The sequence below is a fragment of the Dendrobates tinctorius genome, unplaced genomic scaffold, assembly GCF_039654945.1.
Source record: "Dendrobates tinctorius isolate UK_male_01 unplaced genomic scaffold, ASM3965494v1 ptg000147l, whole genome shotgun sequence".
Classification (NCBI taxonomy): Eukaryota; Metazoa; Chordata; class Amphibia; order Anura; family Dendrobatidae; genus Dendrobates; species Dendrobates tinctorius.
The window spans coordinates 11,170,275-11,314,453 of record NW_027361814.1 but is presented as its reverse complement, the minus strand read 5'-3'; the positions used below and the strand labels follow the sequence as shown (position 1 = coordinate 11,314,453).

Below are 144,179 nucleotides of genomic sequence, written 5' to 3'. Positions count from 1 at the left end.
GTTGCAAGAAGAAGGCAAGGACACAGCAGGGTGCAGTTTCTTTACCTTTACTTTGCTTGGCAAATGCAGTCCAGGGTCCAGATTACAGATGGCACAGGAGCTGGCTAGCCTGGAAGCAGCTTAGGAATCTCTCTAGGCAGATGGGTTGTGTAGTCTCCTTCCTAGCGCTTAGTTTTAGGTACTTGCAGTACTGTGTTACACTGAAGTTCCACTTGCTTATTCTCTTTAGAACTCCCTCGTATGGCAGACAGCTGTAGCCTTCCTCTTCTGGCTCACACGTCGCTGTTGTGCCTCCGAGTCTTATGTGGGAATAGAGCATTTACAGCTTCCTATTCCTCCAGTTTCTGTTGAAGGACCATCAGTGTCCGTACAGCCTTGGAGACCGGGCTCCAGATCATGCGCTATAGCTGGGAATGAGCCTGAACTCTCTGCTCAATCCCCCAGCTCTTCTCCTCCACGTCCACACACGTTGCCCTCCTCATGCGAACTAACCAATTTTCCCTTCCTGGCCCCCAGAGAGAAGCTCTTCCCCCAGTTTTGGTTCAGAGCTCCCTCTGCTGGCCTGGAGTGGGAACTGTGTTGTGTGTTGTATTTACCTGACAGAGAGACCCTTTATTGCTTCCAAGCATGACATCACACTCCCTAGGAGAAAGGTAATGCCACTGTGGCAACCATACTCCTGGGGGCGCCACATATACCTGACCCTGTCTGTCCTGTCGGAATCTGTGGTCCTGTACCTGACTGCACCTACGGTTCTGTATCTGTCCGCATCTGCGGTTCCATGTATGCCCGCTCCTGCAGTTCCCAGTATGTCCACACCTGCAGACTGGAATCTTTTCTGTCAGTGACCCAGTTCTTCCTGAAGCTGTTCCTGCCATGTACTGTATGTTAGCCGTGCCTGCCCACACCTGCCAGCCAGCTTATCGATTGTGCCCACCAATACATGCCTGCACCTGTCTGTATATCAGCTGTGACCACCAGCACCTGCCTGCCTGCTGTTACAGTGTCCTGTCCCTTTGGCGGTCACCTGCCGTGCGTTTGAGGTCTGTCCTGGAGTAGCACCATGCATCCATCCGGAGCCAAGTCTAAACCCATCAGGGGCTCTAGTGAGGAGACGGGTGTTCACTTAGCTATGCCCCTCCAGACTCTCCACGGTCAACGTCACAGTTGGAAAAACTTCAAGAAGCAAAATAAACATAAACCCTGCTGTACCTAAATAAGTAAAAAGCAGGAGTGTATTCAAATAACACAGAGTTCTTAGTAATAATACTGTTTTGATCAAAAATAGCATAAAAGCCATGTCACCGTCGGCAAGGTGACTCTGATCGTGACGGTCGTACGCTGTTTAATATTAAAAACCTTACTATGTATCAGAGTTGACCTCAGTGTGTGAATAAGAGCAGACAAAGGTCCGGGTAGTGTAGGACTGTCCCGATCAGGGTCACCTTGCCGACGGTGGGATGGCTTTTATGCTATTTTTGATCAAAATAGTATTACTATTTAAATGCACTCTTGCTTTTTACTTATTTAGTAACAGCAGGGTTTGTGTTTATTTTGCTTCTTGTAGGTTTTGTATGCTTTATGGCTGTTTATGTGCTGCATGTATCCCAACTTAAACCAAGGCCACAGCTGTTTTACGAACCACATGCGCCACCTGTGTCCATAACACATTAGCTCATACGCTGTTTAATGGCCCCAACATTAGCTCCCACACTGTAAAAGGGCCCCAGCATTAGCGCCCACGCTGTATAAGGGTCCCAACATTAGCTCCCACACTGTATAAGGGTCCCAACATTAGCGCCCACGCTGTATAAGGGCCCCAAAATTAGCTCCCACACTGTATAAGGGCCCCAACATTAGCTCCCACGCTGTTAAATGGCCCCAACATTAGCTCTCACGCTGTATAAGGGCTCCAACATTAGCTCCCACGTTGTATAAGGGCCCCGGCATAAGCTCCCACGCTGTTTAATGACCCCAACATTAGCTCCCACGCTGTATAAGGGCTCCAACATTAGCTTCCACGCTGTATAAGGGCTCCAATATTAGCTCCTACACTGTATAAGGGCTCCAACATTAGCGCCCACGCTGTATAAGGGCCCCAACATTAGCGCCCACGCTGTATAAGGGTCCCAACATTATCTCCCACACTGTATAAGCGCTCCAACATTAGCGCCCACGCTGTATAAGGGCCCCAAAATTAGCTCCCACACTGTATAAGGGCCCCAACATTAGCTCCCACGCTGTTTAATGGCCCCAACATTAGCTCCCACGCTGTTTAATGACCCCAACATTAGCTCCCACGCTGTATAAGGGCTCCAACATTAGCTTCCACGCTGTATAAGGGCTCCAATATTAGCTCCTACACTGTATAAGGGCTCCAACATTAGCGCCCACGCTGTATAAGGACCCCAACATTAGCGCCCACGCTGTATAAGGGCCCCAACATTAGCGCCCACGCTGTATAAGGGCTCCAATATTAGCTCCTACACTGTATAAGGGCTCCAACATTAGCGCCCACGCTGTATAAGGGCCCCAACATTAGCTCCCACACTGTATAAGGGCTCCAACTTTAGCGCCCACGCTGTATAAGGGCCCCGGCATTAGCTCCCACGCTGTATAAGGGCCCCGGCATTAGCTCCCACGCTGTATAAGGGCCCCAACATTAGCTCCCACACTGTATAAGGGCTCCAACATTAGCTCCCACGCTGTATAAGGACCCCAACATTAGCTCCCACACTGTATAAGGACCCCAACATTAGCTCCCACACTGTATAAGGGCCCCAACATTAGCTCCCACACTGTATTAGGACCCCAACACTAGCTCCCACACTGTATAAGGGCTCCAACATTAGCGCCCACGCTGTATAAGGGCCCCGGCATTAGCTCCCACGCTGTATAAGGGCCCCAACATTAGCTCCCACACTGTATAAGGGCTCCAACATTAGCTCCCACGCTGTATAAGGACCCCAACATTAGCTCCCACACTGTATAAGGACCCCAACATTAGCTCCCACACTGTATAATGGCTCCAACATTAGCGCCCACGCTGTATAAGGGCCCCGGCATTAGCTCCCACACTGTATAAGGGCTCCAACATTAGCTCCCACACTGTATAAGGGCTCCAACATTAGCGCCCACGCTGTATAAGGGCCCCAACATTAGCTCCCACATTGTATAAGGGCTCCAACATTAGCTCCCACGCTGTATAAGGGCCTCAACATTAGCTCCCACACTGTATAAGGGCCCCAACATTAGCTCCCACACTGTATAAGGGCTCCAACATTAGCGCCCACGCTGTATAAGGGCCCCAACATTAGCTCCCACATTGTATAAGGGCTCCAACATTAGCTCCCACGCTGTATAAGGGCCCAAGCATTAGCTCCCACACTGTATAAGGGCCCCTGCATTAGCTCCCACGCTGTATAAGGGCCCCAACATTAGCTCCCACACTGTATAAGGGCCCCGGCATTAGCTCCCACACTGTATAAGGGCTCCAACATTAGCTCCCACACTGTATAAGGGCTCCAACATTAGCGCCCACGCTGTATAAGGGCCCCAACATTAGCTCCCACATTGTATAAGGGCTCCAACATTAGCTCCCACGCTGTATAAGGGCCTCAACATTAGCTCCCACACTGTATAAGGGCCCCAACATTAGCTCCCACACTGTATAAGGGCTCCAACATTAGCTCCCACGCTGTATAAGGGCCCAAGCATTAGCTCCCACACTGTATAAGGGCCCCTGCATTAGCTCCCACATTGTATAAGGGCTCCAACATTAGCTCCCACGCTGTATAAGGGCCCAAGCATTAGCTCCCACACTGTATAAGGGCCCCTGCATTAGCTCCCATGCTGTATAAGGGCCCCAACATTAGCTCCCACACTGTATAAGGGCTACAACATTAGCGCCACGCTGTATACGGGCCCCAACATTAGCTCCCACATTGTATAAGGGCTCCAACATTAGCTCCCACGCTGTATAAGGGCTCCAACATTAGCGCCCACGCTGTATAAGGGCCCCAACATTAGCTCCCACATTGTATAAGGGCTCCAACATTAGCTCCCATGCTGTATAAGGGCCTCAACATTAGCTCCCACGCTGTATAAGGACCCCAACATTAGCTCCCACACTGTATAAGGGCTCCAACATTAGCGCCCACGCTGTATAAGGGACCCAACATTAGCTCCCACATTGTATAAGGGCTCCAACATTAGCTCCCACGCTGTATAAGGGCCCAAGCATTAGCTCCCACACTGTATAAGGGCCCCTGCATTAGCTCCCACGCTGTATAAGGGCCCCAACATTAGCTCCCACACTGTATAAGGGCTCCAACATTAGCTCCCACGCTGTATACGGGCCCCAACATTAGCTCCCTCGCTGTATAAGGGCTCCAGCATTAGCTCCCACACTGTATAAGGGCCCCGGCATTAGCTCCCACGCTGTATAAGGGCTCCAACATTAGCTCCCACACTGTATAAGGACCCCGGCATTAGCTCCCACACTGTATAAGGACCCCGGCATTAGCTCCCACGCTGTATAAGGGCCTCGGCATTAGCTCCCACACTGTATAAGGGCTCCAACATTAGCGTCCACACTGTATAAGGGCCCCGGCATTAGCTCCCACGCTGTATAAGGGCCCCCTACATTAGCTCCCACACTGTATAAGGGCTCCAACATTAGCTCCCACACTGTATAAGGACCCTGGCATTAGCTCCCACACTGTATAAGGACCCCGGCATTAGCTCCCACATTGTATAAGGGCTCCAGCATTAGCTCCCAGGCTGTATAAGGGCCTCGGCATTAGCTCCCACACTGTATAAGGGCTCCAACATTAGCGTCCACACTGTATAAGGGCCCCGGCATTAGCTCCCACGCTGTATAAGGGCCCCAACATTAGCTCCCACACTGTATAAGGGCTCCAACATTAGCTCCCACACTGTATAAGGGCTCCAACATTAGCGCCACGCTGTATACGGGCCCCAACATTAGCTCCCTCGCTGTATAAGGGCTCCAACATTAGCTCCCATGCTGTATAAGGGCCCCGGCATTAGCTCCCATGCTGTATAAGGGCCCCAACATTAGCTCCCACGCTGTATAAGGGCTCCAACATTAGCTCCCACACTGTATAAGGACCCCGGCATTAGCTCCCACACTGTATAAGGACCCCGGCATTAGCTCCCACATTGTATAAGGGCTCCAGCATTAGCTCCCACACTGTATAAGGGCCTCGGCATTAGCTCCCACACTGTATAAGGGCTCCAACATTAGCGCCCACACTGTATAAGGGCCCCGGCATTAGCTCCCACACTGTATAAGGGCTCCAACATTAGCTCCCACACTGTATAAGGACCCCGGCATTAGCTCCCACATTGTATAAGGGCTCCAGCATTAGCTCCCACGCTGTATAAGGGCCTCGGCATTAGCTCCCACATTGTATAAGGGCTCCAACATTAGCTCCCACACTGTATAAGGGCTCCAACATTAGCGCCCACGCTGTATAAGGGCCCCAACATTAGCTCCCACACTGTATAAGGGCTCCAACATTAGCGCCCACGCTGTATAAGGACACCAACATTAGCTCCCACGCTGTATAAGGGCCCCAACATTAGCTCCCACACTGTATAAGGGCTCCAACATTAGCTCCCACACTGTATAAGGGCTCCAACATTAGCGCCCACGCTGTATAAGGGCCCCAACATTAGCTCCCACACTGTATAAGGGCTCCAACATTAGCTCCCACGCTGTATAAGGACTCCAACATTAGCTCCCACACTGTATAAGGGCTCCAACATTAGCGCCCACACTGTATAAGGGCCCCAACATTAGCTCCCACTCTGTATAAGGGCCCCAACATTAGCTCCCACACTGTATAAGGGCTCCAACATTAGCTCCAACGCTGTATAAGGGCCCCGGCATTAGCTCCCACGCTGTATAAGGGCCCCAGCATTAGCTCCCACGCTGTATAAGGGCCCCGGCATTAGCTCCCACGCTGTATAAGGGCCCCAACATTAGCTCCCACGCTGTATAAGGGCCCCAACATTAGCTCCAACACTGTATAAGGGCCCCGGCATTAGCTCCCACGCTGTATAAGGGCCCAAGCATTAGCTCCCACGCTGTATAAAGGCCCCGGCATTAGCTCCCACACTGTATAAGGGCCCCAACATTAGCTCCCACACTGTATAAGGGCTCCAACATTAGCTCCAACGCTGTATAAGGGCCCCGGCATTAGCTCCCACGCTGTATAAGGGCCCAAGCATTAGCTCCCACGCTGTATAAGGGCCCCGGCATTAGCTCCCACGCTGTATAATGGCCCCAACATTAGCTCCCACGCTGTATAAGGGCCCCAACATTAGCTCCCACACTGTATAAGGGCCCCGGCATTAGCTCCCACGCTGTATAAGGGCCCCAGCATTAGCTCCCACGCTGTATAATAAATCGGTCATTAGTTGTTCTTTACCGATCTGTGTTACATCAGCACTTTATTACTAGGTCATGTTGTATTACAGTATCACCCAGGGGCGGCATGAGCCCAGTAAATTACACAAGAGATAAGATAAGGTTATCAGCAGATGTGTCGCTGAAAATGCAGAAGAGCAACTCCAGGAAATAAAAGTTATTTTTTGTATAATTAATAGTTACACAATGGTTTTCAAGACCTCTGCTTTCTGACATTCACTGGGAACCTTCAGGGAATATAAAACTCTGTCTTGTTCATGCAGTAATCACACTGGTCTATGATTCATTACAAGTCAGTAACAAGCCACGCAGTCGTGTCTCCCAGCTCGTGGTATTGGTGCATTTTGGTAAGAGTCTGCTCCTATATGCAAAACTTTTTAACTAATGCTTATTAAAATATTTCTACCGTTATGTTCCTGCAATTTCTGTAAGTCCTTTAGCTTAGTGTCTACAAAAAAAAGATAAAAATCTTTAAGAGTACCTCTTCAGTTTTGAAGGCTTTCTCTACCAGGGTTATACACAGATCTCGATAATGTGAAGAGATGAGAAAGCATCTACAGTCTTATGGAAGGCAGAGAAAACAGGTTGAAGATAAGGGACAAATCTTATGAAGAGGAAGTATGTGCAGGATAGAAGCTGTGCTGATATGTGAGCTAATGAAGACAGTAGCATCCTGGGTACACACACACACACCTCATACCCAGCCTATATTACCAGGAGAAACATTACCACCTAAGAAAAAATTTCTGAAACTGGGATCAGACTGCAAAATAAAAAAAAAAGAATGAAAATTGCAGACTGGCTTTTAGTGCAATTTTATTAAACGGAATCTGACTATTGATTCATGCTGCCCAAACCACAGGCAGCAAGAATTAATCCCTTGCTCTGTCATTTCAGCCAGGTATGTTTTACTCTAAGTGCTGCAGCATTGAGGACCATGCAGCTCGACTGACTTGACCAAGAGGTTTGAAAACTTGATGATCGTTGAGGGTCTGACCGCTCAGACAACAAGAAACACAAGCACAGGGCTCAGCAGCTGCACCCTTAATGCAGCCGAGTTGCCCATGTGCAGCTTTCAATCCATCAATTCATTCTTTGTCTATGGGACTGACAGAAAGGCCGGAGTCACACTGGCGAGGAATACGGCCGAGTGAGAGGCGCTAAAAGCACGCATTACACACGGACCAATGATTCTCTATGGGGTACCTCGCACCAGCCGTATATTTCTCATCCGTATTGTACGGTCCGTGCCAATCGCAGCATGCTGCGATTGTCAGCATACTACGGCCGTAGTACGCCAATGCAAGTCTATGGGGGCGCAAAAAATACGGATTACACACGGACCAGATGTGTGACTTGCGTGAAATACGCACCCGGTGTCTTTTAGAAAAGCCGGCAATTCAGTGCGCTATACAGTAAACTCACACTGACAGGTTTAATAAAGAAACAAAAGAATAGATATATACACATATATACACTCACTGGCCACTTTATTAGGTACACCATGCTAGTAACGGGTTGGACCCCCTTTTGCCTTCAGAACTGCCTCAATTCTTCGTGGCAGAGATTCAACAAGGTGCTGGAAGCATTCCTCAGAGATTTTGGACCATATTGACATGATGGCATCACACAGTTGGCGCAGATTTGTCGGCTGCACATCCCTGATGCGAATCTCCCGTTCCACCACATCCCAAAGATGCTCTATTGGATTGAGATCTGGTGACTGAGGAGGCCATATGAGTACAGTGAACTCATTGTCATGTTCAAGAAACCAATCTGAGATGATTCGAGCTTTATGACATGGCGAATATCCTGCTGAAAGTAGCCATCAGATGTTGGGTACATTGTGGTCATAAAGGGATGGACATGGTCAGCAACAATACTCAGGTAGGCTGTGGCGTTGCAACGATGCTCAATTGGTACCAAGGGGCCCAAAGAGTGCCAAGAAAAAATTCCCCACACCATGACACCACCACCACCAGCCTGAACCGTTGATACAAGGCAGGATGGATCCATGCTTTCATGTTGTTTACGCCAAATTCTGACCCTACCATCCGAATGTCGCAGCAGAAATCGAGACTCATCAGACCAGGCAAAGTTTTTCCAATCTTCTACTGTCCAATTTCGATGAGCTTGTGCAAATTGTAGCCTCAGTTTCCTGTTCTTAGCTGAGAGGAGTGGTACCCAGTGTGGTCTTCTGCTGCTGTAGCCCATCTGCCTCAAAGTTCGACGCACTGTGCGTTCAGAGATGCTCTTCTGCCTACCTTGGTTGTAACGGGTGGCAATTTGAGTCACTGTTGCCTTTCTATCAGCTCGAACCAGTCTGCCCATTCTCCTCTGACCTCTGGCATCAACATGGCATTTCCGGCCACAGAACTGCCGCTCACTGGATTTTTTTTCTTTTTCGGACCATTCTCTGTAAACCCTAGAGATGGTTGTGCGTGAAAATCCCAGTAGATCAGCAGTTTCTGAAATTCTCAGACCAGCCCTTCTGGCACCAACAATCATGCCACGTTCAAAGGCACTCAAATCACCTTTCTTCCCCATACTGATGCTCGGTTTGAACTGCAGGAGATTGTCTTGACCATGTCTACATGCCTAAATGCACTGAGTTGCCGCCATGTGATTGGCTGATTAGAAATTAAGTCTTAACACACAGTTGGACAGGTGTACCTAATAAAGTGGCCAGTGAGTGTATATATATATATATATATATATATATATATATGTATTCTATGTGCGTTCTATGTGTCTATATCTATTCTTTGGTCTCTGTTAGAAACCCTGTCATAGGGCTCCATTATATGTCCATTTTGCAAGCCTGCGAGAAAATCTCGCCATACGGATGCCATACGGATTACATACGGATGCTGACATGCGCAAAATACGCGACCACACCTTGATTACGGATGACATACGGAGCACTGTTTAGGGGCCATTCATCCGTATTACGCATGTAAAATACTGACCATATTTTGCGTCGGTTAGTGTGACCCCGGCCAAATAGCTAAGCGTTGTGCTTTGCAATCCCATAGACAATGAATGGAGTGGAGGCTGAGCATGCACACTTCAGGACGGGACTGCAGAGCCTTAGGCCGGAGTCACACTGGCGAGGAATACGGCCGAGTGAGAGGCGCAAAAAGCACGCATTAGACACGGACCAATGATTCTCTATGGGGTCCCTCGCACCAGCCGTATATTTCTCATCCGTATCTTACGCTCCGTGCCACTTGCAGCATGCTGCGATTGTCAGCGTACTAAGCCCGTAGTACGCCAATGCAAGTCTATGGGTGCGCAAAAAATACGGATTACACACGGACCACACATGTGACCTGCGAGCAATACGCAGGTCTTTTGGCTGGTGACAGGAAATGGGCCAATCCATCATCCGGAAGCCTAGACATGCAAATGAGCTCAAAAAGCGCTCCAGACATCCAGGAAGTACGCCTCCACGGAGTACAGCAGCAGCATGGCGTCCACATATATTAATGTAGAGATGCTCATTGTGCTGGTGCAGGAGCGTCCCAAAATAAGGGACCCACGCGATGCAAATTATGCAAACCGGGCAAGAAAGGAGGCGTCATGGAGGCGCATCTGTCGCCAGATATACCATGACTTTGGTGACAGACCACGTGATGAGCAGCATAAAATTCGTAAGTGCAACCATAAAAACATCATTAACCTGAGCGCGCGCAAAAAAATGAATCTAGAATCAGCCCCCCCCTTCCTGTGCATGTACATTTATTAGCCTCATGAGGCCGTTACATTAGGATGTGACACGTGGCTTCACACAGCCATAATTAGGGGTTAGGCCACAAGCTCCTCATCCTCCTAGCCAAAAAAATTAGTTTAAGTGTAGCTAATGAGACCCTGTGTATCTGCCCAATTACATATGCCACCATGGGTAGAACGCACACCCCAGAAGGCCCCATGCCTAGACTACTGGTAGAAAATGTGACCTCTCAAATATGTGATTTTGACAATCTTTCCTGTCACATTGCAGTGGAAGATGTGATGAAACGGTGGCGAAGCATCCGGGACCAGTTCCGCCGGGAACGCCAGCAGCGGTCCAGGAGTGGGGATGCTGGATATGTCAAAAGAAAGTACATATACTATGACTGGCTGAACTTCCTCGCCCCAATTCTGGCTCTGAGACCGTAAGTACATACCTCACACCACATGACACCAATACATTACACAAATACTTTACAGGGACAAAAATATTGATGTATTTTTGCCTCTGTTCTATTTCATAACAGAACTCAATCCAACCTTATGGATCGAGGAACGGCCTCAGAGGCAGAGCCCATTATAGATCCTGTAAGGGATGAGGTGGCTGGCCCATGTTCTCCCCCTACAAGAAGGATGGCTGAAGAGGAGGCATCACAAGACAATACAATGGCTGGCCTACACACCACACCACCAGGACGGTCTGCTGCTGCCACATCACCCATCCAGGAAGAGCCGGGCAACTTGAGCAGCAGCCCAACTGCCCAGATCAGGTCCTCCCCACAGGCTGCTCTAACATCACGGCGAACAAGAAGAAGGCACCAGGTCACTATTCAAGAGAGCAGGACCAATGTGGACACAGGGGTCCTCAATTATTTGTCTAGAGTAACTACAGATGATGGGGAGGAGGCCTATGCACGTAGCTTCAGCCTTTATCTCCGTGCCCTTACCCGTGAGGTCCGGCTCCGTATTAGGGGATGTATTCAGATCCTCCTTGATGCAAGCACCCCCCCCAATACCCCATATGAGGTATTTGAATTTGTGGAGAGGTGGCAGCTCTCACCACGAAATTTAATGCGCATGAGACCATCCACACAGATGCTTGCTCAAGCAGGGTCCGAACAGCCCCTAATACGTGGGCCAACACCTCAACCCCTTCCTCCCCCTACCCAACCTTCTATTCCGCAGCCCCAAATGTCATCCTCAAGCCAACCCCACCAATATGGCCACTTGTACCCACCCAGTGTTGGAGGCTGGTCCCAACCTGGTTGGGGACGATCTGGCTATCTTGGTGGGTATGAGCCACGTGCCTACCAGAGCCAACAAGAAGTCCCTCACCATCATCATTACTCTGGCCAGTATCCCCAACAGTCCCAGGAGGCTGGACAATTCCAACATCATGGGCAACAGTATGGCCCCACAAAGGGCGATGTTGGCCACAGTGTCCAGCAGCACCCACAGGCTGTTCTTCCACGTTCCCCTTCCCCAACCTATGAGGATTTATGATTCTGATGGGTGGAGATGTCCAGTGAATTTTAACTGGTGCTCCTAATAGAAAGGAAAAAACAGGTGTTCTCCTTCACCAACATTTAGAACATAATTTAACATTCACATTTTTAAACAATGTTTTCCAATCATATTAAAGAATCCATCATGACAGGCAACGCTATCTCACGCCTTTCAGACAGATATTACATGTGTGTAGAAAAGAGAATATTTAAACGCGCTATACTGTAAAGTCAAAGGATGAAAATACACTACTCACTTGCTAACGCCTAGGAAAGGCATGCTGGCCTTAGTGAAGTAGTCACCTTTTTTGCTAGCAATCTCTAGTAAAACAATTCAAGGCGACCAGCATTCAGAATATCACGCTCTCTCTATGTCTTAACAAGTGAGTTTTGTATTTTCATCCTTTCCAGTATAGCATGCTTAAATATTCTCTGTTCTACAGACAGGTAATATCTGTGTGAAAGCTGTGAGGTAGCCTTGCCTGTCATGGTGGAATCTTTCTATGATTGGATAACGTTATGAGTAGAGTTGAGCGACTTTTGCTTTTTTAGGGTCGCGTTTCATTTCGTGAAACCCGACTTTTCCAAAAGTCGGGTCGAGCAAGATCGTCCGATTATAGGGAAAAGTCGGGGTCGTCCCGAAACACGAAACCCAATGTAAGTCAATGGGGAATAAAAGTCGGCAGTGAGAGGAGGACAGGAAACACACCTACAGTGCCCATTTGAATGCCAAAAGCATCAATTCTTCTTACTTAAGCTTGTCAACCTTAATTAACTTCATAATACAAGTTACGCACTGAAAAATGGGGGTTATTTGGCTAAATTTGTGGGGGGGAGGGCTGGCTGCAGGTTTTCATGTGCCCTGGGCGAAAGAGCGCCCCTTTAACACATACCACAACTCATCATGCTCCGATACGGCAGAGAAATAGCGGTATAGTACAATGAAAAATACCTCACTTTTTACATCTCATGACGAGGCCCATCTATTTCTCCATACAAAATCATTGGTCCCATATAATGTTTGAAACAGTATATGATGAGCTCCACATAATGCTACAGTATATGTTGGTCCCCATGGATGAAGCTCCACTGTCTTATGGGCCCAAATAATGCTCCAAACATAATGGGCCCCATTTCTAATGCTCTAGTGTATAATGGGCCCTGTAAATGCTGCTCCAGTGTCTGATGTCCACCTTTGGAATGTTCCAGTGTATGGTGGGCCCCATCTATCATTCTCCAGAGTATAGTGCTCCCCAAAAATTGCTGTCCCAACATAGAAAACAATCAAATAAGTCTCCTCGCTAGGGAATCCCTGTACTTGTCTGGACAGGTGCTGTAGCTTGCTTAACAGCTCGCCAGCCGTTCTCACGCCCAGTATGGATTGCACGTGATTGCACAAAGGTTAGAAAGGGTACCGTATCCCTGGATAACATGTATGGATAGCGTACACATTCAAAATATATGTCTATACAGCATGAGGCAGGCTCAGACGGTGTTAGGCCCAGTATGGATTGCACGTCATTGCACAAAGGTTAGAAGGGGTACCGTATCCACGGATAACATGTATGGATAGCGTACACATTCAAAATATATGTCTATACAGCATGAGGCAGGCTCAGACGGTGTTAGGCCCAGTATGGATTGCACGTCATTGCACAAAGGTTAGAAAGGGTACCGTATCCCTGGATAACATGTATGGATAGCGTACACATTCAAAATATATGTCTATACAGCATGAGGCAGGCTCAGACGGTGTTAGGCCCAGTATGGATTGCACGTCATTGCACAAAGGTTAGAAAGGGTACCGTATCCCTGGATAACATGTATGGATAGCGTACACATTCAAAATATATGTCTATACAGCATGAGGCAGGCTCAGACGGTGTTAGGCCCAGTATGGATTGCACGTCATTGCACAAAGGTTAGAAAGGGTACCGTATCCCTGGATAACATGTATGGATAGCGTACACATTCAAAATATATGTCTATACAGCATGAGGCAGGCTCAGATGGTGTTAGGCCCAGTATGGATTGCACGTCATTGCACAAAGGTTAGAAGGGGTACCGTATCCCCGGATAACATGTATGGATAGAGTACACATTCAAAATATATGTCTATACAGCATGAGGCAGGCTCAGACGGTGTTAGGCCCAGTATGGATTGCACGTCATTGCACAAAGGTTAGAAAGGGTACCGTATCCCTGGATAACATGTATGGATAGCGTACACATTCAAAATATATGTCTATACAGCATGAGGCAGGCTCAGACGGTGTTAGGCCCAGTATGGATTGCACGTCATTGCACAAAGGTTAGAAAGGGTACCGTATCCCTGGATAACATGTATGGATAGCGTACACATTCAAAATATATGTCTATACAGCATGAGGCAGGCTCAGACGGTGTTAGGCCCAGTATGGATTGCATGTCATTGCACAAAGGTTAGAAGGGGTACCGTATCCCCGGATAACATGTATGGATAGCGTACACATTCAAAATATATGTCTATACAGCATGAGGCAGGCTCAGACGGTGTTAGGCCCAGTATGGATTGCACGTCATTGCACAAAGGTTAGAAGGGGTACCGTATCCACGGATAACATGTATGGATAGCGTACACATTCAAAATATATGTCTATACAGCATGAGGCAGGCTCAGACGGTGTTAGGCCCAGTATGGATTGCACGTCATTGCACAAAGGTTAGAAGGGGTACCGTATCCCCGGATAACATGTATGGATAGCGTACACATTCAAAATATATGTCTATACAGCATGAGGCAGGCTCAGACGGTGTTAGGCCCAGTATGGATTGCACGTCATTGCACAAAGGTTAGAAAGGGTACCGTATCCCTGGATAACATGTATGGATAGCGTACACATTCAAAATATATGTCTATACAGCATGAGGCAGGCTCAGACGGTGTTAGGCCCAGTATGGATTGCACGTCATTGCACAAAGGTTAGAAAGGGTACCGTATCCCTGGATAACATGTATGGATAGCGTACACATTCAAAATATATGTCTATACAGCATGAGGCAGGCTCAGACGGTGTTAGGCCCAGTATGGATTGCACGTCATTGCACAAAGGTTAGAAGGGGTACCGTATCCCCGGATAACATGTATTGATAGCGTACACATTCAAAATATATGTCTATACAGCATGAGGCAGGCTCAGACGGTGTTAGGCCCAGTATGGATTGCACGTCATTGCACAAAGGTTAGAAGGGGTACCGTATCCCCGGATAACATGTATGGATAGCGTACACATTCAAAATATATGTCTATACAGCATGAGGCAGGCTCAGACGGTGTTAGGCCCAGTATGGATTGCACGTCATTGCACAAAGGTTAGAAGGGGTACCGTATCCCCGGATAACATGTATGGATAGCGTACACATTCAAAATATATGTCTGTACAGCATGAGGCAGGCTCAGACGGTGTTAGGCCCAGTATGGATTGCACGTCATTGCACAAAGGTTAGAAGGGGTACCGTATCCCCGGATAACATGTATGGATAGCGTACACATTCAAAATATATGTCTATACAGCATGAGGCAGGCTCAGACGGTGTTAGGCCCAGTATGGATTGCACGTCATTGCACAAAGGTTAGAAGGGGTAACGTATCCCCGGATAACATGTATGGATAGCGTACACATTCAAAATATATGTCTATACATCAGGAGGCAGGCTCAGACGGTGTCAGGCACAGTATGGATTTGACGGCCCAGATTACACAGCGGAGGAGCAGGGAGAGGTAAAGATTGCAAATGCTGGGGCCCTGGCCAAGCAAGGGGGGCCCACTCGTGGGCGTCGGTACTGGCACTGGGCCCCTCATAGTACAGCGGTGTGTCTGACGGCGGGTGTGCACCACCACCGTCAGAGACACTTGATTGCACTATGAGGGACCCTGTGCCAGTGCCCGCGCCCAAGAGTCGGCCTACCCACCTGTCCAGGGCAACGGCACTCGCATGGTGTCGTGCGCTAGGTGGTGACCCCGGCCATGGGGGGGAGGCAGCACAGTTAGGGAGTTTTAGAAAGTGGCATATGTTGATGTTGGACATTCAGCTGCTGCAAAAGGCGAAATAGGTCAAGTTCGCGGAATAGGAGGAGGACCAAAGCAAGCCATTTTTCTGGCAACCTATGTGTCATCAAGGGAAGGTGGGACAAAATCCTTGGAAACCCATGCATGGTTCATTTTAATGAAGGTTAGATCATCCACATTTTGGGTTGACAGACGGGTCCTTTTTTCTGTCAGGATTGATCCAGCTGCACTGAAGACTCTTTCCGATAGCACACTTGCAGCTGGGCAAGCGAGCTCCTGTAAGGCATATTGGGCCAATTCAGGCCAGGTGTCCAGTTTAGCGGCCCAATAGTCAAAGGGGAATGACCTGTGTGGGAGAACATCGATATGGGAGGAAAAGTAGTTTGTAACCATAGTTGACAACTGCTGTCTCCTGTCACTTTCCATCGATGCAGTATTACCAGTTGTGTGAGCGGTATTTGAAAAATCAGTCCACAACATTGTCATGAAACCCCTGTCTCCAACGCCACTTCTGCTGTGTGCACCACGAACACCTCTGCCAAGCTGCCCCCGGCCCGTACGGCTCGTGTGAGAACCATCACCGCTGCTGTGTGCTGGGAATGCCTCAAGCAACCGATTTACCAGAGTTGCTTGTTTATTAGCCAATATTAGGTCAAGGTTCTCCTGTGGCATGATGTTTTGTAATTTGCCTTTATAGCGTGGATCCAGGATGCTGGCCAACCAGTAGTCGTCATCGTTCATCATTTTGGCAATGCGGGGGTCCCTTTTTAGGATCTGCAAGGCATAATCTGACATGTGGGCCAATGTTCCCGGTGTCAATGATGCACTGCGAGTGCTGGGTGGAGGAGCACTTTCTGGCAAATCCACATCCCTCCAGTCACGCACAAACCCTGTACCAGACCTTGCTACGCCAACATTTTCACTTGCCCCACGAGATGCATCCTCCTCCCCTAAGTAATCATCCCCATCATCCTCCTCCTCCTCCTCCTCTTCTTCCTCCACCTCGTCCAGGAGAGGTCCCTGAGCAGACAATGGCTGAATGTCATCAAGGATTCCCTCCTCCTCTTCCTCCTCATCAACATTGGCTGCAGACGCCTGCTCCTTAAGGTGCGTCAAAGTTTGCATGAGCAGACGCATAAGTGGGATGCTCATGCTTAGGATGGCGTCGTCTGCGCTTACCAGCCGTGTGCATTCCTCAAAACACTGAAGGACTTTACAAAGGTCTTTCAGCTTCGACCACTGCACGCCTGTCAACTCCATGTCTGCTCTCAAAGTGCCTGGCCGTGTATCCTCCCACAAATGCATTATGGCCTGCCTCTGCTCGCACAGCCGCTCCACCATGTGCAGGGTGGAGTTCCACCTTGTTGCAATGTCGATAATGAGGCGGTGGTTGGGAAGGTGGAGCAATCGCTGCAGCTTCTGCATACGAACGGAGTGTACAGGCGACCGGCGGATGTGCGCGCACAGTCTTCGCACCTTCTGGAGCAGGGCTGTTAACTCCGGATAATTTTTGAGGAAGCACTGCACCACCAGGTTCAAGGTGTGAGCCAAGCAAGGTATGTGGCTGAGTTTTGAAAGGGCTATGGCTGCCACAAAATTACGGCCGTTATCACTAACTACCTTGCCTGCCTCAAGATGTACACTGCCCAGCCATGACTCAGTTTGTCGCTTCAAGTACTCGGCCAACACCTCGGCGGTGTGTCTGTCGCCCAAACACATCATCTGCAACACAGCCTGCTGACGCTTTCCACTAGCTGCTCGATAGGGGGACACATCGTGTGCAACAGTGGCAGCTGCAGATGGAGTGCTCGTACGACTGCGCTCTGTGGACGAGCTGTCGCTTCTGGAGGAGGAGGAGGGTCGAACGCCTACAGCCAACTGTTTCCTATACCGTGGGCTAGGCAGCACTGTCCCACCACCGCTGTCCCCTGTGGACCCTGCATCCACCACATTAACCCAGTGCGCAGTGATGGACACGTAACGGCCCTGGCCATGCCGACTGGACCATGCATCAGTTGTGAGGTGCACCTTTCCGCTCACTGACTGCTTGAGTGCATGGACAATGCGGTCTTTCACATGATGGTGGAGGGCTGGGATGGCTTTGCGAGAGAAGAAGTGGCGACTGGGTAGGTCATAGCGTGGTACTGCATAGGCCATGAGTTCGCGGAAAGCTGTGCTTTCCACCAAACGAAAGGGCATCATCTCAAACGAGATTAGTTTGGCAATGTGGGCGTTCAAACCCAGTGTACGCGGATGAGAGACTGAGTACTTTCTTGACCTACTCATAGTGTCTGGGAGGGTGAGCTGGACTTGAGAGCTGCATATGGTGGAAGCAGCGGTGGACAGGGCGGACTGAGAGAGGGTTGATGATGGTGATGGAGTTGGTGTTCTTTCTGATGGCCTAGAATCAGTCTTTCGTTGATACAACAGTGGGATTCCCTGACTGCTGTGGCCTTGCAACGACACCTCAACATTTGCTGCTGTGCTAACCGGTGTGCTTACAGTGGGGGAAACAATGTAGCGTTGCTGACTACCTTCGTTGTGATCAGTTGCACATGTGGCACTTGAGGTTTGGTGTTGTGTCCACGCTTGCAAGTGCATGCTGGTTAAATGTCTAAGCATGCAACTGGTATTCAAATTTTTCAGATTTTTCCCTCGGCTAAAGGTCTATGCGCACTTCTTACAGATAACCTTGGCCTGATCATGAGGATTTTGTTCAAAAAACTGCCACACTGCACTCTTCCTACTTTGGCAGACATTTTGCGGCCTAGCACGCTGTGATCTTTTGACCCTCTGGACAAGCTGTCCAGCAACTCTTTTGATGTTTGGAACCTGTCTTTGGAGTGCTCCGGGCCTGCCAGATAACAGCTGTTGCGATGTCGATGTCTGCTGTGGATGCTCCTCATCTGAGCTATTGGAAGCAGCACCCTCTTCCCCCAATGGATGCCAATCTGGGTCAACAACTGGGTCATCCATCACCTCCTCTTCTATGTCATGTGCACCTTTCTCTGTGTCACCGTGTATGGTGGTATAGTGTGCGGGAAGGGGCACCTGAGTCTCATCAGGGTCAAAATCTGGCTCTGTACACTGCGAGGACAATGTAGTGCTCTGAGTGAATGTACCAGCAGAATCATCCATCAGCGGCTGTGCATCAGTGCACTCCATGTCAGATTCATCTTGGCCTGGGTAATTCACCATTTGACTTGATAATCCAGGCATGGTATGTGAAAACAGCTCCATGGAGTAATCAGTAGTATGGCCTGCGTCATCCTTCAATCTTGGTTGGGGTGAAGGACACAAGGAAAGGTGTGGTTCATGAACATGAGCCTCCAATGACGACTCAGTGCTTTTACTTTTTACAACTGAAGAAGAGGAGGCGATAGAGCTGGAGGCTGAGTCAGCAATGTAAGACAAAACTTTTTCCTGATGCTCTGCCTTTAAAAGCGGTTTGCCAACTCCTAGAAAACTAAGCGTTCGAGGCCTTATGTAGACAGACGATGACGCAGGGTCAGCACCTCCTGCATTTGGTCCTATTTTGCTCTTGCCACTATCATCAGATCCACCACCAACACCATCATTACCAGCTGCCAACCCCCGCCCAATTCCACGGCCTCTTCCACCAGCCTTCCTCATTTTTGGTAGAAATGTAGACAAAATCCAACAAACTATATAGTAATGTAAAACAAGGTACAAGGTGTCTATAGGACAGGGGAGTTTTAGAATTTCTGCACACACTTGTGGACAGTGGACACTTGTGGATTGTGTGCGGCCCACTGATATCTGAGCGCTATGTGACACGCTCGATGGCACAGCTGCCTGTGACCAAAGTGACGAGAGGATAATGGAGATTTTGAATCTCTGCACACACTTGTGGACAGTGGACACTTGTGGATTGTGTGCGGCCCACTGATATCTGAGCGCTATGTGACACGCTCGATGGCACAGCTGCCTGTGACCAAAGTGACGAGAGGATAATGGAGATTTTGAATCTCTGCGTACACTTGTGGACAGTGGACACTTGTGGATTGTGTGCGGCCCACTGATATCTGAGCGCTATGTGACACGCTCGATGGCACAGCTGCCTGTGACCAAAGTGACGAGAGGATAATGGAGATTTTGAATCTCTGCGTACACTTGTGGACAGTGGACACTTGTGGATTGTGTGCGGCCCACTGATATCTGAGCGCTATGTGACACGCTCGATGGCACAGCTGCCTGTGACCAAAGTGACGAGAGGATAATGGAGATTTTGAATCTCTGCGTACACTTTTGGACACTGGACACTTGTGGATTGTGTGCGGCCCACTGATATCTGAGCGCTATGTGACACGCTCGATGGCACAGCTGCCTGTGACCAAAGTGATGAGAGGATAATTGAGATTTTGAATCTCTGCGTACACTTGTGGACAGTGGACACTTGTGGATTGTGTGCGGCCCACTGATATCTGAGCGCTATGTGACACGCTCGATGGCACAGCTGCCTGTGACCAAAGTGATGAGAGGATAATGGAGATTTTGAATCTCTGCGTACACTTGTGGACAGTGGACACTTGTGGATTGTGTGCGGCCCACTGATATCTGAGCGCTATGTGACACGCTCGATGGCACAGCTGCCTGTGACCAAAGTGACGAGAAGATAATGGAGATTTTGAATCTCTGCGTACACTTGTGGACAGTGGACACTTGTGGATTGTGTGCGGCCCACTGATATCTGAGCGCTATGTGACACGCTCGATGGCACAGCTGCCTGTGACCAAAGTGACGAGAGGATAATGGAGATTTTGAATCTCTGCGTACACTTTTGGACACTGGACACTTGTGGATTGTGTGCGGCCCACTGATATCTGAGCGCTATGTGACACGCTCGATGGCACAGCTGCCTGTGACCAAAGTGATGAGAGGATAATTGAGATTTTGAATCTCTGCGTACACTTGTGGACAGTGGACACTTGTGGATTGTGTGCGGCCCACTGATATCTGAGCGCTATGTGACACGCTCGATGGCACAGCTGCCTGTGACCAAAGTGATGAGAGGATAATGGAGATTTTGAATCTCTGCGTACACTTGTGGACAGTGGACACTTGTGGATTGTGTGCGGCCCACTGATATCTGAGCGCTATGTGACACGCTCGATGGCACAGCTGCCTGTGACCAAAGTGACGAGAGGATAATGGAGATTTTGAATCTCTGCGTACACTTGTGGACAGTGGACACTTGTGGATTGTGTGCGGCCCACTGATATCTGAGCGCTATGTGACACGCTCGATGGCACAGCTGCCTGTGACCAAAGTGACGAGAGGATAATGGAGATTTTGAATCTCTGCGTACACTTTTGGACACTGGACACTTGTGGATTGTGTGCGGCCCACTGATATCTGAGCGCTATGTGACACGCTCGATGGCACAGCTGCCTGTGACCAAAGTGACGAGAGGATAATGGAGATTTTGAATCTCTGCGTACACTTTTGGACACTGGACACTTGTGGATTGTGTGCGGCCCACTGATATCTGAGCGCTATGTGACACACTCGATGGCACAGCTGCCTGTGACCAAAGTGACGAGAGGATAATGGAGATTTTGAATCTCTGCGTACACTTGTGGACAGTGGACACTTGTGGATTGTGTGCGGCCCACTGATATCTGAGCGCTATGTGACACGCTCGATGGCACAGCTGCCTGTGACCAAAGTGACGAGAGGATAATGGAGATTTTGAATCTCTGCGTACACTTGTGGACAGTGGACACTTGTGGATTGTGTGCGGCCCACTGATATCTGAGCGCTATGTGACACGCTCGATGGCACAGCTGCCTGTGACCAAAGTGACGAGAGGATAATGGAGATTTTGAATCTCTGCGTACACTTTTGGACACTGGACACTTGTGGATTGTGTGCGGCCCACTGATATCTGAGCGCTATGTGACACGCTCGATGGCACAGCTGCCTGTGACCAAAGTGACGAGAGGATAATGGAGATTTTGAATCTCTGCGTACACTTTTGGACACTGGACACTTGTGGATTGTGTGCAGCCCACTGATATCTGAGCGCTATGTGACACGCTCGATGGCACAGCTGCCTGTGACCAAAGTGACAAGAGGATAAGGGAGATTGGATTGCTTTTAAAAAAGCAGTTTGAGGAGCAGTGGGTAAACAGCAATGCCAGCGTGTCAGGAAGCCTTAGAAGGCAGCCCAACAACCAACACCACTGATACACCACAATATAGCCTCCCCTTGCACTGCACACACAGTGACTTGTGTGTTGTGCAGGCCAAATCGCTAGCAGCAGAAGCAGTTTTTTTGTCTTCTTCCCTGCCTAACGCTCTCCCTACAGAATCAGCAGCAACCTCTCCCTATACTAAAATCGGCAGAAGTAAGATGGCGGTCGGCGTGCACGCCCTTTTATACCCCCTGTGACGCCCACCAAAGCAAGCCAATCACTTGCATGCCCTTCTGAAAGATGGTGGTGACCCGTGCCTATGTCATCACGTTGCCCACAGTGTCCGTGGATCCTGATTGGCTGAAAAAGAGCGCAAAACAAACTTTTGAAACGCGACTTTGGCGCGTAAGTCGCCGACCTCGTGGCCGACCTCATCCTAGGGTCGGGTTTCGTTTCATGAATCCCGACTTTGCCAAAAGTCGGCGACTTTTGAATTTTTTCGACCCGTTTCGCTCAACTCTAGTTATGAGGAAATGTGAGTGTTATCTTGTAGCCTTTATTTTGGTGATGGAGCTCACCTTTTGTTGGCAAATCTAGTTTTATCTAGTCATGCAGCAATGTTGTTATTGCCTAATCTTTGTTGGTGTTTTGTTATGTAATGTTAATTTTACAAAAAGTTAAATAAGGCACAAAGGGTCATTTTGCCCATTGCCAAAATTTTCTTATGGCAATATTATGTTTGCCTTTAAGCAAAACCAAAAAAGGCAAAACTAAAAATTTGTCTACTCTAGTTAACGTCTCTGTGTGATTTTTCACAATCCCTCACAACATACTAACAGACACAAACCAATGCAATGAAACATTCATAGAATCATAAAGGCTTGAGTAATATATATTTAGACACACTTAAAGAAACAAATTATAACATAGACACAGCATGCTCTTGCCAAGAAGTTTCCCCCTCAGGTGAGATAAAGTAATTAGTGAAAATATCACGCACTTTGAGGCCAGAGAGCGGTCTACGTTGAGGGTTCATAGGTGGTCTCACCCTACGCACATTGTCCGGCCTACGCACAACACCATCAGAGGAGGAACAATCATGTATCCTGGTGAAGTTATGCAGAACAACACAGGCTTTCACAACTTCATTCACATTTTGCTCACTCAACTGAATGGCAGACTGGAGTACCCGCCATTTGGCACAAAGAATCCCAAAGGAACACTCCACCAGTCGCCTAGCACGTGATAGGCGCAAGTTAAAAATTCTGCGCCTGTGGTCAAGGTTGCACCGGGGATATGGCCTCATGACATTGCGCGATAACTGAAAGGCCTCATCTGCCACAAGGACATAAGGGACTGATTGTTCGGGGGAGCCTGGTAGCTGGCGTGGTGGTGGTAGATCCAACTGGTTGGTGCGTAGCCGCCGACCCATTATGGAAGTATTGAAGACTCTAGAGTCTCCCGTCCTTCCATAGGCCCCAATGTCAACAATTATAAACTTGTATTGAGGGTCGACCAGAGCCAACAATACAACAGAAAAGTATTGTTTATAATTGAAGAATTGGGAGCCAGAGTTCGGCGGCTTACGCACCCGGATATGTTTGCCATCCAGGGCCCCAATACAATTTGGAAACTGGCAGTCCTCCTCAAAGTCCCTTGATATCCTTAACCAGTCTTCCATCCTGGGCTCGGGCATGACCACTTGATGGAGTCTTGTCCAGATTTCTGCACATGTAGACCTCACTATGCCTGAAATGGTTGACTTTCCAATGAGAAACTCATGGTGGAGGGCGGCATAAGACAGGCCAGTGGACAGGAAGCTGTAGAACAACAGAAATAGTAAAGTTTAGAATGGCTAAAGTAAAAAAAAAATCAGTTACATGCCGACCAAACTTGGTAGGAAATGAGAGAGAATAACACACACATATTTGGTGGCACAATGACTAAGGGATATGCAGGACATATTAGATCTAACATTCTGGTGTGTAAGTTGAAACATATTTGGAGTAAGATGAGGGCATTAAACTTTGTCCGAGAAGGCCAAAAAACATAATTTAGCACACACATTATGAACATAGAGAATGTGGTTGTGTAGTACATACCGTATTGTGAGTAGAAGTCGCTCCTCTGCAGACATCGCTTTGTGCATCCTTGTGTCCTGAAAGGTTATCCCAGGGCGCACTGTCTCCAAGAGTCGATCAAATGTGGAAATGCTCATGCGACAGTATTGGTAAAATTTCTCCGGATGCTCCCGCAGAGAAGAATAGAGGCGGTGAAAATGACCTCTTGTGAGTCGTTGCCTCAAAAGTGGATGGACCCACATTATTATTATTATTATTATTTATTGTTATAGCGCCATTTATTCCATGGCGCTTTACATGTGAGGGGGGTATACATAAAAACAAGTACAATAATCTTAAACAATACAAGTCATAACTGGTACAGGAGGAGAGAGGACCCTGCCCGCGAGGGCTCACAATCTTCAAGGGATGGTTGATAATACAGTAGGCGAGGGTAGAGCTGGTCGTGCAGCGGTTTGGTCGATCGGTGGTTACTGCAGGTTATAGGCTTGTCGGAAGAGGTGGGTCTTCAGGCTCTTTTTGAAGGTTTCGATGGTAGGTGAGAGTCTGATATGTTGTGGTAGAGAGTTCCAGAGTAGGGGTGATGCGCGAGAGAAATCTTGTATGCGATTGTGGGAAGAGGAGATAAGAGGGGAGTAGAGAAGGAGATCTTGTGAGGATCGGAGGTTGCGTGCAGGAAAGTACCGGGAGACGAGGTCACAGATGTATGGAGGAGACAAGTTGTGGATGGCTTTGTATGTCATGGTTAGGGTTTTGTAATGGAGTCTCTGGGCAATTGGGAGCCAGTGAAGGGATTGACAGAGGGGAGAAGCTGGGGAAGAGCGGGGGGACAGGTGGATTAGCCGGGCAGCAGAGTTTAGAATAGATTGGAGGGGTGCGAGAGTGTTTGAGGGGAGGCCGCAGAGCATGAGGTTGCAGTAGTCAAGGCGAGAGATGATGAGGGCATGGACTAGGGTTTTTGCAGATTCTTGGGTGAGGAATGAACGGATGCGTGAAATATTTTTGAGTTGAAGTCGGCAGGAAGTGGAAAGGGTTTGGATATGTGGTTTGAAGGAGAGATCAGCATCAAGGATTACTCCGAGGCAGCGAGCTTGTGGGACTGGGGAGAGTGGGCAGTCATTTACTGTAATTGATAGGTTCGTAGGGGGGGTCACGTGAGATGGGGGAAAGATGATGAATTCTGTTTTGTCCATGTTGAGTTTCAGATATCTAGTGGAGAAGAAGGATGAAATAGTGGACAGACATTGAGGGATTCTGGTTAGTAGGGAGGTGATATCTGGTCCAGAGATGTAGATCTGTGTGTCATCAGCATAAAGATGATACTGAAAGCCATGAGATTCTATGAGCTGTCCCAGGCCAAAGGTGTAAATAGAGAACAGCAGGGGCCCTAGGACTGAACCTTGTGGGACTCCGACAGATAGGGGGCGAGGTGAGGAGGTGGTGTGTGAGTGGGAGACGCTGAATGTCCGGTCTGTTAGGTATGATGAGATCCAGGAGAGGGCCAAGTCTGTGATGCCGAGGGATGAGAGGGTTTGTAATAATAGGGAATGGTCCACTGTGTCAAAGGCAGCCGAATGCACCTTGCTTACGGATGACCTACGGAGCACTATTTAGGGGTCATTCATCTGTGTTACGCAAGTAAACTACAGACCGTATTTTGCGCAGGTTAGTGTGACTCCAGCCTTACTCTCAAAGTTCCCAAGCCTCATGGTCCGCCTAATTTATCCCCTCTCTTAACTTTATTTTTTGGACCTAACCCTTGAACATTTTTTAGGTGAGAATGGAAAATAGATTTTTTTTGCTGTTAAAAGGCGTCAGATCAGAAGAAGTATAACCTGAGAGGACTGTCAATGCTTCTCCTCCTCCGCGGATCCACTATCACAGGATATGGTTGCCCAAAGCGCCATGACAAAAGCCAGGTAAAGAGAACCTGCTCAGTTGTATTGAATCTCAGACCCTCTGCCATGCTGCACAAAGAACACCAACACACCTCGTGAAAGCAAGGTGACAAATGGACAGAATGTAGGCAGCCACCTGTTTCTGAGTGTCTAAATAGGGTGCAGGCTAATGATTTACATTGTTTGCAGGCCTCAAAACCGTTAAATGTCCCTTTTGCAAGGCTGCGAGAAAATCTCGACATACGGATTGCATACGGATGCCACATGGATTACATACGGATGCAGACATGCGCAAAATACGCACCTTGCTTACGGATGACCTACGGAGCACTATTTAGGGGTCATTCATCCGTGTTACGCAAGTAAACTACAGACCGTATTTTGCGCAGGTTAGTGTGACTCCAGCCTTACTCTCAAAGTTCCCAAGCCTCATGGTCCGCCTAATTTATCCCCTCTCTTAACTTTATTTTTTGGACCTAACCCTTGAACATTTTTTAGGTGAGAATGGAAAATAGATTTTTTTTGCTGTTAAAAGGCGTCAGATCAGAAGAAGTATAACCTGAGAGGACTGTCAATGCTTCTCAGATGCCACCATACAAGGAGGGTGCAACCAGAGATATGTAAAAGGCACCACAATGTCCCCACCACATAACCTCCTTTTATATTACAGCAGTGTATTTCTTTTACTTATTTCAGAAAACAATATTTTTTTTCTGTAATTTCCTGATCCTTTTGCGTATGTGAGAGAGAGGGTCCCCGCCGAGTGTCCGGGTCGGAACCAAGGGGACCGTCACCTAGGTTCCCGGGGAAACTGTTTCCGGGGCATAGAGTTCAGGGACGGACTGGTAAGACTGACAGATGGGCTGGGGGAGGAGCTGGTATAAAAGGGGCGGGGAAAGAGAGTCACAATGAGTCAGCATAACGGGACAGAAGGAGCAGAAGACCGTGGGAGCAACTGAGAACCAGAGCGACTCACCGGAGCCAGGAAGGAGGCCAGAGACAGGAGAGACACTCCCCCTGGACATCAGTGGGACGGCGCCGAGACGACCGTCCGAGAACCGCTGCCCCACAACGACCAGCGGCCGCTGCCGCCTTACTCCAGCCCGTGGCTGCGGCCTGCCCGCGGACACTCGTGGCCATTGCCGCCTTGGTACTGCCCGTGGCTGCGGCCTGCTCGCGGACACTCGCGGCCATTGCCGCCTTGCTACTGCCCGTGGCTGCGGCCTGCCCGCGGACACCAGAGGCGGCTGCCGCCCCACCCCAGCCCGTTGCCGCCTCACGTTAGCCCACGGCTGGGGCCTGTCCCCCACCGCCCGCAGCCGCCCCACTTCTACCCGTGGCTAGTTCAGTGCCGTCAGCGGCCAACACTGTCCCGCTCCAGTCTGCTGCAAGGGTCGGGCCGTTGCTCGCCGCGGGTCATCCGTTGCAGTCGCTGGCTGCGCAGGTGGCCTGCCAGCCGCCACCCCTCATCGCCGCTGTTTGCCCCGATCCGGGGGCTGCGGCCCATCTGTCCAAGGACTCTTCTGGGGCCTGTCGTGCCCCTGCCTCTCCGGAGCGTTGGAACACTCGAAGTCTGCGACAGATCTTCAGCGGCTGGGCCCAGTGGCTGCTACGCCGAAGAACCAACGTCCGGGACGCCAAGGGACGTTGAGCCGGTTAAGTGACACTATATTGTTAAGGACCCGTAGTCGGCCATACCGCGGCCCTATAGTGACCGGCTTTGCCGGACGTAGCCGTGTTCTTATATTTCCGTGTTTGCTTGTATTGAGTCCCTGTGAGGACAATTCCTGTTATCTTGTTCGGTTGCTTAGACTATCCCGGTGGATAGTTACCTATAAACCTATAATATTTGTTACCAAAAACACAAGACCATCTCGTCACTGCATCCTGCGTACCTGCTAGTACCACATTTGGCGTAGTCGGCAGGATGCAGTCTCATAGCGCAGACAGTGGTACTCCCGACCAAAGTGGGGCCGCAGGCACCGCCGATTTCTTTGGGGGCTATACTAATCAACCTGCCACAGTTTTCCGGCTCCAATACCCTGTTGTGGAGCTGGACAGAGCGCATGCGGGGACTCTTCCGCATGCATCCAATGACCCCTGATTTAGAAGCGGAGGTAGCTCTCATGGTGTTAGATGGGGAAGCCCAGAATTCGGTAATGTTGAGACCCCCGGGACACCACAACACCTTTGCTAGGGTCTTGCGGATTCTGAAAGAAACTCATGGGGATCCAACAAATGTGGGAGAGTTGAGGACCCGGTTGTTCAGTCGAATGCAGGGAGAGGGGGAGACCATCACCCAGTATATGAATGTCCTCCAGGAATTATACACAGCCATCGAGCGGAAGGACGGAGTAGGGGTAGGACCTATCGACATTACCCTACGTGACCTGTTAGTGACTGGACTCCGGGACCCGTTAATAAAACAGGCATTGCGGGAGCAGATACGAGTGAACCCACGTATAGCTTTCTCTAAGGTGGGGAGTCAGGCCCGGGTATGAGAGCAGGAACAGGGGATGACGGTCCCCGTGGGGAAGGCCCGGGGCATGGAGGCATCCGTGAACGCTGCCGGAGAGCCCCAGTGGATTGAGGAAGTGAGACAGGAGCTGCAGAGTATCCGAGGCGAGCTGGCCGAAATAAAGAAGAGAACTGAGCCCACAGCTGGGCAGCCTGGCTTCAATGCCCGGGCCTCGCAATTCCGGTGTTATGAGTGCGGAGAACCAGGCCACTTCGCACGAGAGTGTCCGTGGTGTGGGAGATAGCCACCCGACGGACATTAAACTAGAGGGCTCCGGGCAAGGGGGACGCCTCTTGGAGCCGGAAGCCACAACAAGGGGTGGTGGAAGTCCCGACGATCTTGTCGCCAAGTGTCCTGTAGTATGGGCAGAAGTCGAGGGCCGCGCTGTACGGTGCCTAGTAGACACGGGGGTCACAAGTAACGACCGTGCTTGCAACCTACTTTCGGCAGCATTTCCTGGAGGAAGTGAGGCCCCAGTGGGGGCCCATGATAAAGCTGGTAGCCGCAAACCAACTGCCGGTTCCTTTCGCCGGAGTGGTATGGCTCGAAATGACGCTGTGTGGTAAACCCCTCGGCCGCCGGGGAGTGGTCCTGACCCAAGGAGTAACTAACGACCGCCATCCAGTTATCTTGGGTATGAACATATGACGGGAGTTCGGCAATATACTCCTCAACGACCCCACGCAGGAGACCCTGAGCCAGTGGGGTTCCCGCACGGCCCAAGGGCAGGTCTTCCAGCAGTTGGTGCGGGAGGCGCGAGTGCTCGAGGATTGCCAGGAAGGCGAGGCGCTGGGCAAAGTCATCGCGCTGGCGGCTCCCCTGCTCATGCTTCCCCCAGGGCAGATGGTGGTGGCCCTGCCGATCCGTGCCCCAATGCCATTGCAGAGCGTGGAGATGTAGTTGGAGCCATGCTACTCGGAGCGCCTGCACCCTGGCATACCGGTAGCTCGCTCCCTGGCCACGGAGTGGGAAGGGACCGTCCTGGTGCATTGTGTCAACCTGGAAGACCAAGATATCATCTTGAAGCCCCGAGCCGAAATGGCCAAACTAGTAAGGCCTTTGGAGGAGGTGCTGCCAGCCCCCACGGTCCAGTTGAAGGTGCAGCCCGAGGATCCTTGGGCAGTAACTATACGGACCCTGCAGACTGCCGAGTCCTCGACTCAGGAGAAAGGTCGAACCATCCTGGAGAGAATGCGGGCCGAGCTCTCCGGCCTAACGTCAGCCCAACTTCTCCAGGTAGAGACACTTCTCGGACAGTATTACAGTGTCTTCGCTAGCCACGAGGACAACTTTGGATACACCACGGCCATCACGCATGGAATCCCCATGGCAGGAGCAGCCCCCATCCGGGAACGATATCGGCAAATCCCTCCGCAGCTATACCAAGAGGTGAAAACCCTACTGGCCCAAAAGCTCTGGAAGGGGGTCATACGAGAAAGCCAGAGCCCCTGGGCGGCCCCCATTGTGTTGGTACGCAAAAAAGACGGCACCCTGCGTTTTTGTGTGGACTATCGGAAGTTGAACGCCTGCACCATGAAGGATTCGTATCCACTGCCCCACATAGAAGGGTCTCTGTCCGCCTTTGGAAATGCAACATACTTTTCAAGTCTAGACCTGGCCAGTGGGTACTGGCAGGTGCCGATGTCGGAAGAAGACAGAGCCAAGACGACATTTATTCTTCCCATGGGGCTGTTTGAGTTCAATCGTATGATTGCCACGCTGATATACCTGGATGATATCATCATCTATTCCGCCACGTTCAAGGACCACCTGCGGCGGTTGGGGCAGGTGCTCGGACGGCTGCAAAAGTACGGGTTGAAGGTAAAGCCCCAGAAATGCCACCTGTTCCGCACCCAGATCGAATATCTGGGGCATGTCGTCTCGGCAGAGGGTGTTAGACCATCCCTGGAAAAAGTTGCCGCCATCCAGGGGTGGCCTACCTCCGAGATAGTAAAGGACGCGCGAGCCTTCCTGGGGTTGGCCGGCTACTACAGTCGGTTCGTGAAGAATTTTGCATGCCGAGCCCAAGTCCTGCAGGACCTGCTAAAGGGGGCTCCCGCCGGGGTGAATGGGTGGAAGATCCAGTGGCAGCAACCGCAAGAGGATGCGTTCCAAGATCTTAAGGCTGCACTCTCGGAAACCCCGGTGTTGGCGTATGCGGATTTCTCGCAACCGTTCATACTGCATACCGACGGGAGTCTCCAGGGATTAGGGGCTGTGTTTTCACAGGTTCAGGACGGCCGAGAAAAAGTGATCGCCTATGGTAGCCGGTCGCTGCATGACTCCGAAAGCAACCCTGACAATTACAGCTCCTTTAAGCTCGAGCTTCTCGCGGTAGTGTGGGCAATGACAGAGCGATTCGCAGAGTATCTGGCGGGCTCCGAAGTAGTGGTGCGGACTGACAACAACCCGCTAGCCCATTTGGAGAATGCCAAACTGGGGGCTCTGGAGCAGCGGTGGGTGGCTCGGATGGCTAAGTTCAACTATAAGATCATCTATAAGAGAGGGGCTGAAAACGTCACGCTGTCGCCCTCTCCAGGATCCGACACACCACCCCAGGGAAAAATTGAGACGACGAATTGGAAGGAGAAGAGACGCCGTTCGCCCTCACCACTGCCGCGCTTACCGCTGCCGTGCAGGGAGCGCCCCATCTGGGACCCCCCCGGGGGATGCTGGAACAGCCACGCGACAGGTGGATCCAACAGCAGCAGCAGGAAGATGGAGAAATTGGACTCCTGCGCCGATGGGTGGCCACCGGCAAATTGCCCACTGGTTCGCAGAGACAGACTTTGACCCAGGATATGTTGCGCCAATGGGAAAAACTAGTCATCAGAAAGGGGCTGTTATATCGGAAGGCCGTGTCCCGGACGACGTCTGCTACAGCATGGCAGATGGTCGTGCCTGGAGCCCACCTAGGCAAACTGGAGCATGAAGCCCACGAAAAAAAAGGGGCTCACTTCGGTGCTCAAAAGACTTTGCAATGGCTACAACAGATAGTTTACCACCCGCGCTTACACGCCGCTGTGGAGAAAGTTTACCGAACCTGCCGCCCATGCGAGTTTGCTAAACCACCCGCACAACGAGACCCGGTGCAAACAATCGTAACATCAGCTCCCCTTGAGCTCCTCACGGTGGACTATCTGACCATGGGTCCCGCATACCAGGGATATGAACATTGTCTCGTTATGGTGGATCATTTCACCAAATTCGCCGTGGTCACTCCCACCCGAGACCAAACTGCAGAGTCGGCCACCTATGCGATTTGTAAAAACTTCATCCAAGTGTACGACTGCCTACAGGAAGAGTCATGGAAGAACTGCATCATCTCTATGGTATGGATAAGTCTCGGACTACACCATATCACCCGCAGGGGAACGGAGCATGCAAACGATTTAATCGGACACTAATTCAAGTGCTGCGTACCCTGGAAAGTGACTGAAAGGCCCGCTGGCCTGAGTGTGTCCCTGAACTGGTGTGGATTTACAACAACCGAGTGCACCGGGTGACCGGTTATCCCCCCCATTCGCTGCTGTTTGGACGAGAAGGCAAAGGGATCACAGAAGTGGAGTTAAACCCGGAGGAACCTCAACCCTGGACTGGAGTATCCTCTTGGGTCCAGAGCCACCGGCACCGACTATAAACCCTCCATCGAATCGTCCATACAAAGCTCCAGGACCTAGAACACCAGGGGGGGAGCGCTACCGCCACCTATTGACTTTCAAACTGGGGATCGGGTACTCGTGCTAGATCAGCACCCCCAAAACAACTTAGAGCCACGGTGGGAGGAAAACCCATACCGAGTGTTGCGCCAAATAAGCCCTGATGGGCCTGTGTATGAAATACAATCCGAAGAAAACGCCGCGCCTGTCACTCGTGTTGTACACTGTAACATGCTACGTGTCACGTCGCTGTCAGACTCGGGGCCTGCTGTCCCGACCTCGGCCATCAGGAGGTCCCGGACTGTCACGTCGCCGTCTGACTCGGGGCCTGCTGTTCCTGCCTCGGCCACGGGAAGGCGCTGTGGTTCGCCCCCGAGTGATGGCGGCGACAGAGAAGGGGCTCCTGCGCAGGCATCTGGTGGACGCAGGCTCCGCTCCTCTGTCAGTCATAAAGGGGTTGGTGCATCACCATCTGGACTGGTCCGGGGGGCGGTCCTGATGACATTATCAGTCCGGGAACCTGTGAGGGATGACCTGATCCCTCAAATACTTTGGGACTGGTCTTGCAAGCCGCCGGATATATTCTTGGTTCCCCTGTGTGCTACGGTGTGATTTGCTATTGTTTGACTCTGACCTCAGCCTGGATTTCTGACCCCTCTACTGCCTGACGATTTTGTACCTCTGCTACTCTCCTGGTTTGTGACCTTGGCCTGGATATTCGACTCTGCTACTGCCTGCCGTTTTTGTACCTTTGCCATTCTCCCGCTTTTGTGACCTTGGCCTGGACTGTTTACTCTGCCACTGTCTGCCGATTCGGTACCTCCGCTGCTCTCCCGATTTCTGTCTACGTTTTTGGTTCCCTGCCTTTTTCCCTTGGCGACCGTCCTGCTCTGGCCCACTGCTCCTCTAGACAGCCACCCCATGGGGCTTGCTACAATTCCAGATCCCTATATAGGGGTTAAGGGTCTCGGGGTTTCTCAGGGTGCTGTCCCTATTGCAGCCCAGATTCGCGGACGGACGTCACACTACGGCCCTGTGTGTCCACTGACTCCCTGTGATCAGAGCCGACCCCACAGGTCCCCGACCCCCTGTCAGCGGTCTGGGACCTGGATGATGAGGAGGACTCCCCAGCCGCCTCCGCGGGCCATCCAAGTAGTGATATCGCAGTGGACCCAGCCACCCCACTAGAATCAACCAACCTACCACCATCCACCACCCCAGAAGACTCCACCAAAACCGAACTTCGACGCTCCGAGCGGTCAGCAGCTGGCAAACCCCCTGAACGCTACGAACAGGACCAGTTCGTATGGCGACAAGAACTGTCATCTCAAAAGACTAACTTGAGTCTACTAAAGCCCTCGCTCGAGGACTGGCGAGCATACAAGGTGGGGGAGTGTGGAAGAGAGGGTCCCCGCCGAGTGTCCGGGTCGGAACCAAGGGGACCATCACCTAGGTTCCGGAGGAAACTGTTTCCGGGGGATAATGTTCAGGAGCCAGTATAAAAGGGGCGGGGAATGAGAGTCACAGTGAGTCAGCAGAACGGGACAGAAGGAGCAGGAGACCGTGGGAGCAACTGAGAGCCAGAGCGACTCACCGGAGCCAGGAAGGAGGCCAGAGACAGGAGAGACACTCCCCCTGGACTTCAGAGGGACGGCGCCGAGATGACCGTCCGAGAACCACTGCCCCGCATCGACCAGCGGCCGCTGCAGCCTTACTCCAACCCGCGGCTGCGGCCTGCCCGCGGTCACTCGCGGCCGTTGCTGCCTCACTCCTGCCTGCGGCTGCGGCCTGCCCGTGGACACCAGCGGCCGCTGCTGCCCCATCCCAGCCCGCCCACGGGTCCCAGCGGCCGTTGCCGCCTCACGTCAGCCCGCGGCTGGGGTCTGTCCCCCCGCCGCCCCGCTTCTACCCTTGGCCGCGGCTAGTTCAGTGCCGTCAGCGGCCACCACTGTCCCGCTCCAGTCCGCGGCAAGGGCCGGGTCGCTGCTCACCGCGGGTCCTCCGTTGCAGTCGCTGGCAGCCGCCACCCCTCATCGCCGCTGTTTGCCCCGATCCGGGGGGCTGCGGCCCATCTGTCCAAGGACTCTTCTGGGGCCTGTCGTGCCCCTGCCTCACCGGAGCGTCGGAATACTCGAAGTCTGCGACAGATCTTCAGCGGCTGGGCCCAGCGGCTGCTACGCCGAAGAACCAACGTCTGGGACGCCGAGCTGGTTAAGAGAGCTGTATAGTTAAGGACCCGTAGTCGGCCATACTGCGGCCCTATAGTGACCGGCTTTGCCGGACGTAGCCGTGTTCTTATATTTCCATGTTTGCTTGTATTGAGTCCCTGCGAGGACAATTCCTGTTATCTTGTTCGGTTGCTTAGACTATCCCTGCGGATAGTTACCTATAAATCTATAAAAGTTGTTACCAAAAACACAAGACCGTCTCGCGTCTAGTCTTTGCATCATGCGTACCTGCTAGTACCACATTCTGCTAGTACCACACGTATACTGTATTTTCTTCTGTGCCACTTTACAAAGCACAATATTGAGATAACACATTGTGATAAATAAATAAAAGTGTGGTACAGACAAGTCATACAGTGTTTACAAGGTACAGTGAGACTTAGTTTGTTACATCGGTACCTGTGATTCTCTTTAGTTATTTGATAATATCCAGGATACAGTCAGGACTTATGTTGGTTTGTATCTGCCATTTACTAAATATTGGATCTCCAGAGTTCTTCACTGAGGAGACTGGTGCCCTTCATTCTGCTTGCCTGGGTACGAGGGTCTCTGGACACATTTCTGCTTAAAGTTTATGGACTTGAAAGTTAATGCAGCACAATCTGCTCGCTGCGCCAGTGACATTGAGCTCCGTCTAAAGGAGAACTTGGCTTATTCATGGCTGAAAGGCTTCCAATGGTGTATATAAGCAAAAAGAGTTACACCTGACCAATATAATCTCACTGCGATGCTGCCACTTCCATGGCTCCCCACCGATCTCTGCTCACCTGACTCTCCACCGGTCTCTGCTCACCTGGCTCCCCACCGGTCTCTGCTCACCTCGCTCCCCACCGGTCTCTGCTCACCTCGCTCCCCACCGGTCTCTGCTCATCTGGCTCCCCACTGGTCTCTGCTCACCTGGCTCCCCACCAGTCTCTGCTCACTTGGCTCTTTGCCGGTCTCGGCTTAACTGCTTCTCCACCGGTCTCTTCACCAGTCTCTGCTCATTTGGCTCTCCACAGGTCTCTGCTCACATGGTTCTCCACCAGTCTCTGCTCACCCGGCTCTCCATCGGTCTCTGCTCAGTTGGCTCTCCACTGGTCTCTGCTCACCTGGCTCTTTACTTGTCTCCGCTCACCTGCCTCTCGCTGGTTTCTGCTCCCCTGGCTCATTGATCTCCGCTCACCTGGCTCTCCACCGGTCTCCGCTCACCTGGCTCTCCACCGGTCTCCGCTCCCCTGGCTCTCCACCGGTCTCCGCTCACCTGGCTCTCCACCGGTCTTTGCTCACCTGACTCTCCACCGGTCTCCGCTCACCTGGCTCTGACATATAAACACATTATGTGACGACTGAGGCCACTGCTGCAGCCAATGAATGGTAGCATGTGATGTAGGCACATCATTACTGGAGCAGGGTGAACAGAGACCGATGTTGGACCAGTAAGCAACATAAAGGGAGTGTCAGGAAACAAGTAAAGATAGCATTAGGCGTCATTTAGGTGTTTTTTTGTTTTTAGGTGAAATGAAAAAAGCAGATTGTTTTTCCTCCATGTGCTGGATCCCATGTTCATCCATTTTTGGTCTTTGAGGCATCCATTTCTTCTTGCATGCAAAAATAAATCACAAATTCCAAGCTTCTCCAACCCAGAAAACAAAAAAAAGGCAGCACTCTGAGGACACGCTATCCGTGTGCTATCCGTTTTCTTCATCGACCCATTGAATTGGATCTGTGGGTTTGATCTATGACTCGGATCAGAATCAGACATGTCTCCTTTTTTTTATGCTTTTGTATACACTTTATCATTTGCGTTTTTTTACGCACCTTTATTTTTTGTCTTGTGATAGTCACTGAAGATTTTTCCACCAAATTCTTCAAAATGACATACCCGATTCATGAATTTTCCACAAAATCAAAAACGAACTATACAGTCATATGTAAAAGTTTGGGCACCCCTATTAATGTTAACCTTTTTTCTTTATAACAATTTTGGTTTTTGCAACAGCTATTTCAGTTTCATATATCTAATAACTGATGGACTCAGTTATATTTCTGGATTCAAATGAGGTTTATTGTACTAACAGAAAATGTGCAATCTGCATTTAAACAAAATTTGACCGGTGCAAAAGTATGGGCACCCTTATCATTTTCTTGATTTGAACACTCCTAACTACTTTTTACTGACTTCCTGAAGCACTAAATTGGTTTTGTAACCTCATTGAGCTTTGAACTTCATAGCCAGGTGTATCAAATCATGAGAAAAGGTATTTAAGGTGGCCACTTGCAAGTAGTTCTCCTATTTGATTCTCCTATGAAGAGTGGCATCATGGGCTCCTCAAAACAACTCTCAAATGATCTGAAAACAAAGATTATTCAACATAGCTTTTCAGGGGAAGGATACAAAAAGTTGTCTCAGAGATTTAACCTGTCAGTTTCCACTGTGAGGAACATAGTAAGGAAATGGAAGAACACAGGTACAGTTCTTGTTAAGCCCAGAAGTGGCAGGCCAAGAAAAATATCAGAAAGGCAGAGAAGAAGAATGGTGAGAACAGTCAAGCACAATCCACAGACCACCTCCAAAGACCTGCAGCGTCATCTTGCTGCAAATGGTGTCACTGTGCATCGGTCAACAATACAGCGCATGCATAACGCCTTTTTGTATGACCAAACAACTCAATCTTTGTTTCATCAGTCCACAGGACCTTCTTCCAAAATGTAACTGGCTTGTCCTAATGTGCTTTTGCATACCTCAGGCGACTCTGTTTGTGGCGTGCTTGCAGAAACGGCTTCTTTCGCATCACTCTCCCATACAGCTTCTCCTTGTGCAAAGTGCGCTGTATTGTTGACCGATGCACAGTGACACCATCTGCAGCAAGATGATGCTGCAGGTCTTTGGAAGTGGTCTGTGGATTGTCCTTGACTGTTCTCACCATTCTTCTTCTCTGCCTTTCTGATATTTTTCTGGGCTTAACAAGAACTGTACCTGTGTTCTTCCATTTCCTTACTATGTTCCTCACAGTGGAAACTGACAGGTTAAATCTCTGAGACAACTTTTGTATCCTTCCCCTGAAAAGCTATGTTGAATAATCTTTGTTTTCAGATCATTTGAGAGTTGTTTTGAGGAGCCCATGATGCCACTCTTCATAGGAGAATCAAATAGGAGAACTACTTGCAAGTGGCCGCTTTAAATACCTTTTCTCATGATTTGATACACCTGGCTATGAAGTTCAAAGCTCAATGAGGTTACAAAACCAATTTAGTGCTTCAGGAAGTCAGTAAAAAGTAGTTAGGAGTGTTCAAATCAAGAAAATGATAAGGGTGCCCATACTTTTGCACCGTTCAAATTTTGTTTAAATGCAGATTGCACATTTTCTGTTAGTACAATAAACCTCATTTTAATCCAGAAATATAACCGAGTCCATCAGTTATTAGATATATGAAACTGAAATACATGTTGCAAAAACCAAAATTGTTAGAAAGAAAAAAGGTTAACATTAATAGGGGTGCCCAAACTTTTACATATGACTGTATGTTTGCCTTTAACCTTTGTTTGCATCTTTTTAGCACAAAATAATCACATGCTATGCAAAAATTTGCTAAAAAAAATGTAGGCGTTCATAAAATCACTCTGGGGAAGCTGGAATTGAGCGAAAATGGAGCGACTTTCTACAAACTTTCTAAAAAGTTGCAAACCTTGGCCATAATGGTGACCATAAAAGGAAAAAAAAAAACAGGTGAAGAGATATACAATAGAATTTAAAAATGAAAAACAGGCGAAGAATACCAAAAACTAAACAAAAAAAAGGTGCAAATGGAATAACGAATCAGGTCCTTGGTCTCCAAATTAAGGCCGGGATCACACATGCAAGGAACTCAGACAAGTCTCGCATCTTAATATCTGGCACTGCCGCCGGCACTCAGGAGCATGTGGCTCCATGTACTTCTATGCGGCTGCACGCTCCGATCCCGAGTGCCGGCGGCAGTGCCAGATATTAAGATGTGAGACTCGTCTGAGTTTCTCGCATGTGTGATCCCGGCCTTAACACATAAACTGTGCAATAATATATAATCCGTGTCAAATATACATCTGAATGAGGACTTTCCCATTTTAAAACTTTTTCCACCATTGCATTTTTTTTTTTTTTAACTCACGGGGTGACGTGTGGCATTTGGATTCCTGTGCGGACCCAAATATCTTAAACCTTTATGTCCATGTATAAATCTCTATATCTAGGACATCAATGGTTTAATGAATATCAATTCACAGCACATTGTAGGAGTCGGTGCAGACTCAGGCATTGGACTTGTAACTTCAAGCAATCATATCTCGGCAGACACGTAAGTCTGATAAGGGAATGTGTCATGGCTGCGACAGTGTACAATCCCTGTGGACCCCATTCTGGGCTGATAGAAGTCATTATTCCTTACTACATGTATACCCTCACAATATGTAGCACTGGCACAAGTTTTATGCTTTAATATTAATAAATGTAAATTTACAGATGTTAACAATTCCAGAAATAAGGCTTGAAATGAGACGAATCATTAAAACGTAACCGTCATTTTAAGTGTTATAAATCAATAGTCCCCATGAAAATAATAAACCCTGTAATGAATCTTATCAGAGAAATCTGCTTCTTTCTCCTCCTGGATTGATCTTTCATTCCCATTTCAGGGGTAAAATCTGACAGATTTTCATTTTTAAATGTAAAGTGCGGCAGAATATGTTAGTGCTATATAAATAAAAAAAATTAGTATTAAATTATTAATTAATAAATTATTATTATATTGCTGAGCTAGAAGATGATAGTTGGTGTTCATAAAATTTGATGGAGAATGTAGAGGGGAGGAGCTAGAGGCACAGACATTGTGCTGTAAGTTTTCCTGAAACGTCACAGTTCTCCGTAGAATTTTAAAAGCACCAACCGTCATCTCCTATCTCAGTAATGGGAAATTCTCTATTTAATAAAGACAGATTTTATCTATGAATTGAGAACTTTGAGAATGAATGATCGGTCCAGGAGGAGAAAGAAGCAGATTTTATCTGATAAGATTTATTACATAGTCTCTTATTTTCAACTGCATTACTGATGTATGAAAAAATTTTTAAATCGACGGTTTATCTTTAAAGCCGGTTTCACACATTCAATTTTCACAGTGTGTGTACAGACCACAGTGTCCTGACCGGCTAGGGGGTCTTCTGACCTGAACTCAATGGCCTTGTAAATGCCTATGAGGACAACATGGACCATGAAAGTCGGATGTAGGGAACAACCAATCGTTCCCTAACTCGATGGTGGTCTTCCTCCCGCTCGGTGAAATGGTGGTCCGTTTATGATGCCCAAATATCTCATGGTAATGCAGAATTGCACCTGTTTTGTAGGTGATAGTGGTAGCGGCCTCCTTATTTATTGGGCATCTGCCCAGGTTGCACCGATGATATGTCCGCCCTTGATAAAAGTGCTAAAAGCTTGGCCTTCTCACCTGACGAGGGAGGATATTGCATATCAAGCCTGAAGGAAGATATCGATCGGTTGCACATCCCGTCTGCCGCTCTGAAACGATGACTGTACAACTTCCAGCATGACCAACGGGATGGAGAAGTTGGCAAGTTGTAGCATCACAACAGCCAGAAGGACCTCTAAATCCATGAGTTGCTTTGGTCACTAGCGGCCATAGAAAGATACGAGGCCAACCGAATGTACAAGCTGGGGAAGTGGGCATGTTGGTGCAAGCGGCAGATTGTTGGAGGAAGGAGAGAAGAAAAGTCTTGGGAATGGAGGTAAATGGTGGTTTGTACTGGATGGAAGCTGCACAGGGCAGGAGAAGGCTGGGAGTGGTGGAAGAAACTGTTGACCAGGACTTGAACAATTGTGAGTGCCACATCCTCTGCCCTCCGAACTTCCCGGCGGTTGCTGCTTCTTCCACTTAGTTCTTCTATTCTGGAACCAGATCTTGACTTGGGTCTCTGTTAAGTGAAGGGTCAATGCCAGACTTAACCTCTCACACACCGACAGGTAGCGGCTGCTGCGGAAGCGGCTCTCTAGTGCCACCAGTTGTTCATAAGTAAAGGCAGTACGTGCCCGCCTGGGCTTAGAACTGGCCACCGGAGGTCTGCGGTCTTTCTGATCCTCCCTATCTACTGAATCTCCTTCATCCAGTTCCTTTATTCTATGGGAAGTAGATGATCCGACATCATTTCCAACTCCGGCAGCAATGTCCACAGAGGGGACGTTCTCATCTGTCGTTTGTAAGAACCAAAAAAAAAAGGACAACCATAAGTATGATTCATAAACTGGAAATGACAGAAGCACAACAGTTCCTCCAAGACAGCTCACAACAGTAAGAATGTGTATAAAGCATAGTAAAAGCATAAATGTGTGCCAGAAGGCTACTGCTGTAGGAATACCATATATATTCTATAGATCTTTCTGATCCTATAAAAATGCAAGGGGTGTAATTTCACAAAATGAAGGCTATTGTAAAAATTAAGACCACTGCCAAACTATATGCGGCTGAGGTTCGGTGCATTAAATGGTAATATTTGGATTTCAGTACTAACATTTCTCCCATGCAGCACACAATTACAACCACAAGGTGGCCCTCCTGGACGCAGCACTCCTATTGCTGCGCTGTATACTGTCAGCAGCAAATTAGTTATTTATTGCACGGTACATAATGCCAAAATGGATCTATGGACAAAGAAAACTGAACCCTATAAAGACATCTCAGGCTATGGTCTCATCACATTTTCTGCCTACATTTAGCTCTAAATGTACATGCTAAACTCACCCATAGAGATCTTTCGTGAGGTGATGGTTAAAAGAGTGTAAAAAATGTAAACAGGACCTTACAGCTCCCTTAATGGGGTTGTCCGGCCTTAGACTACTAGTCTGCAGTCGCTCAATGTATCTGTAGACTTGTGAACCCTCACATCGTGTTCACTGTGGTGTGTGTGGTCTTGAGACCGGTTTGCATACTTCCGGCCACATTCCGACTAGACTTATCCGGAGCGAGGCCGGGCACGTCTAGTCGGCATGTGATCGCACGCATGCAAATCACATACTCGCAGTCAGACTCGCAGTGCTGAAGAATTGCGTGCGCTGTGAAGCTTCACAAGTCTGCAGTCACATTGTACTTAAGGCCAGACAACTCCTTTATATAAATACTGACTGTAATGGGGTCTATGGGATACCATCAGGGGGTCCACCATTTTTCCAGAAGAAATACCACTACTTGGTGAGGGATTTTTTCTCAGCAAATATGATGAAATCTGCAAGGAACCGGGCCTGCGACGAGCAAGCGGCAAAAAGTTCTTACTTTTTGTGGCTTGTTCATTGATGTTACATTACTTTTGCGCTATGCTGGGATGGAGCACAGCCCTATAGTGATCATCCTATATTCATTTTTTATTCCCATTTCTCCTTATTCACCACCTGAGTTCTTAAGAATATCCATACATGATTCAAGAGCTAAAAAAAAAGACACAAAAATGGAGCTTGGTTTGAGTTGGTATACATGCAGCACATAAACGCATGTTCACATTGGCCATAAAGCGTACAGAACCAATGATTCAAGTGCTGTAGCCAAATGACTCTGAGAAGCTGTCGGGGCATCCTCTGACTTGTAGTTCCACACATCAGCATAAGCATCTCCCTATTATATACCTATGCTACAAGTGTCAAAACCGTGACCTGTGGCTTTCACATGTGGCAGACAAGCTGAGCACAGACTGGCGGGTTTTATTAGCCAGGGTTATTAAGAAGAAATTACCGGCTTCCGTGCCCAGATGAAGTGACCGGCCAGTGATTAGATCGATAGCTGTCATTTCTGTAATACAGGGGCTTCTCATCAGACAGGACGCCTGTGCTCAGAGATAGGCAGCCACCAGTAATGGGATATTGATCACTGCCAGGGACCAGCAGCCTTACTACTAAAGCGACTTGCCCCTGCTTCCCACAGGGGCCAGAGCAATTACTGGGGCCCCCCGGCTCTGGGTGATCGGCATGCCTTATTAATCTGCTTTTCGCCTTATACCCAGTGATGTCACCCAGGTCTGGGATAAAAATTACTAGAATATTTTATATCCCCGAAAATACTCCTCTGTATATCAGCACCTTACAGAAACATTAACCTAGGTGGCTACGAAACTCATTATAAGTTAGGAATCCCAAAAATCTGACTGTATGTCCCAGAGGAGAATTTGGGATGGGAATGACCTCATTAATATACCAAGTGCCTAGATGAAAAAAATGCATCCAGACCCTGCAGTAACGATATCCGGATATCCCAAGACCCCCCTAACATATCATAAAACCTTTCATTGAAAAGAATATATCACGGTCTGGATAATGGGGTGGTCTTCTCACAGCGGTGGTCTTTTGAAGAAGTTTCACTGTATAGGCAAAGAGGTTCTGCAGCTTTAGAATTGATATCCCCCATACAGACATAGCGGAATGATATCCCCCATACAGACATAGCGGAATGATATCCCCCATACAGACATAGCGGAATGATATCCCCCCATACAGACATAGCGGAATGATATCCCCCCATACAGACATAGCGGAATGATATCCCCCCCATACAGACATAGCGGAATGACATCCCCCATACAGACATAGCGGAATGACATCCCCCACACAGACATAGCGGAATGAAATCCCCCATACAGACATAGCGGAATGAAATCCCGCATACAGACATAGCGGAATGATATCCCCCATACAGACATAGCGGAATGATATCCCCCCCATACAGACATAGCGGAATGATATCCCCCCATACAGACATAGCGGAATGATATCCCCCATACAGACATAGCGGAATGATATCCCCCATACATAGCGGTATGATACCCCCCATACAGACATAGCAGTATGATATCCCCCATACAGACATAGCGGAATGATATCCCCCCATACAGACATAGCGGAATGATATCCCCCCATACAGACATAGCAGAATGATATCCCCAATACAGACATAGCGGAATGTTATCCCCCATACAGACACAGCGGAATGATATCCCCCATACAGACATAGCGGTATATCCCCCATACAGACATAGCAGAATGTTATCCCCCATACAGACATAGCGGAATGATATCCCCCCATACAGACATAGCTGAATGATATCCCCCATACAGACATAGCGGAATGATATCCCCCCATACAGACACAGCGGAATGATATCCCCCATACAGACATAGCGGTATGATATCCCCCATACAGACATAGCAGAATGTTATCCCCCATACAGACATATCGGAATGATATCCCCCCATACAGACATAGCGGAATGATATCCCCCATACAGACATAGCGGAATGATATCCCCCATACAGACATAGCAGAATGTTATCCCCCATACAGACATAGCGGAATGATATCCCCCCATACAGACATAGCGGTATGATATCCCCCCATACAGACATAGCGGTATGATATCCCCCCATACAGACATAGCGGAATGATATCCCCCATACAGACATAGCAGAATGACATCCCCCATACAGACACAGCGGAATGATATCCCCTATACAGACATAGCGGAATGATATCCCCCATAAAGACATAGCGGAATGTTATCCCCCATACAGACATAGCGGAATGATATCCCCCCATACAGACATAGCGGTATGATATCCCCCCATACAGACATAGCGGTATGATATCCCCCCATACAGACATAGCGGAATGATATCCCCCATACAGACATAGCAGAATGACATCCCCCATACAGACACAGCGGAATGATATCCCCTATACAGACATAGCGGTATGATATCCCCCATACAGACATAGCAGAATGTTATCCCCCATACAGACATAGCGGAATGATATCCCCCCATACAGACATAGCGGAATGATATCCCCCATACAGACATAGCGGAATGATATCCCCCCCCATACAGACACAGCGGAATGATATCCCCCATACATAGCGGTATGATACCCCCCATACAGACATAGCAGTATGATATCCCCCATACAGACATAGCGGAATGATATCCCCCCATACAGACATAGCGGAATGATATCCCCCCATACAGACATAGCGGAATGATATCCCCCATACAGACATAGCGGAATGATATCCCCCATACAGACATAGCAGAATGATATCCCCCATACAGACATAGCGGAATGATATCCCCCCATACAGACATAGCGGAATGATATCCCCCATACAGACATAGCGGAATGATATCCCCCCCCATACAGACACAGCGGAATGATATCCCCCATACATAGCGGTATGATACCCCCCATACAGACATAGCAGTATGATATCCCCCATACAGACATAGCGGTATGATATCCCCCATACAGACATAGCAGAATGTTATCCCCCATACAGACATAGCGGAATGATATCCCCCCATACAGACATAGCGGAATGATATCCCCCATACAGACATAGCGGAATGATATCCCCCCCATACAGACACAGCGGAATGATATCCCCCATACATAGCGGTATGATACCCCCCATACAGACATAGCAGTATGATATCCCCCATACAGACATAGCGGAATGATATCCCCCCATACAGACATAGCGGAATGATATCCCCCCATACAGACATAGCGGAATGATATCCCCCATACAGACATAGCGGAATGATATCCCCCATACAGACATAGCAGAATGATATCCCCCATACAGACATAGCGGAATGATATCCCCCATACAGACATAGCGGAATGATATCCCCCATACAGACATAGCGGAATGATATCCCCCCATACAGACATAGCGGAATGATATCCCCCATACAGACATAGCGGTATGATACCCCCCATACAGACATAGCAGTATGATATCCCCCATACAGACATAGCGGAATGATATCCCCCCATACAGACACAGCGGAATGATATCCCCCCATACAGACATAGCGGAATGATATCCCCCATACAGACATAGCAGAATGATATCCCCAATACAGACATAGCGGAATGTTATCCCCCATACAGACACAGCGGAATGATATCCCCCATACAGACATAGCGGTATATCCCCCATACAGACATAGCAGAATGTTATCCCCCATACAGACATAGCGGAATGATATCCCCCCATACAGACATAGCTGAATGATATCCCCCATACAGACATAGCGGAATGATATCCCCCCATACAGACACAGCGGAATGATATCCCCCATACAGACATAGCGGTATGATATCCCCCATACAGACATAGCAGAATGTTATCCCCCATACAGACATATCGGAATGATATCCCCCCATACAGACATAGCGGAATGATATCCCCCATACAGACATAGCGGAATGATATCCCCCATACAGACACAGCGGAATGATATCCCCCCATACAGACATAGCGGAATGATATCCCCCATACAGACATAGCGGAATGATATCCCCAATACAGACATAGCAGAATGATATCCCCCCCATACAGACATAGCGGAATGATATCCCCCATACAGACATAGCGATGATATCCCCCATACAGACATAGCAGAATGTTATCCCCCATACAGACATAGCGGAATGATATCCCCCCATACAGACATAGCGGTATGATATCCCCCCATACAGACATAGCGGAATGATATCCCCCATACAGACATAGCAGAATGACATCCCCCATACAGACACAGCGGAATGATATCCCCTATACAGACATAGCGGTATGATATCCCCCATACAGACATAGCAGAATGTTATCCCCCATACAGACATAGCGGAATGATATCCCCCCATACAGACATAGCGGAATGATATCCCCCATACAGACATAGCGGAATGATATCCCCCATACATAGCGGTATGATACCCCCCATACAGACATAGCAGTATGATATCCCCCATACAGACATAGCGGAATGATATCCCCCCATACAGACATAGCGGAATGATATCCCCCCATACAGACATAGCGGAATGATATCCCCCATACAGACATAGCGGAATGATATCCCCCATACAGACATAGCAGAATGATATCCCCAATACAGACATAGCGGAATGTTATCCCCCATACAGACACAGCGGAATGATATCCCCCATACAGACATAGCGGTATATCCCCCATACAGACATAGCAGAATGTTATCCCCCATACAGACATAGCGGAATGATATCCCCCCATACAGACATAGCGGAATGATATCCCCCCATACAGACACAGCGGAATGATATCCCCCATACAGACATAGCGGTATGATATCCCCCATACAGACATAGCAGAATGTTATCCCCCATACAGACATATCGGAATGATATCCCCCCATACAGACATAGCGGAATGATATCCCCCATACAGACATAGCGGAATGATATCCCCCATACAGACACAGCGGAATGATATCCCCCCATACAGACATAGCGGAATGATATCCCCCATACAGACATAGCGGAATGATATCCCCCATACAGACATAGCAGAATGATATCCCCAATACAGACATAGCGGAATGTTATCCCCCATACAGACACAGCGGAATGATATCCCCCATACAGACATAGCGGTATATCCCCCATACAGACATAGCAGAATGTTATCCCCCATACAGACATAGCGGAATGATATCCCCCCATACAGACATAGCTGAATGATATCCCCCATACAGACATAGCGGAATGATATCCCCCCATACAGACATAGCTGAATGATATCCCCCATACAGACATAGCGGAATGATATCCCCCATACAGACATAGCGGTATGATATCCCCCATACAGACATAGCAGAATGTTATCCCCCATACAGACATATCGGAATGATATCCCCCCATACAGACATAGCGGAATGATATCCCCCATACAGACATAGCGGAATGATATCCCCCATACAGACACAGCGGAATGATATCCCCCCATACAGACATAGCGGAATGATATCCCCCATACAGACATAGCGGAATGATATCCCCCATACATAGCGGAATGATATCCCCCCATACAGACATAGCGGAATGATATCCCCCATACAGACATAGCGGAATGATATCCCCCATACAGACATAGCGGAATGATATCCCCCATACAGACATAGCGGAATGATATCCCCCCATACAGACATAGCAGAATGATATCCCCCCCATACAGACACAGCGGAATGTTATCCCCCCATACAGACATAGCGGAATGATATCCCCCATACAGACATAGCGGAATGATACCCCCCATACAGACATAGCGGAATGATAATCTCCATACAGACATAGCGGAATGATATCCCCCATACAGACATAGCGGAATGATATCCCCCCATACAGACACAGCGGAATGATATCCCCCATACAGACATAGCGGTATGATATCCCCCATACAGACATAGCAGAATGTTATCCCCCATACAGACATATCGGAATGATATCCCCCCATACAGACATAGCGGAATGATATCCCCCATACAGACATAGCGGAATGATATCCCCCCATACAGACACAGCGGAATGATATCCCCCCATACAGACACAGCGGAATGATATCCCCCCATACAGACATCGTTTGCTTTGCTCGAAACTGAAAAATTCTAACTAGTGACCAATAATAAACTGGAATCAGATCTGAAACATTTGCAATTTTGTTGATTACTATCCCAATTTTTCTTCACCTATAGTAAAGTCAGAAGGATAAATGTAACCAGTTATCAGGAAACTCATTATGAAAGTCATATACGGTATATATATATATGTATTTTAAATGAAATGGTCAAATAGTTAACCTTTGTCTCTCTCTCACTATTGAGAATCTAAAAGTCCCAGCACCACCAGGTTTAAAACTGTCAAAAGTTTTACAAAAGTTTGTGATCAACAAGTTATTTAACCCTTTTAAAAAATACCGACTTTGACTGGTGATTTTTACTTTTATTTTTTGGTTACATTAGTTTTTTTTTTGTTGAATTTCTCATTTGTTGTGGAGTAGCCAGTTATGTGCACACGTGAGTTTTTTAGCAGAGTTTTTGGAGCAGAAACTGAGATGAAACCCCCAAGTTTATGAGGAGTTTTGAGATTTAAAGAGTTTCCGCTCAAAAAAAACGCCTACCGGATAATGTGATGTTTTGACACTCCAAAAAAATCACCGAAACCCCAGAAAAAAAACCCTCATTGTTTACGGTGCATTTGATATGGATCTATACACCTGAACATATCATATGGCCATATGAAAAAAGCTACAAAAACTTTTAAAAGTGAATAAAATTATACCAAAAATCTGAACCCCCCCCCCTGAAGATACAGGAGAAGATCATCATCTTCTCCACCTCCTCTCACCTGCATCCTCATCCCCTGTCTTACTCTCTTCAGAACTCTCCCTTGGTTTCTTGTCCTTGGCTTGACTCAAGATGTCCACAATGGAGAAAGGTGTATGAAGATGTTTCGGAGCGGAGTTCATCTTTTCGTCCCCACTGTCGCAGTTGAACATCCCCATTATGTTCTAGGTGATGTCCGATGTGTCCTACAGGGAGTTCCGGAAATTCCTCAGTGACTTGTGGAGGGATTAGAATTTTAATTTTTCCTTTCAGTAGGATGAGTCTGGAAACTATAGTTTGTAGTCAGTGTGATCTCAGAAGCCCTTCGGTGTCTCCTCTGTATGATGGCTACTCTTTCTGTGAGGTAGGAGCCTCTGGCTTAGTGGGCATCCCATAAAGGAGGAGACATAGCAGCCATGAGAAACAGGGGGGGAGGAGAAGACACTAAACTGGAATGACAACAAGACAAGGGGAGGAGAGGAGAAGTCTATTTATCCTGGTACCCAGTCCATTTATTTGTCCTTGGTGTCCTACTATTGTGCTCTTTCATAGCCACAATTACCGTGCACTTACACTACCCCATCCTGTCATTCCGCTCTTTCATCTCCCATCTGCCCATCATCCCAATCATCCATTTAATTCCTCATCCATTTGGCCTCACTCTTCAAATTAGCGTTGGTTGGTTAGTTATAATGTGAATTTCAAGGTAAAGATTAAAACAGACATTAAGGGGTCATTGTTCTCCGGTTACAGATTGATGCGGATTCTAAATAATTCACAAAGAAAACAAAACAGGTCGCTCCCATCGATCTTTACAGCGAGGGTAACGGATGGAGCCGTGTCACATGCGAAAGTGACAAATGGACACAATTATTACGGGGAAATGTTACTTTTCAGAACAATTCGAAACTTTGTATCAATATTTACAAATAATGAAATCATTTTGCTGCTCTCCTGCACCTTGTGAGCTGATGGGTAAAAGTTTTGCAAGGCAGTATCGGAATCCACAGTATTGTGGTTTTCCACTTTTGGAAAATCTCTATCCCAGATTCAGTTTATTTATTTTTTTAAACAAACTGTGTTTTATTCACCCTGCCCAGGTCCAGTGATGAGTCTCCGTTGCTAGTATAATACACTCCTCAGTCCTCCATATAGTACACTCCCCACAGTCCTCCATATATTAAAATACACTTCTCAGTCCTCCATATAGTATAATACACTCCCCATAGTCCTCCATATAGTATAATACACTACTCAGTCCTCCATATAGTATAATACACTCCTCATAGTGCTCCATATAGTATAATGCACCACCAGTCATCCATGTAGTACAATTCACTTCCCATAGTATAATGCACTCCATAGTTCTTCATATAGTATAATGTATTCCCCATAGTCCTTGATACAGTATAATACAGCCCACATATAGTATAATGCAGCCATCCAAGAGTATAATGCAGCCCCGCCATACAATATAAAGTAACCCCCCATAGAATATAATGCAGCCTCTCCATAGAATATAATGCAGCCCCTTATATAGTATAATGTAGCCCCTCCATAGTATACAATGTAGCCCTCCTCAAATAGTATAATGCAACCCCAATAGAATATAATGTAGCCCCCTCATAAAGTATAATGAATCCCCCATACAATATAATCTAGCCCTCCATAGAATATAATGCAGCCCCAATAGAATACAATGAGGCCTTCTCATATAGTACCGTGTTTCCCCGAATATAAGACAGTGTCTTACATTCTTTTGACCCCCAAAAGTCCCACTATGTCTTACTTTCGGGGTATGTCTTATATTAGAAAAAAAAAATGACAATTTTTGTTTTAACCAAAAAATAACATTTATTAACAAGCTGAACAGTGTGGTGTTCACCACAAAACAGTTTTATTAAACCAAGTGCCCAAGAAAGTGCCAAGAATGTCTTGTTACAACCGTATCATGACGGTATTTCCATGTATAACATGTAAAACATTTAAAACAATGAAAAACGGTAACAATGAACAGTCTGAATAAGTTATACTGGAAGATAAAACAAGATTTATTCGATGACAACCATGTCATCATCTTCAGGAACATCATCGTAAACATCCACACTCTGAGGTTCCTGTGGATTTTCTTGGGACTCTCGGGAATCCATTTCCGCCTGAATCATTGGCCCATATCTCTCATGGGTAGCAATGGCACTGTCCTGAAATGAGCAGGCCTTGTCCAGGTAGCCAGCTCGCAGTGCATTTTCAATGCAGGTGTCACTGATCTTATCCCATGAATTCTTCACCCAGTTCACAATCTCAGGCAGTTTTGGCTTAACAAAGTTCCCACGTACGTTCCTCTCCATACGGTTTTCAATGTAGTCATTGATTTCCGCACGCAGATTGTCCTTGAAGGGCTTGTTTATGGCGATATCCAGAGTCTGGAGATAAGCCGTCATCCCTGCCGGAATCATGATCTGGTCGATACGTCGCTCATGAAGGAAGTTTTTCATGTCTTTAGCCCGGTGTGTGCTGGCTGCATCCCAGATCAGCATCCCTCTTTTGCTCCATCGCATAACAAGCGGCAGCATTAAATCAAGCCACTTCCTTATAACCGCTTGTGTGGCCCAGGCTTTTTCCGTTTCCAGCACATAAATACCAGAAACCCGCTCTATCTTGTCCTTCTTGCCCTTTGAAATCAGCAAAGGTGTGACTTTAGTGCCATCCAGACGAATCGCCAAAATGCAGGTGACACGTGCACTTTCATAAGCGGTGGAGGGAACGTACACTGAGGAGGCACCTCGTTGATCAACGGTGGTTTGAGCTGCTTGGCCCATGAACACAGCAGTTTCATCCATGGCGATCATGTGGCAAAGATTGTATTTGGAGAAGTCAGTGTCATCCACAAACATCTTGTAGGCAAATGCACGTTTCACAATCTCTGCATCTTCCAGCCTAAAGAGGGTCGTGGATCTTCTCAGAGACAGGTCATTGCGTTCCATGAAGTTATCCACCCAGTGCTGTGACGCCTTGAATTGTTCAGGGGTAATGTCAAACTGTGGTGCCACAGCAAGGGCATACTCCTGAATCTGAGCCCTGGTCACCACCAATGTCTTCGCTCTCCTGTCAGCAACCCACTCACACACCAGGCTTTCCAGCTCGGGATACATTGGCTGCCGACCACATCCAACCTTACGCCTTTTAGCCATTCCACTCTCCGCTTTCTCACTCAGGTTAGTGTATTCTGCACGCCATTTTTGGAACAGTCGGTGATCCAACATCTTCTCCTTGCAGAACTCCACTACATTTTTGCCCCAAGATTCTTCAACCATGGCTTTTTTATACTCCACAGAGTAGCTCTTCCTTTTACTCGGACCGGAACCACTCATGTCTGGGGGCAAAAATATAGCGTATAAGCATTGCTTATGGTTCCGTATCACAGTCACCCATACAGTCCCATACAGTATCCCACAGCAGCCTGCCATACAGAAGGGTTGCTGCCATTACAGTACGGTATCTCACAGCCTGCCATTGTACAGTATCCCACAGCCTGCCATTATTGTACAGTATCCCACAGCCTGCCATTGTACAGTATCCCACAGCCTGCCATTATTGTACAGTATCCCACAGCCTGCCATTGTACAGTATCCCACAGCCTGCCATTGTACAGTATCCCACAGCCTGCCATTGTACAGTATCCCACAGCCTGCCATTATTGTACAGTATCCCACAGCCTGCCATCATTGTACAGTATCCCACAGCCTGCCATTGTACAGTATCCCACAGCCTGCCATTGTACAGTATCCCACAGCCTGCCATTATTGTACAGTATCCCACAGCCTGCCATTGTACAGTATCCCACAGCCTGCCATTGTACAGTATCCCACAGCCTGCCATTGTACAGTATCCCACAGCCTGCCATTGTACAGTATCCCACAGCCTGCCATTGTACAATATCCCACAGCCTGCCATTACGGTATGGTACAGTATCCCACAGCCATTGCTTACCGGATGGTGATTCCTCTGCGGTGCGGGAAAGGGCAGGGCAGGCTTCTTCTTCCTCGTGCAGGGGGACACTGGCCAATGAGCGGTGACGTCAGGGCGGCGGCCGGCGGGCGGGCTCACAGAAGCCGCTGGGCCAATCAGAGAGGCCCTGACTTCTGCCCGGGGGACACAGGGGGACACAGGCACCGGTACTGGTATGTTAAACCTAATGCATTATACCGGTACCGCACAACGTCTTACTTTCGGGGCACCGCTGATCCGCTATGTCTTATAAACGGGGGATGTCTTACATTAGTCATCCCCCATTATTCCCCTAGTACGTCTTACATTCGGGGGTGTCTTATATTCGGGGAAAGACGGTATTATGCAGCCCGCTCATATAGTATGATGCAATCACCCCCATAGAATATATTAAATATAATATAGCCCCCCCATAGAATATAATACAGCCCACCTCCCCATAGAATATAATGTAGCCCCCCATATCATATAACACAGCCTCCCCAATAGAATATAATGTATAAAGTACCCCCCCATGGTATATAACACAGCCACATAGTATATAGCCCAACACCACATGGTATATAGCACAGCACCACATAGTATATAGCACAGCACTACATAGTATATATCACAACACCACATGGTATGCAGCACAACACTTAGAATATAACCCCTCCCCCCCCAGAATGGCCCCAGAGTCCAGTACTCACTGTTACATTAAAAAATTAAAAAACCACACTCCTCACCTCTCCTCGTGCCCGCGCTGCTCCTGGCTCCTGTCTCAGCGGCTGCACTGCCTGGCACACAGTGAGTGTGTGATGACATCATCGCGCACCCGCAGTTTCACAGGCAGAGCGGGGAATGATGGGAGAGAGAGCGTCAGCTGATGCTCTCTCCTCCATCTTTGCTTTGAACTGTACCGGCGTATAGTTCAATGTGGTGGCGGGGGGAGTCGGTGCTGGCGGCAGGCAGGCTCCCCTGCCTCATGGGCCACATAGGGACTGTGTGACATGCCCCTAACTGGGGGCCTCTGGGGGAGTGGGGGCCCTAGGCAGCTGCCTAGTCTGCCTGCCCCTAACGTCGGCCCTGTTTGTAGCACCGACATCCCTTCCACAGCACTGCAGCCAATCAGTGAGCTCAGCAGCTCTGAGCGTCATATGCTATCCACGGTTACCAGAGCTGTTGAGCTCAATGATTGGCTGCAGTGTTGTCGACGTGACACCAGCGGTGTAGACAATACCAGACATCAGAGGCAGTGGTGGAGAGTCAGAGCTGGACCTGGGGAAGATGAGTAAAGAATAGTATATGGTTTGTTTTTTTTAAAACAAAGGTGGAAATCCCCTTAAAGGCTGTGTTCACACTGGGCATTGTTGCAGCTTTTTAATGCAAATTTTAAGCTGCGTTTTACAGTCCCAGCAAAAGCTATGACAATTCAGAAATCTCACGCACACATTGTTTTATTTTTCCTCACCAATTTGGAAAACTGTTGCGATTTTGCAAACTGCAGCATGTCAGTTCGTCCAGCGTTTTTTGTAGCATTATTTCACCCATAGAGAGTAATGGGTTAGTGCAAAAACGCAGCAAAAACACGCAGATATCAGGTTTTGCTGCGTTTTGGGTGCAAGAACCTTAAGGAAGTTGCATCATGATTTTTTGGGGAAAGTAAATCTAAACGGCATGAACAAGAGGAAAGAAAAACGCAGCAAAAAAAATACAGCATTTTTTTTCCAAAGGTAAAACCTGCTCTCTTGGCAGTAAAAAAGCTGCTTACAAAGAGCAGGTTTTACCTATGGGAAAAAAAAAATGCAACAAAAACGCAACGTGTGAACATAGCCTAAGGCTATGTGCACACAGTGCGGATTCTGCAGTGGATTTGGCCCTGCGGATCCGCAGCAGAACTGCATGTGATGTACAGTACCGGGTTGGATCGCTGGTGCATCGCTAAATGTAAAAGGGCCTTAAGTCTCAGACAAGCCAAGTGACCTAATAACGTGCACAATTTTCCTGTGATATACTGTACAGCGGCTCATCTACGGCTGTAACTTGGCAGTAAAATAAAAAATAAAATAAAAATACACTCACTAGTACTGCAGTCTGTTATGGCAACTTGTCACTTGCAGCCAACAATTGAAGAGTTGGATTTTTTTCTGACTGTCCGATTGAGATCGCATTAAGTTGTAAGATCATCCCCCTGGCAGACATTAGATGGGATGTCACAGTATTGCAATCCTTATGTCCCCCTACCGAAGTTATCTACCCCCAGCCTAATAGGTAGACTGTGCCTGGTGCTGAAATTCAGCTCATTTGCTTACGTGAAGTTAGGCTGCGATACCACACATGGCCTGAGGACAGATGTGGCGCTGTTTTTGGAAGATAGCAGACATGTTTTTCGAATCCCAGTCATATGGGCGTCATATTTTACATATTAAAAGAAGCAGTACTCCCCTTACAGATCCTCCGCTGCTCCTGTTCTGATGTCGCCCATTTCCTATAGGTCTCTACTTTCAGCTGGTATAAATCACCCCCGTGGCTAGCAATCAACTGCAGCAGTCATGGTGGTGACCCAGGTCCTTGAGATAGGACATCAGCAGGAAGTGGGGACCGGTGGAAATCTGTATCATCGCAGTAGGGGATCAGTAAGATGAGTATTTTGCTCTTTTTAAAGAATCTGGTACCAGATTTTATCTACCCTATCTGAGAACAGAATAATGTAAAGGCAGAGACCTTGATTCCAGCGATGTGTCACCAGCTGGGCTGCTTGCTGCAGTTTTGATAAAATCACAGTTTTCCCTGCTGCAGATCTAGTGGTGCTCAAATGCTGAGCCCTGTAAACCCTGCTCACACCACTGATTGGCAGCTGTGTACACTGTGCATAGGCAGAAAGCTGTTAATCAATGGTGGGGGCAAGATTTTACTCCCTGGCAGCAGGTTTACTAGGCCTCCAGTGATAATTTCCTGCTAATAAAACAGTGATTTTATCAAAACTACAGCAAGCAGCCCAGTAAGTGACACATCGCTGGATACCCATATGATCGTGCTCTATTCACACTGCCAGCGGTGGTGTATGGAGGAGTAATGGGGCACTCTGGACCCCTGTTCTTGTGATCGGTTAAGGGTCCCAATATTAGTGTCTCAGCGATCATATTTTTATCCCGTATCCTGCGGATGGATGATTGTTGCCCTTTGTGGGAGAACTCCTTTAAAACATCATCTGACATGTCATGTTCTAGCGATCGGTGAGGGTCAAAGAGCACAGATCTCTACCGAGGTCGCGTGAATCGATGGTATAGGGTGAATCCTCCCTTTAAAGCTCAAGTGTGTGTATGTATGTGTATGTATGTATGTGTGTGTGTATGTATGTATGTATGTGTGTATGTATGTATGTATGTATGTATGTGTGTATGTATGTGTGTATGTCCGGGATAGGCATCCGCACCGTCACAGCTACAGCCACAAAATTTGGCACAGTCACACGTCTGGACCCCGAGAGCGTCCTAGGCTATGTTGTGAGGCGAAATTTTAACCCTGCGCGTTCCAATTCATCAAACAATTTTGCCCCTATCTACATAATGGGGAAAAAGTGTGTGTGTATCAAGCCCCGCCCCTCATTATGATGTCATAATGGTTGCCATGGCGATGCTGATGTCATCATAGGTTGCAAGCCCCGCCGCTCATTATGATGTCATAATGGTTGACTATGGGATGGAGCATGTGTGATGGGTATATGGGCACTGGACTATGGGATGGAGGATGTGTGATGGGTATATGGGGACGGGACTATGAGATGGAGGATATGTATGATGGGTATATGGGCACTCGACTATGGGAAGGAGGATGTGTGATGGGTATATGGGCACAGGACTATGGGATGGAGGATATGTATGATGGGTATATGGGCATGGGACTATGGGATGGAGGATGTGTGATGGGCATATGGGCACTCGACTATGGGATGGCGAATATGTATGATGGGTATATATATGGGCATGGGACTATGGGATGGCGAATATGTATGATGGGAATATGGGCACGGGACTATGGGATGGCGGATATGTATGATGGGAATATGGGAACGGGACTATGGGATGGAGGATAATTATAATTTGCTATAACTAACCACAGTTAGTTACTATGCCCGGGCAGCGCCGGGCTCTTCAGCTAGTATCCTATAAAAGTGACAGCTAAACTAATCACAGCTGCAATATAAGACAGATATTGCTGCAATACACCCTGCTCCACCTGTACCTTACCCCAGATCTCCTGTGTATCCAAGTCTCTGCTACTTTATATGAGTACATTTCGGTGCTCCAATCTGGTACCGTCCCCAGGAAAGACTCTGTAGATCTCACTTCTACCAGTCCTTAAGGAAACAACGATTTAGAAGAAATGTTAGTTATTATATTAATTACCGTACTTGTATTTTTTTCTGTTTCATTTCTTATTTCATATTTTCCTTCCATCTTCTTCATCACCATTAATATTCTGTCCCCGTGAAGCCTTTAAATTGCTTTGATCCAGGGTGTACATCACCCCCCGACCTGTCCTGATGACTAGAGCAAGCTGAAATCAATACTCTCAGCGTGTGGCTTGGGCTGATAACGGAGCGCGGCGCGGTTTGGCCTTCAAAGGTGCGGCTGGTCGGATTCATTATTAGACATAGACATCAAGCCCAGAAACTGACATTGTGCGGCTTGTACCTACATGGAGGAAAGTAATCAGCTTCCTAAAGCCTGAAATGTAAGTCGATTTAAAGGGTGTCGGTCACCCCAAATTTACACTTCAAACTAACCCAATAGCCTTGTTGGAGATGTAGCAGCAATAAAAATCGTTCTTGTTTTCTTTTTTTATTCTGTTCCTCTGCTGCCCTCCAAAATAACATTATTTTAATATGCAAATGCAAGTGCTTAGTGCACCCTTGGAGTGGCTAAATGCCTCGGTGCACCGTTCCACCCACTTATTTAGATGACTATTGTTTCTATGTTGGTTGACAGCGCTGGCCTCTGTTATGTGATCTCTTGTCTCTGTGCAGGATACAGCACACAAATCTCTCTCTCCTCGCTGCTGACATCGCTGCACAGCTATAAATAATGTAATGATCCAATTGAGCAAATGGATAAAATATAACTTTTAAACAAAAAGGTTTAAAAATTCATACACAAAACAAACATCACCCTTGTGACAAAATCAAAAACCACAAAAAGTGTCTTACTTTTTTTTTTTTTTGTGGTTTTTGATTTAGTCACAAGGGTGATGTTTGTTTTGTGTATGAATTTTTAAACCTTTTTGATTAAAAGTTATATTTCATCCATTTGCTCAATTGAATCTCTGCTGGTGGATAAAAAATCCTACTATCTTGAAATAATGTAAGGAGCAAGGAAGGATTGATTTGTGTGCTCTCTCCTGCACTGTAGTAATAGCAGAGGAGACGAGCATTGTCAGCAGAGAGTGATTTGTGTGCTCTCTCCTGCACCAAAATGACAGCAGAGGGGACGAGCATTGTCAGCAGCGAGCAGAGCGTGATTTGTGTCATCTCTCCTGCACTGAATAGCAGAGGAGACGAGCAATGTCAGAAGTGAGGAGAGAGTGATTTGTGTGCTCTCTTCTGCATTGAAGTGATCGCAGAGGAGATGAGAAATGTCAGCAGTGAGGAGTGATTTGTGTCATCTCTCGTCCACTGAAGTGACAGTAGAGACGAGCATTGTCAGCAGCGAGGAGAGTGATTTGCGTGCTCTCTCCTGCACCAAAATGACAGCAGAGGGGACGAGCATTGTCAGCAGCAGAGAATAATTTGTGTACTCTCTCCTGCACTGAAGTAATAGCACAGGAGACAAGCAATGTCAGCAGTGAGGAGAGAGTTATCTGTGTGCGCTCTCCTTGTAAGGGGGTGAAGCATAAGGACAAGAAAGGGTTTACCTCCTCAGCTCCATGCCCGGAACCATATAGCTGCGCAGTAGGGTTGCCAGGGGGAAGACTCTTGGACCTGGACCGACTGCATCAGGGGCCTGTCAGTAGCAGTGGGGAGGAGGAAGTGGTGCTGCACAGGAAGGAAGCAGAGAGGGGCAGAAGTGGGCGCGCAGACCTCAGGGCAGCGGTCAGGACAAGACGCAGCCGCAGACCGGGGGATAGAGAGCTCCCGTTCAGAAGGCAAAGGCCGGGGGACCGCACAGAGAGACTGTAGCCCGTGACTACGTGAAGCTGGAGTCAGCAGTGACAGTTGAGGTGTGTCCTGACCCCCGTGCAGAGACTGTGCCCCGTGCAGAGACAGTTTCCCCCGCGCCCCTGTGGAGAGACTAAACTGTAGTGTGGGAGTGAAGGACTCGGAGCAGAGGGGACCTCATTTGCCTCGTATCCCCTCCGGCTCCCGCAGTAACCCCTGAGACCCTGGCTGGGGATTAGTAAAGACCACAGAGTTCACAGAGACTGGAGACGACAAGTGCTGCTGTTGTTCGGTACCAACGTGGGAGAAGTTCGACCCTTCAATCATGTCCCCTTCAGACTGATAAGTTCTTTCCAAGAGACACTGTTATGACTGCTCATATCTGATAACCTGTTTCACTTTTCCAATACTCACACTGTTCTATTGCCAGTTTACATCCCTGTAAATAAACCTCCCTTTAACTGTTGGTCCGTCTGTTCCGTGGTGACACACTCAGCACCTGCACGTCATTACATCACAATGACAGCAGAGGAGACGAGCAGTGTCAGCAGCGAGCGATCGGTGTGCCCTCTCCTGCACAGGCATAGAGGAGGCGACATGCAGACAGTGCAGGCTCGGGGTAGGCCAGCGACCAATTAACATCTAAGGACTGGAACTAACCCAATAAGTGTGTGGATCGCCCGCTGAGGCATTGAGCCCTGCTGAGGGTGCACTGAACAGGCTCATTTGCATACTACATTAATGTTGTTTTTTAGGGGCAATGGAGGAGCAGATTAAAAAGAATGATTTTTTTTGGGTTGTTGCTCCATCTCCTACAAGGCTATTGGCTGAGTTTAATGTCTAAACTTGGGGTGACAGACTATGACGTATAGGAACGCCATGGAGCAGTAGCACTGCAGCTGACATCTACCTGGACGGGGGTGGTGTAGGGTGATGGAGGGCACACAGGAGGCTCCTGGGCTGCAAAATCTCAAAAGAAAGAAAAAGTTACTAATTTTTTTTTTTTAATACTTTGCGTCTTCATAGAAACCTCATCCCCCGGTCAGATTTGGTTTATTTTATTCCCGCTGCTCTCGGTTATTGATTGCTTTCTCCTGATCATCTTCCAGCAACAAGACCCAAACAACAAGGAACTTCTATGTCGGCCTCGGAACTACACGTCCCATGATGCCCCGCTGCAATGCGTCATACGTGGGCGTGGTCTTACTAGCTTGGAGTCGGAAAACCTGGACATGGCGTCCTGGACCAGCGGGGTCCGGGCGGTGCTGCTGGACGTCAGCGGGGTCCTGTATGACAGCGGCGGCCCTGCGGGGGGCGCCGCCATAACCGGCTCTACCGAGGCGGTCAGCAGGTGAGCAGCGTGCACGGCAGCCGGGGGGCGTGGTGTGGAAGTGATGGGGCGGGGCTGGAGTCATCCGAAGGGGCGGGGCTTATCTGCAGGTGAATGTCGCCGTCACCTGTCTGTGCGATCAAGTTCTTACAATCTAGTCGTTACAGGATCGGCATAAATGCAATTCCCCAGCAATAGATATTCTACACGTCCTACTAAGCTGCGATTTATCCATGACCCCTAGAACATCAGCGCACAGATGGTTTCCTATTACTGCTCTCCATAGTTCTGTATTACCCATCCACAGTGATACCTGTCCTCCCTTCTGCCCGACCCCTTACAGCTGACCCCTAACACTCAGTCTAAGGGCCCTATGTCCTCCCCTGTCCATACTTGACCACTGTTCGCCCACCTAGACCCCCGCTACCGCGCCATCATAGCTGCTGCAGCTCATCATCCCCCTAACAAGACCACCAGGACATTAGGGTCACATGGATGGACCCCATTATACCCCATCACAGACCCTCTCATCCCTAATTTCCCAGTAGATTACACCCCTTTTAGTCCAGAGAGTGAAACCTCCAGCAAATCTGCAGCAAAACTTTGCATTTTCAAATGTTTTTGTGATATATGAATGAATTATTCCCCAAAGAGTAAGTTACCTCCTTTCCATTGGATAGAGGATAACCTACTGATAGTGGGAGGTCCGACCATTGGGACCCCCATCGATCCTGAGAACGTGCATGACCTCTGCTCCATTCATTGTCTATGGGGCTCCCAGAGAAGGTAGAGCTCTCCGCCATTGCCTGCAGTCCTATAGACAATGAATGGAGCTGGGGCTCTGCTGGTCCGTTCTCAGGATCAGTGGGGGTCTCAGCAGTCAGACCCCCAGCAATCTATAAGATATCCCTTATCCTGTGGATAGCATATAACTTACTGTCTTGGGAATAATCCTTTAAAGACGACCTGCCAACAAGTCCGAAGTGGTCAGTTTTGCTCTTAGTTTATGCCCATTGCTGAGTATTTTTTGTAAATCCGCCATACTGTTCCAGAGATATGGGCCTTTTTATTTAGTGTTATTGTTAGGGTTTTTATTAAGGGGTGTGGCTAGCTAGATCCTCAGGGGCGTGTCTTAAATTACTGTGAACCACACCTCCTCGTAAAGACCATAAAAATTGTACTAAATAAAAAGGTCCTCATCTCTAGATCTAAATGACTGAATTTAAAAAAAAAAAAATAATGGAATGATCAGGGGAGCAGTGGGAGTGAAATGACAGCAAATAATTGGTCACTTTTGACTGAGTGAACGGTCCTTATAATGGCTTCGTCAGGCAGCCTTCTGCCCATAGGTTATCAGTGTCAGATCGGTGGGAGGCAGCCCCCCCCCCCGCCGATCAGCTGATGATGAGACACCACAGCGCCATACACCGTGTAGTGGCCATTCGTGAGTACTGCAGTTCAGATCATATTGTGCATAGGAGCAGCGGTGTTGCAGTACCGGAGAACGGCCACTACATGGTGTACCATGCTGTGGGGCTCCGAATCTCTTGCGGGTGACTTCCGCTGATTGGTAGGTCCCTGTACAGAACAAGTCTGCAGCACATCACCGTGTATGAGGATTTATGTCATGGGCGAAGCATGCATCTTTCATGCTGCTATCAGTCACTGTGTCTGACTTTGGGCATTTGAGTTAAAAAAGGTGTCAGAGAAGGAGCTGGCTTGTGATCGCCTCCATGATGGGCAGCGGCTGTAAGTCTGGAAGTGTCTGGCATGGCAGGTGGCAGCTATACTTAGTACATAGGTCTATATATAGAGGAGCACGCAGTGACTGACGATCCACAGATAGCACTGAGCAGTGATACCAGCACCTGAGCCGTGGGACAATCTACTTCCTTTTTAGTCCATACTGGTATGTGACCACTGCAGCCGATCACCAGCCACAGCAGTCGCACCTGGGTCACCACTGAGGCCAATGATTGGCTGCAGTGGTCACTTGTCTGTTCATGCGTAGCAGGAAGTATGGAGACCGGTGGAAGAATCAGACAGCATTGGAAATGGAGCGGTGACACATCAGTTAGGGAAATAGAGGTGTGACTTGTCATTGTATTCCTGTCTGTGATGATAGTGAGATTTCTGAAAATTGTTCCTGAAAGGACAGTAAGCGTGAGTCTAAAATAGCCTCAGCGCCCATTGTGAAAATTGCAAGATTACTTTATTTTTTATTTTCATTTAGTACTTTTTTATTTTTTTTTTTAAAAACAGATCATGATATGAGAAAAAGAATTGCAAAATATATTTTTTAAAAAACTGATTTATATAATAAGTCATTTTCTGTTGACAAATTCCCTTTAAAGGGGTTGTTCATGCTTGGGGTTCAAGTCTACAGTCACGGCCCTGGGAGCGTGCAAGCGCGTGGCTGCATGTATGTGATATACTGTACATACATGTGGTCCCGTGCCAACTAGACGTGCCGGACACCTCTAGTCTGAATGTGGCCGAGAGTGTACAAATCGCATACTTATGGTTACTTGACCGTCATATCCCTCAGAATCTGCCGGAGAATCCTGTTATATGTAATTGAGGTTTATTTGGTGCCATCACGTGTCATATCATAGAAATGTTACCTTTTTTCAAGCCACATTCATATAAGTGGGACATTCACAGCACCCAGGAAATTTGTCAGCTTGTCTGAAAGGTCTCTACTCTGTACTTGAGTGTCCTAAAATTTCGGGGAGATTTGTCAAGTATGGCTCATATGTCCCCCGAGAACAAAAGAGTAGAGCATGTCGAAATTTGAATACCGAAAACTGCCCCCCCCCTCCCCTTATATCTGCTGTCGGATGAGAGTTTGGAAGAACCCATACATGTCTGATGGTCCGAAGATCTGGCCATTATTAATCTAAGGGGCATGTGAATGCGGCTCTAAGTAAAATAAGTGGAGGAGATCGCTGTCCTTCCATATGAAGCCAAAGACCTACAGAAGATCAGTAAGGAGCCCATGGGTCTCCGGGGCCAGTGTAGAAAGGATTTTAGAACTTGTAAGAGTAACTAAATCTTATTTTTTATATATATATTTATATCTTTATTTTTGTCCAGCATGGAAAGTTACAAAACTTTATTAGAGGATTTCTCTTCATTCTTGTAAAAAAAAAAAAAAAAAAAAATTCCATGAAAGCAGCTTCCAAGCCTCAGTATTTCCCGCCTATTTGCCTGCCTTTAGCTGCATTAAAGAAGCCCTCCTCCTCCTCCCATCAAAGTTTATATCCTCTTAATATATTGGAATCATCATATTATACAGCACGGTGTACTTACAATTGTTCACTTTGCCTTTCTATCCAGATAATAGTTCTCTTTTCTCTGCTCTATGTAGAAACAGGAAGTCTCTTGTCCCTGCATTTATCATTCCCCTCTTCACCTCCTGACCCAGCTGCTCCGCTCCTTCCCAATGCCAGGTACTTTTGCAGTGACTTATGACTCATACAGGGAAAACTGACCTTCTGTTTCTACATAGAGCTTAGAAGGATTGAGCGAGTCAGTTTTTAATCACGTGATTTTATAGACCTAATGGAAAAGAGAAAACTTAGTTGGATAGAAAGGCAAAATGAGCAATTGTAAGTACACAGTGCTACATAATATGATGACTGCAATATATTAAGAGGTTAAAAATGTGGATAGGAGTACAGATGATGGCAGTGATTTGTCAGCTTAGCACATTAGCTGCTGCTGGAAATTAGGACACTCAGAGAGGAGACAGGTGTTGACCCATCACTGCCATCATCTGTACTCCAAATGAATACGTTCTGGTGTCAAGGCAGATGAAGGCAGGTAAATACACTGGGGGAAAAGCAACATTTTGGAAGCCACTTACATGTATATTTTTTTTTTACAGGAATTATGACAAATCGCCTAATAAAGTGATTTGCAAAGTTTCATAGTTTTCCATACTGAGCAAATAAAAAAATGAAAGTTTAAAACTCTTAAAGGGAACCTGTCACCTCGTTTTGCCGCTATAAGACGTGGCTACCGCCATTCGGGGCTTATCTACAGCATTTTGCAATGCTGTATATGTGCCCCTGATCCAACCTGCAAGAGAAGAAAAATAAGTTTTATTATACTCGCCCGGGGGCGGTCTGGTCCGATGGGTGTCGCAGGTCCTGGTCCGATGGGTGTTGCAGGTCCTGGGTCGGCGCCTCCCATCTTCATGCACCGTTGCCCACCTGCTTGCATTGTCACTCCCAGGCCATTGGGCTCCTGCGCAGGCGTACTGATCTACCCTGTTGAGGGCAGAGCAAAGTACTGTAGTGCGCAGGCGCTGAGCCTCTCTGACCTTTCCCGGCACCCGCGCACTGCAGTACTTAGCTCTGCCCTCAACAGGGCAGATCAGTACGCCTGCGCAGGAGCACAGCACGAAGCAATCAGGATGAGGACATCGCATGAAGATGGGAGGCGCCGGACCTGGGACCTGCCTATCGTACCCGGTCCGCTCCCGGGTGAGTATAATAAAACTTATTTTTCTTATCTTAGAATGCTGTAGATAAGCCCTGAAAGACAGTGGCCGCATCTTATAGCGGCAAAACGAGGTTACAGGTTCCCTTTAATAACAGACGTGTGCTTGTGTCCGTTCTTTACCTCGTTGTCTCTGATCTTTGTAGTGACAAGTGTGTAGAATGAATGTTTTCATTGGGAAGTGTGCCTGATCAATAGAGGACAGCAGGAGAGGACCTTCTTCTATCTGCTCCCTCCTGCGTGTGAATGGCCGGCTGGGTGGACACTTACAGCGTATTCTTGGAGATTTGCACACAACTTCTGTCTGAACAACCTGCCATAAAATTCTGAAAGTGACTGGAGAAGTGAGCAGCTGGTGGCGGGTGTCCGGGCGGTGCCCCACCAGGCAGGACAAGACCCTGGTACCACAAAGCCTACACATCTCCCATAAAATGATCCCGCTCCGCAGGGGGCCGTCTGCGCCCGGGGCGTCCGGCTTGGAATTTATTGCTATTTGTCTTTTAAAATGTTCAGTAGTCTTTACAGAAGTCTTTAGTTGAATTACACTTACAATGTAATGACGCTACATAGCGGATCATCCCCATAGAAGAGAAGCCCCAGACACAGAAAAACTCACAAAACACTAAATGACAAACTAGCTGTAAGTTAAAGTAAATAGATTGGACCCTTTTTGGGGACTTTTTTTTTGTCACCTATAGGACCTCACTTTTTTTTATTTCCATACAGCCAGCGGGTGGGGGGGGAATATATATATATATATATATATATATATATATATATATATATATATATATATGAGTATGTATGTCAGTGTCCAGCTGCAGCAATGAGACTCATGGGTCTTTCCCACCTGGTGATCAAGTTCTTGCACGGACTGGATTAGGAGTAAATCCTTCAATAGGAGAACAAAAAGGAAATCCAGCAAGGACTCAGCAAACCAGGATTGGAGTAAAATAATACCGTTTGGACCGTGAAGAAGGAGGATTAGGTCGCCGAAACGCGTAGTCCCATTTGCGTTTATTTCTGCCACGCACTCTGGTTCCTGATCCTTGTGGGTCGTCTTTTTAACCTTTGAAGAAATAAAGAAAAGTATTATTTTACTCCAATCCTGGTTTGCTGAGTCCTTGCTGGATTTCCTTTTTGTTCTCATATATATATATATATATAATATATACAGATGCCTACTGGCCTGACATATGAGTGTACTGCACACTGTGAGGTCTATCCGATGCTGGGATTTTCATACTTTTGGACACATTTTGACTAGACGTGCACATCTAGTCGGCATGTGACCTCATGTATGCAAATCACATAAGTGCGGTCACGCGCCCTCATCCAGCAATGGATAATCCTCACGGTGAGGATTCACAAGTCTGCAGTCATATAGATTGACTGCAGACTTGTAGCCCAAGGCCGGACAACCCCTTTAATTCAGGGCCCATAGACTTCTATTTGGCCCTTCCGTAGCTTCATATGCTTCTGATTTCGCTTACAATCCATATCCATACAGCTTTTGGACAGTTTCACACTTCCATCATTCATAGTCCAGATACGCGCTGAGAGGTCAGGAGCAGCCATTGGTTCCCTGAGTTTCGGTCAATAAATTGCTACCTGTTCAGACATCACAGCTTCTCTGTGAGCGTAATACATCAAGAGCACAAATCTCTTCCCTGTCCTAAAAGTTTCCTGCAATGTATGGGCGCAAAACTGAAATCCAAGCTGTTCTGCTCTCATAGGGCTTGTCGCTAGCGGATACACGTTGTATCCATCTCTTAGGGTATGTACACGTCTTTTTCAGGTGCACTCTGCCTGGAATCCGCCTGAAAAAGCATTGAGTGAAGCGCAAAAAAGAATGAACATATGCACTGCCATGTCAAAATGACTTGCTGTGCACACGTTCAGTCTTTTTATGCTCCTTTTTAACCTCTTTAGATTTTCAAGGATCGTGACTCCGTTAAAAGAAATCATCGGTCCTTTCTTGTGTCGTCTTCCGTACGACACTCTCTATTAACACAGAAAATAATTAAAAAAAAACACATGCTGACGCCGAAGACCACCGATCTTTCCCTTAAGTGTCTCTCGTTATCAAAGCAATCCTGGTGCACCGTCTTCTGTAAGGCGCCCTGTGCACACACCTTTAGCTGCAGTCTTCAGTGCACAGAATGACGGTTGCAATATTACCGGTTGGTAGTGAATTATTAAGGGTGTGTACGCATATTATAGCGGGAGTAGATTTGATGCAAATTTGCCCGAGTTTCTGTAGGAATAAAGGATTTTGGAGCAGATATTTTTGCAGAATTCATCCAAAGAGTAAAATGTCCGGGAAAAAGTGACATGCTGCAGATGACAAAATCCGCACCGCGGGTCAATTTATGTGCACGGAATATCTTAAAAGTGGACATTTTTGAAATATCACCTAAATGACTGGTTCTGTATTCCTGAAGGCAAATCTGCACAGAAAATCCACAGTGAATGCAGCACATGAAGGATTACTGTAGGCGCCATTCTTTCAGCCCAAGAAGTGGTGGCTAGCTAACTAGTATGTATTCCGAGGTTCTTCTGAGGATATTCTATTTTTTCAGAAATGAATTATCCACTAGTTATTTCGGGAAAAGACCCAACATGGAAGGGATAGAATTTAGGGCAGGTGCAGACGGCGGTGGTCTCTCCATCTGAGAAAATCGGTGCGAGTGTGCTAATCATGGTCAACGTGGGATCCAATTTTTTTGGAGGTGGAGAGAAAAAAAAAAGTTTCTCCACCCAATTCATTACGTCATCGGATCGCACTCGGATGTCATGTGATTTTGTTCTCGAACCCATAGACACGAATGGGCGAGTGACTTCTGATTCTCGGAGGCTGGCAATTTTTTTTTTTCTTTTTTCCTTGGATCACACGGTCGGAGGAAAAAGAAAAACGGATTGTGCACGGCGTCGTTGAATATCACGGGGGCGAGTGCTATCCGTCACAACTACGGGTTAAACCAGGTATCTACAGGAGCCCGTAAAGTGACGTTGCCGCCGGGCAGGATTGTCACTTTTATCATCCTTTAAGGTACTTCTTCTTTTTCCTTCTCCTGATAACAATGATTGTTCCTGGTTAGTCCATGTAATGAGGGAGCAGATGCCCGATCACTGTTTAGGTTCCCGTCAGCAGCCGATTAATGATTAAATGGCGCACGGGCATCTACGCAATTGTTTCACCAACGCAGATGTTTTGTGGAAGTCATAAAAGATCAGAAGACCTGGAATTGGCATCGTATTAACCCCCCTCCGCTCAGAGCCTGCAGATAATGAGCAGCAAGGCGGCCTGGGGGTAAGAGCGGTCAGTCTGGGGTATCAAAGTGTGCATCGCGCTTTATTGCCTCCACTTTTATTCTTCTTGTCCGTTTACGGAAATTCTAAAGTGAATTTTGGAAAGTGAAGGTTTGGAACGTACGGTACAAACATCAATGCTGCTGCCATTGATCCACTGACATCTTCAGTGTGTAAAATCCCTTTTGTAAGCCTAAGACCATCATTAAACCCTGGACTGTCCATTGGGAGAGGCTTGGAATTTTCTTTTTTGCATACGAGAAAACCGGATGCCACGCCGGTGGTAAAACGTGACACACGGACCAAACATGGCTGAAAATTGGATGTTTCACAATAATGAAAAACAGTCCATTTTTTCTCATTTGCAAAAAAAAAAAATGGAAGTCTGAATGAGGCCTAATATTGCTTTGGTTGGGGTTTTAACATCTTGGGAATGGCACCGAGTGATTCAGGGTTTTAAGAATCCTTTTCCAGCTTTGCCAACACAACAGTGATGGTAGCAGGCTTTGGTCTGTGAATCCCTAAGGGCAGGTGCAGACGAATGTGTATTACAGTCCAAGTGCACCCTGACCAGTGTTATACTATTGGACCGCGCACATGTCCCATTTTTTTCCTAGGACACAGACTGTCTAAGAGAAAAATTTTTGCCTGCCCGAGTGTGATCCGATATTGGCCATGCAAGTCAATGAGTGCGTGGGAAAAATCACTGCACTCGGATGACATCTGAGTGAAGTCCTATTTCAATGTCCTCATAGAATGGAGACATTTTTTTTCTCTATCTTCTTCTCATCTAAGAGAATTAGATTACACTCATCGGCAGGATGAGAGAATCTACGGCCGACGGAGAAGTAGCACATCCTTGCATCTTCCGCACACATCTGCTCACTACCTGCTCCAGAAGCGTTATCGTTTCTTGTCGATACTACAAGGGCTTAATAGGTTTATATTAATAACATATAGGACACTTTAAGTTAAAGTTTGTCCATCGAGCACACATTTCTGGGACCATGGCCGCGTTCTTCCTATGCTCTGGTTCGGGTGGGCACTTGTTGGGAGTACTCGCCATAACCTGAGAGAACAGCTGCCACCTTGGCCCTTTCCTCGTGTCGCCCTCTGCTCACTGTTCTGAGAAGGTCGCACAGTCATTTATTAGGGATAATTGGTCCCCGGTATGCTTTGCTCACCTGCATCATTACCCTCCAAGTGCGCCACGCTTGGCTGGTACATTAGTAACGTACGCTGGAATCTCGTTATCTCTTTATCCAAATGGCCTCATTTAAAAGAGAAAAGCTCATGTTATGAAGGGCAATTACACGTTAAGTGTTATGTGTAATTTTCATCTGTCTGATGGCCACAGACAAGCCTAGGAGCTGTAATTAACCTCGAGCTGCTGAGGTACCACAAGGGCTCGGACTCTGCACCTCCATCTCCTGTTCCCGGGTCTGCACTTGTGAGGTGTATACTTAACCTCACGTCTGACTTTGTCCCCAAAACTTACTTTTCTGTAAATGTCACAGTTATAGATTTTGCAATGGTTGTCCTTCTGGTTTACCAGGCTGGATCTTTTAGCTCTTGCTGTTAATGGTTCTTGGGTTGCCCAAAAAATGCACTACCATCCATCGTCTCCGTACGGTATGGGGGCAGACAGGCTAGGCTTTTCTCCCCATACTCATCAATGAGCCTTGGGTGCCCATTATCCTGCATTTGTCACCGGTTGTCCTTACATGGACCCCTGGTCTTAGATACTAACCACCGCATCCAGGGAAGACCCTACGAGGCCTGCCATTATGGAGATGCTCTGGCCCAGTCGTACAGTCAATACATGTTGCCCCTTGTTGGTGTCACTCATTTCCTTACACTTGTCCATTTTTCTTGCTTCTAACACATCCACTTTAAGAACTGTTCCTACCTAATACATCACACAAAAATATCTCAACCACGCCCGCCCGAAACTGCAGTGAAAAAACGGTCTTCCGGAAAAGTGGCCGCCTGCTCAACGAAAAAACGTCACTATACATATGTTACCAGGGGATTAAAAATTCCAGAACCAAAAAATCTGATCTAGTTACGGGGTTGTCCAGGGTTTGGGCTGAAATCTGCAGTAACTCTATGTGACTGCAGACTTGTGACTCCTCTCATTGCATGCACAGTGCTCGCTGTCAGGATCCTCGGAGGCGGGAGCAGACTGTCTTGTAACCGCGAGCATGTGAATTTCATACTTCCAGCCATATTCTGACTAGACGTGTCTGTTACTCCCGGTCCCTGTCCTGGCACTGCGCCCCGGTCTGCCACAGCTCCCCGTCCAGGGCACTCACCTCGTGCCTCGCGCGTTGTTCCTATGCAGCAGCTGGCTCCCTGTGTGTCCCACGCTGCTTCTCAGCCTTCAGGTCTCTTCCCTTCCCCCACCTCCTGGCGTCCCGTCGGCAGACCTACAGTCAAAGCTATTAGGGCACGAGCGCGCGCTCTCCAGGCTTCTTAAAGGGACAGCGCGCATTTTTCAAAAAAGCAATTATCCAATGGCAGCGCACTGGCTGCTATATCTGGCCTCTTCTCCATAGGGAGAGCACCGGAGCAACGAGTATTAATCATTACTACATCCGGTTCTGTTGCTAATCTGTCTGTGCTGCGTTAGCAGTCTCTGTGCATTTTCTTATGCTGTCTGTTTCCACAGAAATATCTGAATCCTGTTAGCCCTGGTTATACCTGCAACCATCTGGGTGAAAGTCATCCCGTTCCGCTAACAGCCATCCGAATCTGAGGACTGTGACAAGGATACTGGAGCCAGCTATCTATCAACTACCCGGATCCGGGACCTGCCTCATTACGGACTCTGCGGCTATTTCTGTTATCCCTTTTGGTCCCGCTGGGACAGCTGCCACGTGTCCGGGGTTTAACTGGAGGTAGCACCTGTGTCCTCCGGGTATTCCATTCTGGTCCTGTCTGAGGGGCTTTACTACGGGTACCCGGGGCTCACTGGTTACGCCCCCTTTGGAGCCCCCCGGACTGTGGTCCTGAGGTTCCACTTTAAAAATAAAAAACGAATGTGAACTTCACCATCTCTGCCTCCGCTTACATTCGTTACAGATTGCTCCGGCCATGGAATCCGCTGGACCCCAGAGGCCTCTGACTATGGATCTGTGCCAAGAGGTGACCCGTTTAAGAGCTCAACAGGACAAGATCACGACGTATCTACGTAACCTGTCCACCCACATGGATTCTCTGCTGAACCCGGCTGCCCCTGATTCATCTATCAGTACCCAGGTACCTGCTGTCACGGCAAGCAAGGGTCCTCGCCTGGCAGCTCCTACCCTCTTCCATGGTGATCCCACTCAGTGTCGGGGTTTTTTCAATCAGTGTACCCTACACTTCGAAATCTTGGGGCACATGTTTGCCTCTGACCGCGCCACAGTGGGCTTCATTATGTCTCATCTAGCAGGAGAGGCTCTCACCTGGCTAAACCCGTTATGGGAGAGAGAGGAGAACCGCTGGTTAATGATCTTCAATCTTTCCTAGAGACTTTTCCCAGGCCCTTCGATGAACCTGGCCGGGTCACGTCGACCGCTTCTGCCCTGCTTCTCTTACGCCAAGGAACCCTCACGGTGGCTCAGTATGCTGTTCAGTTCCGCATCCTCTCGTCTGAGTTATCCTGGAACAATGAGGCCTTGCTGGCTACCTTCTGGGAGGGCCTATCTGGAAAAATTAAGGATGAGCTGGCAGGACGGGACAGGACTACCACCTTGGATGACCTGATTTCCTTGGCAACCCGGATTGAGCTGCGTTTTCAGGAGCATTCCATGGAGATCAAGCGAGACAAGAGGTCCTACCACCTGGACTCTAGTTCTTCCAAAATGGCTACCTCACCTTCTCCCGAAGGAGGTTGACCGAGTAAGTTTTGGCAGCCGCCGCCAGGAGGCGCGTCGCAAGGAAGGAAGTTGTCTCTATTGTGGTAGTTCCGAACATCTGATCCGCTCTTGCCCTAAGAAGTCGGGAAACTCCAGTGCCTAGGCTCGGTAGGAGAGGCCACCCTAGGTAGAGAAAATTCCTCTCCTTCATTGCAGATCTCGGTCTCCGTGTCCTATGGAGAGATAACATTTTCTGGACTTTGTTGGATTCCGGAGCCGCCAGGAATTTTATCCAGCAGACGCTGGTGGATCATTACCGCTTACCTGTCCAGTCTCTTTCCAATCCATTGCGGGTGACCGCTGTCGATGGCAAGCCTCTGACCGAACCCGTCTAGTTCCAGACTGAGCCAGTGGAACTCCGGGTAGGTCTAATGCATACTGAAAGAATTCATTTTTATGTGTACCCTGTTTTGTCTCACTCCTTACTTTTAGGTTTGCCCTGGTTCCAGAGACACGAACCAATCCTTAATTGGAGAACAGGCGAGGTCCTGCATTGGGAAGATTCCTGCACGGACCGATGCTTAACCCGGATTGAACCAGTCTCACCTCCTGTCCTACCTCCTACCCTGCCTGGGTTACCATCTTCTTACTGGTCCTATTTGGATGTCTTCGGGAAAAAAGAGGCTGAGAAACTCCCTCCCTACAGGTCGTATGACTGTCCAATTGATCTTCTTCCTGGAACATCTCCCCGTGGGAGAGTTTATCCCCAAGCAGAGACTCAGGCCATGTCGGACTACATCCAGGAGAATTTGGCCAAAGGGTTTATCCGAAAATTATCGTCTCCGGCAGGAGCAAGGTTCTTCTTCGTGAAGAAAAAGGACGGATCCTTGCGGCCCTGCATTGATTACCGGGGACTAAACCAGATCACGGTAAAAAACAGGTACCCTTTGCCTCTCATTTCAGAACTGCTCAATCGTCTCCGAGGGGCCAAAATCTTACCAAGCTGGATCTCAGAGGTGCCTACAATTTGATCCGAATCCGAGAAGGAGATGAATGGAAAACCGCCTTCAACACCCATGATGGTCACTACGAGTACCTGGTAATGCCGTTCGGCCTAAGCAATGCACCCGCTGTTTTCCAGGAGTTCGTCAATGACATTTTCAGGGATCTGCTCTATACCTGTGTTGCTGTCTTCCTGGATGACATTTTGATTTTTTTTCAACTGACTTGGCCTTGCACCGGAGGCAAGTATGCCAGGTCTTACAGAGGCTCAGAGAAAAGAAGACTGTATGCCAAGTTTGAAAAATGCCTCTTTGAACAATCCTCTTTGCCTTTCCTCGGTTACATTGTTTCCTCCACAGGATTGAAAATGGACCCTGAGAAGTTATCGACTGTACTCAAGTGGCCTCGTCCTTCTGGGCTGAAGGCCATACGACGATTCCTGGGCTTCGCAAACTACTACAGACAATTCATTCCTAACTTTTCCACCCGTGTGGCGCCCATCTCCGCTCTGACCCGGAAAGGTACAAATCCCAAGGATTGGTCTCCTGAGGCAAAGAGGCTTTCGTTTCTCTCAAAAAGGCCTTTGCTGTCGCACCTGTCCTCCATCGTCCTAACTCTTATGAACAATTTTTCTTGAGGTCGATGCCTCCTCCGTAGATGCGGGAGCAGTTCTTACCCAAAAATCGTCCACTGGTCGAATTAACTCATGTGGTTTTTTTTTCCAAGGTTTTTTCTCCACAGAGAGGAATTATTCCATTGGTGACCGAGAGTTGCTGGCTATCAAATTGGCTCTGCAGGAGTGGAGGCATCTTCTGGAGGGTGCTCTTCATCAGGTAGTCATATACACCGATCGCAAAAACCTTTGTTATCTTCAAACCGCGCAGAGGTTGAATCCCCGCCAAGCCCGCTGGGCTTTGTTTTTTGCTCGATTTAATTTTGTTCTTCATTTTCATCCAGCTGACAAAAATGTCAAAGCAGACGCACTTTTCAGAGCCTTCTTGCCTCCTGATCAAGAGGAAGAACCCCAGCACATCATCGAACCCTCAAGGGCAGTTGCTGTTGCTTCTGCTGATTTTGCTCGACTTCCCCCTGGGAAGACTCTCGTGTCTGTCCCTGAACGTAGTCGTGTCCTTCGGTGGGGTCACTCTTCCAAGTTGGCAGGTCACGCCGGTCAAAGGAAGACTCTGCAGCTCATCACCCATTTCTACTGGTGGCCTATGGCTAAGGATATCCAGGAGTACGTCACAGCCTGTCCTTCCTTTGTCCGTAACAAGATGGCCAAAAACCTACCTGCAGGTAGGCTTCAGCCTCTTCCAATTCTGTCCGCTCCCTGGCAGCACATCGCAATGGACTTAATCACAGATCTTCCAATCTCATCTGGCTGTTCTGTGGTGTGGGTAGTGGTGGATTGTTTTTCTAAAATGGCTCACTTCATTCCGCTACCCGGTCTTCCTACTGCCCCTGAACTGGCGGATCAGTTCATCCGACACATCTTCCGTCTTCATGGTTTCCCTCTCCACATCGTGTCCGACAGAGTCCAATTCACCTCAAAATTCTGGAGAGCAGTTTGTAAACTGGTAAGAATTGAGCTGGATTTTTCCTTGGCATACCATCCCCAATCCAATAGACAAGTGGAGAGGACTAATCAGATCCTGGCTGGATTCCTGCGTCACTTCCTTAACGCACATCATGACGACTGGGTAGACTTACTGTCCTGGGCAGAATTTTCTTACAACAACCAAGTAAGTGAATCTTCTGGAAAATCTCCCTTTCAGATTGTCTTTGGACTGCAACCCGGAATACTTCTTCCCATCTCTGGATAATCTGGCGTTCCGGCAGCCGATACTTTTTCTGAAAATTTTTCTAAGGTTTGGAGGGACACCAAAGCTGCTCTGGAGAAAGCCTCTCAGCGCATGAAAAAGCATGCGGACAAGAGACGTCTGGACGCGCCTACCTTTCACCCTGGAGACAAGGTATGGCTCTCCTCCAAGTATTTCCGTCTTAATTTGCCGTCCTACAAATTGGGTCCCCGGTTCATCGGACCATTTGAAGTCTTGTAACAAATCAATCCAGTCTCATACAAACTGAAGTTGCCCACTTCTTTACGTGTGCCTAACTCCTTTCATGTTTCACTCCTCAAACCAGTAGTGTTGAGCTCCTTCTTTAAAGATCCGGGTACCACTCCTGAGCCTGTCTCCGAGGATGATGTTTTTGAGGTAAAACATATCCTGGCCGTTAAGAAAGTAAGGGGTAAGACCTATTACCTGGTGGACTGGAAGGGCTTTGGTCCTGAGGAGAGATCTTGCGAGCCTAAAGAGAACATCCAGGCTCCTCTTCTTCTTAAAAGATTTCACACAGGCTTGAAAAAGAGGGGGCGTAAAGATGGGGATACTGTCACACCCACTCCTTGTCCTGGCACTGCGCCCCGGTCTGCCACTGCTCCCCGTCCAGGGCACTCACCTCGTGCCTCGCGTGCTGTTCCTATGCAGCAGCTGACTCCCTGTGTGTCCCACGCTGCTTCTCAGCCTTCAGGTCTCTTCCCTTCCCCCACCTCCTGGCGTCCCGTCGGCAGACCTACAGTCAAAGCTATTAGGGCACGAGCGCGCGCTCTCCAGGCTTCTTAAAGGGACAACGCGCATTTTTCAAAAGAGCAATTATCCAATGGCAGCGCACTGGCCGTTATATCTGGCCTCTCCTCCATAGGGAGAGTGCCGGAGCAATGAGTATTAATTATTGCTACATCCGGTTCTGTTGCTAATCTGTCTGCGCTGCATTTGCAGTCTCTGTGCATATTCTCATGCTGTCTGTTTCCACAGAAATATCTGAATCCTGTTAACCCTGGTTATACCTGCAACCATCTGGGCGAAAGTCATCCCGTTCCGCTAACAGCCATCCGAGTCTGAGGACTGTGACAAGGATACTGGAGCCAGCTACCAACTACCCGGATCCGGGACCTGCCTCATTACGGACTCTGCGGCTATTTCCGTTATCCCTTTTGGTCCCGCTGGGACAGCTGCCACGTGTCCGGGGTTTACTGGAGGTAGCACCTGTGTCCTCCGGATATTCCATTCTGGTCCTATCTGAGGGGCTTTACTACGGGTACCCGGGGTTCACTGGTTACGCCCCCTTCGGAGTCCCCCGGACTGTGGACCCGAGGTTCCACTTTAAAAATAAAAAACGAATGTGAACTTCACCATCTCTGCCTCCGCTTCCATTTGTTACAGTGTCCAGCCTTGTTTAAGTCTCTTGTACAGAACTAATTGCCACGTGTCCGCACACTGCGCTCTGTGAGGAGTCACAAGTCTGCAGTAATATACAGTGACTGCAGTCTCGAACCCCAAATCTGGACAATCCCTTTAAGTCTTCTCAAGGAGATGAAATGTCACTGTACATGCATGATTGTGTGTCTGCACATTTATGAACTGCGCGTTCATTAAGCAAAGTTTTTCGGTCTTTTTCACTAGGATCCGGCAAGCTGGTTTGAAGTTGCGATTCTGCACAAATGAGTCTCAGGCCACAAGAGCCCAGTTCGTTCGTAAACTGCAGAAGTTTGGTTTTAACATATCCGAAAATGAAGTAACGGCTCCAGGACCGGCTGCAAGAAAACTAATGATGGAACAGGGATTGCGCCCTCACCTACTGGTCCATGACGGTGAGTGGGTAAAGCTTCACGCCGGAAGAAGCTGCACCTGTCCAATAATGGTGGTAACATACCTGATGGATGATGGCAAACAATAGCTGTAAGGGTAAGTTCACACAGGACTTTTTTGCTTCGGTTTTTTTTTTCATGTTTTTTTATGCTAATTTTCACCTGCTTTTTCCATTACCAGCAAAGACTATGAGATTTCAGAAATCTCCTGTACACACATTGTTTTTTTGTGTGATCAGGATTTTGTGCTTTGCTGCTTTTTTTGGACATAGAGCATGTCACTTTTTTCAGCGTTTTTGCTGCAGAAAAGTCATGGACATTAGCATGGACAAAGAGACCCAAAAAAAAATGCACCAAAGACGCATCAAAAAACGCACCTAAACCTGTGTTTTTGTCGCAGCTTCTTTCCTGCCAAGAAGATCAGGTTTTGCCGCAGAAAATAAAAGCAGCAAAAAAGTCCTGTGTGAACTTACACTAAGAAAGGCTTATACAGACAAATATTGTATCATACTAGATGTTTTACATCGCACATGGCACATTTATTCCTTGCAAATCGCCTCTTTGGAGAGGAAGGGGAACATGGATTCTAGCACCAGTGTCACAAGGGTGTCACGTCCCCCTGGAAGACTTGGAGTTAGACAGTCACGACGGGTAATGAATCGCAGTCCTCCTTAGAAATGTGTGATTCATGTCCTAATTTAAATGGATTTCGCTTTTCTTCAGTGCTGAGAGAGTTAAGGACTCTTTCCATGCCGGCTGAGCCCATAGAGCCTGGTTGTTCTCAGCTGTAACTGCTTTACTCCCTCTATATATACTGGCCTTGGGTGTTTAGTCCCTGCTGGTGAAAGAGTCATCTTCCTGTGCTAAGTAGTCGAAGTTTGGAATTGAAGATGTGGTGTTCTGTAGTTTGCTATTGAATGTTTATCTCCTGTTCCATTTTTCAATTTAGTTTATTCCTCCCTGTCCCTATCCTCCTCCCTATTGTTGGTTAGTGCTTTTGTATGATAGAGGTTTTCTGTTATCCCTGTCTTGTCTTTTTTCTCTGGTTTACCTTTCATTTCTGTCCCATGCCTCATGGGGTGGGAAAGGGACAGATTAGGGTTTTTACAGGAGCATAGTAAGGTCGGAGTCTCTGGCTTCTCTAAGAGTACCCCCAGGACAGGGGTAATTAGGGTCCCAGCTCCAGGGACAGTTTGAAGCCCCCCTTGCCTAATGAAGACCTTCACAGCGTGACAACCCGCTATTGGATGTAACAATCCCAAAAGGCAATTTTGACTTATTATTATCATTTAAAATCACATCTGGAAGTGTTTACTCTTATGGATTAGTGAATTGTATCCATATGTCCACCACCTTTTTCCTTCTAGATCTTCTCCCTGAATTTGACTCCATTGATAAATCCGAACCCAACTGCGTTGTGATTGGAGACGCTGCCGAAAACTTCTCCTATCAAAATGTCAACCGAGCGTTTAAGGTGTTGGTCAGTTTGGAGAAACCACTGCTCATATCTCTAGGGAAAGGGTGAGTGGTTCAGCGTCCTAGGTGTCTCCGGAATTATCTATAGAAATCCCTATGAATGAACGTGAGTCGGAATATTGGTTCTAATGGACCAAGGAGTTAAAATCCAAGTACGCCATCCTTATTATCCCTGCAGCTGACATGGAGAATAGGGGACAATACACATTAGGTAATCGTGAGTTTTCACTAGTACATATTTAGTGCGTACATCCAGTATAAGGGGTAGGGGTCTGATTGCTGGGACCCCCACAGATCATCATGATGTGGGACTCCTAAATACATTCATTTTTACTTCACTGCAAGTACAGGAATTTTGCTGAAAATATTTGCAATTGGATTTCATTAGAAATTTGGCACAGCTTGACTATGATGGCTGTATTTTTTCTTACTCTGCTTCTTGCTGGCTGCAGAATAAGCGTTAACTAAGAACCTGTCAGCGAGCTCGTTCTGGCAGGGAGTTTATTGCTCTTTTATCAGTCGTTTTCTGAGCTTCTCTCGGCTGATTTTCGATCATAGCTCATGGCAGAGCTGATAGAAGCCTGGCTTCTAAACTCTCTGATGGATTCTTTGTTAAAATATTCTGCTTCTAGCAATAAAGAGGGCAAAACTAAAGTAAATGGTGCAACATTTTTAATAAGCCTGAATTACAAAAATAATTTTGAGCCCATTTAAAGGGGTTATCCAGGACTATATTGTTTTTTTTTTACTGTGTGCCTAAGAACTAACAGGCAGGTAGTTGATAATTACCAGCCTGTCCTGCGCAGCATAGGTCGGTCACAGACCGCTTCTGTCTGCAATTTTGTGACTTTCTGATTACATCACGTCGACCGAGCAGCGGCTTCTCTTCCGCTCTGCTCTGCTGACAGAGAGTTACTGCTGTTGTCATGCTGATTGACAGCTGGCTCCCCACTGCCTAACTGCGGGGAGCCGGCTGTCAATCACCATGATGTCTGCAGTCACACACCTATCATGTGGAGCAGCTGAATCGCCGGCAGTGACCACTCTGAGCCAACACCAGATAGAACAGGAAGGTAGTTACTAACTAGATAGCAACTACCTGTCTGTTAGTTTTTTGGCTCATAGTAAAAAAAATTAGGAAGTCCTGGATGACCCCTTTAAGCAAAAAAAAAAAAGAAGCTTTCGAAGGTGTCCATATCCTTTAAACATAACCTAACGCAAAATTTTATGGCTGCGATTAACTTTTAGTTGTAAAAATAACTTTTAAAAAACTGAAAAAAATAATCAGAAACATGAAGGAACGAACTAGAGGAATCTGTATAAATATAATAAAAAATATTGTTAGTCGTCGTCTGTAAGTTAGACCGCTTGCGGATCTCCCCACCCAAAAAACGAAGGTCCCCCCCATACACATAGATAAAGCGGCTGAATCCCTCTGATACTGATTGATCGGCTGGCAGTCTAATGTATACGGGGACCCCCCAAGAGATTATTTCAGCACATTGGCATTCCAGCCGCCGAGCTGAGCATTCCTGTGAATGGAATGAACTGTCGGCTAAACGATCATTCGGCCGACAGCTACTGTATAGGGGGGGTCCTAACACCAACCAACCAGCAAGTGATACTTGTTTTAATGGCTCATTGAAGAAAGCTTTCCGGATAGTCCAAGAAGTAGGGTCTTCGTGCTCTTCTCTATGCTGTATTTTAGTTCTTTTGTCTTGCCTACATTAGAGGCCAAAATAAAGCTTAATCTTCCGCGTTATCACTGCTGTCTTATAGAATTTGATTCATATCTGCCTTGGCTTTCCTTTTGTGCATTTTTTGGAAAAAAATATTAAAATAAAATTAGTTTTTTGGATCAGTCTTTTTGCTCTTCCACTGTTTCAGTTCTTCTGTATGTATATTTTTTTTGTGTATGTTTTTCAGACGTTATTATAAAGAAACTGACGGCTTGATGTTAGACGTTGGGGCCTATATGAAAGCTCTGGAGGTAAGGTTGCCTTTTGTGCTCGCGTTGGACATTATTGCACATTAGTAATAATTCTCCCTTTTTTTTTTGGCCAGTACGCCTGCGATGTCACAGCGGAGGTTGTGGGAAAGCCGTCCAAGAACTTCTTCCTGTCTGCATTGGATGAGCTGGGAGTGCAGCCGCACGAGGTACAGTACGGAGGCGTCATGTCCCGTACATGCATGAGGCAACCGGTTTGGTAGCCGAAAAATGAGAGCAGGGATTGTAGGCAAGTGCACCACCTTTGATAAATTGTTCTGGCAGCCACAGGTTGGAGATCACTGCCCTTATATTGCAGGCTGTAATGGTTGGAGACGACGTGGTGAACGACATCGGAGGCGCACAAAGCTGTGGCATTCGAGGTGTACTCGTCAGAACTGGGAAATACAGGTAGACCAATAAGATCTTGGCCCCGTTGTGCTGTACACTAGTAATGAGCGAGCGTGCTCGGATAACGTCTGATCTGAGCACGCTCAGGCATCTGGGAGAGCTCGTATATTATGTTTGAGTCCCCGCGGTTGCATGATTTGCAACTGTTAGACAGACACAACACATGCAGGGATTGCCTGTTAGACAGCCTGAACAGTGCGGGGATTCCCTAATGCAACCGCAAGGACTCGAACATGATACACGAGCACACCCAGATGCTCTGATAACACCTGAGCGTGCTCGGATCAGACGTTATCCGAGCACATTCGCTCATCACTAATGGACGTGCAAGAATATGTCTAAATATGTCCTCTCTTCCAGGCCTAGCGATGAGAGCCACCCTCAAGTGACTGCTGATGGGTATGTGAATAATTTAGCCCACGCCGTGGATATCCTCCTGGCCTCCATGTCGGCCAGCCACTGACCACAGTCCACTCTTTATAGCCTCTTTTACTAACGGCTAATAACAGCAAAAGAAATGGCAGCGAGTAGTAAAATTCTGAAAAACTAACTGCACTGGGAAGAGTAAATTCAGCAACGAACGCTCAGCCTGACCGCTGCCCTCTCCAGCGTACGGGACATTTCTTGGATTAGATGCCGTGTGTCATTTACTTGAATAAGAAAGTTGTAAATTAAAAGGAAGTGTGTTATATAGGGGCTGCCATTATGTTTACATTTTTTTTTACATTTTGGAGCACAATTCTTGTTATAAAAAAACACTGCCCCCCCACAGAAACATGACGGGCCCTGTCTTACCTCAGTAGGATCCATCTGGGTCATCTGGAAAACCAATCCTTCATGGCACAGATGGACCTGGAGCCATGACGGCAGTGAGACCAGGAGCCATGACGGCAGTGTGACCCGGAGCCATGACGGCAGTGTGACCCGGAGCCATGACGGCAGTGTGGCCCTGAGCCATGACGGCAGTGTGGCCCTGAGCCATGACGGCAGTGTGGCCCTGAGCCATGACGGCAGTGTGACCCGGAGCCATGACGGCAGTGTGGCCAAGGCTGTTTGCACAGGGGGGCTGTACAAACTAAAATACATGTTATGGATCGCTGTATAGAGATGAGAGCCCCCAGACATTCTTGCCACCACATTGTGCCTTCTCAAGCACCCAAAACTTGTAGTACAGAATACCAGACTAGTTACCCCACTACAAGGACGGCATGGTGCCTCACAATAAGGCACCTTTTTTCCTAAATACTGTTTCTATGTGTTCCTAAGGTGCTAGCCATTACCTTGTACCAGCTTGATTCCCCCTCTGGATGGCGGTGAAAGATAGTGATCTACATCCATAGAGGTCACCAGGTACAGAGTTCATATGTTTATAGGGCTCATCAGGTGCAGAGTTTCCTGGTATGGAGGTTACCAGACATGGAAAGTCACCAGGTAACCAGAAGTCACAATGTACAGAAGTTGCCAGGTACAGAGGTTCCTGGTGTGGATGTCACCAGGTATGAAGGTGTATATGGATTCCTGGTACGGAGCTCACCAGATACAGGAGTGACCATGTATGGAGATCACCAGATACAGGAGTGACCATGTATGGAGATCACCAGATACAGGAGTGACCATGTATGGAGGTCACCAGGTACAGAAGTCAAAATGTACAGAACTCATCAGGTGCAGAGATTCTTGGCACAGAGGTCACCAGGCAGAGAGATTCCTGCACAAAGATCACCAGGCACTGGATAGAGAGGCACCAGGGACACCGGTGACCAGGTACAGAAATTCCTGGCACAGAGGTCACCGGGCACAGAGCCACTGGGCACATAGGTCACCAGGTATGGAGATTCTGGGCACAGAGGTCACCAGGCACAGAGGGCACCAGACTAAAGACTTCTCATTCCTTACACAGTACTCCCACCGCACACTGTCAGGATTCTCTGTCACTGCCGATGAGAGCGGTCGGTCACATGACCACTAGTATGCAATTTACATGCGTTCCCGGCTACATTCTTCCTAGACGTGCTCGTCCTCTCTCAGTGCAGATAAACTGAACGAGACCGAGCACGCGTAATGGAAAAGTGGCCGTAAGAATGCAAACCGCATACTTTTGGTCACATGATCACCCGCTCGCAGCAACTGCTCGCACACCGCACACTGTCAAGACTCAGAAGTCGTCAGTCACTTAGGGTGACTGTAGAATATTATCGGAAGACCGGATAACCCCCCCCTCCATCCTTATGGACCCCAGGTACAGACTAACATTGGCCAATGTTGGCAAGTTCAGCCGACAACTTTATAAGTATGGGGACCCCCAACTGTCACCAGATCGATGATGTTGGGTACAAAAGAATCTAGAATTCTTACAAACGCTGTAAGCCTAATTTTTTCCCCACAATATTCCTGCATTGTATCATTAACTGGCTGATATTAGACTGTGAACAACCGGCAGTCAAACTCCGAATCAGCAATATTCTATGGAATAGAGTTTATTAAACTGTTGCGGGTTGGAGGAGTTTTCACCAGGCGTTTTTTAGACCTTTTTTAGAACAAAAGTAGCAAATTATTGGTTGCTAATGGGTAACGCCTCCACTTTTTCTTTTCCCCAGTCTCCACAGATCTCCCATGTGTTTTGGACAATGTAACTGGTCCAATTAATATGTTGTAACTGAAGAATCTATTAATCTGGAATTAATGTTAGAATTTTGTAATCTGCAATAAAATCATTTTCACTGAAGATGCAGTCGGGCTCCGTGTGTTTATTGGTTAGGAAAATGGTCGGATACCACGTTTTTCAGCAACGGCGCTACCCTTGGTTCACAGGCCGATTCCTACCTTTGCATGGATCCGTGGAGTTCGCCATGTAGATAGATAGGGGTTTGGTCATGTCAGAATTTGAAGATAAAAACGCTCCAGAATTTTTTATTTCATAGAGAATACAAGTATATAGTTAGTCATGGGAGCTAATGTGTTCATTTTAGGGAATTCAGACAACCATATAAATTGGATGGATCGGAATGTAGTGCCGGACTGGCCGGCGGCTCTCGTAGAAATACAAGAAGCTCTCACGTTCCGGTCAGGAGAGCCGCCGGCCAGTGCGATCCGATCTCATTCTGTGCAAGATTTCACCACCAAACTATTTATATGTGCATGCAGGTTTTTCTAAGGCAAGTCCAGCAATACCTTTACAGGGTTGGCCCGTTCCTCCTTTACTGAGACATCAGCATTTGAATTGGTATGTAAATGAGTCTGAAGAGCTATGGTAGATCTGAAGCCTCTGTCACTCCATCTGTAGCCTGAAGTCACACAGCATAGAGGCTGTCAGCCAAGCAGGAGGAGACGGCGCTGGGAACTGCATAGAGATGGAGTGACAGAGGCTTCAGATCTACCATAGTCCTTAAGCCTCATTTGCATACCAATTCAAACACTGATTTCTCAGTAATTGAGAAACGGACCGACCATGTAAATGTTTTACTGGACTGGTCTTTAAAAGATCTACATGCGCATAAATTTATGGGGATGTTATCCTGCTGACAGATTTCCACCTTCCAGGCTCCTTGCAGTAATTATGATGCATGTACCACCATTTCCTGTTATCAGCAGCACCCCATGACAGCAAATCAGACTGGGCAGAGGAGACGGCGTCTTCTGTGCACACCGGAGGTGGCTCTATCAGTGACACGCTGGGAGAGTCTAATAAGCCAAACAAAACTGAGAAACATGTACAGTGTATATAGTATACAGTGGGGAAAAAAAGTATTTAGTCAGTCAGCAATAGTGCAAGTTCCACCACTTAAAAAGATGAGAGGCGTCTGTAATTTACATCATAGGTAGACCTCAACTATGGGAGACAAACTGAGAAAAAAAAATCCAGAAAATCACATTGTCTGTTTTTTTTTCATTTTATTTGCATATTATGGTGGAAAATAAGTATTTGGTCAGAAACAAGCAATCAAGATTTCTGGCTCTCACAGACCTGTAACTTCTTCTTTAAGAGTCTCCTCTTTCCTCCACTCATTACCTGTAGTAATGGCACCTGTTTAAACTTGTTATCAGCATAAAAAGACACCTGTGCACACCCTCAAACAGTCTGACTCCAAACTCCACTATGGTGAAGACCAAAGAGCTGTCAAAGGACACCAGAAACAAAATTGTAGCCCTGCACCAGGCTGGGAAGACTGAATCTGCAATAGCCAACCAGCTTGGAGTGAAGAAATCAACTGTGGGAGCAATAATTAGAAAATGGAAGACATACAAGACCACTGATAATCTCCCTCGATCTGGTGCTCCACGCAAAATCCCACCCCGTGGGGTCAGAATGATCACAAGAACAGTGAGCAAAAATCCCAGAACCACGCGGGGGGACCTAGTGAATGAACTGCAGTGAGCTGGGACCAATGTAACAAGGCCTACCATAAGTAACACACTACGCCACCATGGACTCAGATCCTGCAGTGCCAGACGTGTCCCACTGCTTAAGCCTGTACATGTCCGGGCCCGTCTGAAGTTTGCTAGAGAGCATTTGGATGATCCAGAGGAGTTTTGGGAGAATGTCCTATGGTCTGATGAAACCAAACTGGAACTGTTTGGTAGAAACACAACTTGTCGTGTTTGGAGGAAAAAGAATACTGAGTTGCATCCATCAAACACCATACCTACTGTAAAGCATGGTGGTGGAAACATCATGCTTTGGGGCTGTTTCTCTGCAAAGGGGCCAGGACGACTGATCCGGGTACATGAAAGAATGAATGGGGCCATGTATCGTGAGATTTTGAGTGCAAACCTCCTTCCATCAGCAAGGGCATTGAAGATGAAACGTGGCTGGGTCTTTCAACATGACAATGATCCAAAGCACACCGCCAGGGCAACGAAGGAGTGGCTTCGTAAGAAGCATTTCAAGGTCCTGGAGTGGCCTAGCCAGTCTCCAGATCTCAACCCTATAGAAAACCTTTGGAGGGAGTTGAAAGTCCGTGTTGCCAAGCGAAAAGCCAAAAACATCACTGCTCTAGAGGAGATCTGCATGGAGGAATGGGCCAACATACCAACAACAGTGTGTGGCAACCTTGTGAAGACTTACAGAAAACGTTTGACCTCTGTCATTGCCAACAAAGGATATATCACAAAGTATTGAGATGAAATTTTGTTTCTGACCAAATACTTATTTTCCACCATAATATGCAAATAAAATGAAATAAAAAACAGACAATGTGATTTTCTGGATTTTTTTTTCTCAGTTTGTCTCCCATAGTTGAGGTCTACCTATGATGTAAATTACAGACGCCTCTCATCTTTTTAAGTGGTGGAACTTGCACTATTGCTGACTGACTAAATACTTTTTTTCCCCACTGTATATAATATATATCTCTGTCCTGGGGCCCCTACTTTTTTCCATCTATACTCTTGGCCTAGGACAACTCATAAAGTCCCATGGCTTCCAGTACCACCTGTATGCGGACGACACTCAGATCTACCTCTCTAGCCCAGACGTCACCTCTCTGCTGTGCAGAATCCCGGAGTGTCTATCAGCCATATCCTCCTTTTTCACCTATCGCTTCTTAAAACTCAATGTAGACAAAACTGAACTCATTATCTTTCCTCCATCTCACGTATCTTCCCTACCCGATCTATCTGTTATGGTAACGGCATTACACTCTCTCCCGCACCTGAAATCTGCTGCCTCGGAGTAACTCTCAACTCTGCCCTGTCCTTCAAACCACACGTCCAAACTCTTGCCACCTCCTGTCGCCTCCAACTCAAAAATATTTCCAGAATCCGTCTCTTCCTCAGCCCTCAATCTACTAAAACTCTTGTACATGCCCTCATCATCTCCCGCCTTGACTACTGCAACACTCTCCCCTGTGGCCTCCCTGCTAACTCTCTTGCACCACTCCAGTCTGTCAATTCTGCTGCTCAACTAATCCACCTCTCTCCTCACTACTCCCCTGTCTCTCCCCTCTGAAAATCTCTCCATTGGCTCCCAATTCCCCAACGCATCCAGTTCAAACTACTAACACTGACCTACAAAGCCATCCACAACCTGTCCCCTCCCTATATCTCTGAACTAATCTCCCAATACCTTCCCTCACGTAATCTTCGATCCTCCCAAGACCTCCTACTCTCCCCCACATTTATTCGTTCCTCACACAACCGCCTCAAAGATTTCTCCCGAATATCCCCTATCCTCTTTAATGCCATGCCTCAACACGTCCAATTATCCACCACCCTCGGATCCTTCAGACGGAACCTGAAAACCCATCTTTTCAGGAAAGCTTACGGACTGCAATAACCATTCTGCCGCCTCACCACCGCCGGAGCCGCCGCCTCAGCACCACCAGAGCTGCTACACCCCCCAACCTTCTGTCTCTTCCCCTCTATCCTGTAGAATGTAAATCCGCAAGGACAGGGTCCTCTCCCCTCTGTACCAGTCTGTCATTGTAAATTTGTTTACTGTTAACAATATCTATAACTTTGTATGTAACTGTAACCCCCTTCTCATGTACAGCACCATGGAATTAATGGCGCTATATAAATAAATAATAATATAGAGTGTGTATATATATATATATATATATATATGCACACAATGTCTCCAGGCCTTAGGCTATGTGCCCACGTTGCGTGTTAAAACGCACACTGAAAACCGGACTCCTTCCCAGAAATCGCGTTTTTTTCAGCGCGATTTCACCGCGATTTTACCGCGATTCTGTTTGCGATTTTGCCGCGATTTTCTCAAGCACTTTCCAAGCGATTTGAAGCATCGCTTGGAAAGTGATTGACAGGTTGGTCACACTCGCCAAACATAGTGTTTGACAAGTGTGAGCAGCTTTTTACTATTGAGGCTGCCTATGTGGCATCAATAGTAAAAGATAGGATGTTAAAAACGATAAAAAAATAAAAAATCGGGGTATATTTACCTTCTGGCGTCCCGCGCTGCATTCCCGGGCCTGAGCGTTCCCAGTAATGCCTTGCGAGACCTGTGATAACGTTGGTCTCGCGTTACTATAGCGATCTCACGAGACCACGTCATCACAGGACCTTGCCGCAAGGCATTACTGGGAACGCTGAGGCCGGGAATGCAGCGCGGGACGCCGGAAGGTAAATATACCCCGATTTTTTATTTTTACAGGGGTTTGGTACCCAGGGCCTGGAGGACAGTCTCCTCTCCTCCACACCGTGGGTACCAACCGCATGAGACGCTTAACTTCCCGCATGGTGGGCATAGCCACATGCGGGAAGTTAGCGGTTCTCATGCATTCCTATGGGTGCGGAATCGCGGCAATTCTTTGCGATTCCGCACAAAAGAATGACCATGCTGCGATTTTTTCCGCGATGCGATTCCGCCGCGGAAAAAAGCGCAGCATTAGCACAGCATGTGCGGAATGCCATAGGAATGCATGGGGGGCGTTCTGTACACGATTTTTAAACGCTTTCGCGCCGAAAATCGCAGCAAAAACGCTAAAAAATCGCATCGTGGGCACACAGCCTTAGAGTGCAGCCCTCATCCTCCTCCTTGTCTCACTTGACCTGGAGCATCATCATTTTTATTTCACTGCACTTGGAATTTTTTTTCCAGGACATTATATTGTAATGTTAATGGTTTCATACAAAACTACGACGTGGAAAAATAACATAGGTTGTGGCTCTTGGAAGGAAAGGGGGAGAAAGGTGAACAAATGAAAATTGGCTGCAAGAAGTGGATAAATCACAGCTCTGCTCATGCACATCAGACAAACACAGCTCTGCTGCATGCACATCAGACAAACACAGCTCTGCTGCATGCACACCAGAGTCTGCTGTATGCACACCAAACACAACACTGTTGTATGCACATCAGACACAGCTCTGCTGCATGCACACCAAATACAACACTGTTGCATGCACACCAGACAAACACAGCTCTGCTGCATCCACATCAGACAAACACAGCTCTGCTGCATCCACATCAGACAAACACAGCTCTGCTGCATCCACATCAGACAAACACAGCTCTGCTGCATCCACATCAGACAAACACAGCACTGCTGCATGCACACTAAACACAGCTCTGTTGCACAGCCCTCTGCCCAGCACTGCAGAACTACAGCTTGCCAAATTTTCCTGCTTCGTTCCGTGCTCAGCACCTGACTCCTCCCCCACACGTGCTGGTCACATGGTGATGACGTCACCAGCGCGCACCCGGCCGCTGCAGCTCCATATTGCTGCTCAGAGATGAGTGAGGAGGATTTCTCGCCTTCAGCTTTGGGGACTAAAGAGCAGTGAGTACATGAGAGCCACAGGGGGGCGCCATACTGATCTGATACCTGCATAGGCCGCACATGGGAGACGGCAGGAGTCATAGGAAGTTCTTATGCTGTAGAGCAGTGCTGGGTGTTCTCTGCCACACCACAACTCCCAGCCTGACCGCAGAGAGACACCACAACTCCCAGCCTGACCGCAGAGAGACACCGCGACTCCCAGCCCGACCGCAGAGAGACACCGCGACTCCCAGCCCGACCGCAGAGACACCGCCACTCCCAGCCCGACCGCAGAGAGACACCGCCACTCCCAGCCCGACCGCATAGAGACACCGCCACTCCCAGCCCGACCGCAGAGAGACACCGCCACTCCCAGCCCGACCGCAGAGACACCGCCACTCCCAGCCCGACCGCAGAGAGACACCGCCACTCCCAGCCCGACCGCAGAGAGACACCGCCACTCCCAGCCCGACCGCAGAGAGACACCGCGACTCCCAGCCCGACCGCAGAGAGACACCGCGACTCCCAGCCCGACCGCAGAGAGACACCGCGACTCCCAGCCCGACCGCAGAGAGACACCGCGACTCCCAGCCCGACCGCAGAGAGACACCGCGACTCCCAGCCCGACCGCAGAGAGACACCGCCACTCCCAGCCCGACCGCAGAGAGACACCGCCACTCCCAGCCCGACCGCAGAGAGACACCGCCACTCCCAGCCCGACCGCAGAGAGACACCGCCACTCCCAGCCCGACCGCAGAGAGACACCGCCACTCCCAGCCCGACCGCAGAGAGACACCGCCACTCCCAGCCCGACCGCAGAGAGACACCGCCACTCCCAGCCCGACCGCAGAGAGACACCGCCACTCCCAGCCTGACCGCAGAGAGACACCACAACTCCCAGCCTGACCGCAGAGAGACACCACAACTCCCAGCCTGACCGCAGAGAGACACCGCGACTCCCAGCCCGACCGCAGAGACACCGCCACTCCCAGCCCGACCGCAGAGACACCGCCACTCCCAGCCTGACCGCAGAGAGACACCGCCACTCCCAGCCCGACCGCAGAGAGACACCGCGACTCCCAGCCCGACCGCAGAGAGACACCGCGACTCCCAGCCCGACCGCAGAGACACCGCCACTCCCAGCCCGACCGCAGAGAGACACCGCCACTCCCAGCCCGACCGCAGAGAGACACCGCCACTCCCAGCCCGACCGCAGAGAGACACCGCCACTCCCAGCCCGACCGCAGAGAGACACCGCCACTCCCAGCCCGACCGCAGAGAGACACCGCCACTCCCAGCCCGACCGCAGAGAGACACCGCGACTCCCAGCCCGACCGCAGAGAGACACCGCGACTCCCAGCCCGACCGCAGAGAGACACCGCGACTCCCAGCCCGACCGCAGAGAGACACCGCCACTCCCAGCCCGACCGCAGAGAGACACCGCCACTCCCAGCCCGACCGCAGAGAGACACCGCCACTCCCAGCCCGACCGCAGAGAGACACCGCCACTCCCAGCCCGACCGCAGAGAGACACCGCGACTCCCAGCCCGACCGCAGAGAGACACCGCCACTCCCAGCCCGACCGCAGAGAGACACCGCCACTCCCAGCCCGACCGCAGAGAGACACCGCCACTCCCAGCCCGACCGCAGAGAGACACCGCCACTCCCAGCCCGACCGCAGAGAGACACCGCCACTCCCAGCCCGACCGCAGAGAGACACCGCCACTCCCAGCCCGACCGCAGAGAGACACCGCCACTCCCAGCCCGACCGCAGAGAGACACCGCCACTCCCAGCCCGACCGCAGAGAGACACCGCCACTCCCAGCCCGACCGCAGAGAGACACCGCGACTCCCAGCCCGACCGCAGAGAGACACCGCGACTCCCAGCCCGACCGCAGAGAGACACCGCGACTCCCAGCCCGACCGCAGAGAGACACCGCGACTCCCAGCCCGACCGCAGAGAGACACCGCGACTCCCAGCCCGACCGCAGAGAGACACCGCGACTCCCAGCCCGACCGCAGAGAGACACCGCGACTCCCAGCCCGACCGCTGGGAGTACAGCTGTTGGGGCATCCTTGGACACCTATAACCATGGGGCGATGGTATTTGGGTGGGATACAGTCCGTATACGCTCAGTGTGGTACCGGAGACTCAGCTCTTTCTTCTGTGTTCCTGTCTAGTTGGGACGCCGTGTACAGCCGTGAACTGAAGACCTTCCAGGACTGCGGCGATGAAGGCGAGATCTGGTGAGTGGGGTCATGATGGAGCCGTCCTCGGTATAGTCCTCGTTCACATGAAATACAAGTCAGGAACACTGCACTCACAACAATCAGGGATATAATGCTGTACTCCCCCCCCCCCCCCCCCCCCCCCCTGACGGAGCACAAAGGAGGTGATACTGTATCAGTGGTAAAAATGCAAGGGAACTCAGGATGTCTGGCTTAAAGGGGTTGTCCAGTATAAGTATCCATAGGACTTTTGATAACTTGCCGATCGGTGGTGGTCCGACCTCTGGGACCTGCACCGATCAGCAGAACAGGGAATTCTTATCTTATCGTGCGCACGTACCCTTAGCGGTAAAGTATAATAGAAACCTGTCACCACTTCTGTATTCTTCACCCTCTCCTGGTTTTGGCTTACAAATACTGATGTAAAATACTGAACGTGTGAACATGACCTGACCAAGATAAAAGTTCCCCTTACTGCTGAATAGTTCAGATGCCCATCGATCAATAAATTATTACTGATCATCTGGATAAATTATAAGTTATTTTCACTGGAAACCCCTTTTAATGTATTATAGGATCTTTATATTATAAGACACCAGACCTGACCCATAAATGTAGTCAGACCCATCCGCTCCCTTAGTGAGCCTAATTTATCCCCTCTGAATAGTGATGTAGTGCACAGAACCATCGTCGCCATTCTTCTGCATCACGGCACTGTACCCTGTGTTGCTGCACGTCGGTGTACTCGGCGAGCGTCATCGCTATCTGCAGCAGAGCCATAGGATTTCCCCCTTAACCTATGCTACTAGAAAGGAATGCTTTATAATATGGAGCAATATGGACTTTATATGGTATTAGAAGTTCTTAAAGTGGTAGCCACCTTTTGGGGTAATATTTGTTTTAATTCAATGTTTGTATTTGGGTTTTATTATTTTTGCAATTGGGTATGATTAAAAATCTTGCACCGTTTGTCTTTTACAGACTCTTTATGTCCCTGCACGTGTTATGTGGTCTGTGGTCATAAATCAGCTGAGAGGAGCCCAGAAAAAGACCAATAAGAGCGTTGCAAACTCCCTGTCAGACCGTTGTATCAGGCTTACTGATGGATTCTCAGTTAACTCATTCTACAGCCAGCAATAAAGTATAGGCTATATCAGGCAAGCGGTACAAAATTTTTAATGAAATTCAATTGCAAGACATGTTGAAGTATGTTAAATCTGCCTTTTCTTTAACAGGTTTGGAGAAGGTAGTATGACCCGGGTTGTTCGATGGATGAATGCACAGAAGGTGCCGCCAACAGCCTCAATAGTGGACATTGGCACAGGAAATGGCATGCTACTGGTGGAATTGGTGAGTGGTATGGCATGTATTAATTGGGAATAAACCGAATAATAAACTCTGTATTGATCAGACATTTGCTGTATAATTATGATTGTTCTACAGGCAAAGTCGGGCTACAGCAATCTCACGGGTATCGACTACTGTTCAGATGCTATAGCACTCGCAAAAAACATATGTGAAAAGGAAGGATTGTCTCGAAGTGTGAACCTACAGGTGAGAGATTGGAGAATTGATATATAACTTTCACCAGGAATGACGTTTTTCCAGTGCTCTTGCATCCTTGTGCAGCGTCGGTATGAAAAACTCAGATATAAAACTCCATGTAGTGCTTGCTTGGTTTCTCCGATCTCGAGCCTGTACTTTGCTCACATCTCTCAGGTTGTTTCTTTAGGTTGTGCCAATGAAAAGCTAAGTTGTGATATCACCGTGTGAAAGGCCCTGGAGGGATTGTAGTGAAGCTTCAGTGTTTGCAGAGCTCAGTTCCACTTGCGTGCCTCTACCTGAGCTGGCACCTTTTACAATCCTGTGAGGTCACTAGGGTTCCCACAAAAATTGCCTGATTACAGGTTACTCCCTAAATAGGAATCTCCAGTAGTATGCATTAAAGGGGTTTTCTGGTGAAAAACATTAACACCTATTGATTGGTCGGGATCCGACCGCTCGGACCCATACTGAATGGCAAAACGGGGAACTTTTATCCCGTTATGGAGTAGAGTTGCAGGTCCGATGCCCGATAAGTGCGGCATTGATTGTCCATGGGTCTGATGGAAAAAGCCAAAAAGAGAGTCGGTCGAGCACGCTCACTGCTGGCTCCAATCTCACGGGGGAAACCATTCCCACTGGTTCTGGTAATCGGAGCTGCTTCCATCTGTTGGAAACTCTCCGATCGAGTGATCACTTATCCTGAGGCTAGCTGATACTCTTCACCGCACAACCTCTTTAATCTTGGGAGAAACTGGGCTGCAAGTGTTCAGCTCCCCGTAGTGTTACATAGTGACCAGTCGGACAAATGGTGATACTTGTGATACAAGGACAGTGTGAGTCCACCTGTTCTCCATTCTGGTTAATGTAGGGGTCTCGAGCAGGGAACCCCCCACCTCATTGATGTCCATATGTCCTAAACCTTTAGGTTTTGTCTTTTGGAAGCCTCCTGTTCCATTGTTTGCTTGTCCTGGTGTGTGTACTGATGTCTGGTTTTAGGTTGCAGATTTCCTAGGTTCCTTCAGTCCTCCAGAGCAGTACGACATCGGTCTGGATAAGGGCACCTTCGATGCCGTGAGTCTGGATCCCAGGTGTGCCGAATTAAAACGCAGTCTGTATATCCAGTCACTATGCAGAATATTAAAACCAAATGGTCGTTTCATCATAACTTCCTGCAACTGGACCAAAGATGAACTGCTCCAACAGTTTGGAAATGGTAAGTACCGTTCATCAGGTGCTACATGTTCTCTTCTCTTCCGTCAATGTCTGCGACGTGTCGGGTCTATGTTGCATCTGCACCTCGCACTGCACCTGACTCTAACATCAGCGATCAGAGCTAACTCTGATCACTGCTGATTAACCACTGTCCGTCTCTGACATGAACATTTATGTGGGGTGAGCCCAGTGGGATGTGTATTTGGCCTCCTAGTCCCCCAACAAGAACACGTGGTTCCGATGCCATCTTGGTACTCCTGTGACACCCAACCACAGCCCGGAGACCGTGATATTTACTATATAATACAATGCTCAAGTATTACAGTATATTGTACAAGGTTCCTAGGGGCAATTATAGAAATAAATTGAAATATAACAAAATATAATTTTTTTTTTTTTTTTTATCCAGAAAAATAATGAATTTAAAAAAAAAAAAAAATCACAAAAATAAAATACTCGGTATTGACTTGTCTGCAAAAGTGCAATCTTTCAAAATATTAAATTTTAAATGCTGTAAAGATAAATAAGATGCCTCCCCTAAAAAACGCAATGCGGTCAGACCATCAGATGTACCCCAAAATGGTACCTATACAAATTATAGCACACCACGCCAAAAAAAGCAAAAGTCCTCACAGAAGTCAATTGACAAAAGAAAGAAAAAAAGTTTACAAGTCTTGGAAAAAGTTCTGATTTTTCTTTTTAAACCACTAAAATAATAATAAAAGTTATATTTACACACCCACACGTTTGCCATTGCTGTAATTATACTGACCAACAAATGATGTAGAGACGGAACCCAAAAGCAATGGCGGAAGTACAATGTAAAAATGAAAAGGGCTTAAAACTAATACCTGCTTCCTTACAAGATCAGGTGACATTTCCAGTGTAAGAAATGTCAGAGCAGCGCCGACGTCTGATCACACACCCAGCATTAGTGGTGTAGTCCTGGAGGAGGTCACTAGGGGGCAGTCTTGTGCATGTTACATATTGATAGTCTCTGACAACTGGCATTTCTGCACTTCCCGAAGTCTGTCACCGTAGCCATCAGATTCCGGCTCTGGAAAGTACAGCAACATTAGAGGAGGTCAGATCTCTGTATGGCTGAAGGGCAGCCAGGGCTGTGGAGTCGGAGCCAGTGTCCATTTTGGTGGAGTTGATCTAAAACGGACTGACTCCTAAAATATATAATACGTTGGCTACAGTAGTGCAATGTTATTATGAAACATCCTATAAATGTCTGCTCTGTTCCTGGTCTCAGGATCTGGGCTTTTAGTGGAGATGAATCTGTGCTGCACTTTATGCACATGGTCCGTACTGATATCATTGCATCGGTCATATCAACAGATGACTGCAGCACTGTATGAAACTATTGGACGTGGTGAGCGCACAGGACTGTAGACATGATGATGTCACTATGACCACACCACAACTGAGGGTTTGGTCTCATGTACTTTGTCATTGATTTTATTTATTTTTTTTTCATTTTTTGTAGAATTTGAAATGACGGATGAACTGCCCACTCCTACCTTCAGTTTTGGGGGACATTCGGGTCACAGCGTCACAGCTCTTGTTTTCAGAAGGAGGTCTTGATCTTAAAAATAAAATCACCATGGACTGATCATTACATGTAGTGGATATTATATTCTTCTGACTCTACCAATATGACGGAAACTGACACCTAATAAAGTAGGTTTAGCTCCGAGTCTGTGGTTAACGACAGTAAAGACATGAACTATTGATGACTACGATTTGCCTGAACGCAGCCTTCTCACTGCGAGAATTGTTTAGATGGTGTGTGTGTGTGTGTATATATATATATATATATATATATATATATATAAAAACAACGACAAAGCAAAGTCCAGCAATAACGTGAGCAATCCAGGATGCTGTTAAAAAAAATTTTTCTTTTTATTCATAAATCCATTAAAATGCAATGGTCCATATATATATTATCAAGAATGTAAAATGAATCCTTTAGGGTATGTTCCTACGGTCAGGAAACGCTGTGGGTTGTACGCTCCGGACATCTGCAGCGTCAAACCCGCAGCAGCCGGATGTTACAGTATAGTGGATGGGATTTCATAAAATCCCATATCCATTATAGGTCCTGAGATTCCTGCGAGAACAGCCGTGCACGTGACCGCTGGGGACCGAGTTGACTGCGATCATCAGTGGTCATCATCTTCAAGCTCTGCTGTGTCTGGATGGTGGCATAATGCCACCGTTCAGCCAAAGGCATCCAGATGTAGCAGAGCTGGACTCATCGTGGGACAGTATGTATATCTTCTCAGCGGACAGGTAAGGATGTTGTTGCCTTTTTAATTTATTTCTCTTACAGGAGAATGAGGATGTCGGTGGAATAGGCGATGCAGTATGGTTTAATTAAGATCTATTAAAGGAGTCTGTCATTATTTCAATAAAGGACTTTATTCTGGCTGTGTCTCTATTTACCATATAACTATAGGATTAGTAATGGATGATCTTATAGACGCTGCTCTATTACTAATCAGTGGGCTTGATGTCACCTGACAACACAAAGGTGACATCAACCCCACAAATATTACCCCACTTGCCACCTCTACAGGGCAAGTGGGAAGAGCCGGGTAAAGTACCACAGTTGGCGCATCTTTGGATGTGTCAATTTTGGGGTGGCTGCGGGCTGCTATTTTTAGGCTGGTGAGGGCCAAAATCCATGGGCCTCACCAGCCTGAGAATACCAGGTCACAACTGTCTACTTTTTCCTTGGCTGGTTAACAAAAATAGGGGGACCCCAAGCTATTTTTTTTTGGAAGGGGATCCCACTATTTTTGCTAACCAGCCAAGGTAAGCAGACTGCTGCGACCTGGTGTTATCAGACTGGTAAGGTTCACGGATATTGGATCCTTACCAGCCTGAAATACCAGTCCCAGTAGTCTGCTTTCCTCTGGCTGGTTAAGAAATATTGGGGGACCCCACGCTATTTTTTTAAAAATTATAAAGGAGGAGACCTGTCTGTGCTTTCCTCCACTTCCTGTGTCATATACGTCTGGCTGTGTCACAAGATTGGTACCCATGTGTAGTGAGCTGCGTTCTGGCACTTAATAGACATGTGACTAAGAAGATAATGTGGTTTTAGCGCATCTTATGAAAGTGTATGGGTAATTTACACAGCTATATAAACTGACATGCTGCAGTCTGGAAAGACGCACCCCATGTCTGTCTCTGCGGCTGAGCCGCTGGCATCGGTGCACACATAGTTGGCATGGGATTCCTTGAAATCCCATCCACTATGCTGTAACAGCTGGACACTGCGGATGTACTCAGCATCCATCCTGTAGCGTTTACTGACCGTGGGAACATACCCCAATATATCTGCAAACAGGAAATCACTTTTTTTTTTTTCCTTCCCTGAAGCCAACTTTCAATTAGCTTTATTTCAAGTGACCAAAAAAAAACGCATGCAATGAAAAAAACGCAGGTGACCTGCCAGTGACCTCATGCAGATGTGGAGCAGATTTCACTTGCATGAAATCCTGAGCTATTCCTGATCGTGTGTACACACCCTTAGGGTGTTTTGCCACGGCACGGTCAGTATTTGCTGTGGATTGGACGCTGCACACAGCCACAGCGTCCAGATGTTATAGCATATGTAATATATGCGTGCAGGGACGCCCGAAACCGGACATGTGGTGCGTCTTTCTAGACCGCAGCATGTCTATTGTGCAGAGACGTTCAGTCTCCGCAAGATAAATAGCACAGTGTATAGGAGGCGGTGATTCACTGAACACATGCGGAATCACTGTGCGTACAACAGCCGGCGGAGCTGCGTCCAAAGCGCTGTCAGTACTGACCGTGTGACATACCCTTATACTTTAACTTAAAGGCCCTGTCCCATCGCTGGCTCATAACTAATTGTACAGGTTGTGAAGATATACAGTGTAATACCATTCACAATACAAAGAATAATTCACATTTACTTACACATAATGACCTAACGGTATTTTTATTTTTCTTTAAATCTTGTTGCAATATGGTGCACATCCTCAAATGTCCATGTTGCCCTAGCATTAGCCCACATAGTGCGGCGCGTGCAGCTGTCAGCTGGGGATGTACATGTGTGGCAGATGCCATGGAGTGGGCTCAGGAGCCGCCATAGCAGGTAACAGATGTGTCTTACAGCCGGCACCAAGTTCTGGAACTTTGCACATCACTTTATTAGAGAATTTGTCCTCATTCCTGTACAAACAAAACAAATAATTGCATTTACAAGACATCCAAACTTCCAATCCCCTGCTTCTTCCCAGTCTATTTTTCTGCATATAGCAGAATGTACATATATGGAGTACAGGTGCTGGCAGTGATGGGTCAGCTCAGCCCATCTCCCTAAGGGTGTGTGCACACGTCAGTGTCTCCGGTACGTGTGGTGACAGTTTTTTCAGGTACTGGAGACACTGACACACGTAGACCCATTCAAATGAAAGGGTCTATGTACGTCAGCGTGTTTTCACGGACCGTGTGTCTCTGTGCAAAACACGCTAACGTCCATTTTCGAGCAACAGCACGGATCACATGGACCCATACAAGTCATGGGGTCTGGGTAAACAAGTACCGCACACGGATGGCGTCTGTGTGCGTTTTAAAAGTCATAGGGTTAACACTGAAACAAATTGTTTAAAGACACAGACAGCACACGGATGCGACAAATTGACACACAGACTTGGATGTCTCCGGTACCGATTTTTAAGGTACTGGAAATATCAGGACGTGTGAAACCGGCCTAACTCTGGGGATACGCTGCAGCAGCAGCAAGAGATTGTTCTGATAAGCACAACACTCAGAGGAGTGAAGAGCTGACACATCACTGCCATCATCTGTACTCCAAGTGAGAGCGTTCTGATATCAGTGCACTGGACGGCAGATAAATAGACCGGGGAAGAGCAGGGGTTTGGAAGCTACTTGCAATCGGCAAGCGCTGGGGAACTGAGGTGGATGAATGCAGCCGGCTCAATGGCAATCAGCCTGCAATTGCGCACTCTTTGGCTAGGCGACCTCTTAGGTGGCTGGTAACCATGGCACTAAGCTGTACACTACAGGATTACAAAACTCTCATAATAACTCTTAATAATGTTGCACCGTTTGCCTTCTATGTCTTGTGTGTTGCTGGCTGCAAAAAGAGTTGACTGAGAATCCGTCAGTGAGCTCGTGCTGATGGTCCAATAGGAGACCTTGTATTAGCTTACTGCTAGGTCACCGGAAAAAAAGATAGACAGCACCATGGAATCAAGGGTGCTATATAAATAAATAAGAAGAAAAGAAGAGGGGTGGGGGAAAAGTGGAAAAATATCCAGCCATGAAGAGGTTACTATTACACAGGAGCGATGGATTTTCCATTGACGTCATTACAGCGTCAGAAGAACAATCCCTGCTGCAGTTTGTGGCGCTCAACACTAGCAGCACCACAAGTCTCAGCACAGCAGGCTCTAGGGTTAGGGTTGTGAGTAGCAGTGACAGGCAGCGCCGCTGACTACAGCTCCCAGAATTCCCCGGAGTGTCGTGCGTGTGACGTCATGTCAGGGCGGCGGCGCGCTGCGCGGTGGGAGGGAGCGGGCTTACCATCATGGCGGCTTCCATTTCGGGTTATACGTTCAGTTCCTTGTGTTATCACAGCGCTAATAGCGGGGCTGATCACGTAAGTGCGGAGGGGGAGAGCGAAGCTGCTGGCCGGCACCGGGGATGAAGTGACTGCTCGGGGTGATGACAGGGAGCAGGGCGGCCCCGGAGCCGGGAGTCTGTGTAGACATCAGGGTCTGCAGGCGTGACAGCGGGGTGATGCCCGGGCGGCGCAGCCATCACTGACTGCAGTGTCCTCTGCCAGGAGGGGTAGATGAGGGACACAGGAATATGGGGCACATGGATGTCCTGTGTGTGTGTGACATCACTGTGAGGACATCTGTGTGTGTGACGTCGCTGTGAAGGACGGTGGGGTATGTGACGTCGGCGCGCGGGCGGACGTCGCTGTGAGGGCGTGTGTGTGTGTGACGCCAACGTGAGGACATCTGTGTGTGTGACGTCGCTGGCGCGCTGGTGACGTCGCTGTGAGGGCGTGTGTGTGTGACGCCACCGTGAGGACATCTGTGTGTGTGACGTCGCTGTGAGGACGCCGCTGGCGCGCAGGTGACGTCGCTGTGAGGACGCCGCTGGCGCGCGGGTGACGTCGCTGTGAGGTCGCCGCTGGCGCGCGGGTGACGTCGCTGTGAGGTCGCCGCTGGCGCGCGGGTGACGTCGCTGTGAGGTCGCCGCTGGCGCGCGGGTGACGTCGCTGTGAGGTCGCCGCTGGCGCGCGGGTGACGTCGCTGTGAGGTCGCCGCTGGCGCGCGGGTGACGTCGCTGTGAGGTCGCCGCTGGCGCGCGGGTGACGTCGCTGTGAGGTCGCCGCTGGCGCGCGGGTGACGTCGCTGTGAGGTCGCCGCTGTGAGGGCGTGTGTGTGTGTGACGCCACCGTGAGGACATCTGTGTGTGACGTCGCTGTGAGGACGCCGCTGGCACGCGGGTGACGTCGCTGTGAGGGCGCCGCTGGCGCGCGGGTGACGTCGCTGTGAGGACGCCGCTGGCGCGCGGGTGACGTCGCTGTGAGGGCGTGTGTTTGTGTGTGACGCCACCGTGAGGACATCTGTGTGTGACGTCGCTGTGAGGACGCCGCTGGCACGCGGGTGACGTCGCTGTGAGGACGCCGCTGGCGCGCGGGTGACGTCGCTGTGAGGTCGCCGCTGGCGCGCGGGTGACGTCGCTGTGAGGTCGCCGCTGGCGCGCGGGTGACGTCGCTGTGAGGACGCCGCTGGCGCGCGGGTGACGTCGCTGTGAGGACGCCGCTGGCGCGCAGGTGACTTCGCGTCACTGTGTGTATGTATTTAGCATCAGTTCCCGGCCTCCCCTCACTGTTGCCTTCTGGTTACATCAGGGAGTGCTGCGGGCATTGGCCGGCGATGTTAACCCTGCGTGCTTCTGTCTGCTGATAGCTGGTGAATAGTGTGTATTTGGGCCGGCACTGATGATTGCAGGCAGGGCGTCTTTACTGCAGGCTCGGGGTGTGCCTGTCTGTGTAAATCCATAACCAGTGCATCCTGTACAGTCACTTCATACATATTCAAGGTCATGGAAGAGCTGTGAGACAAGAGGTGCCGTCACTGAGTCACATGAAGCTTCTGCTCCTGGGAGTTCACAGAATGTTTTTTTCATTTTCTGCATCCAAGTTTTTGAATTTAGTGAATGTGGACTGAGAAATAGCGACTATTTTTTTTCAGGGATTTTTTTGCTTTTTTTCTCCAGTCAGTCTTAATTTTCTGCACCTTTGTATTTGCTAACGACGTTCCATTTTAAAGGGATCCTAAGAATAAGGCACTACGCTGCTGGTATGGGTTCTCTTCTGTAAGGGTATGTTTCCACGTTCAGTATTTGCTGTGGATGTTACAGCATAGTGGAGGGGATATTATGAAATCCCATCTCCACTATGCGTTCAAAGACACAGGTGACAGACCCGCATATACGCACATGCAGCACGTCTTTATAAACCGCAGCATGTCTATTTATCTTGCGGAGACGCTCAGTCTACGAAAGATAAGTAGCACAGTCTAATGTATAGGATGCGGTGATTCCGCATGGTTAAATGAACACATGCGGAATTACCGAGCATAGGGGGCAGCGCTTTGGACAGAGCTGCGTCCAAGCGCTGCATATACAGAGTGTGGAAACATACCCTAAGAGAAAACATGGGGAAGGGCGCAGAACTAAGCCTGTCCTTTGCCCCATCAGGACCTGACCTCACTGGTGACTTGATCTCTCACCAGTCATACAGTGATGCATTACAGTGGATATGGAAAGTATTCAGACCCCTTTACATTTTTCACTCTTTGTTTCATTGCAGCCATTTGGTAAATTCAAAAAAAGTTCACTTTTTTCTCATTAATGTACACTCTGCACCCCATCTTTACAGAAAAAAAACAGAAATGTAGAAATATTTTGCAAATTCAAAAAGAAAAACAAATCTCACATGTTCATAAGTATTCAGACCCTTTGCTCAGTATTGAGTAGAAGCACCTTTTGAGCTAGTACAGCCATGAATCGTCTTGGGAATGATGCTACAAGTTTCTCACTCCTGGATTTGGGGCTCCTCTGCCATTTTTCCTTGCAGATCCTCTCTAGTTCCATCAGGTTGGATGGTGAACGTTGGTGGACAGCCATTTTCAGGTCTCTCCAGAGATGTTCAATTGGGTTAAGGTCAGGGCTCTGGGTGGGCCAGTCAAGAATGGTCAGAGTTGTTCTGAAGCCACTCCTTTGTTATTTTAGCTGTGTGCTTAGGGACATTGTCTTGTTGGAAGGTGAACCTTTGGCCCAGTCTGAGGTCCAAAGCACTCTGGAAGAGGTTTTCATGCAGGATGTCTCTGTACTTGGCCGCATTCATGTCTCCTTTAATTGCAACCAGTTGTCCTGTAGCTGAAAAACACCCCCATAGCATGATGCTGCCACCACCATGTTTCAATGTTGGGATTGTATTGGGCAGGGGATGAGCAGTGCCTGGTTTTCATCACACATACCGCATAGAATTATCAACAAAAAGTTCTATCTTCGTCTCATCAGACCAGAGAATCTTATTTCTCATAGTCTGGGAGTCCATGTGTTTTTTAGCAAACTCTATGCGGACTTTCATATGTCTGGCACTGAGGAGGGGCTTCATCAGGCCACTCTGCCATAAAGACCCGACTGGTGGAGGGCTGCAGTGAGAGTTGACTTTGTGCAACTTTCTCCCATCTCCCTACTGCATCTGTGGAGCTCAGCCACAGTGATCTTGGGGTTCTTCTTTACGTCTCTCACCAAGGCTCTTCTCCCACGATTGCTCAGTTCGGCCAGGTCTAGGAAGACTTCTGGTGGTTCCAAACTTCTTCCATTTAAGGATTATGGAGGCCACTGTGCTCTTAGGAACCTTGAGTACTGCAGAAATTCTTTTGTAACCTTGGCCAGATCTGTGCCTTGCCACAATTCTGTCCCTGAGCACCTTGGCCGGTTCCTTTGACCTCATGATTCTCATTTGGTGTGACATGCACTGTGAGCTGAGAGGTCTTATATAGACAGGTGTGCGCCTTTACAAATCAAGTCCTATCAGTTTAATTAAACACCTGCTGGACTCCAATGAAGGAGTAGAACCATCTCAAGGAGGATCACAAGAAAATGGAAAGCATCTGACTTGAATATGAGTGTCTGAGGAAAGGGTCTGAATACTTATGGCCATGTGATAGTTCAGTTTTTCTTTTTTAATAAATTTGCAAAAATTTCTACAGTTCTGTTTTTTTTTCCCGTCAAGATGGGGTGCAGAGCGTACATTAATGAGAAAAAAATGAACTTTTTTGAATTTACCAAATGGCTGCAATGAAACAAAGAGTAGAAAATTTAAAGGGGTCTGAATACTTTCCATACCCAATGTATGCTATGTGTATACATATATCAGTTTTATTTCTGCAGGAAGGATTTCTTCTGGGGGAAGTGAGACAGGAAGAGTCATTCTCAATCAGCGATTCTCAGATCAGTAACACAGAACTATTACAAGTCATAGGTGAGTCCCGAGCCTCGTCCCGCTCCCCGTCCAGCGCCTCGCCCGCTCCCCATCCCGTTTCTCATCCTCTGCATTTGTGTAATGTGCCATTTTCTGTATCCTCGTTGCCTTCTGTAAACTAGATTTTAACTGATTTTCCTACTTTATTTTATTTTTTTACTTTTCAGAGATCCATAGGCATGAACCATGTACAAATCTATTCAGGTAGGCGTCCCCCATTATTGTTTTTGACTTAAAGAGGTTGTCCACTACTTTGTCACTGATTGCCTATCCTTAGGATAGGTCATCAATCTCTGAATGTTTGGGGTCCGACACCCTGCACCCATGACAAATAGCTCTTCTCCGGCTGGAACTACTTGATTGCGGAGCTGGCTGTCTTCAGATAGTGGCCACGGCAGAGTACTGCACATCCGCCCACCATTCAAATCAATAGGATGTGTAGTACCCTGACGCAGCCATTATCAGAAGACAGAGCAGCTCCGCAGACGAGTACTCCCAGCCACCACCACTGATAACAGCTGATCGGTGGGGGGGGGTGCCAGGTTTCTGACCCCGACCGATCAGACATTCATGGCCTATTCTAAAGATAGGTCATCAGTGAAAAAATAGTGGACAACTTCTTTAAATGTGTGTGTGGAGGGGGTTACATGACAGATGATATCTCTTGGTTTCTGTATATTTTTCGGCTTCTGTTTCTTTTGGCACAATGTGGGTGACGAGAATGTGAGAATACAATGGATTTCGTTAGCAGTTTCAGAGAGGCAGGGGGTGGGTCAAATGTGCCCATATGTAATTGACCCAATAGATGTGAAGTGCGCTGCCACTTGTTAGGGGAATTGCCATCTAAACCGTATCCTCAGTTATGGCGCTATTTGCTCCCCCCAATTAACTCCTATTGACTTCATTGGGGGTGGGCTGCACGAAACTCTCCACTGTGAAGAAGTAGGCCAACAAGGAGGTAAGTCCTGCCCTCCCACATCACCTGCCCGTTTCCTTATTGTCGAGGCTTTGGATCTACCTTTTTTTTTTTTTCCCAGCTGAGCGGGATAGTAGTTTTCCTTGCTGAGATCCATCTGGTGTTGAGTCATACTGGCAGTATTCACTGGGAAAAGGATGCAAGTTATCGCATCTACTGCTAGGGGGGGGGGGGGGAAACTCTATAAACTTTTGCTTATAACGTCTGTTCTTCTCACAGCTTTTACGATTACACGGGCACCGTCAATGAAGAGAGCCTTGATCGGATCCTCAAGGACAGACGGAAAGTAAGGTCCTTTATATTGGGTAACGTGTGTCCTGGTGGAGTATGCAGCAATCGACAGTAAATGTCGCAGTGTGTTATGCTGAGATCATTTAGATTCTTGGCTTTGCTACACATTATCTGACTTTAGCTTCATAGAAGTTTTCTTTTTCTAATGATTGCGCTTTATTTTACGGTTATCACGTCTTGTCATTATTTCCCGGGGATTGACTGTGTTATGTCTCTCCTGACCAAAATGCCCGTCGTCTTTGTGATTGGCAGAACGTGATCGGTTGGTACAAGTTCCGGAGAAACACCCAACAGCAGATGTCGTACAGAGAACAGATATTGCACAAGCAGCTGACTCGCCTCCTGGGTGTACCCGACCTCGTCTTCCTGCTCGTCAGCTTCATTTCTACAGCCAACACTTCCACTCATGCCTTGGAATATGTGCTCTTCAGGCCTAACCGCAGGTGGGTAAAATGGCTAAAGTCATAATATAATGTGTAATATGGTAAGGGATTACATTGTGATCAAATCCTGGATAAACTTCTTAAAGGGGTTGGTCATTTTCAATTAAATTTCTCCTCTGGCTGCAGTTTGTAAGAAAAAAAAAAAAAAACGCACTGTACTCGCCTTCCTTGGGCCCACTGTCGAGTCTCTGCTGCTATTTCCAGTGTTTGGCATTGGCTCAGCTACTTAGATTTTGGCTAAAGCCGATAAGCTCACTGATTGTTTGGCGCGGTGGCGGGTCACCAGTGAACCTGTTGAAGTACATCACAGTTTGTTTTTTTTATGGCAAACCGCAACCAGGGGAAAAATGTAATTGAAAAGGAGCAAACCCTTTTAAGGAGTATTTTTATGTTGTAACACTATTATGTGGCATCAAAATTGTGGGTACTATAACCTCTGGGCCACCCCATACAGAATGATTCTGAGTATGAAGGACTGCAGCAGTAGTATAGTCTTGAGCCACAAAATGACTGTGCTAACCAAGCACATGTGCCCCTTGGACCAATGACGTGGTAAAACAGTTCAGTGCATCTTCTCACCTACTTGTTTTCACCCATCGACTTCCTTAATTAAAAGATGTGACTTAAGAGGAAGCCGAAAATGGTGGAGATAGATGGGAAACAAGTAGGTGGAAATATGCCACAACAAGGGTGCTCCGAGCACAGAATGACTGCTTAAACCAAGTACAGACGCTTGGTGCACCTATGGAGTGATCAAACAGTTCAGTGCTCCTTCCCTGCGAATGTCAGATGTGTTACACAGCCCACATCTGCTTTTAACAGCAGCAACCGGAAATTACCGTATTTTTCGCTTTATAAGACGCTCCGGATTATAAGACGCACCCCAAATTTTGAGGAGAAAAATAGGAAAGAAACTTTATTTTTAATAAAATGGTGGTGCATCTTATAATCCATGCGTCTTATTGCTTTCCAGGGGTGGTGATGGAGGAGGCCGGAGTGGAACATTGCTGCTGGGATGAGGGGGTGTTTTGATGTGCAGCGTGCCGCTGCCGGTGTCTGTTACTGCCGCCGCCCTCTGTCCCCTGATGCTTGCCACCACCGCCACGCTCTGTCCCCCGGTGCCTGCTTGCCACCACCGCCGCACTCTGACCCCCAGTGCTTGCCACCACCGCCACGCTGTCCCCCGGTGCCTGCTTGCCACCACCGCCGCGCTCTCCCCCGGTTCTTACAGGCACCACCGCGCTCTGTCCCCCCGGTGTTTGCCGCCATCGCCGTGCTCTGTCCCGTTCTGAGGGTACTTGCCGCGGCACTCTGTGCCCTGATGCTGCCGCTGCGCTGTCCGCCACCGCCGCGCTCCTGTCCCCCGGTGGTTTCTTCCGCCCCACCGCCGCCGCCGCGCTCTGTCCCGTTCAGCGTGGGGGGTCTCTGTCGCTCCATGCCTGCTTTCTTCCTGGAAAATGGCCGCCGCGCATGCGCAGACGGACATCTCGGCACTGAAATCTCGGGCAGTGCCGAGATGTCCGTCTGCGCATGCGCGGCGGCCATTTTCCAGGAAGAAAGCAGGCATGGAGTGACAGAGACCCCCCACGCTGAACGGGACAGAGCGCGGCGGCGGCGGTGGGGCGGAAGAAACCACCGGGGGACAGGAGCGCGGCGGTGGCGGACAGCGCAGCGGCAGCATCAGGGCACAGAGTGCCGCGGCAAGTACCCTCAGTGGCAGCGCAAATGTATATCCTCTTTGTAAGACGCACCCCCTTTATCCCCTCAATTTTGGGGAAAAAAGTGCGTCTTACAAAGCGGAAAATACGGTAGATCTGTTTAAGACTGGAATGGTCTCTGCTCTCCTTGTTTACAGTGTTCTCTCCTTGTCAATGTGTACTGATAGTGCGCTTCCTTGCTGGCAGGGGAGCGCACTGTCACTGCGCATTGAAAGGAGATATAGCGCTGTAAGCATGTAGCCCTTAGTGAGCGTTCATTGCAATTGACCACAGACGCATGCTCGGTAGAGCAGGGATCAGCACAGCCCCTGAAACTGACATCACTGATAATGCTTTGTCATTTGTTGTTCGTGGAGATCTGCAGAGCATGATCCCATTCTCTCCAGCATGCATAGCTGAGCTGTTCTACGACCAAGCTGCCCGATCAATGAGGATGCTGTGAGAAGGATTTATTAGACAGGGTCATTAGGTGCACATGCGCCTTCTCCACTGATAGCATGAGAATAACTGGAGGATGGGCCCAGTGGCAATAGGGAGGGTATAGAGTGCCATAGGGTAGGGCCGTCATTAAGGGGTTGCTTACTGTAAATCACTTATCACGGATTTAAAAGCTTCAGCGTCATTTCTTTATGTAGAATTCATTACAAATTAATAAGAATCTGTTGCAAATCTGCACCCAAATCTGCACGATTTTTGCTGCGGAAAAAATCTTAAGCAAATATTCTACCCTTAGTGCTGCCTTCTTGTGGTGATGGGCTAAAATCTTTGTTTGCTTTCCATTAGGTATAATCAGAGAGTTTCTTTAACAATTCCAAACCTAGGCACAACCAGTCAGCAGGAATATAAAGTGACTTCAGTGCCGAACACCTCACAGAATTATGCCAAAGTGATCAAGGAACATGGGTAAATATGCACGTTGTACATTGTAGACTGGAGAGGAAGACGCGTCATTTATACCTGTATTTAGCACTACATACTGCATTACATTTGACACTAATGGCTGCTGCTGCCACCTATTGACCAGTGCTTGTAACTGCAGCATCTGGCATAACAGTGCCACCTACTGGCTAAATGTAGGTGACATAAAAGCTGCAATTGTAGAACCCGAACATGGAGCAGTTGTGCATTTTATTTGTATTGGAAAGAGATTCGTTTTTGGTTAAGACTCTTGCCTTTATACATTTTCCCTCCTTATTATCCATCTGTAATTTGGCTTTTATGGTTTTAGCTGTTTTGAATAAAACATCACTTTTTCTAAAAACTAAAAGTCACAAACTCAATTAATGAATGCACTATATACAAGTATTTCACCGAGTGTATGTGTGTGTGTGTATATATATATATATATATATATATATATATATATATATATATATATATATATATATATATATATATATTTCTCGAGGCATTTATCTTTATATTCTTTTTATAAGAGAATCCTTATAAAAAGTTAAATGTATTAGACATTCATTAAAAAAGGGGAAAAAAAAAACCTACCGTACTTCATTCCTACAATGGGTATATAAGTAGCCTGATAACTACAGGCAGCACTAATTCACACTATTATCCTATCCTAGCCGTGGAGGCTGGCACCCTAGAGTCAGCGATAAATGGCGCCCCTGCTCATCGGTGGCGGTCCATGAATGACCCTAGGCTAATAGGAGATAAACTTAAAAAAGAAAATGATTTGGACAAGATGTGAAAAATGGATAACATCAGTGTGTAGAAAAGATGCTAATCACCAGTTCCCCTAAGGAATATACAGTAGCATTCGTAGAGTCTGATGTTAGTATGTTTGTCACGGTGACTGATCGTCTGTTCCTCAGTATGTCATGGAGCATTGACACTGTTAGTCTCTGTTGTGTTCTGAGGAGGTTGGATAACAAAGTGTCCGTGCTGAACATTGGAAGATTGGGTGTTACTGTATTTTTCGGATTATAAGACGCACCCCAAATTTTGAGTAGAAAAATATCCAATTTTTTTTATTTTAACAAAATGGTGGTGCTTCCTATAATCCATGCGCCTTATTGCTTACTGATGGTGGTGGCTGCGGTGAAGCGGGGTCCCATGGTCGCTGCTGGAGGAGGCAAGAGTGGGGAGATGCCGCAGGCTTGGATGACGGGGTGTTCTGATGTGTGCCGCTGCGGGTGTCTGGCGGTGCTGCCCGATGCTGCTGCCGGTGTCCGGCGGTGCTGAGATCTCATCTCCTGAGATCTTGATGCCAACATCTCCATCTGCGCATGCACTGCCCCTGGCGGCCATTTTCCCGGACTCCACCGCACAGGAAACCATGGAAATGCAGGGGCTCTGGCCTTTCACAAAATGTCAGCAGAGCCCCCGCAGCAGCACTGCTGGACACCCCCACATCCCAGCCTGCAGCATCTGTACTGGTAAGGTGTATACGCATTTTAAGACGCACCCCCATTTTCCCCCTAAATTTGGGGGGGGAAAAGTGCGTCTTATAAATCTGAAAACTACAGTACGTATCTCATCATTATTGGTTCATCGGGAGGCCCATACTATGGATGGAGGAATAGACGGGCGCCATTTATCGCTGATTCTAGGGTGCCAACCTCCGTAGACATAATAAAATAGGATAACAATAAAGGGTGAAATAGTGTTGCCTGTAGTTATCAGGATACTCACTTCATTCCCACTTTGTTGTTTTCCATTTTTAATGCATATCTAATAAACTTGACTTTTAAGGTTTTTTTTTCTTTTTTTTTTTTTACAATATACTATTTTAGATGATTTGGAGACCTATAATATACTAAAGGGTTTCAGACATAGGATTCCTCGTCATTCTGTCCCCTACTCTGTTTAAAAGGGTTTTGCCAAAATTACAAGTTATCCCCTATCCTTGGGATAGGTACGTTGTTGTCCACTGGGGGTCCGACTGCTCGGTTCTCTGATGATCCCAAGGTTGTGGTTCTGCTTCTCCTCCTTTAATGGAACACTGTTGCTCATCCTCTACCGTTCATTGTCTATGGCGGGGTTCCCCAACTCCAGTCCTCAAGGCCCACCAACAGGTCATGTTTTCAGGATTTCCTTAGTATTGCTCAGTTGATAATTGCTTCACCTGTACAATACAAAGGAAATCCTGAAAACATGACCTGTTGGTGGGCCTTGAGGACTGGAGTTGGGGAACCCTGGTCTATGGGACTCCTGAAGAAAGCCCCGAGTGCAGCGATCAGTTATTCCTGACAACCCATAGACAATGAATGACATGTAGGTCAAGCATGCACAGCTCTGCTTCCTTCAAGATGCGGCTGGTCAGATATGGGCAGGGGATATTGATTTTTGTAAACGCCCTTTATATTTATAGCATTTTTCTACTTTTTTTTTTTCTCTCATTTTAGTACCAATTTTTTTGATAAAGATGGTGTAATGAAGGACATCCGATTAATTTATCAGGTTTATAATGCGTTACAAGAAAAGGTTCAGGTAAGGAGTCATCTTCCTGTAAAATGACGGCGTCAGAGACCAGTAACGTGTAATTCTCAGCCCGTGGTCTCTTATTGTAGGCGATCTGTGAAGAAGTAGAGAGGAGCGAGAGGGTTGTAGAAGCTCGTCAGACGGAAGTGAATGATCTCCGAGCCCAGATCTGCAAGAAGAAGGCAGAAAAGCAACGCAAAGAGAGTAAGCTTCAATGTTCTTGTGCGATGGTAAACTCAGGCCCTGTTCACATAACGTTTACGGCCTCGCTTTGACACATAAGCCAAGACACATGCGGTATAGTTGAATCATTCACCTGTAGGGTAATAAAACAACATTTTTTTATACGTTTTTTAGTAATTTAAAAAGTGTTGTGCTACAAGCTGTGTATTACCCAATCCCCGGAATTGATTGACAGCTTTCTACGTACACCATGCATAGGCAGAAAACTGTCAATCAGTGCCACCAGGTGAAGCCGGAGCTCATGAATGTTGAGAACTATATAGCACAAGGTTGTCACTGAAAGGACTAGCAGATAAGTGTTTTATCAAAACTACAGCAAGAAGCCCAAAGCGTGACACAGCATTAAAATTGGGGATTATGACGCAACCTTACGCTGTTCTCGTATGGTGCAGCATAAACCTAGTGATACATTCCCAATTGTATGAACTAAAATTGTGTGGCCTGCTAGTAATGTATTTTGTTAATTAATGGATTTATTTGAACCCAGGACCCCAGCGATACAAAGCCACCATGTTTCCCACATGACCTATCAATAGGATAAGTCATCAATATCATTGTGGTGGAGAACCCCTTTAAGTTAGTCCACAACTGAATGTACAGTTGTGCTCAAAAGTTTGCATACCCTGGCAGAATTTTTGCTTTCTTGGCCTTTTTTCAGAGAATATGAATGATAACACCAAAACTTTTTCTCCACTCATGGTTAGTGGCTGGGTGAAGCCATTTATTGTCAAACTACTGTGTTTTCTCTTTTTAAATCATAATGACAACCAGGGCTGTGGAGTCGGTAAGCCAAACCTGCGACTCCGACTCCTCAATTTCCCTTCCACCGACTCCACGACTCCGAATCCAACATATATTGCTTATATTCAAGTGAAAAATTTATTGTAGTACAATGTGAACATCAGACATTTAATTATTTTTATGATACAATAATCAAGATATATACAGTAGACAGAGCATAATATATTTATTGGAATACAACTTTAGAACACAAAAAACTAATAAATTGTAAATATGTAATACACTATGTAATATCGATTACATATATATATATATACAGTGTGTGTGTGTATGTATGTATATATATATATATATATAACACTATGTAATAAACTATGTTAGTGGCAAAAAAACAGTTTTCAACAAAAACATACTAAATAACATTTGTGCAGTCTATGAGTTTGTTCTAAGAAATAGAATTGCCTCCATTAGATCCTCCTTCATAGATGACCTCAAATCTGACCTAATAATTTTAAGGCCAGAGAACAACCTCTCTACACTAACTTGGGTTGGAGGAAAAGCCGTAACCACATGGGCAACATCTCCAACAATTTCCAAGTATAAAGGAATTGCCTCATGCACAGTCAGTTTTGATGAACGGTTGAATTTTTATTTTTCTTTGAGAGAAAGTGAAACATTTTGCCGAAATCTGGTCAATCTGCTTGCTATAGGAGACGGAGTGAAATCTTTTTCCTTGCAGCAACGCTTTGCCTGCTCCATATCATCCAAATACTTGTCAAAGTCAAACTCCTCATCTGATGAGGATGAAGATATGGCAGCAGTAGCACTGTCAGGACCCAAGTCCTCTTGCACCTGGCAGTCCTCCTGTAGGCCACTCATCCTAACTACTACCTCAGTCAGAGCTTCTTTTCCTTTAGTAAGCTGTTGATCATCAAGCAGTATAGGATGACTTGGGTTCACATAAACAGCTGCCAGAAAAAAAAATTATTTTCCAATAGCTGTGTCTCTCTCCGTTTCATTGAAGCAGAAATGCCATCTGCGATTAAATCTCCTCTTTGGGACAGGCAAAATAGCAAGTTCTTCCACTCCCTTATGACAATGCCAGGAGTTAAATCCTCAGCTTGTAATTTTTTAGTCACAGTAAATAGGTGATTAAGCAATTCCTTCAATTCAGCCACCTGTGTCCATTGACCTTCATTTAGGGTTACCTGAATGTTCGCCATATCTATAAGAAACTGTTTTAGACAGAATCAAAACTGGGGGGGGGGGGGGGGGCAGAACCTCACTGTCCCGCAGAATCTCATACTGCACACCTCAGCTGCTGCAGAACCTTATACTGCACACCCCTACGCTTGAAAATAAAGCCTGCACCTTAAGATGTGGTGAATGCAGTCTATTTATTCCAACTATCAATTGATGTTGATGTGTTACTGAAGACAAGCAATGCCTATCCTGGGCGTCCTTTTGGGCAGCTATGAGGTGTACCTGACTGGTGCTAAAGAAAAAAAAGGAGTGTTAGTCTGTGTGCTACCGGGCTTTCATTCTTTTTGGTACAGATAAGATATGGATAGACAGATATGGATTAATGGATAGATAGAGCAGATTTCTAATCTGCTTTTGCTATTGAAAACATTATCTATGAGCTCAAAAACCTTTCAGGTGATGCAGTTTTTTAAAAAGCTGATCTGCTTTTGCAGCTGAAAAACGTATCCTCAAAAAACGCGGCAAAAACGCTGTGTGTGAATGTAGCCTTAGATCAAGAATAGAACAGCCATTTATAGGACATTTCATAACTTTCCCAAATTCCTATGAAAAAATATTCAGCACATTCTGCATTCAACTACGGTACCCATTTTATTAAATATTTTAGGCGTTGGACCATTTTATTCCGACTCCATCAAAATGAGCTCCGACTCCACAGCCCTGATGACAACCTAAAACATCCAAATAACCCTGATCAAAAGTTCACATACCCTGGTGATTTTGGCCTGATAACATGCACAGAAGTTGACACAAATGGGTTTGACTGGCTACTAAAGGTAACATCCTCATCTGTGACTTGTTTGCTTGTAATCAGTGTGTGCACAAAAGCTGAGTGAGTTTCTGGGATCCAGACAGACTCTTGCATCTTTCATCCAGCCACTGACATTTCTGGATTGAGTCATGGGAAAAGCAAAAGAATTGTCAACGGATCTACGGGAAAAGGTAGTTGAACTGTATGAAACATGAAAAGGATACAAAAAGATATCCAAGGAATTAATGCCAGTCAGAAGCGTTCAAACTGTGATTAACAAATGGAAAATCAGGGGCTCTGTAAAAACAAAACCATGGTCAGGGAGACCAACCAAAATTTTGTCCACAACTGTCAGGAAAATTGTTCAGGATGCAAAGAAAAACCCACAACTAACATCAGCTGAAATAAAGGAGTCTGAAAACTAGTGGTTTGGCTGTTTCAAGATGCGCAATAAGAAGAAACTTGAAGAAAAATGGGCTGCATGGTCGAGTCGCCAGAAGAAAACCATTACTGCGCAAATGCCACAAAGTATCGCTCCTACAATACGCAAAACAGCACAGAGACTAGCCTCAAAACTTCTGGAACAAGGTAATTTGTAGTGATGAGACCAAAATTGAACCTTGTGGCCACAACCATAAATGTTACCTTTGGAGTGAGGTCAACAAGGCCTATGATGAAAGGAACACCTTTACTCTTCGCCACGACAGCACCCACTGGAGGTAGCGGGATCCGCCCCACAGGAACAGGAAACCTACAGAAAGATAAAAGGGGGCGGTCCGCCTCTCCTCAGTTTTGGTTTCCTGTTCCCAGGAGAACCTCAGGAAGAATCCTTCAGAAAGACATACCTGGGCCAATGCACGCCACCTGTGCAGTATCCGTGAGAACGGCAGGGGCTGCGGTCCAGAAGCAGAGTCGGGGGAGTTTCTGTTAGATGGCTCCCCCCTCGTCTGGTGGATTGACTGGAGTGATGACCGGGTCCGGGGAGGGCCGCCCGGTCTCACTCAGGAGCACTCCGGGTGTGCCGCATGGAGCACCGGGACAGCCACCGGAAGAGCCGCCGCAGTAGGAGCGGTAAGAGGGCCTGTGGCACAGAGAAAAAGAAACAAACGCGGCAGCTTTCCGGGACCGGGGGACGCGGCCCAGTGTACAGAGCGGGGCTTGCGCCGCCCGACGTAGATGCTCCGGGCCCTGGATGTAATGGGTGAACTTCCGGGGCATAATGGCTGAGGTGCAGGATGCCTACAAGCGCTATTGCGCAGGTGCGAAGCGCGCGATTTGACCCAGAATTAGAGGGGACTTCCAGGTCGGTGAAGAAAAAAAAAAAAAAAAGAGGAAGGTCCTATTTTTTTTTTTTTCAGTAAATATATTTATTGGAATTTCAAATAGTAAAAAACAGTAGGAAGAACCATTTGGCTGTGTGCACACGCTGCGGATTTTGCTGCGGTTCCGCAGCGGTTTTGGCCGCTGCGGACCCGCAGCAGTTTCTGCTGCGGTGTACAGTACCATGATTCCCTATGGGAATCAAAAACCGCAGTGCAGACGGTGCGGAATTTTCCGCGCGGATTATCTGCGGTTTTCAATCCGCAGAAAGAATTGACATGTCAATTCTTTCTGCGGATTCTCCTGCGGTTTGCCATCTCCTCCATTGAGGAGATGAAAAACCGCAGGGCAAAACCGCAGAGCAATCCGCAGGTGAAACCGCAGGTATTTTGACCTGCGGTTTCACCTGCGGATTTTACAAAATCCGCGCGGATGAATCCGCACCTTTTCCGCAGCGTGTGCACACAGCCTTACATCTGTGTAAAAGCAGCACGCATATAGCCTAGCAAAGACACTGGCACATAAAGGATACATGCTAGCTATCTCGATGATCACCTCCGGACAAGAGCCTTATCTATAGAGTAACTAACCTATACAAAAAACAATTATAGAAATAGAAGATAAAGGAAAGAAGAAAAAGGAAGGGGAAGAGGGGGAAATGGGGAAAAGGGAAGTAAGGAGGGAGAGGTGAGAAGGGGTTTGAAGAGACCCAGCAGTGTAGATACCCACGTATTGAAGACTATGAATATGTACGTAGCCAAGTCAGGAACCCCGTGCTCTCCTTAAAGGATTGCCAGAGGAACCAGATGCGTCCCTGTTCATATGTAGCGTCACCGTCATCCGCCGCCAGTGACTCCAGATGGTGTAGTCTCTCCATTTCAGCAATCCATTCCTCCGTGGAGGGGACCTCCAATGCCGAGGAATAACCGCTCTGGCAGCCGTTAGGCAAAATCTTAGGATCCCTTTTTTAACGGAAGCTATCGAACTGGGAATCAGGGAAAATAGGGCCATTTGGGGGGAGGGCTCATGGCGAACCCCAGTCATCAGATGAAAGGCATCAAAAACTGAATTCCAGAAGGGTTGTAGGGAACCACAGGACCACCAAACATGAAGCATAGAGCCCGCGGCGGATCCACATCTCCAGCAGGCGTCCGGGGTCTCCGGATTATTCCTATGGAGGAGTGTGGGACACCTATACCAGCGCGTCAGTAATTTATAATTCCTCTCCTGCGCCTGACAGGACATTGTCATCTTATGTGTAAGAGTGAACATTTTTAAACTATCTGCCTCAGAAAAGGTGATCCCCAGGTCCCTCTCCCAAGCCTCCATAAATCCAAGTGAAGTAGAGGGAAGTGAATTCAAGATCAGGCCATAGAGCACCGAAACCACATGTGAGGGACCCTCGGTAGGGAGCATCATGGACTCAAATGGCGTCAGTGCCCCCAATGGTGCACCGAGAAGGAAGCTCCGCAATTGCAGGAACTCCAGCCAGGACAGCGGCGCCGCATGACCAGGGCCTCGTAGCCCCCGCACGTCAGAGAGCCCGACATGCCTATCCCTCACCTGACCCAGTCCCACCCCGTCAAGTCATGACCAGCACAAATACGTAGATCTATTCATTGTTGGGGGAAAGGCCGGATTGTCAAAAAGGGGACTCAATCTGCTCATTCGGGAGGTCAGGCGTAATTTCACATAGGATCTGTCCCAAAACCTCAGAACAATCTGTGTGAATGGTGCAAAACTCGACACAGGTGGGCGTCCGATTTCCTCCCCCCCAGCCAAGGCAGCCAGTACAGAGAAGAGGGTGATAAAGGTTTCTCTAAGAACACCCACTGTTTATGAGCATCCCCGAACCTCCAGTCAACAGAGAGCAGAACCGTCTGATAACGTTTAAATTCAGGAAGGCCTACCCCCCCCCTTTAGTCTTGGGTCTCACTAGTATCGAGAACCGAGTCCGCGGTTTCCTAGTTCCCCAGATAAAGCTATTGATAGCCGATTGCAGGCGTCTGAAAAAATAGTCCGGAACCTGCACTGGAGCAGTCTGGAAAAGATAAAGAAATCGGGGCAAGATTTCCATCTTGATCACTCCCACTCGTCCAAACCAAGACAGTTGAGGTCTGCTATATCGTTTAACCCCTTCATGACCAAGCCTATTTTGACCTTAATGACCAGGCCATTTTTTGCAATTCTGACCAGTGTCCCTTTATGAGGTAATAACTCAGGAACGGATCCTAGCGATTCTGAGATTGTTTTTTCGTGACATATTGGGCTTCATGTTAGTGGTAAATTTAGGTTGATAATTTTTGCGTTTATTTGTCAAAAAATCAGAAATTTGGTGAAAATTTAGAAAATTTTGCAATTTTCAAATTTTGAATTTTTATTCTGTTAAACCAGAGAGTTATGTGACACAAAATAGTTAATAAATAACATTTCCCATATGTCTACTTTACATCAGCACAATTTTGGAAACAAAATATTTTTTTGTTAGGAAGTTATAAGGGTTAAAAGTTGACCAGCGATTTCTCATTTTTACAATAAAATTTACAAAACCATTTTTTTTAGGGACCACCTCACATTTGAAGTCACTTTGAGGGGTCTATATGGCAGAAAATACCCAAAAGTTACACCATTCTAAAAACTGCACCCCTCAAGCTACTCAAAACTACATTCAAGAAGATTATTAACCCTTCAGGTGTTTCACAGGAACTAAAGCAATGTGGAAAGAAAAAATGGACATTTTAATTTTTCCAACAAAAATTTTCTTTTAGCATAAATTTTTTCATTTTCACATGGGAAACAGGATAAAGTGGATCCTAAAATTTGTTGGGCAATTTCTCCTGAGTACAACGATACCTCATATGTGGTCATAAACCACTGTTTGGGCGCACGGCACGGCTCAGAAGGGAAGGAGCGCCATTTGACTTTTTGAATGGAAAATATGCTGGAATATTTAGCGGTTGCCATGTCGCGTTTGGAGAGCCCCTGATGTGCCTAAACATTGGAGCTCCTCCACAAGTGACCCCATTTTGGAAACTAGACCCCCCAAGGAACTTATCTAGATGCATAGTGATCACTTTGAACCCCCAGGTACTTCACAAATTGATCTGTAAAAAAAAAAAAAAATACTTTTTTTTTCACAAAAATTTTCTTTTAGCCTCAGTTTTTTCATTTTCACATGGGCAACAGGATAAAATGGATCCTAAAATTTGTTGAGCAATTTCTCCTGAGTGCACAGATACCTCATATGTGGTCATAAACCACTGTTTGGGTGCACGGCATGGCCCGGAAGGCAAGGAGCACCATTTGACTTTTTGAATGGAAAATTAGCTCCACTCGTTATCGGACACCATGTCGCATTTGGAGAGCCCCTGTGCACCTAAACATTGGAGCTCCCCCACAAGTGACCCCATTTTGGAAACTAGACCCCCTAAGGAACTTATCTAGACGTGTAGGGAGCACTTTGAACCCACAAGTGCTTCACAAAAGTTTATAACACAGAGCAGTGAAAATAAAAAATAATTTTTTTTCCTCAAAAATGAATTTTAGCACACTATTTTTAATTTTCACAAGGATAACAGGAGAAATTGGACCACAAATCTTGTTGTCCAGTTTGTCCTGAGTACGCTGGTACCCCATATGTGGGGGGGGAACCACTGTTTGGGCACACGGCAGGGCTCAGAAGGGAAGGAGCGCCATTTGACTTTTTGAAATGCAAATTACTTCCAATCGTTAGCGGACACCATGTCGTGTTTGGAGAGCCCCTGTGTGCCTAAACATTGGAGCCCCCCCCACAAATGACCCCATTTTGGAAACTAGACCCCCTAAGGAACTTATCTAGATGTGTAGTGAGCACCTTGAACCCTCAAGTGCTTCACAAAAGTTTATGACGCAGAGCCGTGAAAATGAAAAAAAAAATTTTTCCCTCAAAAAATTATTTTTTAGTGCGCAATTTTTTATTTTCACAAGGGTACCAGGATAAATTAGACCCCAAAATTTGTTGTCCAGTTTGTCCTGAGTACGCTGGTACCCCACATGTGGGGGGGAACCACTGTTTGGGCACACGTCGGGGCCTGGAAGGGAAGTAGTGACATTATGAAATGCTGACTTTGATGGAATGGTCTGCGGGCATCATGTTACATTTGCAGAACCCCTGATGTACCTAAACTGTGGAACCCTCCACAAGTGACCCCATTTTGGAAACTAGACCCCCTAAGGAACTTATCTAGATGTGTGGTGAGCACCTTGAACCCCCAAGTGCTTCACAGAAGTTTATAACGCAGAGACGTGAAAATAAAAAATATTTTTTTTTTTCCTCAAAAAAAATGATTTTTACCCAGCAATTTTTTTTTTCACAAGGGTAGCAGGATAAATTGGACCCCAAACGTTGTTGTACAGTTTGTCCTGAGTACGCTGGTGCCCCATATATGGCGGGGAAATATTGTTTGGGCACACGTAAGGGCTCGGAATGGAAGTAGTGGCGTTTTGAAATGCAGACTTTGATGGAATGGTCTGCGGCCGTCATTACGTTTGCAGAGCCCCTGATGTGCCTAAACAATAGAAACCCCCCACAAGTGACCCCATTTTGGAAACTAGACCTCCCAAGTAACTTATCTAGATGCCTGGTGAGCACTTTGGACCCCCAAGTGCTTCACAGAACTTTATAACGCAGAGACGTGAAAATTATAAAAAAAAATTTTTCCACAAAAATATTTTTTTAGCCCCAAATTTTTTATTTTCCCAAGGGTACCAGGAGAAATTAGAACCCCAAAGTTGTTGTGCAATTTTTCCTGAGTACGCTGATACCCCATATGTTGGGGTAAACCACTGTTTGGGCACACGTCGGGGCTTGGAAGGGAGGAAGCACCGTTTAACTTTTTGAACGCAAAATTGGCTGGAATCAATGGTTGCACCATGTCGCGTTTGGTGACCCCCTGCTGTGCCTAAACAGTGGAAACCCCTCAATTCTAACTCCAGCCCTACCCCCAACACACCCCTAACCACAGCCCTAACCCCAACACATCCCTAACCCTAATTCCAACCCTAACCATAACCCCAACAGAGCCCGAACCCTAATCCCAACCCTAACCCTAATCCCAACCCTAACCCTAATTCCAACCCTAACCCTAATTCCAACCCTAACCCTAATTCCAACCCTAACCCTAATTCCAACCCTAACCCTAATTCCAACCCTAACCCTAATTCCAACCCTAACCCTAATTCCAACCCTAACCCTAATTCCAACCCTAACCCTAATTCCAACCCTAACCCTAATTCCAACCCTAACCCTAATTCCAACCCTAACCCTAATTCCAACCCTAACCCTAATTCCAACCCTAACCCTAATTCCAACCCTAACCCTAATTCCAACCCTAACCCTCATTCCAACCCTAACCCTCATTCCAACCCTAACCCTCATTCCAACCCTAACCCTCATTCCAACCCTAACCCTCATTCCAACCCTAACCCTCATTCCAACCCTAACCCTCATTCCAACCCTAACCCTCATTCCAACCCTAACCCTCATTCCAACCCTAACCCTCATTCCAACCCTAACCCTCATTCCAACCCTAACCCTCATTCCAACCCTAACCCTCATTCCAACCCTAACCCTCATTCCAACCCTAACCCTCATTCCAACCCTAACCCTCATTCCAACCCTAACCCTCATTCCAACCCTAACCCTCATTCCAACCCTAACCCTCATTCCAACCCTAACCCTCATTCCAACCCTAACCCTCATTCCAACCCTAACCCTCATTCCAACCCTAACCCTCATTCCAACCCTAACCCTCATTCCAACCCTAACCCTCATTCCAACCCTAACCCTCATTCCAACCCTAACCCTCATTCCAACCCTAACCCTCATTCCAACCCTAACCCTCATTCCAACCCTAACCCTCATTCCAACCCTAACCCTCATTCCAACCCTAACCCTCATTCCAACCCTAACCCTCATTCCAACCCTAACCCTCATTCCAACCCTAACCCTCATTCCAACCCTAACCCTCATTCCAACCCTAACCCTCATTCCAACCCTAACCCTCATTCCAACCCTAACCCTCATTCCAACCCTAACCCTCATTCCAACCCTAACCCTCATTCCAACCCTAACCCTCATTCCAACCCTAACCCTCATTCCAACCCTAACCCTCATTCCAACCCTAACCCTCATTCCAACCCTAACCCTCATTCCAACCCTAACCCTCATTCCAACCCTAACCCTCATTCCAACCCTAACCCTCATTCCAACCCTAACCCTCATTCCAACCCTAACCCTCATTCCAACCCTAACCCTCATTCCAACCCTAACCCTCATTCCAACCCTAACCCTCATTCCAACCCTAACCCTCATTCCAACCCTAACCCTCTTTCCTAACCCTAACCCTAACCCTCTTTTCAACCCTAACCCTCTTTTCAACCCTAACCCTAATGGAAAAATAAAAATATTTTCTTTATTTTATTAGTTCTGCCTACCTATGGGGGTGATAATCGGGGGGTTTATTTACTTTTTCTTTCATTTTGATCACTGTGAGAGTGATCAAAATGAAAGAATGGAATCTGCAGCCGGCAGATTCGGGCGGGCGCACTGCGCATGCGCCTGCCATTTTCAAAGATGGCGGCGCCCATCATCCGGACCCGAGGGACACCGGGAGGGACGGGGGGACTCAGGAGGTACGGGGGGGTGAGGGGGGGATCGGAGGCTGGCGGGGAGCAGAGGGAATGGGAGGGGGGCAGATGATGACAGCGGCGGCAGATCGCCGCTGTCATTCAGTTGCGGGGGGGCGATCGCCGGTGGGGGGGGGGTGGTGGAATCGGTGTCTCCAGCCATGTCCGATGCTACAGCAGCGTCGGACATGGCTGGATTGTAATATTTCATCAATTTTCATTGATGAAATATTACTATCGCTCTGATTGGCTGTTTCACTTTTAACAGCCAATCAGAGCGATCGTAGCCACGTGGGGGCTAAGCCACGCCCCCTGTGGTGAATTACAAAGCCCCCTGTATCTGCGGGTCGGGTGACCTTTCAGTGACCCCGGTCACCCGACCCGCAGGGGGGCTTTGAAGTCATGACGCCACATAGGCGTCACTGGTCAGATTTGAACCAGGTTTCATGACGCCTATGTGGAGTCATTGGTCGTGAAGGGGATAGTTCTCCGCAGGAGCGAGACATAGTTCAGAGCATATGTTGCGTTAATGTCAGCAGGTATTAAGACTCCTAAATATTTTAAGGTGGCAGTCTTCCACTTAAAAGGACACCTGAAGCTGGGAAACCAGATCGTCAGGTAAAGAGACACTAAGGGCCTCCGTCTTGGAGTAGTTGACTTTAAAATTTGAGACCTCCCCGAACCTACGGAATTCTCGGAGAAGTACAGGAAAGGCCACAATCGGGTTGGTAATGTATAACAGTCATCCGCATATAGGGATATCTTAAACTCATGTTGGCCAATCCGCAGATCCTCGATATCAGGTGTCTTCCGCAATGCCACTGCCAGATGTTCCATTGCAAGAATATAAAGTAAGGGGGAGAGGGGGCAACCCTGCCGGGTCCCGTTCCTTATGTTAATGGGTGAGGAGAGGGTGCCATTCACTCTGAGACGGGCCGCAGGTTTATGGTATAGAGCAAAAATCCTCTCCAGCATGTTAGGACCCACTCCCTGTTGCTTCAGGGACACACGTAGGAAGGGCCAGCCTAGGCGATCGAACGCCTTCTCAGCGTCGATAGATAATAAGCATGCTGGTACCTTTCCCGTGTGCAAGTATGAAGTCAGACGCAACGTCTTCACCGTGTTATCTCTGGCCTCCCTGTGTGGTACAAAGCCCGCTTGATCATTATGGATGGACCCAGGGAGAACAGGGTTCAGTCTACCAGCTAACACTTTTGCGAACACCTTCACATCCACATTAATAAGGGATATGGGCCTATAGCTTGCACATAACAGGGGGTCTTTCCCCGGTTTAGGAATCACGGTGATTGTAGCCATCAGCGTTTGGGGGGCAAAGGGACAGCTAGCTGAGATGGAATTAAACAGTTTGGTCATAAAGGGTACCAGGGAACCCGCATACAGCTTATAAAAGGCGGCAGAGAATCCGTCCGGGCCAGGGCATTTACCATTGGCTAAGGATTTTATTGTGCCTAAAATCTCCTGTTCCGAAAGAGGGTTCTCCATAGCCTCAGACTCCTCCGCCGACATGGGCGGGAGCTCGGTATCTCGAATGTAATCGTCCACCCGTGCCTGAAACTAGGAAGGAGACATATCAGACAATGGGCCGCTTAAATTATAGAGAGCTTCATAATATGCTCTGAATGAGTCCACAATCTCCCGAGGAAAATGGACCAGTTCACCCACAGCAGACCACATGGCAGGAATATAAGTAGTGGGGACACGGGGATGTAAAAACCTCGCCAGGGCTCTCCCAGGTTTGTCAGAATACTTGTACAGAAATTTGTGGAAGCGATCCCTCTGTCGTGCTGGTGTCGTGTCCAACAAGTTACTCAATTCACATCGTGCCCGAATAACATCAGTCAGCACCCCGGCGTCTCTAGTCCGTTTATGATCCAACTCCAGAGCCTGGACACGAGACAGCAAACCCAGTATATTAGTCTCCCTCTCTCTCTTCAGTCGGGCCCCCTGTTGTATAAAAACTCCCCGTATGATGCCTTTCAAAGCTTCCCATTGAAACGGAATAGCCGTGGGGTCGTGTTTGTGAAAATCTAGAAAGTCCGAGATTGCTGTCCGCACAGCCCCCCGACGCGTTAAATCTCCAAGGAGACCAGGGTTTAAAGACCAGGTCCATTCTCTTGGAGCGAGACTCTGTAGCCGCAGGGAGAGCAAAACCGGAGCATGATCCGACCACAACATCGTGTCGATGTCGGATTTTGGGTTAAAAGACAGGAGCCCATGGCTAATCAAAAAATAATCCAGTCTACTGTAGGAATTATGTACTGTAGAAAAGTAGGTATAATCCCGGGCAGTTGGGTGTAGTAACCTCCAGACATCTACCAACCTTGAATTCGTCAGGACCCTACGCAGGCTCTCCAGCTGCGAGGGGGGCACCGCTGACCTGCCCGAAGAAGAATCCACAGCGCGGTTCAGCACCATATTGAAGTCCCCTCCCATAATCACATAGCCCTCTGCAAAGGCCGAAAGGTCCCGTATGTACTTTCTGCACGTCCGGACCTGGTCTTGATTGGGGAGATAAATGTTAGCTATGGTGAGCAGATCATGGGCAATTTTAAGCTTCAAAAACACATATCGACCATCAGGATCTGTCTTAGAGGCGAACACCTGAGCCTGTAGAAACTTATGCAATGCAATGCTGACTCCTTTAGACTTGGAGCCAGGATTACTTCCATGGAACCACTGTGTGTAATATTTATGGTTAAGCGTAGGGATTCTGTCTGATCGGAAATGCGTCTCCTGCAGCAAGAGTATATCAACCCGTTGCTTATGCATACCATCGATCGCTTTTCAGGGACATTAAACCCCCTAACATTAAGTGAGCAGAGTTATAGGGATACCATATTAACTGTCGGGCCTACGGGAGGTACAATCGGGTCAAAGAGGAGTAGAGGGGGCGGAGAGTGGGAAAAGATAGAAACAGAAAAAGAGAAAGTAAAGCACTAAAGAGAAAGAGTAGTTCAGCCGGAATACAGGGTTCCAATCAAAGAGAAAACGAGAAACCAAAAGGCCACTAGGCCTTAGGGTACTGTCACACTTAGCGATGTACCAGGGATCCCGACCAGCGATATGACGCGGTCAGGATCGCTGGTACATCGCCAAGTGGTCGCTAGTCAGCTGCCACACAGGCAGATCTCACCAGCGACATCGCTGGGGACGGGAGTCGCTACTTACCTGTCACACTAGGCGATCCTGTGTCCTCCCGCCCGGCTCCACGCGTCGCTCGTCGTCACAGCAGGAAGCGCCGCAGGAAGCTGACGACGAGAAACAATCCAGCCTGGTCTCGCGCGATCAGCGATAATCAGCGGGGGGAGCCGGTCGTAGGTAAGTATCAGACACAGCGATATCGCTAGCAATATCGCTATACCGTCACAAGTTATAGCGATATTGCTAGCGATATCTCTTAGTGTGACGTGCCCTTTAGGTGTAAAGGGCAATATCAGAGATAACTCTGAGAAGTAGTGTCAAAGACACACCCTAGGGGGGATGTGATTGGGCAAAGAGCAAGCAGTCAAACCCCCGCAGCAAAAAAGAAAAAGAGAAAATCCAAACTCTACCCTATAGGTCCATAAACCTGTCAACATAAACATTATTAACAAACATAACAAGACTGGTTATGGGCCAGATACATTTGCAAAGGTGGACACAGTTGGAACGAGCCTCCGGAGGGGCATCACCTAAAGCTAAATTTAGGAGAGAAAGTAGCGTTAGTCAACCTAAGATAGTATTAGCGATATCATAGAGTAATACAACAGTTAAGCACATCTCATGGGGCACTCATCGAAGTAGGAAAACATGCATAAACAGTGCAAAGTAAACTTTGCCGGGAGTTCCACTCAAGAGTCCCAGATAGAGTCAAATTGGAATGACATCGCTACTTGACATACGACTCCAGTCCCCCTGTAACAGTCAAACTTAAGCAAAGTTACGATCAGGCTCCTCATGGAAGTCCGGCAACCCGTACGGACAATGCAGGCAGCAAAATAAAGAAAAGAGGCAATATGGGACACATGGTCTGGAAAAGATGATCAGGTGTCGTCAGCCTGGGTGGCGGAGCTACGCCGACGGCGGGAGCTCCGTTTCCTCTTTCTCATAAACCCAGCAGGAGGTCCTCCATCGCGGCGCAGTCCCCATAAATCAGACGCAGTGAGGCGAGGCCAGTCACCCAATGTGACCATGGGTCAGATCAGTGCAGCATTGAAGTTCTGAAGATCCAACAGGGATCTCAAAGTTATCAATCCCTTGTCACTGTGTACTTGCAATTGAAATGGGTAGCCCCAGCTGTAAGGGATCCTGTTTTCCCGCAACACCTCCAAGAGGGGACGTAAAGCCCTCCGTTTGGCCAGGGTAAAGCGTGAGAGATCAGCTAGGAGAAGAATATTGGAGCCATTAAAGTCTATAACATTGTGATCCCTCGCCTTACGCATAATGTCATCTTTAGTTTGGAAGTAGTGAATCCTGCAAATGACGTCTCTCGGTTTAGATGTATCGGGGTTCCTGGGACCTAGCGAGCGGTGGGCTCTATCAATTTCAATGTGTTCAGTGGATGATCTCCCCAGGAGCGAATTGAAGATGCCATGGAGGGCCGAGGAGAGGTCACGTGGGGCCACGGAGTCAGGGATTCCACAGAGCCTAATGTTATTCCTCCGATTCCTGTTCTCAGAGTCCTCCAACATATCTAGGACCACATTGAAAGACTCCGAGTGGAGGTCCAGAAGTTGTTGCTGACTCTGCAATTGTGAGGAAAGTGATTCCACCCTAGCCTCCAATATGGAGACGTTGGGGGTCAGATGGGACACGTCCTCCTTAAGGGACCCCATTTCACCCCTGCAGACCGCCTCCAGGCGCTGTATATAGCCCTCCATATCAGCCTTGGTGGGGATGGCACTCAGTTGTGCTCTGAGGCATTTATAGGGTCATCAGAGCCCACAGATCCAAAAGGAGCCTGTGCAGGGGGGTCATGAGATGCAGTAGTGGCGGGGACACTGTCCTGGGGCACTAGGCAGGGAGAAGTCTCTCCCTCATGCCTCTCTAGTAGTAGTGAAAGATCCGCTCCTGTCATCTGAATCTGGGAAGGACGCAGTACAGGAGGAGATATGTCCTCAGACGTCTGTGTTGTGGTCTGGCCGGGGGGTGAGGGGCAGGGTGCAGCTCTCACCTCTCCCATGATCTGTGCTTGGCTCCCTCCTGCCAGCTTCTGCGGTGAACGGCCAGTCCCTGGTGCGGCAGTCACCCGTCCTCCATCTAGTGCCTTCTCCGCTGTAGCCACATTCCTCTGCCCGCCCGTGATCCCAGGCGATGAGCGCCCATGTACGTGCGGCTGTATAGTGGAGGCGCCTGCTCCCGTCGCCATTGCCGAGGACGGAGTTCTCCTTCCCGCGCTGCCAGTGGCTGACATGTATTTGGTGATTCCAGCGCCCCCGGGGCCCACAGTGAGCTCCCTGGGCGTCTGGGAGCAGAGTCCGACCTTGCCCTTCATATCGGCGGGTGAGTGGAGCTAAAGATAGCTATTTAATCGCTGCAGGGGCCTCAGGCCCGCCGGAGCTCAGAAGAGATGCGGCCTCACAGCTCCATGTCCAAGCCATGCCCCCAGGAAGGTCCTATTTTAACAAACGCCACAGAGCAGTCGGCGAGGAATCATCTCATCTCCAGGAGACGAGTACCTCCTGAGACGGCTTTGGCAAAGGATCTTCGGACACTGCTCGCAGAAGTGATGCAGGAGAATCAAGATGCGAGGACTGGACCTCAGCCATCTGATCCGGTACCATAAGCTTCACTGGGTGAGTGCGCAAAAGATACTCTGCCTATTAAGCTGACACCTCCCTTTTTCGCCATGTCTCCCCCTCTTTCCAGGCCAAGAAAAAAGACAAATCTAAACACAAAGAATGAGCTTTATGTGCTCAGTCTCTCCCTGACTCCTACCCCCAAAAAAAAAAAAAAAAAAAAAAAAAAGGACCTCTGCAAGCAATGCATTATGGAGACCAGGCAGGGAGCCGCAGCGTCATCTAGGGACACACGGACCATCATTAGGGAGGTACTACAGGCTATCACCCGTGCTAGTACTCCTCCAGAGGGTAGGAGCAAAAAAACAAGTAACTCTCAGCTCTGGTTCAGAGGAGAAACAAGAGAGAGTCTCAGACTCCTCACTCACATCGTCATCATCATCATCGTCATCAGAAATTGAGGGATGATCATGGTTTCCCCTGGATAGTGTAGATAACGTGGTTAAATCCGTAAGAAACACTATGGGGAGTGAGGAGACAAAGAGCGCCCAAACCACGCAAGTTTAACGTTTGCGGGTTTGGGGAGAGAAAAAGGAGAGCTTTTCCAGTAATACCGGTGATTAAGGCCCTAATAAAGAGAGAATGGGAAAAACATGACCAGAGAAGGTTTCTTCCATCGGCCTCAAAAAGGAAATTCCCATTTAGCGACCACGAGCTACTAAAATGGCCGAAAATTCCTAAGGTTCACGCTGCTGTAGCCTCCACCTCTAAACAATCTACTCTTCCGGTAGAGGATGCGGGCTTATTGTCCGACCCACTAGACCATAAAGCGGAGTCATCATTAAAAAGGTCATGGGAAGCAACTACGGGTTTTTTAAACAAGCAGTAGCCAGCACATGCACCGCCAGATCAGTGCTCGTATGGTTAGACCAATTGGACCAACAAATTGAGCAGAAACTGTCTAGGGAAAAGTTACATGCTCCTATTCCATTAATTAGAGGAGCAGCAGCCTTTATGGCCGAAGCATCTGCAGACACCCTACGCCTAGCAGCAAGATCAGTGGGTCTTGTAAACTACGCAAGGGGGGCACTATGGATGAAAAGCTGGAAGTGGGATACACAATCAAAATCTAAGATCTGCGCGATCCCATGCGATGGTGAGTTTCTCTTTGGGAAAGCCCTAGACGACATACTCACCAAAGCTAAAGAAGGGAAGAAAGCTTTCCCTGACTCTTCTATCCATTTCTACAAGAGAGCCCTTAAAAGGCGGCCATTTGGGAGGGCCCACTAAAGGGAAGAATACAAATACTGAACGATCAGTCCCCCCAGTAGGGGGTAGACTGAAACTTTATTTTCTAAAATGGGAAACGATAACATCAAGCTCGTGGATTCTAAATATAATCAAAGAAGGAATAAGATTAGTATTCCTTCATATTCCCCACAACTCATTTATTATAACCTCCCTTAACTCAACAATGCAACAAAAAGCCCTCGAGATGGAAATTCGGAGTCTACTATCCAAGAGGGTCTTAGTAAAAGTCCCAGAGGGACAAGAGAGGTAGAGGGTTCTACTCTCCTTTATTTATTTAGTTCCCAAACCTGAGAGTACGTTTAGAACAATCATAAATCTGAAAAAAGCTTTATACGCTTATCAAAATTAAAATTTTAAAATGGAATCAATCAGATCCTCCATTAGACTTCTCTTCCCGAACTATGTAATGGCAGGCATTGACTTAAAAGATGCTTGCTATCATCTCCCAATTCATGACAGATACCAAAGGTACCTAAGGGTCGCAGTAGCATTCAAAGGCAAGATCATCACCTTCAGTATACGGCCATGCTCTTCGGTCTCTCTATAGCACCGAGAATCTTTACCAAAGTAATGTTGGAGGTGATGGCCGATCTGCATCAAAAAGACACCTTGATCATGCCTTACCTTGATGACTTCTTAGTTATCGGGAACTCGATCACCCAGTGTGCTAGACGTATGGCTGATACGGTCTCATCTTTACAGGATCTAGGTTGGATCATCAACCTCCAGAAGTCCAGACTTGTTCCACTCTCCCTCCAGACATTTTAGGGTTCCAATTAGACCCTACGACCCAGAGATGTCTACTCCCTCACATAAAAATTATGCTCATTAAGAGTAAGGTTAGAGCAGCAATGGATAGACCATGCATGTCTCTGAGAGAGGCAATGTCGTTATTGGGGTCGCTCACCTCTTGTACCCCGGCAGTTCAGTGGGCCCAATTTCACATCCGCACACTGCAACATCACATCCTCTAAGAGGACAGATGGCATGGTGGTCACCTCGAGAACAAGATAACCCTATCCAGGAAGTCTTGACTTCTCTAGAATGGTGGCTAGATAGTAATCATTTGACCGTGGGAGTTCCATGGGTAATATTACCATCCCATACTTTAACCACCGACACTAGCCCCCCACGGCTGGGGAGCCCATATGGGGAATAGCTTCTGTCAGGGAAGGTGGAGTAAGGAGTAACTACAGTACTCATCTAACTTAAAGGAGCTGACAGCAGTAGATTATGCATTACATCATTTTCTTCCACAGCTCCAGCAGAAGGATGTCAGGATCCTATCGGACAACACTGCCACAGTGGCATATTTAAACAGACAGGGAGGTACTCGATCAGAGACTCTGATGTCTTCCGCGACAAGAATCTTAAGCTTAGCCGAGAATGATTTGTTGTCCCTTTCTGCCCTCCACATCAAGGGAAAGAACAACCATAAAAGCAGACTTCTTAAGCCGACACACACTTCGGCAAGGGGAGTGGCGCCTCAATCACCGCGTCTTCAAGGACATAATAGCTCTATGGGGCAACCTCAAGTGGACCTCCTTGCCACGAAAGAGAACAAGCAAGTAAAAAACATTTGCCTCACTGTTCTTGTCGGATCATCCAGACATAATAGACACCCTCCAGGCCCCGTGGAAATTCGACCTAGCATATGCCTTCCCTCCAATAATCCTTCTACCACAGGTCATTCGGAAGACCAGAGGGGATAAGGCGAGGGTAATTCTAATAGCACCGTTCTGGCCCAAGAGACAATGGTTCTCATGGCTACGAACCATGTCGATATCAGATCCTTGGGTCCTCCCTTTGATCCCCAACCTACTCTCCCAAGGCCCTTTTTTCCACCCCCAAGTGGACAGCTTACACTTGACGGCGTGGAATTTGAGGAGCAGCTACTAAAATCAAGAGGGTTTTCCGAAACACTAATTGCAACACTCCTACATAGCAGGAAGCAGTCCACTACTCAGATTTAAGGGGGTTTTACACATAGCGATATCGCTAGCAATATCGCTAAAGCGTCACCGATTTTGTGATGCAGCAGCAATATTGCTAGCGATATTGCTATGTGTGATACTTACCTCCGACCGGCTCCCCTGCTGTCTGTCGCTGATCGCTCAAGATCGGCCGGGTCCATTTCTCGTCGGGCGCTTCCTGCTGGCGCTGACGAGCGACGTGTGGACGCGAGCGGGAGGACGTCAGCATCGTTGCGTGTGAAAGGTAAGTAACGACCGCTGCTGCATTGCTGGTGAGATCTGCCTGTTTGGCAGCTCACTAGTGACCATTTAGTGATGCACCAGCGATCCTGGCCGGGTCGTATCGTGGTCGGATCGCTGGTGCATCGCTAAATGTAAAGGGGCCTTTACATGAGAATATGGAAGAAATTTCTGCAGTTCCATAGAGCCTCTCATTCCACAGAAATCCTGATAGTTCCTATTCTGGAATTTCTACAAAAAGGTAAAAAGATCTGGGGCAGGCAGTAAATACATTAAAAGTCCAAGTGTCCGCATTAGGGGCACTTTACGGCCATAATATAGCAGAGAATAAGTGGGTGTCCCGATTTACTACAGCTTGCGAATGAACGGTCCCTGTTCACATACCTAGAATCCCTCCTTGGGACTTAAACTTAACGGAAGCCCCTTTTGAACCAATAGACACTGTATCTCCAATATACTTGTCACTCAAGACGGCTCTCTTAGTAGCACTAACGACTGCTAGGAGAGTTAGCAACATTCAAGCCCTATCCATAGGTCCACCCTTTTTTCAGACTTATCAGGATAGGTGGATTTTGAAACCAACCCCCTCATACCTTCCTAAGGTATCAGCAAAGTTCCATAGATCACAAGAGAGAGTTCTCCCGACTTTCTTCAGGGACCCCTCCAGTCCTGAAGAACAGAAATTTCACATCCTGGACGTTAGCAGAACGGTCTTAAAATACATTGAAAGATCCAGGAGCTGGAGGCAGTGTAGGGCTCTGTTCATATCTTTTCAGGGCTGAAAAAAGGGGTACGGAGTCACGAAGAGCACCTCATCCCGATGGATCAGGGATGCCATCCGACTACCATACTCCGTGAGAAGTAAAGATCCTCCGGAGAGCATCAGAGCGCATTCTACCAGAGCAATGGCATCCTCTGGGGTTGAGAGGGGAGAGGTTCCAATCAAAGCCACATGTAAGGCGGCAATTTGGTCAACCCCTTCTACCTTCTATAATCACTATAGATTTGACCTTTCATCAATTTCTGACCTAAGCTTCGGCAGAACTGTCCTTGGCACAGTGGCCCCACCCAGGTGATGGTCTCTGGAATCTCTCCAGTGGGTGCTGTCGTGGCGAAGGTTAAAAAGCCGGATTACTTACCGGTAATGCTCTTTTAATGAGTCCACGACAGCACCCGCTCACTTCCCTCCCTATAAAGATAACAATAGCAATAAATACACATATTAAAGTGTATCTCCTAAAGTAAACAAGTTACATTTAAGATGCAAGAACTTTGCCTAACTCTTGGCGGTCCTCCTGGTACTCTGAAATACAACTGAGGAGGAGATGCGGACCGCCCCTTTTATCTTTCTGTAGGTTTCCTGTTCCTGTGGGGCGGATCCCGCTACCTCCAGTGGGTGCTGTCATGGACTCATTAAAAGAGCATTACCGGTAATCCGGCTTATTCCTACTGTAAAGCACGGAGGTGGATCGCTAATGTTTTGGGGATGTGAGGGCTACAAAGACACAGGATCTTGGGCTGAGTTGAAGGAAAGATGAATGCAGCACTTTATAAGCAAGTACTGGAGGCAAATTTGCACTCATCAGCCCGGAAGCTGCGCATGGGACGTACTTGGACGTTCCAAAATGACAACAATCCAGTCAACCTGTCATTGGCTACAGCAGAACAACGTGAAGGTTCTGGAGTGGCCATCTCAGTCTCCTGACCTCAATATTATTGATCCACTCTGGGGAAATCTCAAGAGCGCAGTTCATGCTAGACAGCCCAGGAATTTACAGGAACTGGAGGCTTCATCTGAGAAAATAGCCTCATCATCAACTACAACAAAAGACCAAGCTGTCATTGATGTTAGAGGGGGCAATACACGGTATTAAGAAATGGGGTATGTGAACTTTTGATCAGGGTCACTTGGATGTTTTGGGTTGTCGTCATGATTTAAAATGAGAAAACACAGTAATCTGACAAGAAATGGCTTCACCCAACCACTAACCATGAGTGGAGAAAATGTTTATCATTCATAGTCTCTGAAAAAAAGGGCAAGAAAGCAAAAATTCTGCTGAGGTATGTAAACTTTTGAGCACAACTGTACAAAGCTTTGACACCCCTGCATCCCTGCCTTAGGGCCCCGTCACACATAGCAATCTCGCTAGCGAGATCGCTGCTGAGTCACAACTTTTGTGACACAACAGTGATCTCACCAGCGAGATCGCTGTGTGTGACAGCGATCAGCGACCGTCCCCCCTGCCAGTATCGCTGATCGCAGCAAGAAACCTCTGGACATTTTTTTCGTCGCTGATCTCCCGCTGGCCTGCACGAATCACTGCGTGTGACAGGCGGGAGACCAGCGATCAGGTGTAAAATAATAAAAAAATTAAATATTGTTATTCTCACCTTCCGGCGTCCCGCGCAGTCTTCCCGCCTCTATCCACGCTCCCGGTCCCAGTAATCCTTTGCAAGAATGGCCGCGAGACTTTGTGATCCCGCGAGAACGGACGTCATCGCGGTAATTCTCGCAAAGGATTACTGGGACCGGAGCGTGGAGAGAGGCGGGAATGCTGCGCGGGACGTCGGAAGGTGAGAATAACAATATTTTTTTATTTTAATTCTATTTTTGACATGAATATTTCATCAGCGCTAACGAACACAGCGATGCCGGGCGCGCTGCGTCGCTGTGCTAATCGCTAGTGAAGCTGTCTGACAGCTCACCAGCGATCCTGACACGTTGATATCGTTGTCGGGATCGCTGGTAAGTCGCTATGTGTGACTCCAGCTTTAGTGTGATCATTACAAATGTTCTTGCTTTTCTTTGTGTCTGACTTCCACCATTTCTTCTACCACCAGATCTGCGTCACTCCATGGTAATCCAGACACAAGTGCCTGTAGAGAGCATGGGAACGATTGCGGACTCTTTAGATCCCTCGACCAGACAGCAAGAACTCTTTCCTCCTCCATACTCAGAAGGTATAAACACGGATGAAGGAATAGATGGCACACCCGACATGCCCCGGCCGCAGGCTGTGGGTTCCTCTTGTCATGTTCCCCAAGAGGAAGATCTTGGCAAAATAGCCTCCAAGACGGCCATGAATGAAGACACAGATGAATCGCCGAGCAATTACAGAAAATCCCAACTGCGGTCAGAATCTCCCGACAGCGAGATGATAGAGGAGCAGCCTTACCATGCGAGCACACAGCCAGATGGAGAACTGGCACAACAGTGACTAACACCCTGATGCCCGAGACCGGCACTAGGTCTGATTGTGGCATGGAAACAAGGAATGTAGACAGGTGAATCTGCCGGCCTTTTATTGGGGGTCTTTCGGCTGCCTGTGTGTGGGCCTTATTCTCCCTCAGCTTCCTGTACTCGCTGTCCGTGTGTGCGGAGCCGAAGAGTACACCCAGCTGCTTGTTGTATGTCTCATGTATATTTGGAGCCAGTACTGTCAACCTCAAGGGGGGGTGTTGTGTAGATTTAAAGGGATTTTTAGGTAATAAGGGAGGCGGGACATTGAACAGCTCACACCCTACTTTTTTTTTTTTTTTTGCCTGAAGTCTACAGTAAATTAACTTCTCAACTCCAAAACTTGCAGCTGACATAGTCAGGGGAGGCGTGGACCTCTTCACCATATATGTGTATCTATCACTTTCCCATAATCCCTTTAAATTGTACTACATAATAATCGACTCTTGCACCTTTTGAAAAATGATTAGTTCACCAAATTGCACAATCTCTGGATAAAATGAGGATTTTTACTCATGTTATCACTTCCCAAATGAACAGTAATAATGGACCGCGGATGCCGAATGAGACCTCAGGTTGAAGCTTAACATACGAGTAACCAAAGCGTCCGTACAATTAGGTGAGTGCTTAGGAGGAGTAATGTGGAACAGAGCCAGACCTCGCACAAGCTTTGATGACCCTGCGCCCAACGCTTCCTGAAGGTTATCTAAGATACGGTTCTTGGCTAATCAATGATTCTGTTGCAAATAATTTACCTTTTTATATTATTCCTCCCCTCACAAGAAATGATGGACTCTTTCCCTTTAACTGCTGCAATGTGACCGATTCTCGGAAATTTTATAATTAGCTGCACTTTTTAAATTAATTTACTAAGTAGGTTACATATTTCCCAGCAACTAATACTATGGACTGAGGTGCCTGATCCTTCACTCGGACTTTACTTGTACAGAAGTGCACACGGGGTCGCCGCCGGCTCGTTGGCCGGAATATATCTTATTTGACGCCGGCCTTCGAACGCTAGCGGCGGGACGTCACGTTTACTGCCGATTAAAACCTCTGCCAGGACAATGGTAACAGAGAGCTCGTCTCATGCTCGGAATGGTGCACATATTTCAGCCTTAAGACTGGTACAAATCAAACATAATAAACGTGCTTTAGTTTATCGAGCCCTGGTCCCCAGATTGTGTGTGTGATCAATATTTGGTTTTGATGGAGACAACATCCGATTTGGGATTTTATGTAATCACCTTTCGGTTTTGTGGTATTAGTTCTAGATTCTTATTAGCATTGTTTAAAGAAAGGATAATACCTGACCGCAGGCGGACGATTCGACAACACCCGTCGGCACAGGAATAGCAAACGTCAGGCATTTCCGATGGTGAGATTGCTTTGCCCTGTTTTATTTTCCGAAAAAAAGGCCAGCCAGAGTGTAACTGGCATTAAGGTGTCCATTCACATGAGTTGACTGAACCCCCTGATTTTGGCTGGATCAGCCTGCTGTCTTAATGCGTAAGGGGGGGTCTTCCCTGATGGTAAGTGTCAGTGTGAAAGCAAGATTGCCTGTTATGAATGAGTCACCGTAGGAAGCAAAAGCAGAAATACAAGCTAAGTCCAGAAAACCAGAGAAGTTGGCAACTATCAGATTGCAGACCCCTGAACCTATCAACACAACTAGCAGTAGGTGTGGGGGGTTCCTACGAAGCCCTAGACCCCTCGATCACAGCCGGAGAATTACATAGGCCTAAAGAAAGAAAGGGGAAATCTAAACTGCCCCAGAGCAGACCCCAAAGCAATAGGCAGCCCCCAACATATAATGACGGTGAAGCAAGATGAAAATACTAACACAGACAGAAAGATAGACTGAGCAAAGACGGGACCTGCAACTATCTAGATAAGAAAGGACAGGAAGGCTGCTGTCTGCAATCTGCCAAAACCCTATCAAAGGCATAAGCCAACAAGCTGATATGAAAAAGGCCCTGAAGCAGCTAGGCTTCAAAAACTAAATCAGCACTCAGGTATTTTCAGAAGACAGAGCTAAATGAATTCAGCACACCCCAGCAGGGAATGGCAGAAATCCAGAAAAACAAAGCAAAACAAAGTCAAAGCACAAAAGCAAAAGGCTGAGCAGCAAACTTAGCTTTAGAGGAGCAGGAATTCAGACTGGTCTCCAAGGATCCCACAGAGAAATCACCCGCAGGGCAGAAGGGCGTCGGCAGCCTTATATCCAGTCCGTAACTCCACTCAGCCAGTCATCATCATCAGCCTCAGGTGTTTGATAATCAGGCTCACTACCTTTCTTTACCAGAAGAGGGAGTTCCTCGGGCCTCAGTAATGAAGGGGAAAATGAACTCACAACAGTACCTCCCCCTTGAGGAGGGGTCACCGAACCCTCAACCACGCCACCAGGGTGAGCCCGATGAAAGGCACGCACCAATCTTTTGGCATGAATATCCGAGGCAGAGACCCAGGAATTATCCTCCTGACCATAACCCTTCCACTTAACCAAATACTGGAGTCTCCGTCTAGCCAGACGGGAATCCAGTACTTTCTCTACCTCATATTCCATGTTACCTTCAACGAATACAGGGTCTGGAGGTGCCACCCCCGGAACAACAGGTTCAACAAACCTCTTCAACAAAGATTTATGGAACACATTATGGATTTTAAATGTGACAGGAAGAGCCAAACGAAAAAGAGACCGGATTAATAATCTCCACAATCTTGTAAGGTCCAATAAATCTAGGCTTAAACTTAGGAGAAGCCACCTTCATAGCAATATTTTTTGATGATAACCACACCATATCACCAACCTTAAACTGGGGACCAATGGTCCTATGTCGGTTGGAAAACCGCTGGGCCTTTTCCTGGGAGAGAGATAACTTATCCACCACTTGGTCCCAGATCTGGTGCATTCTCTCCACCACAGTGTCAACACCTGGGCAGGCAGAGGGCTCCACCTGCCCTGAAGAAAATCGAGGATGAAACCCAAAGTTACAAAAAAAAGTGACATCAAAGTGGCAGAACTAGCTCTATTATTTAAAGCAAATTCGGCCAAGGGCAAAAATGAAACCCAATCATCCTGATCAGCAGAAATAAAACATCTCAAATATGACTCCAAGGTCTGGTTTGTTCTCTCTGTCTGCCCATTGGTCTGAGGGTGAAAAGCAGAGGAGAAGGACAACTGAATTCCCAGCCTGGAACAGAAAGTTCTCCAAAATCTAGACACAAACTGGACTCCTCTGTCAGATACAATGTTCTCAGGAATCCCGTGCAAACGGAACCACCTGTTGTAAAAACAGGGGCACCAACTCAGAGGAAGACGGCAACATAGGGAGTGGTACCAGATGAACCATCTTAGAGAACCTATCACAAATCACCCAAATAACAGTCATCCTCTGAGAGACAGGCATATCAGAGATGAAATCCATTGAAATATGGGTCCATGGCCTCTTGGGGACAGGCAAAGGCATCAACAACCCACTAGAGCGAGAACACGATTTAGACCGGGAGCACGTCCCACAGGACTGCACAAAATTCCTGACATCACGAGACAAGGAGGGCCACCAAAAAAACCGACTCACCAGATCTCTAGTACCAAAAATACCTGGATGACCAGCCAAAGCAGAGCAATGAACTTCAGACATCACTCTCTTCTTCCACTGGTCAGGAACATACAACTTTCCACTGGGACAACGCTCAGGTTTGTCCTCCTGGAACTCTTCCAGAGCACGTCTCAAATCGGGCGAGATGGCAGAAAGAACTACCCCTTCGCCTAAGATGGTAGCAGGCTTGGTCACCACAGGAGAATCAGCAAAGAAGCTCCTAGAGAGGGCGTCTGCCTTGACATTCTTTGTTCCAGGAAGAAAAGAAACCACAAAATCAAAACGTGTAAAAAAACAAGGCCCACCTAGCCTGTCTAGGGTTCAAGCGCTCAGCCGACTCTAGGTAAATCAAATTCTTGTGGTCAGTGAGGACCACGACTTGATGCTTAGCTCCCTCCAACCAATGTCTCCACTCCTCAAATGCCCATTTCATGGCCAACAGTTCCCTATTCCCCACATCATAGTTACGTTCAGATGGAGAGAACTTTCGGGAAAAGAAAGCACAGGGATTCATTTTAGATGTTACAGGATCCTTTTGGGACAAAACAGCTCCTGCACCAATCTCCGAAGCATCCACCTCTACCTGGAATGGAAGTGAGACATCAGGTTGCCGCAAAACCGGGGCGGAGGTGAATCTTCGCTTCAGCTCCTGAAAGGAAGAAACAGCCTCCGGAGACCATTTTAACACATCAGCACCCTTTTTAGTCAAATCAGTCAATGGCTTGGCAATACTAGAAAATTTTGCTATAAATTTCCGATAAAAATTAGCAAAACCCAAAAACTTCTGGAGGGCCTTCAAAGAAGTGGGCTGAACCCAATCGTGAATGGCCTGTACCTTGGCCGGGTCCATTTCAATAGTTGAGGGAGACAAAATAAATCCCAAAAAAGAAATCCTCTGTACTCCAAAAAGGCATTTAGATCCTTTGACATACAGGGAATTCTCCCTCAAGATCCGGAACACAGTCCGAATATGTTCCACATGAGAATCCCAATCCTTGGAGAAGATCAAAATATCATCCAGATAGATAATCAAAAATTTATCGACAAAATCTCGGAAAATATCGTTCATGAAGCACTGGAAGACAGAAGGGGCATTAGTGAGCCCAAAAGGCATCACCAGGTACTCAAAATGTCCCTCCGGAGTATTAAACGCCGTCTTCCATTCATCCCCATGCTTAATGCGAATAAGATTATACGCCCCCCTGAGGTCAAGCTTGGTAAACCAGCAAGCACCTTTAACTCTGGAGAATAGATCAGAAATCAGGGGTAACGGATACTGATATTTAACAGTAATTTTGTTGAGGGCACGATAATCAATACAAGGTCTTAATGATCCATCCTTTTTGGCTACAAAAAAAAAACCGGCACCTAAGGGTGACGAGGATGGTCTAATATGACCCTTCTCCAACGCCTCCTTAATATAGGATCGCATAGCCTCGTGCTCCGGTACAGATAAATTGAAGAGCCAACCCTTGGGAAATTTACACCCCGGGCTCAGTTCAATTGCACAGTCATAACTCCTATGAGGAGGCAGAGACGCAGACTCATTCTCACTAAATACATCATAAAAGTCTGCCAAATAATCAGGAACATCATGCGACTGAGGAGAGGTGGAAAACACCCGGAGCCTCACTAAAGGCACACCGACAACCCCAACTCGCCACAGACACAGATTTCCAATCCAAAACTGGATTATGAATCTGTAACCAGGGAAACCCCAGAACAATAGTATCATGCAGATTATGCAACACCAAAAATCTGCAATTTTCTTGATGGTCTGGGGCGACCCGCATTACCACCTGGGTCCAAAACTGGGGTTTATTTTTAGCCAAAGGAGTAGCATCAATCCCCCTCAAAGGGATAGGCGTCTGCAGAGGTGTCATTGGAAATCCACAACGTTTAGCAAAATCCAAGTCCATTAGGTTTAGGGCTGCTCCCGAATCCACAAAAGCCTTGGCGGAAAATGTGGACAGGGAGCAGATCAGAGTAATAGCCAGAAGAAACTTAGGTTGAACACCCCCAACAGAAAACGTGTGTGCAAAGCGTTTCTCTCGTTTAGGACAGACAGAAATAATATGCGAGGCATCTCCACAGAAAAAACACAACTTATTACGCCTTCTGAACTCCTGGCGCTGCTCTCTGGAAAAAACTCTATCACATTGCATAGGTTCAGACATTTGTTCAACAGGTGGCAACACCTTTCGTGCAGCTTTGCGTTCGCGCAAACGCCGATCAACCTGAATGGCTGGTGACATAGAATCGTCAAGACCAGAGGGAACAGGAAATCCCACCATAGTATCTGTTACGGCTTCTGACAACCCCTTCCGAAAGAGAGCAGCCAAGGCATTATCATTCCAGGTAGTAAGTACTGCCCACTTTCGGAATTTTTGACAGTACAATTCTGCAGAATCACGACCCTGGCTCAATGCCAGCAGGGTCTTTTCAGCCTGATCAATGGCATTAGGTTTGTCATACAACAACCCCAAAGCTTGAAAGAATGCGTTCACATTAGTCAGAATAGGATCATCTGGTTTCAAAGAAAACGCCCAATCCTGGGGATCGCCACGCAGCAAAGAGATGACAATTTTAATCTGCTGCGCGGAGCTCCCTGACGAGTTAGGCTTCAAGGCAAAAAATAATTTACAATTATTTTTGAAATTCAAAAATTTAGACTGATCCCCAAAAAATACATCAGGTGTAGGAATCTTTGGTTCAGCAGCATGTGAATGAGCAAGGTAGGCGGAAATTCCCCGCACTTCCGCAGCGAGCTGCTCCACACGATCAGACAATTGCTTTATCTCCATTGAGAGAAAAAAAAATTCCCCCTACGGCCTCAGAGATATAGAGGAAAAAATATACACACTTTTTTTTTCTTTTTTACTATTCTTTCCTGCTATTGAGTACCCTAGAATCTGCGGTAGGGCGGGTGATTCTGTTATGAATGAGTCACCGTAGGAGGCAAAAGCAGAAATACAAGCTAAGTCCAGAAAACCAGAGAAGTTGGCAACTATCAGATTGCAGACCCCTGAACCTATCAACACGACTAGCAGTAGCCGTGGGGGGTTCCTACGAAGCCCTAGACCCCTCGATCACAGCCGGAGAATTACATAGGCCTAAAGAAAGAAAGGGGAAATCTAAACTGCCCCAGAGCAGACCCCAAAGCAATAGGCAGCCCCCAACATATAATGACGGTGAAGCAAGATGAAAATACTAACACAGACAGAAAGATAGACTGAGCAAAGACGGGGCCTGCAACTATCTAGATAGGAAAGGACAGGAAGGCTGCTGTCTGCAATCTGCCAAAACCCTATCAAAGACATAAGCCAACAAGCTGATATGAAAAAGGCCCTGAAGCAGCTAGGCTTCAAAAACTAAATCAGCACTCAGGTATTTTCAGAAGACAGAGCTAAATGAATTCAGCACACCCCAGCAGGGAATGGCAGAAATCCAGAAAAACAAAGCAAAACAAAGTCAAAGCACAAAAGCAAAAGGCCGAGCAGCAAACTTAGCTTTAGAGGAGCAGGAATTCAGACTGGTCTCCAAGGATCCCACAGAGAAATCACCCGCAGGGCAGAAGGGCGTCGGCAGCCTTATATCCAGTCCGTAACTCCACTCAGCCAGTCATCATCATCAGCCTCAGGTGTTTGATAATCAGGCTCACTACCTTTCTTTACCAGAAGAGGGAGTTCCTCGGGCCTCAGTAATGAAGGGGAAAATGAACTCACAACAATTGCCACAAGCAGCAGGAATCTAACACTTGGCACCATTATTTCTGCCATATATGTTTTATGATGAAATTCTACAGAAAAAACACTATAAAAGCAAGGTAGGAATCATACAATTTGGGTGACTAGTCCAAGAGGCCGGTTCCTGGCAGCTTTGTCCCAATCACCTAGGTCAACAGTCAAGTCTAGTGGAGTGGAGCACGAGACATGTAAAAGTATGTATTTATTGTGTTTGTTTCAGATAAAAACATACATGGCTGGAAAAACAGAGCCAGACTCTGATTCATCCCGTCTGTGGTTCAGACACCATGAATTAGATTTTGGGTTCCCTTTCACATTTGTTCCGCAGTGGCCCGTTCCCTCCAAAAACACAAAAGCAAATAATTGTTTGCTCGATGGGCCCATCTCAGACATTAGACATATCCTCATGGTTTAAACCTTGAAAATGTGGCTCTGTCTCATGTCAATGTGACTTCTAAGACATCTCCAAAAGTAGCCAAGTGAGCGTGCTCTGCTGTAGAGGTGAGTGGAGCGAGAAGCACACATGCAGCCACCTCTCCCCCGCAGGAGGCAGGGCTCTGTTCTCAGAGTTGGGACCTGCATCTATCAGGTATTATTGACATATCCAGTGATTTGTAAATTGCATTACATAATCTGTGTTTGCGATTTTATGACTGTTACAAGACTGTAATGGCAGAAGATTATTTTTCTTCACCACATTTGATCACAAAATATCAAAGAGAATTGTTAAATGTTTTCATTTTAATGAGCGTGCATCATCCTCCTAGTCATGCGAACCAATGACCACATGGGCTAGGTAGAATACCTGGGTGCTTTTTGCAACTACGATCATTATGGCTATTTCTCAAGAGCACAAAAATTGTCATTTCACTCCAAGCCGAGTAAAGTATCTATAATTTTTTTTTCTTTAGCTACTTTCACGCGAGCATCTGCAAAACTGTCCATTGTTCACCCAGACAAAAACGTTGATTTGTAATCCATATGGCCGTTCTTTACACCTGTATGCCATCCTTTTGTCCCTTTAGTACATCCGTATGGTTTTAACATTAATTTAATAAATCATAAAAGGCCAAGTACAGTATACTATGTTAATAATTGTAAAGGATCCATATGCAATTCACAAGTCACAAAAAAATCATTAGGATTTCCTACCAACTACATGTTGCGGCAACTTGTAGATCACAACATGATCAATTTTTTCTTGTCAAAGCCTAAGTCGCTCTTAGCCCGAGACTTGGGCCTGTTTTTAGACTACCCCATTGCACACTCCATATATTGGCCACAATGCACGGACCGGCTGGGGATCGCCACACTTGGGCCTCAGATTGGGGATCCCTGCCTTAATCTATAGCAATAATTCCCAAACTCCAGTCCTCACGGCCCCCAACACGTCTTGTTTTTCAGGGTTTCCTTTCTATTGCACAGATGATAGAATTATTTTTAAGGCATCAGAAACTGCCGCAGGTTCTCTCACCTGTGCAATACTAGGGAAATCCTGAAAACATGATATGTTGGGGGCCATGAGGATGGGGTTTGGGATATACTGAGCCATAGGATAACAGTGACAATGGCAACTGGACAACAAGACTAAGAAAACTTTATTGCAAGATGTGTAAAAGAAAAAATGGCCTCTTTGTAAACAGGTTGCATCCAGTGAAGTTTATGGTAGCAAAATAAAATGAGATCTGTGATGTGGTCATGATAGACAGCGGGTCACACTCTTTGTGACAATCTTTTGCGTTAGGGCGCAGAAAGACGGCCGTATTACTCGTACGAGGATCGCATCGCAAACCTTGGACTTAGCCGTTGGTTCTCCTGACCTGAGCGTGACGGCTGCATAGAAAGACAGGCTGTCACGCTCAGGCCAGGAGAGCTGTCCGAGGATTGCAATCTGATCCTCGCACGAGTAATACTTCTGTCTGACTGCGCCCTTACTAAGAATCTGGGAGGATGCTGAAAAGTGTAGTCGAATGTCGACATCTCAATGCGTGGAAATATTTTCCGAACAGCGATTAAACAGGACATTGAGTTTTACTGTTACGCTGCGAACAGCTAAAATAAAACCTTTTCCTGAGCTTGGATCTGTAACACGTAGCAGCATATGTAATGCCAAAACCAGGGTTGGGACAAACACAGAGCTGGAGCCTGTAATGCGTATTTTCTCTCATCCCCGGACTACCTGTCTTTCTACGATGGTTAGCCTATAATGCGGCCAATCTCTGGGGAGGAAGTCATCCTAATGTGAAGTGTCTGCCTGATCCTGATAAATCCTTTGCTGGGAACGTCAGCATTGACTTCTATTGATTTCGAACATATTCTACTGACCTTGTAAACCTTTCTATGTGACCACTTCTTACTTTCATGTCTTTCCAGGGTTGTAATTATCTAATTTATTGAGGCAGGTTGATCCATAATCGGGACAGAAAAGAAAATATACTAATAGTGAAAGCGAATTCCTTCTCCCTGCAGTTTTCCCAATGCTCTCATTTACAGTAGATTAATACAAGATCACCTGCTGCTTGACAATTCTGGGTACAGACGTATGGGTCAGACGGACCAAGGTCGGACAGCAGTGCCACGGACTGGCCATTAGATCAATATCCCAAGTCACGTGGCAAGGCTCGTTAAAGGGTCGACATTGGCTTATAGGGTGGCTACCTCCAATAGTGCGAGTAGAGATTTAGCTTTCTTCTTTCAAGAGATTTAGTTGGCATTCATTTTTTTTTTTCTATTCTCGGGGGGCAATGTCTAACTTTTAAGTCTCTACAAAGATTACCAGTCTCCTAGATATCGGGGGGGATATTTCACAGGTGTAAATGAATTTGTTTCTTTAAGAATGCACATTAAAGGCCTCATATACAGCCTTTCTGGAGGGACTTGAACCCGACTGGTGGAAACACAATGTGATCCACAAGCTCATCAGAGCCAATGATGTGGTGGAGTCTATTCCAGGACTCCCTGCCAACACTAGACTGTAAGGACTAATATGTCTTCTGCCAGATTATTCAACAGGCACAAGGACTTTTCAGGAATGGCCCTCTAGGGCAGTTTGCCTCTCCTATCCTTTATGCACACCAACAACCTGTGCACGCCTGGTTCTGCCCAATGTGCCCCTCCATGGAGGGAAATCTTTTTCCACCCCTTTTGGGTTTGCCGCTTTGCACAATGTATTTTGAACACCTTGAACATGAACTCGAATACTCTTTATCCTGGAACAGCCTATGGTACCACTTGGTGCATTTTGTAATATTTGTTGAGGATAATACTGCTGACGACATTCATGAAGCCTGGCATCTTATAAAGTAAGGATGTTAGATGGTTTGCGAAAGGGAGTGGATGCAAGTTGTTAATGTGGTCCTTCCCTGCGCGGAATCTACATCACACATCTGCGAAGATTGAACTTGGTCTTAACTTCTCTGTTCGTTGCCTTCAGCCTAGACTCACAAGTCTGCATAGCAGTTGTAGTTCAGGTAAAGAGATCCGCTGTCTGGCATAGAACTCTGGTCGTAATATAGATGCAAAATATGGCCG

General features: G+C 47.5%; 4 protein-coding genes across 11 annotated transcripts; 3 read left to right on the top strand and 1 right to left on the bottom strand.

Moving 5' to 3' along the window:
- Positions 1-38,711: 38,711 nt before the first annotated feature.
- Positions 38,712-63,405, bottom strand: NKX1-2 (NK1 homeobox 2). 4 transcript variants are annotated; one of them, XM_073546422.1, is made up of 4 exons: positions 63,284-63,404; positions 56,735-56,844; positions 48,517-48,700; positions 38,712-40,501 (listed from the first exon to the last, which is right to left on the bottom strand). In XM_073546422.1, exons 3-4 carry the CDS (start codon positions 48,671-48,673, stop codon positions 39,927-39,929), a joined length of 732 nt encoding a protein of 243 aa, XP_073402523.1. In that variant the 5' UTR covers positions 48,674-48,700; positions 56,735-56,844; positions 63,284-63,404; the 3' UTR covers positions 38,712-39,926. The 4 variants fall into 4 exon arrangements, 2 of the variants coding, with proteins under 2 accessions (XP_073402523.1, XP_073402524.1); XM_073546423.1 differs by lacking the exon at positions 63,284-63,404 and adding an exon at positions 59,056-59,225; XR_012220423.1 differs by lacking the exon at positions 48,517-48,700 and having other exon boundaries at positions 40,365-40,501.
- Positions 59,810-82,881, top strand: LHPP (phospholysine phosphohistidine inorganic pyrophosphate phosphatase). 4 transcript variants are annotated; one of them, XM_073546420.1, is made up of 7 exons: positions 59,810-59,992; positions 76,098-76,285; positions 77,650-77,803; positions 79,685-79,748; positions 79,823-79,915; positions 80,037-80,156; positions 80,517-82,881. In XM_073546420.1, the coding sequence occupies exons 1-7, from the start codon at positions 59,874-59,876 to the stop codon at positions 80,520-80,522; spliced, it is 744 nt and encodes a 247-aa protein (XP_073402521.1). In that variant the 5' UTR covers positions 59,810-59,873; the 3' UTR covers positions 80,523-82,881. The 4 variants fall into 4 exon arrangements, with proteins under 4 accessions (XP_073402521.1, XP_073402520.1, XP_073402519.1 ...); XM_073546419.1 differs by having other exon boundaries at positions 80,031-80,156; XM_073546418.1 differs by having other exon boundaries at positions 59,816-59,992; positions 80,065-80,156.
- A 4,935-nt stretch (positions 82,882-87,816) lies between these two features.
- EEF1AKMT2 (EEF1A lysine methyltransferase 2) lies at positions 87,817-94,983 on the top strand. 2 transcript variants are annotated; one of them, XM_073546417.1, is made up of 7 exons: positions 87,887-88,399; positions 90,560-90,625; positions 91,589-91,764; positions 91,843-91,957; positions 92,051-92,161; positions 93,149-93,365; positions 94,857-94,983. In XM_073546417.1, the coding sequence occupies exons 4-7, from the start codon at positions 91,859-91,861 to the stop codon at positions 94,952-94,954; spliced, it is 525 nt and encodes a 174-aa protein (XP_073402518.1). In that variant the 5' UTR covers positions 87,887-88,399; positions 90,560-90,625; positions 91,589-91,764; positions 91,843-91,858; the 3' UTR covers positions 94,955-94,983. The 2 variants fall into 2 exon arrangements, with proteins under 2 accessions (XP_073402517.1, XP_073402518.1); XM_073546416.1 differs by lacking the exon at positions 91,589-91,764 and having other exon boundaries at positions 87,817-88,399.
- A 3,914-nt stretch (positions 94,984-98,897) lies between these two features.
- On the top strand, positions 98,898-134,467 carry ABRAXAS2 (abraxas 2, BRISC complex subunit). Its single transcript, XM_073546414.1, has 9 exons — positions 98,898-99,035; positions 102,860-102,950; positions 103,118-103,154; positions 104,146-104,212; positions 104,470-104,660; positions 107,162-107,281; positions 109,741-109,825; positions 109,906-110,020; positions 132,904-134,467. Exons 1-9 carry the CDS (start codon positions 98,964-98,966, stop codon positions 133,278-133,280), a joined length of 1,155 nt encoding a protein of 384 aa, XP_073402515.1. The 5' UTR covers positions 98,898-98,963; the 3' UTR covers positions 133,281-134,467.
- The last annotated feature ends 9,712 nt before the right edge of the window (positions 134,468-144,179 follow it).

What these genes read in the sequence shown, in the direction of transcription:
- NKX1-2 (XM_073546422.1), bottom strand. Translation starts at nt 48,673, where the DNA reads ATGGGGATGTTCAACTGCGACAGTGGGGACGAAAAGATGAACTCCGCT. An exon ending in GACAGGGGATGAGGATGCAG is followed by an intron (nt 40,502 to 48,516) that starts GTGAGAGGAGGT and finishes TACAAACGACAG; the next exon opens with ATGAGAACGTCCCCTCTGTG.
- LHPP (XM_073546418.1), top strand. Translation starts at nt 59,874, where the DNA reads ATGGCGTCCTGGACCAGCGGGGTCCGGGCGGTGCTGCTGGACGTCAGC. An exon ending in TCTACCGAGGCGGTCAGCAG is followed by an intron (nt 59,993 to 76,097) that starts GTGAGCAGCGTG and finishes CTTTTTCACTAG; the next exon opens with GATCCGGCAAGCTGGTTTGA. An exon ending in TGGGAGTGCAGCCGCACGAG is followed by an intron (nt 79,916 to 80,064) that starts GTACAGTACGGA and finishes CTTATATTGCAG; the next exon opens with GCTGTAATGGTTGGAGACGA.
- EEF1AKMT2 (XM_073546416.1), top strand. Translation starts at nt 88,353, where the DNA reads ATGAGTGAGGAGGATTTCTCGCCTTCAGCTTTGGGGACTAAAGAGCA. An exon ending in GCATGCTACTGGTGGAATTG is followed by an intron (nt 91,958 to 92,050) that starts GTGAGTGGTATG and finishes ATTGTTCTACAG; the next exon opens with GCAAAGTCGGGCTACAGCAA. An exon ending in CTCGAAGTGTGAACCTACAG is followed by an intron (nt 92,162 to 93,148) that starts GTGAGAGATTGG and finishes GTCTGGTTTTAG; the next exon opens with GTTGCAGATTTCCTAGGTTC.
- ABRAXAS2 (XM_073546414.1), top strand. Translation starts at nt 98,964, where the DNA reads ATGGCGGCTTCCATTTCGGGTTATACGTTCAGTTCCTTGTGTTATCAC. An exon ending in AGAACTATTACAAGTCATAG is followed by an intron (nt 102,951 to 103,117) that starts GTGAGTCCCGAG and finishes TTTACTTTTCAG; the next exon opens with AGATCCATAGGCATGAACCA. An exon ending in AGAAAAGCAACGCAAAGAGA is followed by an intron (nt 110,021 to 132,903) that starts GTAAGCTTCAAT and finishes TTCTACCACCAG; the next exon opens with ATCTGCGTCACTCCATGGTA.